Here is a 126,347-nt window from a genome sequence, read left to right as displayed (position 1 = left end):
TCATGTTTCGTGTGTCTGGAGCAGGGTACACATTTGGCCTATGTCATGCTTGAAGTAAATGGTACAAGGAAAATGTTACATAATGATATCCTGAGCTAGATAATACATTTCTTATAGTTTGAAAGTCCCTCTTTTAAATCAAATGTTGAAAATTGAATATTTCACGTTTTTTTTTTTTTTTTTTACAAAAGGTTACCATGTTGAAATGGCACCAAATAATAACAATGACTCAAAACAAAGATCATCTTTGTAAAAATGGTTTACTTATTTATCACCAAATTAACAACACAGTCAGTTCTTCCTCCATTTTTCTTAATTTTTTTTCGAACTTGCAGTATACTTTTTGCAGGATTTCGCAGACTTCATCTTTTCTACAGGTGGTTTTACATGGTAACAGAAACTGACACTATATAGTTTAATTTGCAACAAAGAGGATAGCATCCTCACTGGCGCCAAGCTGCCAACTGGTCGTCAAAAATACCCTGCATGATTGCCAAGCAACCTGGTGCAAATGGAGCTTTGTCACAGTATGAGACAGCCAAGGTCAGCTTGGAGCATGTCCGGCCATTTTACAAGAAGGCCTTCATCCCGATGGTTAGCGACAAGCGTGCATGCCACAAGATGTTAGACTTGCTTATTGCCAACAACAAGCTGCTGAAAATCTCCCAAGCTAAACGCCCCAGTGAAGCTGCAGAAAAATAATAGAAGAAAATGTAGTGCAGACTTAATGCCACATTTCCGCTGTGTCCATCATCCTTCAGGCATAAGAAGACTGGAACAAACCTCTTCATTCCACTATTACATATATGTTATGGTTTGTTTTCTGTTCATAATTTTAAAAACTGTTGAGGATCGGGTCTTTTAAATTATGTAAATATACAAAGACACAATTACAAATATGGTAGTTATATGTAATAAGAGCACATAACGACAAGTGTTTTTGAGTATCAGTCTGCTTACCTCAGATTTCTATGGCAACCGTGGAGCACTGTTTACCGCTTCATCCAACAAAACAGGTGGGTGGTGGCCCCCCTAAATAATTATATATCGGAATTATATTTTGCATGTGTTGTTTAACTTTTATTGGAGCACTTTAAGCACCCAGCCATATCGTAATTCAAGAATTGTGATTTTTTTTGATGGACCAATATGTTGTGGTTTGTTCTCTGTTCGTAATTTCAAATGCTGCTGGAAAAAAAGGGACAAGAGTAGTGATAACATTTGAGCACAGGAAATACAATTTTCAAAATTCTAGGACGTTCTGAGTGCCCTGTCATTGTTTGTGAAGGTTGCAAAGTAATATCTAAATGTTTCGGTGCTTTTATTCTCTTTGATGAACGACAAAATTGTGCCACAGGTCTAATTGACATTTGTCAAGCATTTTCTTATTCATGTTTTTCTTGTTTGTGTCAGTGAGGATGATGGAGATGGATGACCAATTAGAGGTGACAATGTCGCAGTCCCAAGAAACCGGTGCGAAGAGGGGAGGATTTGACTTTGGTAAGTTCTGAGTGACTGGGTGTGTGTGAATGAATTGGTGAGAGAGAGTAAAAGGGCAGGCAAAAGTACATAGTGAGTGTTAGCAAGGGAGTGTGGGTGAAAACGAGGTAGTGGATGACTAAATTTAAGTGAGTGAGTGAGGGAGAGTGTGTGTGAGAATGACTGACTTATAGCATGCAAGTGAGGACGAAGGAATAGTTTGAGAGTGAATGACTGACTTTTAATGAATGAAAGTGAATGACTGACTTAGTGAGTGTGAGAGTGAATTAATTCCCTCTTTCCGAATGAATAATTTATGGTTTTTTTCTGGCACTACTTTTTTGTTGACCCTATATAGCAGTTGTGCCGTGAGAAATTTTCCTAAATCATCTTATTTTAATAATTTGGACTGCAGGAATAAAATATTAGTATGATCTCAATATCCTACCCTGTGTATGGTTCTAATTGCACGTTTTTGGAGGATAAAAAGGGGCTGTAGTGAACTTTTGTAATTATTGCCCCAGACTTCTGCACAATATGTTAAGTATGGCAGAACTAGAGAACAATATAATAAATACAATGCATTATAGTTTAAAATGAATTTGGCTTTATTAATTATTGAAATGCTTTTAGATACTTTAGTTTGTATGTGTCTTATGTGTGTTTTCCATTTTAATTTATTGTCTATTATGACCCCTAAAAACGTAATTTCTGATACTACGTCTATTGCAGCACCATCCATTTTTTCTTTTAAATCTTGATTTGCCTTGCGATTACCAAAGAATATTACTTTTATTTTTTTATTTTTTATTTAAAGATAATTTATTTATATCCATCCATACTTTTAGATTAATTAATTCACAATTAATACAGGTTACCAAATCAATATAGTTATCATTTGAATAGAAAATGTTAGTGTCGTCTGCAAGTATTACTATTTTCAATAGTTTTGAAACATTAAAAATATCAATAATATATAAATTAAATAACTTTGGACCCAGGATAGAACCCTGTGGTACTCCACAACAGATGTCCAAGTATTCAGATGACAACTTTCCCATTTTTACATATTGCTTCCTCCCCGTCAAATAACTTTGAATCCATTGCAAAGCCACGCCCCTGATGCCATATCTTTCCAGTTTTTTTAATAGTATATTATGATTAATTGTATCCAATGCTTTTTTAAAGTCAATAAATACCCCAACTGCGTATCCTTTTTTTCTGTGCTATGGGTAATTTCTTCTACTGCATCAATAATAGCCATTGTTGCTGATCTGTTTGCTCTAAAACCATATTGACTTTCATTAATCAATTTATGTTTATCTACAAATTGTTCTATTATTGTAAAGTTTCTCTAATATTTTAGAGAACTGAGGAAGCAGAGATACCGGTCTATTGTTTGTAAAAATGTGCTTGTTTCCATTTTAGTATATTGGTATAACTTTTGCTATTCTCATTTGATTTTGAAATTTGCCTGTTGGAAATGATAGATTACAAATGTAGGTCAATGGTTTCACAATGCTATTTATACTTTGTTTAACTAGTACCATATAGATGTCAAAACAATACATAGACGTTTTGTTTTTACAGTTGTTAACCCCGTCTAAGATTTCTGATTCCGTAACCCCGGATAAAAACATTGTCTTGGAGTTCATTTTTTATCAGTGACTCAAATTGTTTACCACTGCACTCTGGGATATTTGCAGCGAGCTCTGGTCCAACATTTACAAAAAAGCTATAGAAATTCTCCACAACTTGATTAAAAAATAATTTTCACTGTTCTTATCAATAAAATAGTTTGGATATGCGTTACTTACGTTCTTTCCTTTTATTAACTATTTAATATATCCCAAATACCTTTTAATATTACTTTTGTTATTATGTAATAAATTGGTATAATATATAATTTCTTGCTCGCTCTTATTATTCCTGTCAATTTGTTTTTATACGTTTTATATCGGGATTCAGCTTCCTCAGTTTTTAGTTTTAATACATTTTCTATATAAGGTGTTTTTTTTTCTCACAAGCATTATATAAACCCTTAGTTATCCATGGATGCTTTACAGATTTATTCTTAATATTGGTTTGTCTCATTAGACAGTTTTTGTTATATTTGTTTGTGAATATTTCCAAAAATATGTCAAACGCATGATCCACATCATCTGTACCATATATAGCATTCCAGTTTACTTACTTACTTACTTATTGCTCCAGCGAAGGTCGGGGGGTCCCGTCCCTGTGCGTTGAGCCGACCAGATGAACCAGGTTTTTCCAATGCTGGCGGTCTTGTGCCAGCTGTTCTGCATCCTCTACGGCAACTCCGTGTTGTTGGAGGTCGCCCGCAACGACGTCGAGCCATCGAGTGCGGGGTTTCCCTCGTGGTCGTCTCCAGCCTGCGGCCTTTGGGTCAAACTGGAGAATGGCTCGTGTCGGATGGTCTGGTGGTAGACGAAGGACATGGCCAAACCAGCGGGTGCGGCGTTGTGCGACCAAGGAAGATGCTTGGGGCTGGCACGTGCGGGCTCTGAGCTCTTTATTGGAGACTCGCTGGGGCCACCTGATGTTCTCGATGGTTCTGAGAGCCCTGCTATCAAAACCATCGATTCTTGTGGCCAGGGTGTCGTTCAGGGGCCATGTTTCTGAGCCATAAAGCAGGATAGGGAGTACGGCGAGGTTGTAAATGCGGAGCTTCGTCTTGCGTGCGATGGTCTGGTGCCGCCAGAGTGGTTTCCAGAGAGACTGCAGAGCAGATGCTGCCAGGGCTCTTCTGCGGAGAATCTCTGGTTTTAGGTCCCCATTGTCTGTCACCATGGACCCCAGATATACAAAGCTCTTGACAGGCTCTACGATGTCGCTACCAATTTGGATGGGAGGTGGATCTGGTCCATCACCGACATACATGAACTTGGTTTTCGTCCAACTCACTTGCAGGCCAAGCCGCGCTGCCTCTTCGCTGTAAATGCCCAGAGCGTCTCTCAGCTGGCTGTAGGAAGTGCTGAGAATGATGGTGTCGTCAGCATACTCCAGGTCAGTCAGGTGGTAGTTGCCGAAAGACACTCCGGGGATGCGCTCACTAACCCTGAACATCAGATGGTCGATGATGCAATTAAAAAGGTCGGGAGCAGCCACACAGCCTTGGCGAACGCCGCTGGAGATAGCAAACCAGTCGGAGTCAATGCCGTTGATACGGACACAGCTCTCTGTGTTGCTGTAGAGCAGCTTGAACAGGGCTATGATCTTGGGTGGTGCTCTGAGAGCTTGGAGGATGTTCCACAGTGAAGAGTGGCAGACGGTGTCAAAGGCGGCCTTCAGATCAATGAATCCGATATATAGATGGCGATCTTTACGGAATTCACGGGTCTTTTCTATCAGCAAACGGACGGCAGAGATGTGGTCCGTTGTGGAGCGGTTGGGCATAAAGCCAGCCTGCTGGGGACGGCGGCAGCTTCTGATTGCTGGAAGGGCACGGCTGAGCAAGATCCTGGTAAAGACCTTGCCCGGGATGGAGAGTAAGGTTATGCCTCTGTGGTTTCCACAGACAAGCCTGTCGCCCTTGCATTTCCAGAAGGGCAAGATGACTCCTCTGGTCCAGTCGGTGGGCAGCTGCTCCGATTCCCACACCTGGTTGAATAGGCGGGTTAGCCACTCCACCATGCCATCACCGCCGGCCTTGAGCATCTCGCCGGTAATGGCACAGATGCCGGGGGCTTTCTTGGTGTTCAGCTTCTTCAGAGCAGCTCTCACTTCCTCGCGTGTTACGGGGTCTGTGCAGCAGGTGTCGTTAGGAGGTGCTGTGCTCGCAGCCCGTAGGAGGGTGGGATCAGCCGGGATGGTGCTGTGCTGCAAGAGGAGGCTAAAGTGCTCCTTCCAGCGCTCGAGGCAGTTGGCTTCTGTCATGATGAGGTTGCCGTCTGAGTCCTTTACCAGGGCTGTCTTTATGTGTGGGCCGCTACGGGCTTGGCGTAGTAGACTGAATACGCGGCTCATGTTGTTGTTGTTGGCCGCGGACTCAAGCTGTTGGGCTTCTGCCTGCCAAAACCTCTCCCTATCTTCAGCAATGGCCACATTGCGCAGGCGATTCAGTCTCCGATACTCTGTGAGGTCGCCTCGGAGTCGGGCCTCACGCCGCTGGTCTATGATGTTTAGTGTCCTCTCTGATATCCAGGGCTTTCTCGGGGAGGATCGCGGGCGTCCGAGGACATTGTGAGCAGACTGGAGGACACTTTCCTTGAAGGCCGCCCAGTCTGTCAGCTTGTCAGGAGCCAGGGTATCAAGAGAGCGGCGGATGGAGCAACTGAAGTCTCTGGCGATGTTGGGGTCGGGCATTCCAGTTTTGTTTAACTAAATCATCATAGAGTGATATCATAGTCTTTTTAGTTCTAACTCATTTGTAAACATATTCCTTAGTTGATTCTTGTCTAGTAACCTTTTCATCATACACTGCAAATACTGGTAGGTGATCATAAATATCACAAACCAGTAATCCGCTGACGTTTGTAAATTCAATATTATTTGTAAATATATTGTCAATGAGTGTCGCACTGTGTTAAGTGATTCTACTAGGCCTTAATATAGTTGGGTACAAACTCATACTGTACATTATATTAATGTAGTCATCAATGTTTTTAAGTTTGGATTAATTAGATCTATGTTGAAATCTCCACAGATGAATAGTGTTTTGTTGCCTATTGTGGAATATGTTTTTCAGCCCAGTTTGTGAAGGTTTCAAGATTCGAGCCCGGTGATCTATATACACAACTGACTAGATTTCTCTTTTTTTCATGTAGAATTTCTATTGTAAGACATTCAAGTAAATCTTCAATTACAAATTACATGATTTGTATTATCCTTGGTTTGAATCTTTTGTGCACATATATAGCTACTCCTCCTATTTTGTTTGTTCTATTTACATAGTTCAAATTATAGTCGTTTAATTCAAAATTAACTCCCCTTTCCTCACTGAACCACGTTTCAGAAACTGTAATCACACTAAACGGGTTCTCAAAGTGCTGTAAGCATTCAGTGATGTCTTCAAAATTTGTGTACATGCTTCTACTGTTAAAATGAATTATTGAGAATTTCCTTTCAGATTTAACAAAAGTGTTATATTCATTTCCAGTATAATATTTGCAATTGTCTGAGCTAGTTGATAAAAATTTGTGGTCAGCGAAGGTAGTAGACACGTCTCTCCCCACGCAGCGGCAACAATGGCCGAACTCGGAAAGCAGGACAAATCGGCTTCCTGCCTACACTGGTTTCGGAAGAAATCCGCCGAGTCTACGGCGACGTCGACTCTGTGGTTTTTTCTTTGCAACCCATAGACGCCAAAATCGTGGCGCATATTAGCGGCTGCGCTAGCTTCACGCTGGACTTGCGGTGCGTTCACGTGCCTGAGTCAGTGAATGAACAAATGAATGATCTAACTTGGCGAGTGAGTGATTAAATGACCGACTTGGTGAGTGAGTGAGTGAGTGAGTGAGTGAGTAAATTACTGACTTGACGAGTGAGTGAGTGAGTGACTGACTGACTGACTGACTGACTTGGCGTGTGAGTGAGTAAATTACTGACTTGCGAGTGAGTGAATGACTAGGTGAGTGAGTGAATGACTAGGTGAGTGAGTGAATGACCTGGCGAGTGAGTGAATTACTTGGTGAGTGAGTGAATGCCTGACTTGGAGAGGGAGTGAATGAATGACTTAGTGAGTGAAAGAGAGAGAATGAATGACTGACCTAGTGAGTCTCTCCGTGTGATAGAGAGTGAATGATTAATTACTTTTATTGAGAGAGTGCAAGTGGAAAAAAAAATACTTTCCTTGAGTGAGTGACTTGGTGTATGAGTGAGAGAGTAAATGACTGACTTGTTTTTTTTTTTGTGAGTGAGTAAAGGGGGAGGGATGTAAGCGTGTGAGTGAATAGCTTTAAGTGACTGAGAAAGTGAGTGAATGATAGTCTTTCAGTGAGAGAGTGGGAATGGCTCACCTTTAGTGAGTGAGATAGTGAATGACTGACAGTGTGTGATAAAGAATGACTTACGGAGTGAATGAGTGAGTGATGGATCAAGGGAGGGCCGAAGAGTGAGTGAGTGAATAACTGACTTTCAATCAGGTGATCTCTAGTTTGGAATGAACATCAATTTGTTTGCACATTGCCGCTAATACGAATTGTTTTCCTTACAGAGAATTTGCCCGATTCCCAATGCGACTCGGTTCCTTCCACAAGCGGCTCTCCGTGCAAAAGGACACGTTTAGAATTCGGATTATCCAAACGTTTGGAGGTGTCTTTAGAGCGGCTTCCTGATTACAAGATCAGCGCCATGCGACCGCCCACACCGCCACAGTTTTACAGCGAAGACGATTCGCAGAGCAGTTCAGATTCAGAGCGATTCGACCAATACTGCGGTTGGGATAATCCCAAGAAAAGCAAAGCCAAAAAGAAAAAAACCGTCAACAATTTTGGTATGTACTATATATTCTATCACTGGGGTGGGCAAAATCTTTGAGTGAACATTTGCAAAGGGGCCGGTGAAAAAAAATGGCTGATGTGTTTAGTTTCTTTATATATGTCTATAGAGCAGGGTTGGACAATTATACGGAATGGGGGGCTGCATTGGGTTAAACAAATTGGCCATGAAGCCAATCCAATTTTTCCGTTTATTATATTTCCTTATATTTGTAGTAAGATTAGTCTCATCAAAATGGCTTTGAAACACTCCCAATTAAAGCAAAACAATATATCAGTTTGCTGTTTTAAGCACTAAATTTAATATTTAGATTTTTATTATAACCTAAGTTGTATTTTTAAGTACAGATGCTCCCCTACTTATGTAAAACGGTAAATACGAACATTTTTTTCGGGATATCGAAAAATATCCGGACATTGCTGTGAGTTAGATTTTGTATTGTGTGCACCTTTTTCCGAGTACAGGACATTACTGTAGTGCTTCTTTCCGCCGCTACCGGCGTGTGGTGGTGCTGTAAGAGGTCACCCAGCATCCACCCTGAAGAAGAAATCCGGCTTCTACTTCCTAGTTCATGTGTAAACATACAGTACAGTGCTACATGTACTGAATCTCCAGTGCGCTCAGAACTTTTGATGTTTTTATTGTTTAATATCTCGTGCATCCATTTAATATGGTTGGTGTAAAGAAGAGGCGCGCCGTTTCTTTTGAAATGAAAGTGGAATAAGAAATCTTGATGCGGTTGAGAAAATGGTCAGAACGCTTTCTTTCGGCCACTTTTTAACACAGAGGATGACCTCTTTAAGCTCATCTTCTAAAAAGTAAGTTAAACCCAATTTTATTTATCTTTATAGGGCATATTGTTTTATGAAATGTTTAATTTTTAGTACAAAAAATACAGGTTACTTTTACAAACCTTAAACATACAAAATATAGCTCTGAAGCAACTTATGAATAAATTCAACTCTCTTCATCTCGTTCGTAAGTAGGGCAGCGTCTGTATTTTTGTAGTTTGTCTGCAGTTGAAATTTTGTAGTATTTTTGCAGTATATCCGTAGTTTTACTGTAGTTGTAGTTTTGTAATATTTCGTAGCATTTTTTGTATTGTATTTTTGAAGTATTTCCTTGGTAGTATTTCCCTAGTATTTTGTAGTATTTTTGTAGTAATTATTTAGTATTTTATTTTTGGGTAAAATTACTGTAGTATAGAGGTAAGATCTTGGGGCCCTGGCCAAAATTCGCTGTATAACAATTTTGGAAGGGTCACTGGTACCAGATGTCAACATCATCGTAGATTGCTAAAATTGTCACCGTGTACTGGCAAATGTTGTTCTCGATCAAGCATTTATTTGGTTAAAAAAATAAAATAGTTTGCACAATTTATCTTGGATTTTATCCTCCATAATCTGCCTAGATTTTACTAAACAGTTACCGCATTGTTTCTAAGGTTCATTATCGCCTAATGAGGGGAAGTGCAATCATTATAAAGAGAGCAATTGGCTGAGGTTGACATATATATTATCTTGATAAATAAAGTTGATTTTTAAAAAGTACAGTATAGTAAGCTATTTGAATGTTGGCCTTTAGCGCAATGAAAAATATAATGTTTTATAAAGGTAAACAAAGGGACATAAGCTAAGAAAGCTACGTTAGTGCACTTGTATTGCCTTAAGCAGCGCATGTGTCCTTGACTTTTATTTTAGGTCAAATAACACCAGTACGGTTTGTTTTCTCAAATGTTCTCTGGTTGATAGAGTGTTGTCGGTCAAATACAGCTACGGTGTGTGGTTTTGTGACATCCAGTGAACATATTTAAAACTGCGGGTCATTGTTTGACGTGATGTGGCTTGGTTTCTCTTGTGCTTCTCTTAGCTTTGTCTCGCGGGCCGGGTGGAATCTGTTGGCAGGCTGTAGTTTTCCCACCCCTGTTACAGCCACACTGGCCTGCTCATGTTTATATTTTTGTATCTTTTTTGGGCCAACGCGATTGGTTGAATAAAGTACACGATGCTGACATTTTTTTTTCACTTACTGCCTAGATCACACGCCCATCATTGATTCGTCGGCGTTTGCCTACGTGCCGCAAGAAACCACCAAGATTCGGCCCGATCTGCCGGAGGAGGAAATCCCCGTGGGTGCTAACGTGCTGGCCAGGAAGAAAAACTTGAGGTGGCAACGGGGGCAAGTTGTAGAGGTGGTCACTAAAGGTACGAGACATCACATAGGGTTCTTACGGGTGCTTGAAATCCTTGATAATACTTGCATTTTTGTATTTTGTTTTCAAGGTTTTAAAAAGGCTTGAATTTTTGGGAACAGTGCCTGTAAATGATTGAAATTGTTGCCTTGTTTCTCAGCAGTTTGACCCTATAAACCATGCATTAAATGAAGAAACATAAGTCTGCTTTAAAATGATGCCGACACTGCTCTCTGGTGGCTTTGCTTGGTCATTACATTTTTTCCCCTCATTAACGGCAGCTGCTATTTGTTTGTATGGTGTCATGTGAAATGTCATCGTCTCATACCGGTCGCACCCATGAGGATAGGCTGTTGTTGTTTTTTTTTTTTTTCTTTTTTTTCTCCCTCATAAACAATGGTTAGAAAATTTAAACACAAATAATGGCTGAACGTGGAATAAATCCATACACAGTATGCTGCAAAGTATGCAATATAGAGATCCATGAACTATGATTTTTTTTTTTTGCTCTTAACTACCTGATACACTTGAAAATGGGCACTATAAAATATTTATTAGTTCAAGGATGACGTATCAGTTGTGAATTTTTTATGGGCCATGTTAAAATTTATGATGGCGTTTCCTTGTGGTAAATTGTAATTCCCGCAACTGAAAACGCATTTTTGCCTAACATATGTTAATGCACATATTGTTCAGATCCACAAATATACTTATAATTTACCCAAGATCTAAAAATCATATATCTTGATAAAGGCACACTCAGGGTTAAATTTACATATGTAAATTGCAGATATATTTGTGGACCTGAAAAACGCGTGTGATAATGGCAGACATATTTGAGTACTTAAAAACATGTGTAGGATATTTTTGAGACTGATCTCTCCCCATACTGCCTACACATATACACGCTGCACCTAATGACTTTACGAGCATACTTTCATCGCATTCTTTTAGTTAGGGTTCGTACGGGTGCTAAAAATCCTTGATAATGCTATAATTTTATCGTGTTGTTTTCAAGAATGTAAAAGTGCTTGAATTTTGGATGAAGTGCTTGTACTGTTTGAAATTGTTATTTTTCACAAAAAGTCAGCAACTATTATTTATGTAGGTTAAATAATAACTTAAATAGATCCTTGATCTTTTTTTTAAATAAACAAAAATGTCAATACAACCAAAATGACTTAAATTAACTTCAAACAAAAAGTGCATCAAAAGTTCGCAAATTAAAAAGTGTCAGCACTCTGGGTTTAGAGCCAGATAATGAATTAATGTTATGGTAACAGCTAATGGGGTGCTGGAGCCCATCCAAGCCATCTTCAGGCATGGGCAGGGGACACCCTGAACTGGTTGCCAGCCAGTCCCAGGGCACACAGAGACAGACGACTAACTCGCTCATTCACACTTGGGGACAATTTGAACCGGCCAATTAACCTGAAATGCATGTTTATGGAATGTGAGAGAAAACCGGGGTGCCCGGAGTAAACCCACGCAAGCACGCGGAGAACATGCAAACTCCACACAGAAGGATTCGTTCTCATGACCTCAGAACTGTGCCGCCGATGCGCTAACCACTCAACCGCCGTGCCACCCTATGGAAAGACTAATGTTATGATATTATCTCTTAATCGCTACAGCACTTTTCTACCACAGACTTTTTAAAATCTCAATATTATCAGCGGTTTTGATAACAGGCATGTCGTACTCAGGAGTTAATGTAGCTGCCTTTATTTACCTAGTTCTAACGTTATTATTCTTGCCTTACTGGCGCTAATCCAATCAGAAGACGCGGGGTGGGTTGCGTGTGAAATCATCAGCCTGTCGAATAAATAAAAATGCCAATATACTGGACTGTCTCAGAAAATTAGAATATTGTGATAAAGTCTTTATTTTCTGTAATGCAATTAAAAAAACAAAAATGTCATACATTCTGGATTCATTACACATCAACTGAACTATTTCAAGCCTTTTATTATTTGAATATTGCTGAATTTGGCTTACAGCTTAAGAAAACTCAAAAATCCTATCTCAAAATATTAGAATATCATGAAAAAGTTTACAAGTAGGCTATTCAACTAATCACCTGAATCATCTAATTAACTCGAAACACCTTGCGAGGGTTTCCTGAGCCTTAAAAACACTCAGCTTGGTTCAGTAAACTAAATCACAAGTATGGGGAAGACTGCTGATCTGTCTGCTGTCCAGAGGACCATCATTGATACCCTCCATCAGGAGGGTAAGACACAAAAAGAAATTTCTCAAAGAGCAGGCTGTTCACAGAGTGCAGTTTCAAAGCATATCCACAAAAAGTCTGTTGGAAGGGAAAAATGTGGCCTGAAACCACAACCAAGAGAGATGACCGCAGCCTTAACAAAATTGTGAAGAAGAGCCGCTTCCAGAATTTGGGGGAGCTTCAAAGACAGTGGGCTGAAGCTGGAGTCCAGGTATCAAAAGCCACAGTTCACAGACGTGTCCGGGAAATGGGCTACAATAGCCGTATTCCCATGGTCAAGCCACTTCTGAACTCAAGACAACGGAAGAAGCGTCTGACTTGGGCTATGGAGAAGAAGCACTGGACAGTTGCAGAGTGGTCCAAAGTCCTCTTTTCAGACGAAAGCAAGTTTTGCATTTCATTTGGAAGTCAAGGCGCCAGAGTCTGGAGAAAGGCTGGAGAGGAGCAAAATCCAAGTTGCTTGAAATCCAGTGTGAAGTTCCCACAGTCAGCAATGGTTTGGGGAGCCATGTCAGCTGCTGGTGTTGGTCCCCTGTGTTTCATCAAGTCCAGAGTAAATGCAACTGTGTACCAAGAGATTTTAGAGCACTACATGCTTCCATCTGCTGAAAAGCTCTATGGAGATGAGGATTTCATTTTCCAGCATGATCTGGCACCTGCCCACAGTGCCAAAACCACCAGTAACTGGTGCACTGACCATGGCATCACTGTCCTTGATTGGCCTGCTCATTCCCCTGACCTGAACCCCATTGAGAATTTGTGGGGTATAGTTAAGAAGAAGATGAAAGACACCAGACCTACAAATGCAAATGAGCTGAAGGCCGCTATCAAAGCATCCTGGGCATCAATAACACCTCAGCAATGCCACAGGCTGATTGCCTCTATGCCACGCCGGATTGATGCAGTAATCCGTGCAAAAGGATTCCCAACCAAGTACTGAGTGCATCAATGGACATTTTCAAATGTTTGATTTAGTTTTGCTGTTTATAAAATTATTTTTTTTCGTGGTCTGAGGAAGTATTCTAATATTTTGAGATAGGATTTTTGAGTTTTTTTCAGCTGTAAGCCAAAATCAGCAATATTCAAATAATAAAAGGCTTGAAATAGTTCAGTTGATGTGTAATGAATCCAGAATGTATGACATTTTTGTTTTTTTAATTGCATTACAGAAAATAAAGAACTTTATCACAATATTCTAATTTTCTGAGACAGTCCAGTAGGTCAAATAACACCTGTATGTTTTTTTTCTCAAATGTTCACTGGTTGATAAATGGGAGTCAGGCAAATACAGCTACGTTGTATGGTTTGGTGACATGCGATAATCGGTCGACCTTTAGTTTTTTGGTATTGTCCAATGAAGCTTAACTCTTTTAAGTCATGCCCAAACAGGGTAGTATTATTTCTGCAAGGATTAGGTATCAGACATTTATTAGGGGCCATCCAAAAAATGAAGGTAGCGATTCGTGGTGGTAGATTGTAATCGTAATAACTTTCTGCAACTGAAAATATATGCTACATATTTACACTTGACCCCACACCAAAATCACAAGACATATTTTTGGATTTGCAGGATTTAAACTGTTTATTTATTTTTAATTAAAAAAATAATAATAGTAGTGGAAAAATGAACAATTTGCTTTTAAAGTCCTTAAAAGGTGCTTGAATTTGGCAAAGAAAAGAGTCTATGAACCATTAAACTATTGGTGAAAGCGGACCTGACCATTTTCGGGCTTTGCCTTGGTTGCAGATGATGGGCGGCTCAAGTACAAGGTGATGTTTGAGGAGAAGGGTCGGAGCTTGGTATCAGGGCACCACATTGCTTTTGAGGCCACGCCTCGGCTGGAGCAAGTCTACGTTGGGGCCCGCGTAGTGGTCAACTGCCCAGACGACGCCATCCCCTTCCGGGCTGGCATCCTGGCCGAGCTCCCCACCAGAAAGAACCGTCTCAGGTGCAGAAAAATACTTTCTAAACGACTAACTTTTCGTCGCGGCAACCAGCGTTGTCAATCATTCCTGAGACACATGTTTGATCATTTTGTCGCTTGGTTGCCAAGATGATCAAGTGCGCAGGGAACAGAGGAAAACTAGGAGCTGCTCTTTCCCACAACTCATGTACGCTAAATACCAAACGCTGCCATGACGTCTGAAAACATCTAGAGAAATTAGTCTAATGTTTTCCCAACAATTTCCAATAGGAGCAAAAATGAACAAAAACTATCAAAAAGTGAAAACCACAAAACAGGACAATACAACAGAAAAAACGATTTAACATAACAAACAAAAACATAAGCAAAAAAATGACCAAAACATACACCAGGGATGTGATTTTTCCGCTAATTCGCGGAATTCCGCTTTTTTTATCTCCAAAAATAAAAATTAAACATTTCCGATTTTTTAAGTGGTAAAAAATCCGATTTCGTCTCTACAGCATTCCATTTTAGTGTTTCCGTAACTGATTGGTTGAAGTCTCCGTGTTGACCAATAAACGCGCTTGTTATAAAGGCATAGGAGTATGCCATTGTTCATTTCTCACACGTTTTTGCCGGGTGTTTAAAGAAAGATGTCCGTGATCGAACGCAAAGATGCTCCGCGAGTTAAAGAAATTGATAAGATCGTAAAAAACAAGTTTCGATGGGACTGGTTAGAGAAGGAATTATCTACAAATGTTGGAAAGAAGACTGTGACGAATTTGTTCAGTGACTTTACTCGGAAGATCGATCGTGCCGGGAAAGCGCTTTGCATTTGGTGCCATGATACCATTGACTATGGTGGAAGAGGTTTCAAAGCTCTTGAAAGTCACGCAAAGAGCAAAAAAACACGTGAAAGAACTCCAGTCAAGAACAACAAATTATTCCATCGCTTGAAGTTTCGGTGCCCAAACGAAAACTCCAAAACTTTACGGCCTCCATCCCTTATTGACATCACAATCGGAAGCGGAAATAGAGAGACGTGATCCACCCCAACAACCTGTACCAGTTGCTGATAGTCGTGAATTTTGAGGTAGGTGGTAAACTTTTGAAATTTATTTGAAAGTTTTCCCCTTTTTTTCGAAAATATTATAACGTAATAAAAATGGCCATAAATATTTAACAATTACAATAATAGATTTTCATGTGTACATTACACCAACACTTTACTGTAGGGCCTATAATTATTGTATTTTTATTTATCAAATATTCGGATACGCTGCTTTTAAAAAGAATTAATTATAACATTTAAAATATGATTTAGGAAATTTAAAAATATTAAGCCTATAAGTAATCAAAATTATTGTCAGTATTTATATTTTTTAAATTAAGTACTTGTATGATATTCTACCATGAACCCCAAAGCATGCAGAATGGACATAGCCACATACAGTTCTATCCAGACTGTGAAATATGCCCTAAGAGCAAGAAAGACCACCTCTGTCAGCCATTTTGGAAGGAAAGACATTCTGATGGATCCTGTGCAGTCCAAACTGTGCCTAAATCTGAGGACATCCTCCAAAAGGTACAGGGAGGAGAAGGATGCAGAAGCAGCTATGTTGTCTGCAAAAGGAACAGAACTTGCTGTGAAACAGGACACCCAAATGAGCAAGGCTGCCTCAAAAAGAACCATCAAAGCTGCACAGAAGCAGGCTAGAAAGACCCATTCCAAAGCAATGAAGTCTAGGAGGAAGTAGTGTTTGTGTCATGTGAATGGATTGTGCTCAAGAATGAACACTTGTATATTCCTGTAAATATGTTGAGTGTTTTAATGAGTAGAACATAGAAAACAATATTTGTGATATTAAGTGATGCTATAATTCATCTAGAATGTGACAGAAAATATAAATTTCAGAACTTTGAATGAATTTCATGTTTCTGCATGGCCAGTGATTTAGTAGTTCATTGTGTATGCACATGACTCCGACAGATAACATCTTCTGCTATAACAAAGACATTTGTGGTATGTTCTAATATGAGTTACTTTTCATTTGGTCATGATACAATTATTTGTTCATAAAATTTGAACTCTTCAACATGATTTATGTGTTAACTTAGTAATCACATTAGTTAGATATGATGATATTCTCAGTGATAGTTTTTAAAAGCAAAGGCAGTCCAATGTTTTTTAATGTGACTGATTTTGAGTTGACTTACACTGTAATTTTATACGGGATAGTTCAATATACATTGAAAATTTATGCTGTTGTTTTGTCTATTTCTTTGTCATCTGAGTGCATTGAAAGTACTTAAAAACACGGAAAACCCATGAGCTCCGGGGGGCTTCGCCCCACTTGTCCCTCCACCAGGGCACTGCCCTGGACCTAGCTGGGTGCCCGCGGCCCCCAGACCCCCGGCTAATTTTCAGATAATTTCACTTTGGTCAAATCACATCCCTGATACATCTATGAATGCGACCAAAAACAAATCTCAAAAATGATCAATAAAAGGCCCAAAGTGACACCCCAAAAACTCGAGCAAAAAAACGATCCACCCCAGAAATACGACACATTTTAAAGAATACGTACAAAAACATAACCTAAAAAAGACCCCAAAACAAGACAGGGTAAGGTTTGTACTAACTAAAATGGTAAACATGATCTGATTGTTAATGGTTTCCTTATCAGTAAGGGCCTAAACTGACGCCAAAAAATAACCAAAAACTCGAGCCAATAATGAACAACATAACCACGAAAATCGGACAAAAAAACTGCCCTAGAGGGGTAAAAAAAGAAAAAGGCCCCAAAAAAACGACCCAGGTCAGGTTAATGTTAGTTCTGACTAAAATGTCAAATGTGAACTGATAGTTACTAGTCAAAAAGGCCAAAAACAACCCCAAAAAATAGCTTTTGTCTTACCCGTTTTCCACCTAAGGTAGCCATGCTACACTCATCTGCAGGCATCACATTTCAAAAACAATTTTACGAGAATAAAAACCTTCTATTTCTGTGTGTTCCAACTCGGATTATTCAATGTCAGTGTGATTATTTCAGTTACGGACAAAAACTGAGAGTTACCTTTCAAAAGCGTCCATATTCTCCAAATGGTTCGAACAGCATTCAATTTACTTTGGGTACGTCTTGGATTGGGATTTTAGGCAAATCTTACAGGAACGTGAAGGGGTTAATCACCGCTTGTCTTTACCTTGCAGGTTTTTGGTGTTCTTGGATAATCACAGACCTGTCTACGTTGGCTTAACGTTATTTTATCTGGTGTGCAGACCATGTAAGTAGGACTTTAACTTCATTCTGCTTGTTTTTATGCTCTAAAAGACAACTCTGTTGCGCCAGAATAAACATGCTGAATGTTGTAAAAACATTGGTAGATACTAAGCGCACCTTGCTGTTAGTGACGTGTCGCTGGAAAACATAACGGCTCTGTGAGCTGGCTCTGGAAGTTGTACTTTTAAAATAAATAAATCTGGAATTCTGCATTGTCTGACCTTAAAATTGGTGAATGTTATTAGTCATTGAAATTCCCTCTCCTTTTAAAGAAGGTGTTTTGAATCGTTTCACTAGAATAAGGCGGTTCTTTTGGCTTTTTAGACTATTTGGACAGGTAACTTAAAATTAGTTTTATCTGGTTATATCAGTATCAGAAATATTTTATTAACACTCCACTTATTGAAACATGAATATTTTGTTTGTTTGTTTGTACATGATTCAATTGTTTGTTTGTTTGTAAATGATTCAAATTGAATCTTTTCTTCCGGCGCCGTCACGAATGGCAGCCACTCCAGCAGCTCCCGTGTTATTTTCGATTGTTCTCGATTGTTCTCAGCTCAGGGATGCTGCTGGAAATGTGAATTTCCCTTCGGGGATGAACAAAGTATCTATCTATCTATCTATCTATCTATCTATCTATCTATTTATTTTCCCGCTTTCAATAAATCACCAAGTAATAATGCAACATTATGCAAAAGGTGAATTAACGATTCATTTATAATTCTATGATATTATAGACTTTATTGTTTGAATCTGCAGTGAACATTTATGTTTTGGTTTGACCATACATTTCTTGAGTATGTAAAAGTAGTATTTTGTCATTTATTATTGTAGCTCTGTAAGTATTCAAATTTATTTTTGCTGTGTTATTTTTTGTTTGCTTTGTACATAATTTAATGTGTATTATCATGGATTCTGTGTTGCTTGGCTTTAAAATTGCTGAACATAAAATGCCTGAATGAGTTAAAAGTTTCATCATTTTATCAAATAACCTCAATATTTAAAAATAAATATATTTTTTTCACTCGCCTATAGTGATTCTTTAAAACTAAGATGTTATATTGGAATTTGATCCACACATAACTTCACTTAAACAGTCGCTTGGATGAGTTAAAACAAAATCTACCATTAAAGTAAAGTGAACAAATAATGCAATTGTAATTTAATTCAATGATATATTATTGAAATTATTAAGTAATTTTCTTCATAATGTTCCATAATAGTTAAAATATTGATGAAAGCAATAAAAACTAATCTGGGGAGCTGAAAGATTGTTTTTTTTTTTTGTTTTGTTTTTTGTGAGCCAACTGAAATGGTTCTCGGGCAAAAAAAAAAAGCTCCGATTCTCATCATTTGGCTCTTTTTAGTGAGTTGAGCCAAAAAAGCCGCTTCTCAAAGAGCCAGGGTTTTCATCACCACTTTGATATTTGTGCACATTTTGCACTACTTGAATGCCCTCTGGAGTGCCAATGTGTGCTAAATTATCTTGGTGGTGTTGTTTTTTGACTCAGTGGCGGACCCTACGGACGACATCCAAGATGAGGCCCACAAGCGCTTCATGAAGCAGTATGTTCGCGATTGGCCGTATCCTCACCTGACCCAATACAAGCCGGGTCAGTTCGCTTCGGTGGAGTTCGATGGCGTCCAGCAGAGGTGCAAAGTCGAGATGGTGGACTCAAGCCTCATCATGGTGGTTTCACAGGTGGGCACCCATGTTTCAGACAACGCGTTTATTCCAGTCGAGCGTGTATCTCTCATTTTCAATTGAAAATCTGTATCAATTTTTCGTTTCACTTTTTGTCCGCTTATACTAGGTCAGGGGTGTCAAACTCATTTTAACCCGGGGGCCACATGATAGAACAAACATTCTGTCTGGGGCCTGACTAGTAGATTAAAGACAAAGAAAAATAGATAAAGAAATAAGAGAAAGAGGGAGGAAAAGGAGAGAGGGCAGGACAAAGAAAGAAAAAGAGAGAGAGGGAGAGAGCGTGAGAAACAAAAGATAAAAAGTTGTGAGAGGAGGAAAAGAAAGGGAGAGGAAGAAAAAAATCCAAAGAAAAATAGAAAGACAGAAGGAGAGAAAAGAAAGCGCAAAGGGTATGAAGAGAGAAAGAGAAAAGGAAGTTAGACCAAAAAAGGTCAAAAGACAAAGAGAGACAAAGAGCAACAAAGGAAGAGAAAAAGAGACACAGAGAGTGAAAGAGACAGAGTGGGAGAAAAGGGGTGGAAAAGAAAGAGAGAGAGAGAGAAATATATACAAGTACCGTGTCTTTATGAGAGGCACCTGGCTTTGGCAACATCAAGTTGACATATTTCAACCTTGAGCTTGTTTTTCTTTTGCGCTTCTCTTAGTGTTGTCTCGCGGGCCGCCTGTTTGACACCTGTGTACTAAGTGTTGTGTGGCGGGTCGACTGGGTGTTCGAGGTAGCGTGAACCCACCTCCCTTCTTTAAACTAGCAGTATTGGGAGTTCAATACATTTTAAGTGAGCATTTGCTAAACTTCTCCGCTTTCCTGCTCCTTTGGCGCGTGGCTTATCTTTTAATTACAGGGTTTGTACAGGTGCTTAAAATCCTTGAAAATGCTTCAATTTTAATTTTGTGTTTTCATAGTCAGGGAAATGCTTGAATTATGGGTGAAGGGCTTGAAAATCCTCAAAATTATTTCCATTGCCGTTCTCACTGGCAGTATGCCTCGATGGACCACTCTTCCAAATGAAGGGGAAAAAAGTGCGTCAAAGTTTCGCCAATGTTGGCTCCGGTCCTCATCGAGTTGTCATGTGAAGCATGACTGCCCCCTATTGTCGCATCCAAGTCGACAGGTTTATCAAAGTAGTCATGGGAAATAACATACTAGTGCATCTAAGCATGTTGCTATGCTTCTCAGCGCTACGCTTTCGACAACGTGTGTCCTGATCGTAGTCTGTTTAATGTGTCTATTAAGGCTTTTGTGAAGTCATGTTTATTTGTATAGCCCTTAATCACAAGGAGTCTCAAAGAGGGCTGCGCACCACAGACTATTATTACACCATCCCCTGATCTCAAATGTACACGAGGGCAAGGAAAAACTCAAAAACTTCAACATGAAGAAACCTTGAGAAGGGACCGCACATGAGGTTATCCACCTTCCAGGATGACCAGGCTGCAATGGATCTTGCAATAACAAATAATACACAGACATTGTCAACATGAAGTATAGGTCATTCATAAGCTATAGAATAGAAGTGTGTTTTAAGCTTAGATTTAAACAGATCCAATGAGGTTGCAAATCAAATCTCAGGGGGAAGAGCATTCCACAGAGCACCAGGTTCTGAATGGAGAACGCTCTCGAACCTGCCGATCTCTTCAAGGCTCTTGGGATCAATTTATCTTGATTTTTGAGTACCGTATTTTCCGCACTATAAGGCGCACCTAAAAGTCTTAATTTTTTTCAAAAGCTGACCATGCGCCTTATGATACAGTGCGCCTTGTTTATGGCTCAATATTAAATAATAATAATAATAATAATTTCCTTTGTATTGTCATTCTTTGTAACAATGTACACAGAACGAAATGTCGATACACCTGACCCGTTGTAGCGAGCCGATGCACATCGCAAGGTCTCGCAACTTTCGCAACAGTCGCCGACTCGATTTTCCCCCGAACGTGTAGTAGTCCGCGGTGTATGCTGGGATTCATATACCGCCGTTTCATTGGCTAACAAATGTGTCAATCATCATTTAAATCGATCGCTATTGGCTAAAGTTATTCGGAGCCTCGGATAGGCTAGAGGGCCAAAACAAACCCTGCAATTGGCCGAAAAAGATGTGTCAATCATCCGTTAAATCGATCGCTATTGGCTGAAGTTATTCGGAGCCTCGGATTGGCTAGAGGGCCAAAACAAACCCTGCAATTGGCCGAAAAAGATGTGTCAATCATCCGTTAAATCGATCGCTATTGGCTGAAGTTATTCGGAGCCTCGGATAGGCTAGAAGGCCAAAACAAACCCTGCAATTGGCCGAAAAAGATGACTGAATAGCAAGCTTGCTAAACTACGCCATAAAGAAACATGTTTCATTAGGCTGTATTTGTAAACATTTTACTCTCCTGGATTTACTACACTCACGGTTGTAAGAAGACCATGATTGCGTATAATTATTGAACGTGAGAACTTAGGTGAGCTATGCGGCTTTATATTTTCCCGGTATCTTGTTTTAGAGCGATCTTGATGTTGCTGTGATGAGTTGAGTGAATTAAACTCAATTCCAAGTGTTTGTCATATGCACAGTAAAGTTGCGAGCGAAAAAGAAAATAAAACTAAGGAATGGTTGGCATTTCTTGAATCCCAAGACTTTAACCTTCCGAATGATATTTGAAATGATGCATTTGAGTGACATCGTACGGACACCGCATCCGCACGTGTCTACGACACGTATTTGCTTCTTTGCAAGCTTTGGGAATGTTAAGGGGGTAATCAGTTGGACTGAATCATCTGACTGTTTTGTCGACGTTCCCATTGTAGCGCCTTATAATCCGGTGCGCCTTATCTATGGAAGATATAGGACCAAAAACTATTTTTGGGGGGTGCGCCCTATAACCCAGTGCGTCTTATAGTACGGAAAATACGGTAATTTATTATTTATTGATATCATCAAATCTGGCGGTTAGTTGTATATTGCAAGTCTCTGGCCCTTCTGTATGTCCTTATATAATTTCAAATCCATACCTTCATGTCCGTAAGGTCTCACTATCCCTTCTCAAGGTTTCTTCATTGTCCTCATTTTGAGTTTTTCCTTTCCCCCATATTGGTTTTAGATCAGGGTATGGTGTTATAATAGTCTGCAGTTAGTAATAATCTGTAGTCTGTGCAGCCCTTTGAGACTCCTTGTGATTAAGAGCTATACAAATAAACATGACTTGACTTAATAATAATAATAATGATGATGATGAGGCAGAGAACCGTAACCTACGTTCGAGTAAACTGTATTAATTACACAAGACCATACCATTGCACATAAGGTGGTCTCACACTCCCTCTACACAGGGGTGTGAAACATGTGGCCCAAGGGCTGGATCACAACCGCTGACGGGTTTAAATCCAGCCCGCGAGACAATGCTGAGAGAAGCACAAGAGAAACACGGGCTGCGGGTTTTAATGTCTCCACTTGATGTTGCCAAAGCAGGTCACCTTTTCCAAAGACACGAGCTGTATTTCTTTTTAACTCTTTCTTTCTCTTTTTTCTTTCTCTTTTTTTTTGTTCTGCTCGCTTTCTCTCGCTCTTCCACACACTCTTTATTCTTTCTCCCTTACTTTTTTCCCTTTCTGTCTTTCTTGCTCACTTTTCTCTTGCTCTTTTTCTGCCTCCCTCCTCCTTTGTCTCTTTTTCTGTCTTTCTCGTGGTGTCTGTTTCGCTCTCTTTCTCAGTTTCCTCTTTTTCTGCCCCCTTGTTTTTCTTTCTCTGCTTCTCATTGTCGCTCTCCTGCTCTTTCTTTTTGTTTTAATCTCTTATTTTATTTATCTTGCTCTTTCTCTCAATCTTGCCCTTTATCTCTCTTTCTATTTCCTTTCCTCTGTCATTCTCTCTATTTTTCCTTTTGTTCTGTTTTTTATCTCGATCTGTTTATCGCTCTTTCCCTTTTTGTCTTTTTTCCTCTTCATTTATTTCGTTGTCTTTAACGTAATAGTCCATCCCCTGTGAAAATGTTTCTTCTACCATATGACCTTGGCGCTAAAAGTAGTTTTATATCCCTGCTCTAACACTGTTCACCCCAGCCCTTGATTAAAACCTGCATCCAAAATGTGAAGTTTTAGGTCAAAAAGAGAGCGTGTTATGCTCCAATAAACAGAGTATTAGTTTTTTTCTCACTAGCTAGCTCTTTTTGTGTAACGGCCTTTGCTAACTGGTCTCTCCTCAGTGTAACCAGCACAAGGAATGGATCCACCGCGGCTCCTTACGCCTTTCCCACATGCCCAGATTTTTGGAACTGAGGCGAAGAGAAGCAGAAGCGGGCGAACAGTGACACACATACACACACAAACACCCCACCCCTAAACGGCATCGGATCCACACTTCAGTTTCTTTTCTTTCCTTTTTTTTGTCTTTTCTTTTCCCGTCACTTGTACAAATTTCCTCGGTGGATTACTCTCATTTCAAAAGTAAACAAATCGAAATTTTTCAACCATAGTTGTCTGTTATTTTATTTTATTTTTTTTGCCGAACCGTGTAAATTCTGTATATAGTTGTTATGTTATAGACAAGCTGCATTAGTTTTAACCAACAAAAATTGAAAAATGTTTGTTTTTTTGTTCTTTTACCACAAGTGAAGATGAAGACTTGAAAAGCGTGTGCATCTTCTGGCCAAAATGTTAGTGTCGTCTTGCGTTACTCTTTTTAATTGTTCTTTGCCACTTTTTGGGTAAAACTGCTTGCTTTTTTCCTACCAATTGTTCCATTTGGTCAGATTAGTGCTAAATAACTGAACAAAGTTTTTTTTTTTTTTTTTTTTTTTTTTTTTTTTTTTTTTTTTTTTAAATTACCTGTCAGTTGCGCAGCCTTTATACAAAACTACATGTAAAAAAATGTCAAGGTACAAGGCTGGAACGAAGTCACATAATTGATTGATTTTTATTTATTTTATTTTTTTTTATGTTTTGAATCTTTTTTTTGCTTCTGCATTTTCCTGATTAAATAAACTGATTCACTCCAGTGTTGTTGAATTTGCATTGTCTTAAAATTGATTTGCAAAATGTCAATTTCATTTCTGTATTGCACATGTGTAGACGCAAGGTGGCAGCTATGCTCACAGCAACCAACGAAGAAGAAAAATAATAGTGGGAATTCTGGCTCCTTTTGAAGAAGCGGCTCTTTCAGCTTTGCTCAATAAAAATAGTCTGCTCCCAAATGCTCTTCAGAGTGTTTCTTTAATTCATTAATTAAAAGCAAGATAAAGGAATAAGCTCCAAAACGCAAAAAGAAAACCATACAAAAGCAGTAAAAATATAAGAAAACGAAAGGACAAAATGAAAGAAAAAAGGCCAAAAAAGAGAAAAATAAAAAAAATCTATTAAAACATTAAAAAGCTAGGAGGAAAAGATTAAAGAAGAAAAAGAAAAAAGTTAAAAAGCTGGGGGGAAAAGAACAAGCAATACAATTTTTTAAAGGACACGAAAACGACAAAAAAGATTAAGTAAAAAAGACTAATGAGATCAGGAAAAAACAAAAACGATGAAAAAATGAAATACACTAAAAGAAAGTAGGAAAAACATTTTTTTAAAAGAAAAACTTAATAAAAATGTGTTTTAAAAATGAAACAAAAGAAGAATGAAAGTAACAAGGACAAGAGAAAAAAGAAAAAAAGGCAATTAAAATAGTTAAAAAGTTATGGGAGAAAGAAAAAAGATAAACAACAAAAAAAGCAAGGAAAAAAGAGGAAAAAAGAAAAAGCAATAAAAAAAGTTTTAAAAGGATAGGTAAATGTAACAAAGACGAAAATCATGAAATAAAATGGACAAAGAGAAAAAAAGCAATGAAAAAATAAAAAGCTATTGAAAAATGAAATAACCAGTACGGCGGCGCAGTGGTTAGCGCTTGTGCGGCACAGTTCATGTCATGGGAACCTCCTGCTTGGGTTCAAATCCAGCTCCAGACTTCCTGTGCGGAGTTTGTATGTTCTCCCCGTGCTTGCGTGGGTTTCCTCCGGGCACTCCGGTTTCCTCCCATATTCCAAAAACATACATTTCAGGTGAATTGGCCGGTCCAAATTGTCCCTAGGTGTGAATGAGCGAGTGAGTTGTCTGTCCCCGTGTGCCCTGCGATTGGCTGGCAACCATTTCAGGGTGTCCCCTGGCCCACTGCCTGGAGATGGCTGGGATGGGCTCCAGCCCCCCGCAACCCTAATGAGGATAGGCGGTACGGCTAATGAGATGAGATGAAAATGAAATAAAAAGATGATAAAGCATAAACAACTTAGTAAAAGGATAAAAATAATGAAACACAAGAATGAAAATTGGAATGAGAAAAAGAAATAAAAAGCTAAGAAAAAAGCTAGTAAAATAAATACATAGATAAAACTAATAGTTTAAAAGATAGGAAAAATTAAACCAAAATGAATAAAATGAAAGAAAAAAAGGGCAAAAAGAAGTTAAAAGGTAGAAAATGCAAGATAAAAATATTTTAAAAACTGGGGAAGAAATTAAAAAAGAAACATAAGAAAAGCGGGGGAAAGCAAGAAAATTGAGAAAGGGAAAGAAAAGAGCAGACAAAGAAAAAACAATAACAATCAAAAAGATGAAACAAGGAGAGTAAAATTTAAAAATGACATAAAAGGAAAAGGGAGAAGAAAAGGCAAGAAAGATATAAAGGGGAAAAAGAAAAGAAAAAGCAATGAAAAAAAGTACTGTATGCACAAAATGAATTGCACATTGACCAATCACAAGAGGGGAAAAAGCGTCTCGAAAGGAGCCGGTGTTCCAGCTACCCTGGTTCACTTCCGAGAGGCGGCTCATAGAACCGTTACGTTCGCAAACGAAACACTAGTTGACAACGTCGAACGAAGAAATACATGTTAGCGGTTATTTAAAGTTTTCTAGTCGGAAACCTTCATTTTTTTTGCCTTCGTGTCGATTCTAATCGATAGTCTCAGAGTTCAACACGGAGGAAATGGAAATGAGCGAAGAACAACTCCGCACTTTCATTCGGAAAGCTGTTGGAGAAATGTCCCTCACGCCTCCTCGAGTTCGAGAGCAAATCCATGTTCTGCAGTATCAGCTGGAAATGTGGACGAAACGAGCGGAAGGACTTCTACAATTTACCAAGTGGGTCAATTCCTGTCACAAATGTCATTAGTTTAGCTCATATGAACGTTTCAAGGGAATTGGGGGGGGGGGGGGGGTAGATTTTAAATATTAAAAATGTATCGTTTACTAAATTGTTCGAATTAGTTATCTGACTCCATTAACCAAACACCACCTAACAGTGCGCGCTCGTTTCTTTTGGGGAAAAGATGGACAAGAATAGCCGACATTTTGACACGGGGGCAGATTTATTTTCTTAAAGTATTTAACTAAATGAACTCCATCAAATTAGTGTCGCCCGAGTCTTAGGCCCAATCCCATTTCTCTCACTCGGCCCTGAGAACCCTCCAGTGAGGTCCCTCGATAGAGGAGTGCCCTCCGCGAGTGGAGTGCAAATGGAGATGGTTTGACAAGACTTGCAAGGTTCCACCCCTGTCCAGGAGATGGCGGTAATATTAATTGGCTGTAGACCTCAGTGACGTATTGGTCTACGTCACATGTAAACAACTCGAGTCTCAACCTGTAGTGTGTCAGTTGGAGAGTTCGTGCAACGTTAAAAATGCCCGCTACTGCTGTGTTATTACCGATTGCCTGAAAGCTCATCATCTTTTCCGTGTCTCCAATCAACGGAGGAGAAATGTGCTATACTGAAGACAGCTTCGACGCTATGTAGTGCTGATTCATCTTTACAAGGTACGTACACTCATTAAAAAAAATGACCCGTTCGGTCAAATACAGTAAGAGTTAACATACAATGCACGTTCACATAATACCCTATGTTTGTGTAGACATAAATGGCAATCTACTTATTAGTATCTTAAAGCCATTTTATGACATATAGTAGGGGTCTTGAATCTGTGACATGACGAAACGTAAACAAACACAAGAACAGTCCACCTGGCCCTTTAGCTGACATAATATCGTCACCAAACTTCCCTGTACGACCCAAAAACCTTAGTTCATAAGGAATTTAATTCAAAAGAGTTGTCATTGAATATAAAAAGGTCATTTCAACATTTTTTCATGATGCTTACATCACAGTTAAAGCGGTCTTTTTCTTTGCTATGCCCACATTTATGTCTAAATTGTTTGTTATCTATTGTGTTCCAGAGTGGCTGTCCCATAAGCGTGGACAGGTTGGACAGGAATGTTCCCATCCTGTGCTTATGGTTGGATGTGGAGTCAGAACTCATTCAGGACTTAAGGTTGAGCAAGAAGGTTATGTGGGCCCTGCAGGAGCTGCTAAAGAGGGAACAGGGCCATGGCTGGAGGTCTTGATCTACGTGTACTGGCTGGTCCACGCTCTGTCCTACCGTGTGGTGTCACGGGTCTTCAGGGTTCCCAGGTCCACCGTACAAAGAATTGTCCACAGTTAATATGGAATAAATTGCCCAAAAGCCATATTTTAGGCTCTGGAAGTCAGACCCACATTTGCATTATGTGCTTTTCTGCATTACTATTCAATAGACATCTTAATTTTGAGTAACACCTTGGTGGTTTATTTCATAATGATGTGAGATACTGTGTGTGAACTATGTGACTGTTGGACAGAAAACAACTACAAATCACTCCAGCTTAAATAATAGTTTACTTTCAGAAAAACAAACTCACATTGGGCCAAAATACATAATAGTAAATAAATAATGTGTCACAAATTTTAACAAAAATATACCAATACTTCCATAAAAGCTGGAAACACAAACTGGAACTTCATTGAGTTCTTAATAATAATAAAAAAAAATCCTTTTATAAAACAAAGGGAAACATTGCAGAGATGTCACTGTTCTGGAAATTTATCCACGAGCTTCCCAAAAAGGACGGGAACCGCTCAGTTTTGGCCACAGTTTCTTCGAGCCTTTTCCTCGCTCCGGCAGACTCCGCTTTCAAAAAGTCAAGGAGTGTATCGTGCTTCCTTTTTTTTCTGGGTGATTTGGGGTTTGGCGCCGGATTAGAAGGTGCCAACGACGTGCCCGGTGGTGTGGATGGCGTGGTAGCTGTGATGGTGGCCAGCTCTTCCATGGGACGTTCTACATTGACCTTTAGGTTGGGTGGAAAAAACAGAAATAAATACTTAATACCGGTGTATTGTACAGAACAACTGTGTATAGGGTGTTGTACATAAAGAAAACGTTAATGGTGGGTTCAGTTCCTGCTCGTCTCAACCTACCATTGGTGGTTCTGTGGGGTCAATGACGCCACCAATACTGGTGGATCAACGGATGGCCTACCACCAAGAACCGCATGCATGGCTTCATAATGATGCCAGTTTGATGCCGTCTGTTCTCCATTACAAGTGCCTGATTCAATTTTGGGCATTTTTAGGTTCTGCAATCACAACACTCAGAGTAACATGACACTGTAATATATTGTGTATGTATTTGAAACGGGATATACTGGACTGTCTCAGAAAATTAGAATATTGTGATAAAGTTCTTTATTTTCTGTAATGCAATTAAAAAAACAAAAAATGTCATACATTCTGGATTCATTACACATCAACTGAACTATTTCAAGCCTTTTATTATTTGAATATTGCTGATTTTGGCTTACAGCTGAAAAAAACTCAAAAATCCTATCTCAAAATATTAGAATACTTCCTCAGACCACGTAAAAAATAATTTTATAAACAGCAAAACTAAATCAAACATTTGAAAATGTCCATTGATGCACTCAGTACTTGGTTGGGAATCCTTTTGCACGGATTACTGCATCAATCCGGCGTGGCATAGAGGCAATCAGCCTGTGGCATTGCTGAGGTGTTATTGATGCCCAGGATGCTTCGATAGCGGCCTTCAGCTCATTTGCATTTGTAGGTCTGGTGTCTTTCATCTTCTTCTTAACTATACCCCACAAATTCTCAATGGGGTTCAGGTCAGGGGAATTAGCAGGCCAATCAAGGACAGTGATGCCATGGTCAGTGCACCAGTTACTGGTGGTTTTGGCACTGTGGGCAGGTGCCAGATCATGTTGGAAAATGAAATCCTCATCTCCATAGAGCTTTTCAGCAGATGGAAGCATGTAGTGCTCTAAAATCTCTTGGTACACAGTTGCATTTACTCTGGACTTGATGAAACACAGTGGACCAACACCAGCAGCTGACATGGCTCCCCAAACCATTGCTGACTGTGGGAACTTCACACTGGATTTCAAGCAACTTGGATTTTGCTCCTCTCCAGCCTTTCTCCAGACTCTGGCGCCTTGACTTCCAAATGAAATGCAAAACTTGCTTTCGTCTGAAAAGAGGACTTTGGACCACTCTGCAACTGTCCAATGCTTCTTCTCCATAGCCCAAGTCAGACGCTTCTTCCGTTGTCTTGAGTTCAGAAGTGGCTTGACCATGGGAATACGGCTATTGTAGCCCATTTCCCGGACACGTCTGTGAACTGTGGCTTTTGATACCTGGACTCCAGCTTCAGCCCACTGTCTTTGAAGCTCCCCCAAATTCTGGAAGCGGCTCTTCTTCACAATTTTGTTAAGGCTGCGGTCATCTCTCTTGGTTGTGCAGCGTTTCAGGCCACATTTTTCCCTTCCAACAGACTTTTTGTGGATATGCTTTGAAACTGCACTCTGTGAACAGCCTGCTCTTTGAGAAATTTCTTTTTGTGTCTTACCCTCCTGATGGAGGGTATCAATGATGGTCCTCTGGACAGCAGACAGATCAGCAGTCTTCCCCATACTTGTGATTTAGTTTACTGAACCAAGCTGAGTGTTTTTAAGGCTCAGGAAACCCTCGCAAGGTGTTTCGAGTTAATTAGATGATTCAGGTGATTAGTTGAATAGCCTACTTGTAAACTTTTTCATGATATTCTAATATTTTGAGATAGGATTTTTGAGTTTTCTTAAGCTGTAAGCCAAATTCAGCAATATTCAAATAATAAAAGGCTTGAAATAGTTCAGTTGATGTGTAATGAATCCAGAATGTATGACATTTTTGTTTTTTTAACTGCATTACAGAAAATAAAGAACTTTATCACAATATTCTAATTTTCTGAGACAGTCCAGTACATAACAACCGCTCACAGGTTAGGATGCTGTAGATCAAATTGAATTTTGCATTACCTTTCATTTCATTTTTAAGTTTTCCCATGTTTTTTGCTGCCTGTTGTCCTGTGATTCTCCCCTCCGGCCGATCGCTTCGACAGCTTTGGTTTGCTCCACAGTCTCTGAAACATTAGCCCGCATGAACACATTAGACACAAGTTGCTCACTAATAGGCCGATGCAACTTGATGTGAGACAGGAAATTATAGGATGTGTTCTGGATAATTATTTAATAGTTAATGGATGCACAAACCTGACATGTTATTCTTATGGCTGTAAGAGCCTTCTATTGGCCAGCATCACATATGCTTTAGAATTGTCTCCACATTTGGACATTTTGAGAAGGTAATTAGTTTATTTAATATGTGTTGACAGAGAAGACAGTGGACTATGTGATAGTTATTTGTTTCATCTGTATTTCCACGTGAAATACGGAGACATTACTCATGATGCATGATGAAAACTAATGCATTTTGATCTCACATGAAAGCATCACATTCTAAATAAAACAGGACACCAAAAATTGTGTGAAGTAAACAAGCGCATATATCCAGAACATTATCGTGACTATGCTGCTTTAGCGACTGGCCATGTAGATGTAAGAGCACGACTCATTTAAGATAAAAACAGGGATAGGCCGAACGGTGATTTTCTGCACAGTTATCCCACTCTACGGTTTGGAGTGTGAAGAGTTTTTTGCGGCTCCCTCGGTATATTTGTGCACCACGTAAAGTAGCGATTTTGTAATGTTCATGTTTTAACGCGAAAATACGATTTTCTATTGCATTTATTTTTAACTAAGATACCTCAATATATTTTGTTGCAAATACATGTGTAGTTGTGGAAAAGGACTTAAATTTGTACGATTCCTTTCCAGTCATGTTTGTTGATATTGAGAATTCGCAAAGTCTTCTGGAAAGTCACTTTGTTCCAAGTCAGCTCTTGACCTCCCTCCATCTTAAGTGGTTATTTGGAAGGGCACTTCTTCCTCAGTCTTCGAGTATTGGGACACATCACATTTGCACGTGCACGCGCAAAACCGAGTGACTAGGGCAAATAGCGAGGGAAAGTGAGAAGAATGGGACGCAGCCTAACTCTGAAAGATATGAGGGAGCAAGTCCATGCATTAGTTTGTATACTACCAACAGAACCTTAAAATCACATCTTAAGCTAACAGGGAGCCAATGCAGGTTAGCTAAAATCTGGGTAATGTGATCAAACTTTCTTGTCTTAGTTAAAAGCCTCGCTGCAGCATTTTGTGCCAGCTGCAGGCTCTTTATTTTCGACTTTAGGAGACAGGAGAGAAGTACGTTGCCGTAATTGAGACGGGAGGTAACAAACGTATGAATTATAATCTCCTCATAGGACGCATAGGACGAATTTTAGCAATGTTACGAAGATGAAAAAAACTGTTCTAGTAATATTCTTAACCTGTGTTTGGAAGGACAGATTGGAGTCAAGTGTGACACCTACATTTTTGACTGAGTCACTCTGGGTGATATTAAGTTGGTCAATGTTCAGAAAAGTTTTTGAGAACAAGTGACGGCATCTAGATGGACCAATAATTATAATTCCGGTCTTATTAGATTTGAGGTGCAAGAAGTTGAGTGACATCCATCTTTATCTCAGCGAGGCAGGCCACCAAATTTCGACAGTTTAGGGGGCAGATTCTTCCATCGGAAGATATAGTTGAGTGTCATCTGCATTGCAGTGGTGTCAGGGATTGACATTAGTAAGACTATTTATTGGCTATATTTGCACAGATAAAATACATGTATATAGTTTAATTCTACATGATGGTGGAAGCAAAGAACTTACGTCCTTCCTGGCTGAGGTCCCAAACAGAGAGAGGGAGTGGTTTATTTTCGTCATGGAAATCAGTACAGACAAGAACACGACTTCAAAATAAAATAATACAAGATTGATAAACGTACAAGAGATATAATTACACTCATTGTTGAAACGTTACTTTATGTGTGTGTGTATATGAGAAACATTGTTTTAATATTTAGTAATATAAAAACAAGCTAATTACCTTGAGACAGAAATTCAAGAGATTTACATTAAAAACCTGACAAATGGAAACTTGTATTATACTTGCGAATAATATCACCTAATGGAAGCATGTCCATGCCGAAAAGAAGGGGGCCAAGTACTAAACCCTGCCAAACACCAGAGATAATACTAAAGGGCTCAGATGTAATTTCACCATATTTAACACAATGCGTCCAATCTGAGAGGTAGGGTCTAAACAATTAGAGGACTATTTCTGAAAGACCAATCATTTTTTCCAACCGGTCTAGTAAGATATAATGGTCTACAGTGTCAAAGGCAGCACTAGGGTCCATGACGGAGTTATATATTAATATAACTCCATTACTGGCAAAAATCTTCAGGCCGAGACATTTATTATGTTGTAAACTACTGCGCAAATATAGTTAGCCCGGACCGGCCGCCATCTTGCTTGGTCGCCCAGGCCGAACTGACAACATCCGGGTCAGTAGGCGTGGTTTATTGAAAGGTCGCACATGCGCAGTGAATGGATGGAGTCGCGCATACATATTACATTATATACAATAGATAAACTTTAAAAACGTATTAAAAACAATGGAGTTAGACTGAAAACGTAGATCTTTGAAAATGTTACTATGTGTGTGTGTGATGACTACTTGCATATTGAAAGTAGAAAAACAGGTTAGACAAGTTGATTTCATAGCATAAGAGTCTGAAAAATACACAACTAAAAGTAGCCTTCTTTACAGTCCAGCAGCAGCAACGGTGGAGGATACAGTAGAGGATCATTGGTTGTTTTAACCAGGGCTGTCCCATTAGACTTATTAGCCCTGAATCCCGATTGCATAGATTCAAAAAGATTATTCTCACTTATAACGTCATTCAGCTGCTGTGCCACAACTTTTTCAAGTACTTTAGAAAGGAACGGTAGGTTTGACACCGGTCTGTATTTACATGATTTCTCGATCAAGGTTGGGTCGTTTAAGTGTAGGTTTAATAACAGCGGACCTAAAAGCTGCTGGAACCAACACCAGAGGGGAGTGATCTGTTGATAATATTTCAATTGAAGGTCCAAGGACCCCAAAAAGACCTTTAATCAGCGAACCCGGAAGCGGGTCAAATAAGCAAGTACTCAGTTTTGCCGTACTCACCACCTGTGTAAGATTATCAAGTGACAGATCAGGGGATGGTGTAATAATAGTCTAAAATAATAGTCTGCGCAATCACCTGTGCAGCCCTTTGAGACTCTTTGTGATTAAGGGCTATACAAATATAAATAACTTGACTTAAATCAGGAAAAAAAATCCCTGGAACCATATGTCTTGAGTCTTCCTATTAAAGAAGACCATAAAGTCATGGGCTGAATGAGTAGAACTCCCTGTAATAATCTGTTCCCTTTAGTGATGCGACAGTGTGGAAAAGGATTTGGGGGTTATTCTTTTGTGCTGCAATCACCTTCGAAAAATAGGCTGATTTTCCAGAGGCAAGGGCTGCTTTATACTGTAACAAGCTGTCACACCAGTTTTCACAGAAAACCTCAAGCTTGGTAGCACGCCATTTTCGTACAGATTTCCTGCAGTCTTGTTTAAGCGATTTAGTTTCATCAGTAAACCAAGGCGTGCGTCTTTTGGGTCGTGATTTAAGCCGTATGGGTGCCATGGAATCCGGGACACTAGCCAGAGTAGCAGTAAAATCATTCATGAGTGAGTCAATAGAGCCTTTATGTAAAGGAAACAACGCAACTACCCCTGAAAGAAGATCAGAGAACTCAGAAACTCTACCAGTGCAAATATTGCCTCGCTAAATCCTTTAGTTTCTTTAAAACAACATTTAGCCAGCTCCTCAAAGATAACATAATAATGATCAGAAACAACCTTAGACCACGGTAACTCCTCGAGTCACAACCAAGTACAATGTGCTTCCATCTTTATGAGTCGGCAAATCAATTGAGTAAAACCAAACGTGTCAATTAGACACTGAAACGCAACAGTAAGCGAACTGAGTGGGGAATTCATGTGAATGTTAAAGTCCCCCATAATTATTATTTTGTCTGCATAGGTTACTAAGTCAGACAACAGTTCGGAGAATTCATCTAAGAAAACCGAGTATGGTCCTGGGGCGCAATAAATAGTTACTCAAAAATCGACATCAAAGTGGACCGCATGATAAGAGCCTACAACGCCTTGTAATTACTAGAGGCAAGGGGAGTAAATTTCAGTATAGTTTTGGAAATAAGCGCAACACCCCACCCTTCTTCAAAGAGCGTGCTTACATGACAGGTCACATAATCAGGGGAAGAGGCCTCATTTAACAGTAAATACTCATCCGGTCTCAACCAATTTTTCACACAGACCATTTAGGTTAAGTTTGTGATCAATAATAAGATCATCAACAAATAAACCTTTAGTAGCAAGCATTCTAATATTTAAAAGACCAAATTTTAGCTATGCTGAATCTTTTAACTTAGCTGAAGTCTTTGTAGAAATCGCCACAAGATGTCGCCGTTCGGCCATGTTGTGTCTCAGGCGTCAGTTGACAGGAAGGGTCGATTAAGAAATATGTGTACAGTAGATCTAGCACAATTCCATCATCATTGTGTCCTTCTCTGCCCTTTCCAAAACTAGCTCTGCAGTCCTGCAGATGTAGCTCCCTAAGCTTAGCTCTATGGCCTGAGCAACAGCCCTACTTTTGTTTGCGATCCCTACTCTGCCGCTTCGTAAGTGGATTGGTCACCCATGGGATGGCCACCCACGGAGATCCCGTATCCCTTTGTATTTTTTATATCAAAGGTGGCATAGAAAGTGGTCAAAAAGTCGTGATTTAGACTCAGACCCAAATTTTTAAGTTCCTCGCGACTATAGGTATTATTGGCCAAGCATGTGTCCAGAAAATGAAGCAAAATAGACAGGACAACAGTAATAAATAGAAAATTAGCTAAAGAGCTGTGAGCCGCTGCATCCATGCGCGCCACCATCTTCAAAGCATCATAACATGAGGCTCACTAAGATGGAGCTGATTTGATTGTCCGCCATTTTGCTGCTATGTTTACCCCTTAAAAACCTTGAAAACCTTAAAAGGTTAGGCAAAAATGTTTGAAAAAAAATAGTGCGGTTTAGTCACTTTGAGTCAAGAAACTATGGAATGTTTGTATCCATTGTGATGTTCTGCAGCGCTGGTTTTAGGTTAGACTACTCAAAAACAACATCTTGTAGTCGAATATACACAATCCCCAATAAATGCTATTTTGGCTCAGAATTTGCATAGTGCTACCATGGCTAATGTGAATAATTAATCTATCTGTCTACCCTGGTCATATCCCTCGAGCGGGGTGACTGACAGCAGGACAGACACATACACAAAAGCAAAGAAAAAAAGAAAAAAAAAGTAGAAAAAAGCACACACCTCGGCACCCAAGTTGGTCATGCTTTCGTCCCCCCAGATGAAACGGGACACACTGAAGCGGCCATGTCACTCGGGTCAGAGTGACACAACACACTTTTCTATTCAACAGCAGAACCCGACAGCTTTTACTGTTTTACCTCTGCCGCATCATACAGGTGCCCTGCCCTTCCCTTAGAACACAGGTGTCAAACAGGCGGCCCGCGGGCCAGATCAGGCCCACTAGGGGATTGAATCCGGCCCGCGAGACAACACTCAGGGAAGCGCAAGAGAAAAACAAACTGCAGGTTGAAATATGTCAACTTGATGTTGCCAAAGCCAGGTGCCTTGAACAAAGACACTGTACTTGTATTTCTCTCTCTCTCTCTCTGTGTCTGTCTCTGTGTCTCTCTGTGTCTATCTGTCTCTTTCACTCTCTGTGTCTCTCTTTTTCTCATCCTATGTTGCACTTTGTCTCTTTCTCTCTCTGTGTCTCTTTTTTTCTCTTCCTTTGTTGCTCTTTCTCTCTCTCTCTCTCTCTCTGTGTGTCTTAACCTCTTTTGCTTTAACTTCCTTTTTTCCTTTTCTCTTTTCTCTTTCTCTCTTCCTACCCTTCGCAGCTTTCTTTTATCTTTTATGTCCTTCTGTCTTTCTATTTCTCTGTGGATTTCTTTCTTCCTCTGCCTTTCTTTTCGCCCTCTCTCATGACTTTTTATCTTTTGTTTCTCACGCTCTCTCCCTCTCTCTTTTTCTTTCTTTGTCCCTCCCTCTCTCCTTTTCCCTCCCACTTTCTCTTATTTATTTATCTCTTTTTCTTTCTCTTTAATCTACTAGTCCGGCCCCCGACAGAATGTTTGTTCTGTCGTGTGGCCCCCGAGTTAAAATGAGTTCGACTCCCCTGCCTTAGAACATGTCCAAACATTCCACTATCCTTTCAACAACTCTCTCTCATTCCTATCACCAACAAGAGCTGTAGCTTCCACTACATTTAGACCTCTTTCCTGCAGTTCACTCATAAAACCATCCATCCACGAAAAACTCTTGGTCTCCTTCCATTTACTTCTACTCTGGAGATCCTCTTCAACATTTGCTTCTCATCCATCCTCTCCATTATGGATTTAAACTGTAAATATTTTATTCTACTGTTGCATACTGTGTTCTATTCTTGCTTAGTGTGTCATTCTCGCCTAGTTCAATAGTAGTAATATTGTTGATACGATAACAAGATGTTGTAAGTCCAAACAGGTGTTGATACGATAAGATGTTGTTGTGAAAACAGATATCAAACTGGTTTTTCGTCAGTCTCCTTCCCTTTAGCAGAAGAAACATGTAAATTAGGGCGTTCCTAATGCAATAAAAAGGCAAGGACGAAATATACATTTTCAGAGTGTCTAGTAGACTGCAATAGGCAGACTATGGTCATCTCTCCTTGCAAGTAAGTCAAATTCACGTCTCTGTGTCTTCTTTGAGTGCAGGTTTTTATTACAAATGTTAGAGTCTACCTAACATTTATTTGGTCCTTCGAGAGCCGGATTCCAAGATACCTGACGATCCCAGCGTGTGAGTAAAGATCCAGGCAAGTCTGTGGCCACAGCATTAAGACCCTTTTCGGGACTGGTCCCTTCCTTACAAGCTGGGATCCGAAGGTTGACGGAAAGTCCAAGGACACAGAGAATTGTGAGTAAAACTTTTATTTTAAAAAGGAATGCATGTGACTAAAGTAAAAGGGTATGAGTGTGAAGAATTCAAAACAGAGTTGAGAAAATAAATCCTGACAATCCTAGGCACTATTAGGTAAAAGAGAAACGTGGCCAGTGAATTTAAGACACAGTGAAGTCTTAAGTAAGAGGGCAAGGGTTTCTCTCCGTTTAAAAAAGAACTCAAGGGAAGTTCTTTGTTCTTCAAAAGAGTGAAAGTGAGTGTGAAAGAAAATGCTATTACCACTAGGTAATTGTATTTTAGACCAAAGCAACAGGGAATAAATGGTGAGCCTTTGTTGATGCATGTAGGCAAGAAAACTCCACCTGAAAAGGTAGAAGTGAGTTTTACCACAAAAGGTTATTCACCATCCTGTTGAAAGAGAAACTCAGTTCTAGGATACAGTAAGTATTGAAAACCACTGAGTCCAAATATAGTTCTAAAAATGGAAAAGGGGCAAAGTAAATTAAAACAGAAGCTTTAAGAGGATTTTACGTACAAAGATTGAAAAGGCATTCAAAAGGAAGATGCCTCAGCGATAGAACCCCTATGTTACTGGATAAAACCATATGACTTTAATGGGAAGTTGTCTACAGCAGGCATTAGAGAACTGCAACAAAAAATAAGAAACCTAAATCACCAAATTTTGTTAAATTAGTTAGGGCCCAGTCAAACATACTTCTGTGTATGTCTTATTTGTTATGTGTTTGTCTGTCTTAAAAGAAAGAAAAAAACAACTCAGAAAATTGTGTTTTTAAACACTAAAAAAAAAAGTACGTTTTCAAAAGAGCTGAGATTGTTTAAAGAGTGATATCTAAGAAGAATTGATAGAACAGATGAAAAGAGGTGGAAAAAAGTGAATTTTTTTGAGAAATTGGTTTTCACCGTAGGGGTGTTCAACATGGGCACCGGGGGCCACAGATGGTTTCGGAGATTTTTTTTGCGGTCCGAATTTTTTGGGATGAAAATCGATAAATTAAAGAGTGAGAAATTTAGGGAAAATATAAATGAGTGATTTTGGATGCGTTAAATCAAGATAATGCCAGAATAATACCGAAAAAGATAAAATATTCCTGTTTTCAGTTCAACAATTGGTAAATTAAGGACAATCTAATTGAGTGAATTGGAATATATAAATTTGAGATAAAGGCATTTTTATTTAAAATATTAAAAACATTTGTTAATAAATATTTTCTTTTCAATGAAAATGGAAGAAAATGTCTCATCTCATCTCATTAGCCGTACCGCTTATCCTCATTAGGGTCGCGGGGGGGCTGGAGCCCATCCCAGCCATCTCCGGGCAGTGGGCAGGGGACACCCTGAACTGGTTGCCAGCCAATCGCAGGGCACACAGGGACAGACAACTCATTTGCTCATTCACACCTAGGGACAATTTGGACCGGCCAATTCACCTGAAATGCATGTTTTTGGAACGTGGGAGGAAACCCACGCAAGCATGGGGAGAACATACAAACTCCGCACAGGAAGTCTGGAGCTGGATTTGAACCCACGCCAAGTTCCCATGACATGAACTGTGCCGCACAAGCGCTAACCACTGCGCCGCCGTGCTGCCCCTGGAAGAAAATGTATTGATTGGAATACAAATGAGTAAGATAACTCGTTATGGATCAATATACATCATTTTCACATTAAATAGGTGAAGCTAAAATAGTAGATTGAATTGGTTTGAAGGAAAACATTTTTAAATTAAACGAGTTTAACTTTAATAGTGTCAATTAGGATAAATAACTTTACTTTTTCAACATTGAACTGTGTTAAATCTAGATGACTAAAGTAAATGGTTGAGTGTGAAGCACATTATAGAGTGCTTTTGGAGGTCTTCATTGACCTGAAAAGCGCTCTATAAATGCAGACCATTTACCATTTATAACATTACTTTTATAGAAAAGCTACAAAAATAAAGGAAAATTATTGCAAGGATGAATATCTAATTAAATGCTAATAAACATGGACATAATATATTGTTTTGCTTTAGAAGAAGAAGAAAGAAATACCACAATATTTATACACAAATAATATTACAGAGGAGAAAATGTACGGGACTGGGTAGCAACAGGCGTTAACACATGGTTCAGCGATTCTACTGGACTATCCGGAAAGTCATTATTCTGGACTATAAGAGTAAACTCAGGAGTACATCTGGACAAAAAGAAGGAATGACAAATTTACTTAACTAAGGAACAGGAGGAGCTATTAAGACAAATTCCTGATAAACTATGGTTCCAGGGACCCACAGATGTAGGACTAGTAAAAGGAGCACCACCTATAATAATAAGGCCCAAAACAGAACATCGTCCCAGAATAAAACAATATCCTTTAAAACCAGATCTAATGGAAGAAATACAACCAGTAATAAGAAGATCTAAAGAAGGCAGGAGTACTAGTAGAATGCACTGGGTCACCCTATTTCCTGTAAATAAGGCTCCCCTATCAACATGATGGACAATTGTTCAGGATTTGATAGCAGTAAATAATGCAGTGATCCAAAGGTCCCCGTTTGGCGGATCCACACTCGCTATTGAACTCTCTGAACCCAAAGGCCAAGTATTTCACAGTGGTAGATATAAGCAACGCATTCGTCTCAGTACCAGTGCATAAAGACAGTCAGCTCTGGTTTGCATTTACGTTTAAAGGGAAAAGATATACCTACACCAGATTACCTCAAGGGTATTGTGAAAGTCCAACAATTTACTCTCAAGTAATTGCATCAAGTCTGTCTACCTTCGAGCCTGCAAATAAGAGCCAACTACTAACTTATGTAGATGACATATTACTAGCATCAGAAAAAGAAAAAGAAATAGTAAGATTGGAAATTAAATTTTCTGTTTTAATCACAAAGATCTCGAGGGGCTGCACAGAGCAAAGACTATTGCAAACCAAAGATTATGATAATAATATAATGTAATATAATGCGAGTTGATAAGACAATTCATTAGTGACAAGTATGTGTTCTTTTATATTGAATCAATGAGAAAAGATAGTTGATTATGATTATAGAGAGAGAAAATGACAATTAAAAAGTTTTGACGTTGAGTTCCATTTGGCAATTTTTGTGATTTTTGTTGTTATAGGCAGTGTGATAGTTTGGAATCTTGATGAGTTTAGCCCCAATGACAAGATTCTCTAGAAGAACAACTGATAAAAAGTCCTTCAAGTGTAGGTAAAATAAGCTACACTTATTTTTTTAAGTATGAGCGTGTTACGATTAAGAAATTATTAATAAATACGTAACAAATGCTGACTTATTGTTTGGTTAAATTAAAAAGAAACAATATTTATGGAATCAGCGTTTTCAGAAGGTAACTAGAAACAGATTGATTGATCCTGAGTAGGATCATAGGAATTTAAAAATAGATTAATTATCTTGAGACAGATCATGAAAATTTAAAAATATAACTGCATGGATAAAAAATAATGTTAATGAACTATAAAAAACAGACTTAGGAAGTGTATGGAAGTAACCAAAAAGACCATGGACTAAATGTCTAGAATTAGTAAAACTGTATATCAACATCACCAGTACAAATGGGCTAACACCATATGAAGTAATATTTGGTAGACCTTACAGATTACCATTCTTTAAAAATTTGTGGGAAACTGATTACGAAAGTACTCTGGCTGATTACATGAGAAAAATGTGTCAGCACCAGAAACAACTGGCAGATCGCAATGATAACGATTATAAACTATCTATGTCTCCATAGGAAAGACAGTTAGTTGAACCAGGAGATTGTGTCCTGATAAAAAGCATAAAGAAGAAACACAAAGGTTCATTTGAAACATTGTAAGAAAGTGGTTAATTATGGCTAAAATAACTATTTCTAGCTTAGCATACACCGTAACCGTCCTCATTTGCGTCATCGTAATAGCATTGTGGTACCTACTGTAGAGCTGTAGTTCCTCAACAAAACTTTCAGAGGAAGTCTGGCTACAAAGGGGGCTGCAATTATAGTTTGCAGTCGTCTCAAACCAGTGAAGATTGTCCACAACTCTGGAAGTATTAGGAGGAATTTCAGATCTACAGGTTCATTTCATTTCATTTCATTTCACACTCCAACGCATAAGAAAATGGTAGCGGTAGTATTGGTAGTGGCAATTATAGCAACATTTTTATTGTTATTTGAAGAAAACCATAATATGCAAAAGAGAAGAAGAAGAAGAAAAAGAACTCTCAGGAAGACACCTGGGACGGCGTTGGCCCTATCCCAGGTTTCTCCAAGACCCCCATGGGCGCTGAGATGCTTTGGCAACCGGCAGTGCTGAAGCCGTATTTGACGCTCCCTGCTGAGAGCAACTCTGGAGGGCGCTGCAGAGTCACTTCAAAACCTGTCGGCCGGTCACTGGAAGTTTGCGGCATACAACCGTGCTGCAGTGTGGAAGGAAAAAGGACTTCCCATCCTGGTGGAGCTGCTGCGAATGGACAACGATCGAGTTGTATGTGGAGACCAAATGCCGCGGACCCTTGTGTCACACTATTTGTAATGTGCAAATGTTACGACAGCTAAGGTCACCGCTCCTGTGACCCAGCCAGGTATTACACCAGGACCAAAGTCTCTCAAATCTAACCCAAAATCTATGTGAAACCGAATACAGATGATTGGTTCAAAATTACTACAGGTATTTTAAAAATAGATAACAATTGGCTTTTAATGGCTGAACAGGCTGCCCTGGCAGCTAAAAAAGATTGCATTATGTGCCTAGGTGCAAGGTCCTTACTACAGGTTGCACCCTCGGCTATAGATGCAAAATGTCTCTTGGATGTGATGAACAATATCTTACCAACCACTAACTGTTCTTTTTGGGACAAAGCATACCCTATCACATCCTCAGAAAAACAAAAACCTATGTTCTCTAACAAAGTAGCTGCAGGAAACTTTGTCTTGCATAAATAGAACTGGTATAGGCAAACAAATGGGTAAGTTAAATTATACACAATGTCACTCAGTGCAAGCTGTAGGTATCAACTTCAAACCTCAGTCTCGAAGTGACATTTGGTGGTGGTGTGGAGATGATAAGCTATTTGATAGACCAACTCCATTGATAGCATCGGAGTACCCAGAGGAGTACCTGAGTATAAGTTACAGACCAAATAGCAGCAGGATTTGAATCACTTCTCTGTTGGTGGTGCACTATTAATAAAAATTTTGATAGAATTAACTACATCCACTATAACGTGCAGAGACTGGGCAACCATACTGAAAAAGGATTCTCCGCCATCCACGAGCAGTTGTCAGATACCTCCCTTATGGCTTTCCAAAATAGAATTGCTGTTCATTCCTAATAATACAGTAGCTGACAGGAGTCTCACCAAAGCTTTGGAAGGACTCAGGTCCCTTAACAGCAAAATGAAAGTCCATTCTGGAGTTGACACATCAATGTGGGACAGTTTTGGAGACATGTTTGGTAGATACAAACAACTGCTGTTGTCTATTCTCATGTCGATGTCGATATTTACAGCGATCCTCACCTTATGTGGATGTTGTTGTATCCATTGCATTAGAGTTTTATGCACCAGAATGATTACCACTGCTATACAGCCAGTTAAAACAGAGGTATCAGAAATGTATGCACTTCTCACCCCAAATGGCGAAGCTCAGAAAGACAGTATTGATGATGATGCTTCCTTACATTTTCCAGATCTTTTTTCAGATCTTTTTGACTACGGCGAATCAGACGACAACAACACCAACGTTTAACCTCTGAGTGTAACATGAGTACTATAACATGATTCTGTACCTGAAAATCGATAGAAGTTATCGGATGACAAGGAGAAACAGTGCAAAGTGAATAAACAGGAGGGAAATGATGGATTTAAACTGTAAATATTTTATTCTACTGTTGCATACTGTGTTCTATTCTTGCTTAGTGTGTCATTCTCGCCTAGTTCAATAGTAGTAATATTGTTGATACGATAACAAGATGTTGTAAGTCTAAACAGGTGTTGATACGATAAGATGTTGTTGTGAAAACCGATATCAAACTGGTTTTTCGTCAGTCTCCCTCCCTTTAGCAGAAGAAACATGTAAATTAGGGCGTTCCTAATACAATAAAAAGGCAAGGATGAAATATACATTTTCAGAGTGTCTAGTAGACTGCAATAGGCAGACTATGGTCATCTCTCCTTGCAAGTAAGTCAAATTCACGTCTCTGTGTCTTCTTTGAGTGCAGGTTTTTATTACAAATGTTAGGGTCTACCTAACACTCCATGTGTCCAAACCAGCCTAGTACTCTCTCGCTTGCTCAGTTCCACTACTACTCCAGTTCTGTCTCTCAGAATTTATTTTCTCAAACCATCTCAACTTGTCAGTCCTAACATACCCCTCAAACACTTAATCTAAAAAAGAATAATTTCCTTTTCAAATCTGCATTCAGGCTCGAAGTCTCTGCACAGTTGGCATTGTCACACTCTCATACAGTCCTCTCTTTACATTCATACTCATACTCATGTTACTCAACACTCTCCTCAGAGCACCCAAAACCTTGCTTCCTTGATTCACTCTGTGCAATACCTCGCACTCCATTCCACCAACTGCAGCCACATCACAACCCAAGTACTTAAAGCTTTAATCTTCTTCCAGCACCTGTCCATTCAGCCTTATTCGCAACGCAATGCCACTCCATCACGTGAACACTTCATCACCTTACTCTTCCCAACATTCACACATAACTTAGACATATCACACACTCTTCCAAACCAACCTTCTCAATTTTTCCTCAGAATAAGCTATAAGCGCTGTGTCATCTGCAAACAACAACTAAATTACCTGCCACACCGTTTCACTGTTATCATCATCTCTACACCTCTGCCAAATACTCTTGCATTCACCTCTCTCACCACACCATCCATGTAGACATTAAACAGCCATGGTGACATCATACACCCATGTCTCACACCAGTCAACACGGGGAACCGCTCATTTGTCTCTCTCCCTACTCTTACTCATGTTCTGCTGTTCACATAAAAACTCTTCAATGCTTTCAACAACTTTCTACTACAATCACCTGCCACAACGCCTCTCCATCGTCTCTGTCATACGCCTTTTCCAAGTCCATAAAAGCCAAACAAACGTCCTTACTTTTCGCAAAATATTTTTCACACATCTGTCTTACTGCAAACACTTCATCCAAACATCCTCTTCCTTTCCTGAAACCACTCTGCTCTTCCATCACCACCTCATCTGTTTTTCCTCTCACTTTCTTAATCAAGATTCTCCCATACAGCTTACCGGCACAGACAACAAATTGATACCTCTCGAATTTCTACATTTATTCTTATCACCTTTTTGCACCACACATGCACTACACCATGGGTGTCAAACTCATTTTAACTCAGGGGCCACACGATAGAACAAACATTCTGTCGGGGGCCGGACTAGTAGATTAAAGAGAAAGAAAAAGAGAGAGAAATTGAAGAGGGAGGGAAAAGGAGAGAGGGCAGGACAAAGAAAGAAAAAGAGAGAGAGGGAGAGAGTGTGAGAAACAAAAGATAAAAAGTCATGAGAGAGGGGAGAAAAGAAAGGGAGAGGAAGAAAGAAATCCAAAGAGAAATAGAAAGACAGAAGGAGAGAAAAGAGAAAAGAACGCGCGAAGGGTATGAAGAGAGAAAGAGAAAAGAGCAAAAAGGAAAAAAGGAAGTTAGAGCAAAAGTGGTTAAAAGACACAGAGAGAGAAAGAGACAAAGAGCAACAAAGGAAGAGAAAAAGACACAGAGCGTGAAAGAGACAGAGACAGAGTGGGAGAAAAGGGGTGAGAGAGAGAAAGAGAGAGAGTGAATATACAAGTACAGTGTCTTTGTGAGAGGCACCTGGCTTTGGCAACATCAAGTTGACATATTTCAACCAGCAGCTTGTTTTTCTCTTGCGCTTCTCTGAGCGTTGTCTCGTGGGCTGGATTCAATCCCTTAGCCTGATCTGGACCGCGGGCCGCCTGTTTGACACCTGTGCACTACACCAATCAACAGGAACCACACCACTTTAAAGGCATACATTCAACAAACCTACTAACCAGTTGATCATAGCCGTGCCACCTTTCTTCAAGCATTCAGCAGTACAACTGTCCAACCCAGGCACCTTCCTTCCTTTCATTTCTTTCACTGCCTCTTGCACCTTCCATGTTTCCACAGGCTTCACATTTAAATCACCCCACACGGGCATTCTCTCCATACAACCGATCGCCTCAACTCTCACCTTTCTCCCATCTTCCACTTTCAACAACTCCTCAAAATACTCTGCCCATTCCCTCCTGACTGCACTAGCACTAACTAGCATTCTACCGTCCCTATCTTTCACTTTCTCTTCCTTTCTAGATTCACCCTTTCTTACTCATTTCACATTTTCCAGAACAGTTTTTCTCCTTTCCTCAAAGATCACCCCTCACTTTTCGACACCATTCATCTTAGAAGGCACGTTTCTTCTCTTTCCCAGCCTCTGAGACCTCATCATTCCACCATTCACTTCCTTTCCTAATACCTCATCCAACTTTCCTCATTCCACACACTTCTTTCACACTCCTTAACACTGCCTCTTCGCGCCTCGACCGAGACATACCTAATTGGTATAATGGCGGCGCCCTCTGGCTGCGGCTGCACCGACTCGCTACAACGGGTCAGGTGTATCGACATTTCGTTCTATGTACATTGTTACAAAGAATGACAATACAAAGGAAATTATTGTTATTATTAATTATTTAAACCACTTCCATTCAATTTCCAAGCTCTCTACTTCTCTTCTACTAATACGTTCATATGTTTCCCGTATCCTCTCTTAAACTCTCTCTCCTTTTCTGCCTTCTTCTTTAACTCTGACATTTTTACCTCTTCCCTCACACTCTTCCTTTAACTAGTCCACCACGATCCATCTAGTCTCAATTTTCCTTCCACATACAAATGCTCAGACATAGCACTCATTTCTCCTCTGTAAACATGCACACCCAACCATCTACTTAGCATCCCTTTCCTAACCTCTACATAATCCATCAGTGCTCTGTTCACCATCTCACCACCATCTACTCTGACAAAAGTATACTTAATCATGTCCCTCTTTTTAAACAACGTACAGTATTTGCAATCACCAACTCATTTTCCACACATAACTCAATCAATTTCTTCCCACTCTCATTTCCTCCTGGTACTCCATATCTACCAACCACATTTTCAACCATTCCATCAACCACTCTAGCATTCAGGTCACCTAGTATTACCACTTTCCAGCCCTCTTTCGCACTTGCCACACATTCAGACAAATCCTTCCAGAACTCCTCTCTCTCCTCAGCACTTCTCTCTGAACCAGTTCCATATGCACATGTAAACATCCATACTTCTATACCCCCTTTTAATCGCACCCACATCAATCTCGAAGATATCTCTTTCCACTCTACCAGTTTTTCCTTTGCTTTCTCACTCACAAGCACAGCGACTCCTTCTCTAGCAAGTCCACCCGTAACTCCAGACTTTCTACCATACATACCTCCAAGCTGTAATTCACCCTTTCCTTTCATCCTTGTTTCACTCGAGGCTAACACATCAACCTTCCTTTTAGTCATCATCGTTCCGATCTCCGCTTTCTTCCACTCCCACATCCTCTTACATTTAGTGACCCTATAACAGGGGTCGGGAACCTTTTTTGCTGAAAGAGCCAAAAAAAAAACAAATTTTAAAATCTAATCCTAGGAGAGCCATATGTATATTTTAATACCATAAACAGCTAAATGGAAGAGGAAAATCAACGAGTTTATAGTATAATAAGACAGAATTTATTTTGAATAACATTGTAAGTTAATAACAAAAACTAACAATTATTTATAATTATAACAATCAACTGGTCTGCAGGCTGAGGTTTTATTCATATCTGTCCATGTTTACTTGCCCGCTCTGCTTGTTCACCGCTGTCTGAGGCCCTCAGGTCAGCAATTTCTTATCTAAATCAAAGAAGACCAACAATATATATATTATAATAAGACTCTGTTATAACATGTTGTTCAAAATAAAATTAAAGGTATTTATTAATAAGAAAAGTACTTCTGACTTACTATTAATGCGACTTTTGGTGTTGCATGGTTTTGCTGATGGCTTTGTAGTCCGGTTGATAGGTGGTGAGGTTCAGCTTCATGCAGGCGTTTAGGCTTCCATCTTTTAAACGTGATCGCAGGTTGGTTTTGATGTGTTTTAGGTGTGAGAACGACTGTTCGCATGCATAAGTAGATCCAAACATGGTCAATACAGCAAGTGCCTCCTGATGTAGAATACAGTGGAAGCTGAGGATGGGTCTGTTCTCCTGCTCACGAAGCAGCGCTACAAATCCTGTTTTTCCCCACCATGCACGGAGCACCATCGGTACACACAGAAATAAGTTTATCCATTGGTAGATTCTTTTCATTTGCAAACTCCATGAAAGACTTGAATAAAATCTCTCCTCTCATTGTCCCTTTTAGTGGCAAAACTTCAAGACTTTCCTCACGCAGCGAGTCACCGTCAACATAGCGTGCAATAATACTGAACTGGGATAAATGACTGACATCTGTTGATTCATCCAAAGCGAGGGAAAAAAACTCCGCTGCATTTATGTCATTCACTTGTTTTTATCTCCACTTGATTCGACATCACAGCACAGTTCTTGCTGAAAGAGGCATATCTTTTATCCGTTTGATTATTTTATCTTTATCCTTAACGTCGTCAAAAAGCTCGTTGGCCACATAAAGCATGAATGATTTGGCATAATCGCCATCTGTAAACGGCCTCCCGCTCCTCACAATTGCTAAAGAACCAGCAAAGCTAGCAGAGTTAAAATCACCTTGTTTGGCCCATACACGGAGCTGCTGCTGACTCGCCTGGACTGTGGAAAGTAGTTCTTGACAGGCCTTCTTTCTGTTGTCTCCCACTGGATATTTCGCTGAAAATGTGGCATGGCGTGTGTCGAAGTGTCTCTTTATATTTGACCGTTTCATCGAGGAAATTTTATCATTGCATATAAGACACACTGCACAACCTGCTCTCTCAATAAAGGCAAATTGCTCTGTCCATTCCTGCTGAAACGTACGGTAATCTTCATCTTTTTTCCTTTTCGTCATCTTCTTGATTAGAAGGGTTCACTCTGCATAAAAAAGCTAACCAAAAACGAGGAAATATTACTTCTTTGCTTCAAAATGACTTGTGCAAAATGTTGTAAATTATCCATTAAAATTAGACTTTCCGGGTAGCGGACCCTCCCGCTCACCGGAGAACAGATTGGCTCTTAGCTGCGTGCCTGAACGAAAAGTTGCAGGTGAAAATATATATAAATTAAAATGTATGTTTTTTTTTTTGACATGTTTTTTTCTGACTTTATTATTATTATTTATTTTGCTAAAGTAACATTATTAGTAAAATTATTGATTGATTTGTTTCGTTCAGAAATTTTCGGAGAGCCAGATGCCGTCATCAAAAGAGCCATATATGGCTCCCGAGCCATAGGTTCCCGACCCCTGCCCTATAACTAGGGTTTGCGAGACTTTTCGGTCTCCTGCCCCCTTTCTTTGCCTTGCTGTCTCTTAGGGGGTAGAGATAGAGAGGAAACGATCCCCAGTCCCCTCACTCCCTCCACTTTGGTCCGCTGCGTGACGTAAGAGGCGACTACAGTGTGAGAATTCTTACACCTCCCAGAGGGAGAGGGCCCCTTACCACAAGACCAAATTTATTGAATAATATCGCATTTTAAGGAATAGTCACCAGCAATGTTCCCTCTAATTTTCCACGGGTCTGAGCGTTCACACAAAGTCGGTGAGCAACGCTTGAAACAACAGTGAGCCACCATAATCCCAAGTGTGGCAAGATAATTAATTATCAAACATGTCCAAAACTTGACATTAAGTTACAAATTTGCTGAGTTTCCGGCAATGCAAAATTATTTTTCTCGTTTGAATTAATTGACTCATGTACTATTGCAAAGGTTGTACGGCCTACAAATGTTGTTTCTTCTTACAATTATTTCACAAGATATCCATTTCTTTTTATTTCCTGATATATTTTGTCGCATAATATTAACATTTTTGGGGGCTTATTTAGTCGGTTGTAAGATACAGAACTGTACTTAATCACATTTTTTAGTGGAAGTACAATGTTGGCAACAAGATTCACTTGATATAATTGGAAATTATTTGAATGCAACCCAAACTTTTTATTATTTTTTCGGTGTTTTTTTTCTACTTTTTTTAAAAATTCCTTTAAAAAAATCTCATTGTGTTTTTATTTTTTCCGAGCTGTTACTTTTTTCTTTTTGTTCTCTATTTCCTTTTTTCCTACATTTCTTTTCTTTTTTTCTGGCTTTTTTCTAGATGTTTCCTTCTTTTTTTCTCTTCCTTTTGTTTCTTTTTTTCTCAGCTTTTCACTACTTTTTCATTTTGGTATTTTTTTTTTTTGTTCTATCCCCCCTTCCTTTAAGTCATTTTGTGCATAATTTTACTTAATATTTGGTCATGTTGGGATTAAAGAAGCAAAAACAACCCGAAGAGCTGTTTAGGACCGAAAGAGCCGGTTCCTTTTTAGTGAGCCGAGCCGAAGAATCCGGTTCTCAACATACTCTACTAACTTTACTCATCTTCGTTCGACTTCAAAATACCGCATTTAGGACACAACGTCAGGGGAACCCGTGTATTTTTACCTTCACTGTAACTTTGACTTAAGTCGCTTCTTAATAAGTAATTTGAGCCCTCATTTTTCGCGCTGGCTAGATTTTTTTGTGCGCTGAGAATGTGCGAGCAGTGCGCATTTGCGCACACGCACAGCTTAGAGGGAACACTGGTCACCAGGTATCTCACTCGTGATGAAATAGGTAGATGTTTGATAAGAATTTAATACCTTTTGAAAAAAGATAAACTGGAGAGACTCTGGGTTATTTCATTTTTTGGAACTCAAACCCTGCCAAAAACGAGGGATTATGGTACTTATTTATGCTATACTCCTCAATGGTTGTGAAGGTGCTTACAGTTCAATAGCGAGCAAATTTGTTCTGGCGTTGAAAATCATTCATGTTTTTAAAAATGATTTTCCACCATGGTTAGTTAAACTTCTTTAGTGGAGAAAAATATTGATTTATTTTTCCGGTCCAAGGAGGACAGATTTTTGAATCAACGTTCGAGACGTGAGGAGTAAAGACAAGCGCTGGAGTTAGTAGTTTGAAGTTTTTATTGCAATAGAATAAACGAATAAAATAAATACAAATTACTGTTCTGGGCCTTCAAAACGGCTGACAATCATTCATACACCAGAGGGGCGAAACACAGAAGTTGGTGGAAATTTTCCAAGGCACCAGCTTCACACCAGTCTTGTCCGGACTGAATCCTGCAGGTGGTTCGATAAGACTCTAGGCCTCCTTCCGAACTGTTGAATCAGAATACAGCATAGAACAATGTAGAGATTGTTACTTACTTATCCAACCTAAGTAGGTTAGGTACGTAGGTAAATAACTATGTTTGGTAGTTAGGTAGGTAAATAGAGTAGGTAGGTAAGTATGTGAGGTTGGTAGGTCGGTTAGGTAGGTAAATAGATGATGTAGGTAAGTAGATTAGGTAGTTGCATATATTGAAACGTAGATTAGGTTGGTAGGTAAGTAAATTAGGCAGGTAGGTAAGTAGATTAGGTAGGTAGATGCAGTAGATAGGTAAATTGAATATGTAGGTAAGTCGATAAGGTAATATAAGGTAGGTAGATGGTTGTATAGATCGATCGATCGATAGATAAAGTGGATGGATAGGATCAAGTTTTATCCCAGTGTCTATCTCTCTATGTGTTACTCTTCTGTACTAGACATTTTCTCGCTGATTTTTTTCAAAATGTGTGAAATGGACAAGAATGAGTACATTTTTATTGCTGTTTAAACCTGCTTCTTAATATCCGGTATGGCTTGTACAAAGACAAATATAAGTTTCTTCCTTAAATTTGTCCATGCATCTTTTAATCTGGTGCATCCTGTTGTCGGAATATTTTGAGTAACTAGAAAAAAAGATGGATCCACACTTTCCCTCTCAAAATGTTTATTTTTAAATGTAAATGTTATTGTCTTGCAGCTGGTTGGCAGCTTGCGAAGCCGTCGTCAAGGAGACTTATTCTCTTCTGGGTTGGGAGTATCCCCAATCTGACGAGGAGAAAATAGACGACGGGGATGGTAAATTACAATTGCTTCCGAGAACATGTTTCCATTGGTTGAGCTCATTTTTGCTTCACTCCTTTCGCAGGAATCTCTTTTCAGTCCGAGTTAAGCGTTTGCAGTTTTTCTTCAGGAAGTTGTAGTCCAGCACCAGGCTGCATTTCGGAGGACAACGATGGTCCCAAGGTTGCCAAGGTGGTCTTGAGAAGAATTCCCCCTCATCAACTTCGGGGTTTGCTCCAAGTCTCCCCTGAAAATCTCGAGAGTGAACGCCAAAGCCCGGCGGCGTCCAACCAGGAGTCCCGTTTTCTGATGAAACTGTCAAAGAGCAATAGGCCGCGAATTAAGACGAGATGGCCCGTCAAGCTGGGAAAAAGATCCAGGACATGTGTGCCGACCAATAACAAGAAAGCAAAAACGTTCCTAAGTGAAAGCGGTTCTATAGAAGACAACACCATGAATGAGACGGCAGAGTGCGTGCCGACCAATCACAATAAATTGAAAACAATCTTGGGTGAAAGCAGTTCGACAGAGGACGAGACTCTTAACGAGACGCAATGTGTGCCTACCAATCACAAGAAGGCGAAAAGAATCTTTAGTGAAAGCAGTTCGATAGAAGATGAGACCGTGATCAAGACGGCGGAATGCGTGCCGACCAATCACAAGAAGGCAAAAACAATCTTAGGTGAAAGGAGATCAATGGAGGACAAGACTTTTAACAAGACAAGGGAATATGTGCCCACCAATCACAAGAAGGCAAACATTTTCTTAAGTGAAAGCAGTTCTATAGAAGACAACACCATTAATAAAACGGCAGAATGTGTGCCAACCAATCACAAGAAGGCAAAAACATTCTTAAATGAAAGTAGTTCTACAGAGGACGACACTCTTAACGAGGCAGCGGAATGTGTGCCCACCAAACACAAGAAGGCAAACAAATCTTCAAGTGAAAGCAGGTCAATTGAAGATGAGACCGTAAGCGAGACAGCAGAATGTGTGCCGACCAATCACAAGAAGGAAAAACCAATCTTAAGTGAAAGGAATTTGACAGAGGACAAGACTCTTGCCGATACGGCAGAATGCTTTATGACCAAACACAAAAAGGCAAAAAATTCTTCTGGAAATTGTTTAATGGGGAATGAGACCGAGAACGAGACGGTGGACACACAAAGTGAAAATAACCAATCAGGCGACAAAACCAACAGAGAAGAACAGAAAAGAAAAGCAGACCACGAAGAAGAAGCTGCCTATGTCCGACCTTCTTCCTCCGGTACTTAAAATCCTGCCCGTGCTTGGTTTTTACTTTATTTTGAAAGGTCATTTGCGGGCTGTTTCAGGTACAAGTGAGGTGTGCATCATCACCACCTGCTGCCAGGCGGACGCGGGCACCAAGGTGCCCAAAAAAGTGCCTGAGGCTAAGATAGAAGCGGGCATGGCCGTCCTGGCCAAGAAGATGAGAACGTGTTGGCAGCGGGGAAAAGTCAAGAAAAGCGTACAGATCGGTAGGGAGACACTTTTATTTACATACATAATCACCTCTTAATTTTGGAATCGTTTTTTGATTGGGTTTCTGGTTTTTTCAATCATCAATTATGTGTTTTGGGTCACTTTTTGTTATGTTTTTACTCATTTTATGTCATATTTGTGGTTTTGTTATTTTTTTTGTGGTTTTTGACAATTTTTGTCCATTTTTTCGTCTTTTGTTTTCAGGTCGTTTTTAGGGGTTATGCTTTAGGTCATTTTTGTTGTTGTTTTTTCAAAGTTATTTGATCTTTTTGTCCTTTTGTTGGTCAATTTTTGGAATGTGAATTTGTTTTTATTTTTCGTTGTGTTTTTAGTCTTTTTTTTTTACTTTTTTGGGCGGGTTCCCTTTTTGTTAGTGTTTGGGGTCATTTTGGGTTGTTTTTAGCCTTCTATTGTGTGTATTTTATAGATGTGTTTTGGACACATTTTAGTATTGGGACGTTTTTTTTGTTGTGATTTTGTCCCATTTTTGCAGTTTTTGTCAGTGACTTTTTGGCCTTTTATTGGTCGTTTTGGACGTGAATTTGGTTTTGTTTAGGGTTGTCTTTGGTCATGTTTTTAATCATTTTTGGACGTTTTTGGTGTCACTTTGTGCTTGTTGTATGGTCCTTTTTCTTGGTCGCTTTTAGAAGAAGAAGAAGAAGAGAAATTTACCTTTATTGTCATTCTTTGTAACCATGCACACAGAACGAAATGTCGATACACCTGACCCGTACAGTTAAACTGTAGCGAGCCGATGCAGCAGCACCTAAACAGGGCGCCGCCATTTCAGACCCAACTGCTGTGTTGGGAGTCATTAGGTGACCAAACCCCCCAATTCCAACCCTTAATGCTGAGCGCCAAGCAGGGAGGCAATGAGTTTATCGTTTTTCCCTTGGGGCATTTTGGTTGAGTATATGGTGGTTTTTGTATTTGTGTTTATGTTTTTCTGTTTTTTGTTTTTGTTTTTTTTTTTTGTAATTTTTTTTTAACATTTTTTGGTCTGTAGTCTTGAGGTCGCTTATTGTTTGTTTTTTGTTGGTCATCTTTTGGGTCATTTTTGGCCTTTTATTATAGTTTTTGTTTTATTACTTGGTCATTTGTTAAATGTTTATTTTACATTAATTGTCATGGCGGTCCTATGTTGTACCTCCTTCTCTAGGTGAGCAGAAACTAAAGTACCTGGTGCACTTTGGCGACAGGGCAAAGCGCTTAGTATCGGCGCACCACCTTGCATGGGTGGGCACTGCCACCCTGGACGAGCTTTTCGTTGGGGCCCGAGTGGTAGTGGGCCGCGACAGCAATGACATCTACTTCCCCGGCATTGTGGCCGAGCTCCCCAGCAAAAGAAATGTTCATAGGTGGGACTCCGGGGGCCACACACTGTGCCCGAGCTGCCTCTTTTTCTGCAATTCACTTTTTATTTTTAGGTTTTTGGTCTTTATTGACGACGGGTCTGTGGTGTACGTGGGCTTACTTCACCTCCACCTGGTGTGCAGACCTTGTAAGTTTTTCTGGTCAAGGGATTGAATCTCAAATGGTTCTTATTCTTAATGCATTGATTGTTTTAAATCAGGGGTGTCAAATTTATTTTAGCTCGGGGTGCCACATGGTAGAAAAACATTCTCAAGGGGGATAAGACTAGTAGATTAAAAGTGAAAGAAAGAGAGAAAAAGAGAAGGCAAGAGAGATATAGATAAAATGAAAAAGATAGAAAAAAGAGAAAAGGAGAGGAATATAGAGAGGAAAGGTGAGAAAAGGACAAAGAGAGAGATAGAAAGTGAGATAGAGAGAGAAGGACAAAGAGAAAAATGGAGAGAAAGCGGGAAAGACAGAGAGAGAAGGACAAAGAGAGAAAGACAGAGAAAGGGAAAAAGAGAAAGAGAAACCAAAAGGGAAACAGCCAGAGAAGAAAGAAAAACCAGAGAGGAGAGAGTCAAGTCTTGTTTTTTTGTATAGCTCTTAATCACAAGGAGTCTCAAAGGGGCTGCACTGATTCCAATTTGGCGCACACCTTAGCCCCAAATAATAGAATTAGTGATACTATTAGCAAGCTAACAGAAGACAAAGAGAAAGACAAAGAGAAAAAGCAAGAAGAGAGAATGCAAAGTAAGGAGAAAGAGAAAGCCAAAGGGAGACGACGAGAGAAAGGGCAAAAAGCGAGAGGGAAGGAAAGATATAAAGGAAAAGAGAAAGACAAAGAGAAAGAAAGAAAAGAGAAAGGGCAAAGAAAAAGACAAAAAAGAGATAAAGAGAGACAGGAGAAGAGAGAGAAAGAGAGAAAAAGTATATCAGTGGGGATTTAACAGTCTTGTTGTATGCAAAATGTTTTTATACAGCACTTTGAGTGGCATTTTTTTGCCTGAAAAGTGCTTTACAAATAAATTTGATTTGATTAGAAATAGAGCAACACAGAGAGTGAGAAAGAAAGAAATACAGCTAGGGTTGCTAGTGAGTGGCGCCTGGTGACATCAAGTGGACATATTTAAAACTGCACCTAATCTCGAGTTTCAGTGTTCTCTCGAGGGCCAGATAAAATACCTTGAAAAACAATGCAAAAAACGACCCAAAAATTACCCCCCGAAAAACAAAAATGATCCAACAATGACTGAAGACGACTGAAAAGAATGACTAAAGTGACATAAAAATTACCAAAGAAAAACCGACCTAAAAACGATCCAAAAATCATTGAAACCGACCACAAAACTACAAAAAAAACTCCCTCGTGAAAAACGACCCAAAAACGCCCAAAAATCAATCAGAATAAGGAAATTGATTAGATATTGGTACAAAATTTTGTTTCACTTTTTTCCTGCTCAAACTAAGCATTGTAACAACCGTTGAATAAGTGTGGCAAAAAAACGTAAGAAAATTTATAAAAATCGACTAAAATAAACAATTGGAAAAAAACTAACCCGAAAAACAATCTGAATAAGCAACCAAAAGTCAACCACTAAGACGCCCAAAAAATGATCACGAAAGAAGCAAAAAAGACCCCAAAAAACAAAAATAACAACCCTAAAATGACTGAAAAATGACACGAAGCAGGGCTATACAAATAAAAATGACTTGACTTGACTTGACAACCCAATAAACCTGACTTCAAAACTACAACAAAAACCTGAATAACGCTAGAAAATCAAGTTAAAAAAACAGAAAGCGATTTAATATTGGTAATTATTTTATTATATATTTTTTTTTCAGCTCAAATTAAACATTGTAAGTGACAAACGTTGAATATGTGCGGCCATGATTAAAATCAATTATCGACTATGTAAACTCTGAACACAATACCCACATCAAATGTACAATGTTTTTATTTAACGTCCTTCAAAGCCTGATTCATTATCAGATACACCAAAGATTTGTTTCTCTCATTGTGCCTTTTTACGTTTTTTTGTATCTTTTAGGACGACTTTCTGTTTTCCCCATTCTCTAACTTTCATCTCCGGTACTGTGAAAAAATACTGTGATAGTAAGTTCAAATCTAGCCACTGAAGCCAGAAGAATAACGTTAGAGCGACATGCCTGTGAATCAAGACCGCTGATAATATTATGATTTTAAAAAGGTTATGCTGTGGTAGAAAAGCGTAAAAAGTGTAGTTAACTTGTTTAAGGGAAGCACATTCCGGTGAAGACCGATATATTATCATACTATTGTTTCATCAACCAAGCGTGTGTGTTTGTGATTGAGAGAGAGCATAAAAAGCACGCTAAAGTGGGGAAGGCTGAGTGATTAGCTGTTACCATAACAGTAGTTCATCAAACTAGCTCTAAAACAGCTGTGGCCACACTTTTCAACATGTGAGCTCTGTTAAAACGTTGATGCACTTGAATGAATTAAATTCATATTAGTCGTATCAACATCTTTATTTATTTATTGTAAAAATAATTGGGGAGCTATTGAAGTTATTATTTACTGTTTATACGAGTTGCTGCCAAGCTGAATTTATTTTTCTTTACTGTTAGTTTTTGTTTTAAGTGAAAGATTAGTCCTGTGAAGTGTAAAAGAAGGGTGGAAAGTGGTAATACTAGGTGACCTGAATGCTAGAGTGGGTGATGGAATGGTTGAAAATGTGGTTGGTAAATATAGAGTACCAGGAGGAAATGAGAGGGGGAAGAAATTGATTGAGTTATATGTGGAAAATTAGTTGGTGATTGCAAATACATAGTTTAAAAAGAGGGACGTGAATAAGTATACTTCTGTCAGAGTGGATGGTGGTGAGATGGTGGACAGAGCACTGATGGACTATGTTGTAGTTAGGAAAGGGATGTTTAGTAGATTGTTGGATGTGCTTGTTGACAGAGGTGAAATTGTCACAGACCATAACGGACTCAGGACTCAATTGCATGCGTTTCTTAAATTTTATTGAAAGAGAGTGAGATTTTAGGCTTGCTTGATTGCTTGATCCGAGGACTGGCGGAGAGCGGAATCGAGCAAGGCAGGGATGACACTTCCGTGTCAGAAGAAGGCAGGCGGGAATGGCACGTCGTTTGACCAGGGCTGGAGATCAGAGACGATGTCGAGTTTGTAAATGTTGTCGTAGGCAAGCGGCAGGCAGAACAGGTGTAGTCAGGTTCAGAAATGGGTCGAAAACGGGAATCAGGCAGAAAACAGGTTTGGCAGGGATGGAGTCGGACGAAAACGCGCACTGAGTGAAAACACAACAGCTCGCAAACGTTCGACAAAGTTTGAACAGAAGACAGGGGCTTAAGAAGGGTGTGGCCACCAATCAGCTTGTCCGGGCTGTTGGCGCCAATCAAGCTGCCACAGGTGTTCCAAATAGGGCAATCATGACAGTAATAAGTGGTATGTCTGATCATTTTTATGTGGAAGGAAAACTGAGAATAGATGGATCGTGGAGGGCTAGTTATAAGAAGAGTCTGAGGGAAGAGGCGTAAGTTATGTGTGAATGTTGGGAAGAGTAAGGTGATGAAGTGTTCACGGGATGGAGTGGGCATGGCATTAGAAGTAAGGTTGAATGGACAGCTGCTGGAAGAAGTTGAAGGCTTTATGTACTTGGGTTGTGATGTGGCTGCAGTTGGTGAAATGGAGTGCGAGGTATTGCACAGGGTGAATCAAGGAAGCAAGGTTTTGGGTGCTCTGATGAGAGTGATGAGTAACATGAGTATGGATGTTAAGAGAGCACTGTATGAGAGTGTGATTGTGCCGACTGCGTTGTATGGTGCAGAGACTTTGAGCCTGAACGCAGATTTGAGAAGGAAATTAAATGTGTTTGAGATCAATTGTGAGAGACAGAACTGGAGTAGTAGTGTAACTGAGCAAGCGTGTGGCTAAGAGAGTACTTGGTTGGTTTGGAGAGGATGATTGAGGAGCGAATGTTGAATAGGATCCACAGAGCAGATGGAAGCAAATGGAAGGAAAACCAAGAAGAAGGCCGCGATTGACGTGGATGGATGGTGTTATGAGTGCACTGGAGGAAAGAGGTCTAAATGTAGTTAATCTCTTGTTGGTGATAGTACTGAGTGGAGAGGTGTTGTGAAAGGATAGTGGGATGTTTGGACGCATTTTAAGGGATGGGCAGGGCATCTGTATGATGCGGCAGGGGTAAACCAGTGAAAGCTCTCGGGCCCTGCTGTTGAACAGAAGAGTGTGTTGTGTCACCCTGAACCGAGTGACATGGCCGCTTTCCTGTGTCCCGTTTCATCTGGAGGGACGAAAGCATGACCAACTTGGGGGCCGAGGTGCTTAACTTGTTTGGGCATTTGGGTTGGCCATGGTCAAAAAAAAATTAATAATATGTGTGTTTTTTGCTACTTTTTCCCTTTTTTATTTTTTTTGTTAGTTTTTATTTTTTCCTTTGTTTTTATTTATGCGTTTGTCTTGCTGTAGGTCACCCCTCTCGAGGGATATGACCAGAGTAGAAAGATACATACGTTTTATTTCAATTTCTAACAAATATTTTGCTTCCTTTTGCATTATTAAAAAATTCTTACACCAATTTGTAAGCGTTTATGGCAAATGAATATTGGTTATTGGTTATCGCATCCATTTAATGCTAGTAATCAGTATGGGTTTCACATATAAAAGGTCACTATTCAAAGGGAGCATATTTCCACTCTTCTTTGTGTTTTGGTAGTAGGAGACCCGACAGATGACATCAGCACTGCATCCCACGCTGGCTTCCTGAGGGATTATTTAGAAGATTGGCCCTACCCCGCCATGGCCAAATGCATGCCGGGATTGAAACTCAAGGTGGCACTCAACGCAGTCCAGCTAGAATGCGTGGTGGAGAAGCTCGACTGCAGCCTGGTGCAGGTTCTCTTTCTGGTCAGTTATTGTTTGCCAAAATGTCACCTCACAATTTTACACAATAACATCATCATGATGAATCACCATAACTTCTTAACTAGGAATAGTAGGAAGATAAAAGTCTTGCAATTTTAAAGCTAAATAGACAATTCCCACAGCAAATTTTATAGTTGGGGCTGGGCTCTCCCATCTAGTCGTTAGGTTGTGGTCCTTAGGATATACTTTTTAGCATCAACTCATTATCATGTTGTTCTTAGATACACTAATGATATAGTAATAACACTATCTTAAAATTAAACAAATTAATTGGGTCTATTCTTTTTCAATTAGCATGATAGCATGTAGTCGTTAGCATGTAATAGTTGGCATATAGTTTTTTTAACATTCTCTTTAGTACCTACTCATTAGCATGTAGTCATTAGCATTTAGTTGTTAGCATCTACTCTTTACCATCTCGTCGTTAGCATGTAGTCATTAGCACGGACTTGATTATCATGTACTTGTTAACATGTAGTCGTTAGCATGTAGTCATTAGCATTGACTTGATATCATGTACTTGTTAACATATAGTATATATAGATAGTTAGCATCTACTCGTTAGCATATATTCATAAGCAACAGTAATAACATAGCAGTAACATTGTGTTATTACACTGTATGGCTGCACGATTTTGAAAAAAAAAGAAAAAAACTAATTGAGATTTTTCAGACCAGTGTTGCGATTTTGATGCGGTTTTCGTTTTTTTTTCTTAAGTACATTTTCTGTGCTAGTTTTGTCTTTGTTAATACTCAACCATATTGAAATGCCAAACCTAGAGAAAACAGCACCATCTTATGGCGAGCTTTGTTTTTACTTTTCCACTACTTTATCGAAAGAAGTACCTATCCACTTATTAAATGCACTAGATAGCACTTCAAGCTCATTGAAATAGTTGTCTAGACAATTTTCAAAATAAATCATCAGAAAATAACATTCCACCTATTTATTTTGACTGCTATATAAATGCAGATCATTTCATTTCACATGTCTTCCTAACCAAACATAGTCAACCTCTAACATAAATAACATTTGAAAAAAGGAAATCATGAACTTTAAAAAAAAAATCAAGAACATTTACACAGTAGTAAGCCCTAAGTACTGCATTGTAAATGTATTCTGCCAGTCATTTATCTTTTTTTTTTCTCTGACCAAGCATGTCTGTCATTTCTTGCCTGTGATTGATCCGTTGCCAAACGTGGTTGTCTTTGCTTGGAAGTTGCTGTCACATTGTGGGTGTTTTGGAGAACAGCTGATTAAATTTTTATTTTTTTTTTTATTTTTTTTTACAACGGTTGCAGAGTTATGGTAATTTTAACAGTGCTTGTCGAATGGGGCATCCCCATAGTAATAAGAGGGTCAAAGTGTATATTAGATGTTTTACCCTGGCCTGCCATTTCTAATACAATGCTGAATACAATGTTTTACCACTTTCTTATCAATGACGATAAAAAAATGACAATTCAATTTTACTGTTTTGCAGGAAAGCCAACATAAAGAATGGATCTACAGGGGCTCATGGCGTTTGGAACACATTGCCAGATTCAAGCAGATCCAAATGCGCTCTTGATGTCACTAGGCAACAGAAGCAGTCTCCGTAGCAACAGCCGGAAGCGTCTCTGCTTCACTACTTCATGCACGATAATTGTATATGCTAACCCACTCTCCTCCCATACACAACAAAGTTTGGATTCTGCCATTTTTTTTTAGTCTCTTATAATGCCGTTTTTTTCCGGACTATAGGGCGCAGATTCAAAGAGTAGTCACTTGTAAATTATTTTCACATGTATGATGCGCATGAAATCAAAACTGCTTTAAGGGTTGTATAAAAAAATCAGGAAATAAAACGATATTTGAAAAACGAATAAATTAATTAATTTAGGGAGGCACGGCGGATGAGTAGTTAGCGCGTCAGTGGCACAGTTCTGAGGTCATAGGATCAAATCCAGCTACCAGCCTTCCTGTGCGGAATTTGCAAGCGTGGTTTTCCTCGGGCACTCCGGTTTCCTCCCATTTTCCAAAAACATGCATGTCAGATGAATTGGCCAGTCCAAATAGTCCCTATAGATGTGAATGAGCGAGTGAGTTCTCTGTCTCTCTGCCCTGCAACTGGCTGGCAACAAGTTCGGGGTGTTCCCTGCCCACTGCCTGAAGATGGGCTCCAGCAACCCCGCGCCCCTACTGAGTATAAGCGGTGCAGTTAATGAATGGATGGAGGAATTAATTAATTAATAAATGGGGCCTGTCTGTAGTAGGATTGCGATTTATATTTCCCGTATTTGTAGTCTATAAGGCGCAATTCACCAGTAAAATGTTTTCATATGTAAGGCACACCTAATTATAAGGTGCATAAAATTAAACCTAGATTTAGAGTTGAATTTAAAAAGGTGAGAAAATAAATATATTTTTTAGAGCACATCGAGAAAAATGAAATTTTAATTTTTTTTTTTTTATGTATGGTACCCGTTTGTTGCAGCATTGCCATTTTTATTAAATGTATATTCTGGTCTATAACGCGCACCTCACCTGTAATTTTTTTTCATATGAAAGACACACCTTACTATAAGGTGCATGGAATTAAAACTAGAGCTAGTTGCATTTAAAAAAAGGTCAGGGTATCAACAACTTTTCATGTATGGTACCCGATTGTAGTAGTATTGCCATTTTTATTTCCTGTATTTTACTGTCTATAAGATGCAATAAATTAAAACTAGAGCTATAATTGAATTAGAAAATTCTGAAAATAACAAAGAAAAGTGTGAAGAAAAGGTTAGTAAACGCAGTCGTGGAAGCAGCAAAAAGGAAAGCAAATGATGAATGGTGTTGAAAGATTGGAGTGAACTTTGAGGAAAGGAGAAAAGTGATCTGGAGAGAAGTGAAAAGAGTAAGAAAGAGTGAGACTGGAAAAGAAGTGAAAGAGACTGTAGATTGCTGGTTAGCGGTAGTGCAGTCAGGACGAGATGTGCAGAATATTTTGAGGAGTTGTTGAATGTGGAGGATGGGAGAGAAGTGATAGTTAAGGCGATTGGTGGTATGGGGAGAATCCCCATGTTGGGTGATTTAAATGTGAAGCCTGTGAAAGAAAGGGGGGAGGCGGCTGGGTTGGATGGTTGTACTGCTGAATGCTTGAAGAAAAGTGGCACGGCTATGATTGACTGGTTAGTACGCTTGTTGAATGTATGCTTTTTAAGTGGTGTGGTTCCTGTTGATTGGTGTAGTGCATGTGTGGTGCCAATGTATAAGGGTAAAGGGTATAAGTATGAATGTAGCAATTTGAGAGGTATCAGTTTGTTGTCTGTGCTGGATAAGCTGTATGGACGAGTCTTGATTAAGAGAGAGAGGAAGAACAGATGAGATGGTGATGGAGAAGTAGAGTGGTTTCAGGAAAGGAAGAGGATGTGTGGATCATGTGTTTGCAGTAAGACAGGTGTGTGAGAAATATTTTGCAAATGGTAAGGATGTTTGTTTGGCTTTCATGGACTTGGAAAAGGCGTATGACAGAGTCGATAAAGAGGCGCTGTGGCATGTGATGGTAATGTATGGAGTGGGTGGAAAGTTGTTGGAAGCATTTAAGAGTTCTTATGTGAACAGCAGAGCATGTGTAAGAGTAGGGAGTGAGACAAGTGAGTGGTTCCCTGAGTTGACTGGTGTGAGACAGGGGTGTGTGATGTCACCATGGCCGTTTAATGTCTACATGGATGGTGAGAGAGCTGAATGCAAGAGTATTTGGCGGAGGTGTAGAGATGATGGATAACAGTGGAACGGTGTGGCAGGTAAGTCAGTTGTTGTTTGCAGATGAGACAACGCTTATGGCTGATTGTGAGGAAACATTGAGAAGGTTGGTAATGGAGTTTGGAAGAGCGTGTGATCGGCGTAAGTTATGTGTCAATGTTGGGAAGAGTAAGGTGATGAAGTGTTCACGTGATGGAGTGGGCATGGCATTAGAAATAAGGTTGCATGGACAGGTGTTGGAAGAAGTCGAAAGCTTTAGGTACTTGGGTTGTGATGTGGCTGTAGTTGGTGGAATGGAGTGTGATGTATTGCACAGAGTGAATCAAGGAAGCAAGGTTTTGGGTCCTCTGAGGAGAGTGATGAGCAACAAGAGTATGGATTTTAAGAGGGGACTGTATGAGAGTTATTGTGCCGACTGTGTTGTATGGTGCAGAGAATTGGAGCTTGAATGCAGATTTGAGAAGGAAATTAAATGTTTTTGAGATGAAGTGTTTGAGGAGCATGTTAGGAGTGACAAAATTGGATAGATTGAGAAATGAAATTTTGAGGGACAGAACTGGAGTAGTAGCGGATTTGAGCAAGCCTGTGGATGAGAGTATTCGGTTTGTTTGGACACATGGATGAGGAGCGAATGTTGAAGAGGATCTACAGAAAAGAAGTAAATGGAAGGAGACCAAGAGAAAGGCCGCGATTGACGTGGATGGATGGTGTTATGGGTGCTCTGGAGGAAAGAGCTCTTGTTGGTAATAGGAATGAGTGGAGAGGAGTTGTGAAAGGATAGTGGGATGTTTGGACGTGTTCTATGGGATGGGCAGGGACCCTGTATGATGCGGCAGGGGTAAACCAGTGAAAGCTGTCGGCCCCTGCTGTTGAACAAAAGAGTGTGTTGTGTCACCCCGACCCAGGAGACATGGCCGCTTACTAGTGTCCCGTTTCATCTGGAGGGACAAAAGCATGACCAACTTGGATCCTGAGGTGCTTAACCTGTTAGGGTGTTTGGGCATTTAGGTTGGCCATGGTCAATTTTTTTGTGGTTATTTTTATTTATTTATTTATTTTTTTGTGTATGTTTTGTCTTGCTGTCGGTCGCCCCTCTCAAGGGATATGACCAGGGTAGATAAATAAATATTTCCTTCGATATTCTGGCAGAACTTTGGTATTTATTTATGCCTTATAGTCCAAAAAATGCAAGAATTCAAGTAAACACATCTTTCCTCCTTTTTTCATTCCTAATTCGACATATTACAGTCTCTTAAAATGGAATATAAATTATTATCATCATAACAAGTAAATGAATAACTAAATGAAAGAGTGAAAGTGTCAGAACATTTACAAGATAAAATATCACACCTTAAGAGTAAGGGTAATAGATATGACTAATAATAAATAAAAAGTAACAAAAAAAATGAAGACCTGAACTTGTACATAAGCCTGCAACTCCACTTTTTGTATGTATGTATATATATATAGTGAAAAGAGTAAGAAAGAGTGAGACTGGAAAAGAAGTGAAAGAGACTGTAGATTGCTGGTTAGCGGTAGTGCAGTCAGGACGAGATGTGCAGAATATTTTGAGGAGTTGTTGAATGTGGAGGATGGGAGAGAAGTGATAGTTATATATATATATATATATATATATATATATATATATATATATATATATATGTATATTATAATCATTTTTGATCAAACGGGCGGGATGAAAAAGGCTGCCAGGTCGCATGTGGCCTACGGGCTGTAGTTTGCCCACCCCTGAACTACAAATTTGGGACGTTTAAGAAGAGAAAATACCCAGAAATAGACATGAAATTCAGAGGGATGAGATTGCTATTGGGGCAGCACGGCGGAGCAGTGGTTAACACGTGTGCGACAAAGTTCTGAGGTCATGTAATCAAACCTTCCTTTTTGGAGTTTGCATGTTCTCCCCGTGCTTGCGTGGGTTTCCTGCGGTCACTCCGATTTCCTCCCACATTCCAAAAATATGAATATCAGGTTAATTGACAGGTCCAAATTGTCCCTCGGCGTGAATGAACGAGTAAGTTGTCCGTCTCTGTGTGCCATGCGACCGGCTGGTAACCAGTTCAGGGTGTTCCCTGCCCACTGCCCGAGGATGGCTGGGATGGGTTTCAGCATCCCCGCGACCCTACTGAGGATAAGCGGTGCAGATCATGGATGGATGGATGGAGTAATAACAAAATCAACTTTAAACCCAGTCGAAATTGCCCTGAATGATTTTGGTCCCAAAACAGACAACAGACCATTCTTCTGTTTTTTTTGTTTGTTTTTTTGAAAACTGGACTTTATTTTATTTGAAAATGGTGATTGGAGCAAATAAATAAAGAAACATGACGCTGTTATCTTATTCCTTTACATTTAAGTCATTAAAAACTATAATACGTATATTGATTAGACGGACGTAATGAGTCTTTTTTTTCTTTTCTTAATTGAATAATAAATTACAAAAGATACACCTCCCCCCTATCTTACCACATTGAAAAATGGGAAAAAAATCTCTTGTTAGACATTGCAATGTTAAAAAGTAGCATCAACCCTCCCGAACAATGAATGTATGTACAATACGAGGACGATTCCCTTTTCCGTTTCATTCTCTACCTTCATTAATAGCATCAAAATCAGGGGTCTCAAATTCAATTTACCTGGGGGCTGCCTGAGCAACGGTCCAGATAAGGGGTTTTCACCCGAAAAAGGGCTGAAAACGATTCTGCTGTTTCTTAAAGGGACAGTGTGTCATTTTTCTCTACTAAATGTTGCTGTATTGCGTCGCGCAACCAAAACATGAATCCCAACAAGCACAAGAAAAAATCGATACAGCGACTCAAAGTGAACAAAAATCACAATTTTTTCTAATTTTTTTACTCCACCTTTTACAAAGAAATAAAAGAAGAAAAAAACTAAAGAAGGAATAAATCAAGAAAAATTGGGAAAAAGAAACGAAAAATAAGTGAAAGCGAAAAGAAAAATGGGAATAAAATGATAAATAGGGAGAAATAAAGCAAAAAAGAAGAAAAGTAAAGAGAAGCGAAATGGAGGAAAAATGAAGAAAAATCTGAAAAAAAGATAAAAGGAAAAGAGAGGACAAAATAAAAAATGCTTATTGCTGTTTTACCTTTCTTATCATTTTTTTTTCTTTTTCGCTTTCATTTTTCTGTTCCCTTTTCCTTGCTTTTTTCTTTTTGTGATTTTCTTATTTTTCTTTTCTTTTTCTCAGTTTTGATTTTTTGTTTTCCTTTCATTTTCTTTCCTTCTTTCTTATTCCTGTTTTATTAATGGCAATAAGGTGACATTTGGTCTTCTTGAGTCTCCACGCGACACAATATGACGACAACTGGTGGTCAAATCATACACACTGTCCCTTCAACTTTCATGATAAGGTGGGGGTTGCAAAATAACCGCCCGAGGGCCGGACTGCAATTTTGAGACCACTGGTCTAAATGTAGGCGGAAACCTAACTACTACTACATAAATGCTTGCTATTTTTCGTTTCTTTCTAGATTACAAATCACAACTTTACAGAAGGACCCTGTTGAGTAGATTTTTGTGTTTTTTTTTTGGGTCGCTGTTCATGACGGAAAGCAATCCAGCCGAGAAAGTCTCGGAGGACAAAAAAAACGGTCAGAAAGTGGTCAAAATTGGTCCTCTTGTCTTGGGTTGTATCACGTCTGTGTGCTATTCTCTTGAAAACAAGGCCGGTGGGCATTCGAAGGTTTGTTTTCTGGATTCAAATCCCCAATTGTCCTGGAGGTGAGACACAAAAGACAATATTTTCAAACTGTGTACAATAGTTAATCGTTTTAAAATTGTATTTTCTATTAACTGCAGCCATTATCACTCAATATGGAATCAGAGCGACCATGCAAGTCCGCAAACGAGTGCGTCAACTCCTTTTCTTTCCTCTCAGCAGGCAAATAAAAACCTAACATGCGCACTAGGAATTTTCCAAGTCAAATTAACATTCACGGGCAATTGGCTTTATTTTCTTAATCCGGGGATAATCTTCCTTTAACAATTTTTTTAAGGGTTATTGTTCTATTGTCTTTATTACTTATCCAATATCCGTTATCGGTCAGTTCATAATACGCTACAAAGCCAAGGAGCCGGGACTCTTACTCTCAGCCAAAAGGCCAAGCTAAGGTCATAGCCTTAAAGCCTTGTTGCGACCATTGCGAATGCACCGTTCCCGGAGGTACTGCAATACCGGGCTGATGCGTGGAGTGGACAGAGCAAGCTCTTATGTCAGAAATATCAATGCAAAGAATGTTTACCTCTTTCTACTTAAAAGGACAGCGTGTATTATTTAGTGCGGGGACTCATTTTAGCTCAAGGAGGACACGTGGTAAAGAAAAACTTTCTTACAGGAGACAAGTAGTTTCCGTGGAAAGAAAGAAAGCGACACAAGAGAGGGAGCGAGAGAAAAACAGAGAGAGAAAGAGCAGGGGAGGAAAAAGAGAGCGGGAGAGGGGAAGAGTGGAAGAGAATCAGTGCAAAACAAAGAAAAATTGAAAGAGAGAGAGATTTAAAGACGGAAAAATAGAGAGACAAATAAAAGCCTCGATAGTCGCGCCTGGCTTTTAAAAGGCCGTCGGAACGGAGTTTGCCCACTCCTGCTGTAGAGAATTGCAGCTCCCCTAGCAATTCATGATATGAATCTCACACGGATTTTGTGACTTTGTTTCATACAAACGTGACCTCGTTCAATACTTGTGAGTTGATTTCCAGCGGCACAAACAACAATCAACAAAAAAGTTCACCACTTCACGCAAAAACTAGCACACCATCCAACTAAACAGATTTAACAGAGGGGGAGCGCAAGAATGATAATCATGACAAAACGGGACCTGTTATTAAAAATCTCATTACTGTGTTTTGCGGACTTTAAGGCACACCTAAAACCCGTTTAATGGGGACCAGAAACATCTGCCAAAAGTGAAAATGTAGCGTTGCACCTTTTTCTGGGGGGGTGCTACATTAGAGCATTCTTGCCGACTGAAAGAGAAAGAAAGAAACGAAAGATAGAAAAAGAGCGAACAAGAGGGCGAACAATTAAGAGAAAACAAACGAGAACGAACGAACCAAAGAGAGAGAGAGCAAACGAACAAATGAAAGGGAGAGGACGAACGGGAGAGAGCGAATGAACGAGAGAAAACAAACGAGAGGGAGCACACAAATAAGAGAGAGAGAGAGAGAGAGCGAATGAACAAGAAAGAGCAAACAAACATAAATAGAGCGCGAACGATTGAGAGAGTGAACAAACGTGACAGAGAGAGAAAGTAGGAGAGCGTACAGACATAGAAAAAGAGAACAACGAGAGAGAGAGAGAGAGAGAGAGAGAGAGAGAGAGAGCGCATGGATAGATAAGGAAAGAGGATTGAGAGAGTGAACAAACGTGACAGAGAAAGAAAGTAGGAGAGCGTACGGACAAAGAAAAAGAGAACGAACAAGAGAGAGAGAGAGAGAGCTCATGGATAGATAAGGAAAAGAGCCAAACGAATGAGAGAGCGAAAGAGAGAGAGAGAGAGAGAGAGAGGGAACGAACAAACAAATGAAAGAGGGCGAACGATCAAATGAGAGAAAAAGGGTTTGGCATGACGAAGAGGCGGGACACAAACTCTTATCAGCGAGATGCAGTAAGACGCAGAGTAGGTGTCCATTCGCAGTACAGTATTGAAGAAGCTATGATACAAATTGGCCGATCATATCGGAGTCAAGAGGTTCCTAGCCAATCGGCTTGAATCTTGGCTGCCGGAAACGTTCTTCGGTGGTTCAGGAAGCTTCGGCAGGATTTTTGTATTCAAACTGTTTTTTTCCCCACAAAGGAGTGAAGCGCAAACTTAAGCAAAGGATTTAAAACGCATAAAAGTATTTATTACGGGGCGGCAGTAGCTCAGGAGGTAGAGCGATCGTTTTAGGATTAAGGGATCCCAGTTCGAATCCCGGCTTGTCCGTGTTACATGCCGAAGTGTCCTTGGGTACTGACACTGACACTGAACCCCCAATACCCCCAATAAGCAGGTTAGCGCCTTACATGGCTGCACAGATCACGGCCGCTATTGGGAAATGTGAAGCACAATGTAAAGCGCTTTGGGAAGTCATTGACTTGAAAAGCGCTATATAAATGCAGATCATTTCATTTCATTATCTTTGAGCATTACTGCACCAGGTTTTCTTGTATACTAGCGTATTCCTGCAAAAGTTGATCGATAAAGATTGCTGACCAAAACCACAAAACGTTGCATGCGACGGGTTTTAAACCAGGATCGTGGTAATGAGAGCGTCAACACTTTAGCGCTAGATCACCAGTGGTACAGATTACATCTGAAAATGCACTGGAACTTATCTTATTATCACACTGCTTTTACTCACTGGGCCAGAAACACTGATTTGCATTGTGTGTTCTGATGGGTTAAATGGTAAATGGTCTGCATTTCTATAGCGCTTTTCAAGTCAATGAAGACCTCCCAAAGCGCTTTGCAATGTGCTTCACACTTACCCATTCACACACACACATTCACACACCAATAGGTGGTCAGCCATGCAAGGCGCCAACCTGCTTATTGGTGGCATTAGGGATTTAGTGTCTTGCCCAAGGACACTTCCACATATAACACGGAGGAGCCAGGAATCGAACCTGCAAACCTCTTGATCCCAAGACGAGCCAAAGAGAAAAAAAAAGAGCCACACTTTTAAATAGTCAAGTCAAGTCAAGTCATTTTTATTTGTATAGCCCTAAATCACGAAGAGTCTCAAAGGGCTTAATATGCCTACTTGAAGTCGCCAAAGCCAGGCTGTTTCCAAACACACTAACTCTGAGAGTGAGAGTAATTTCTCACTCTCGCTCTCTTTCTTTTATTCTCTCTTTATCACTCTCATTTTTTCTTACTTTCTTCTCTTTCTACCTCTCTCATTTTTCTCTCATTCTCGCAGTGTTTCTCATCCTCTCCCTATATCTCTCTTTCTCTCTATCCTCTTTCTTTCTCTCTGCCTTACTTTTGGTCTCTCTTTTTTTCTATCTTTTTTTTCTCTCTCTATTTTTCTCTTTCTTTCGCTCTTACTCTCGCTTTTTTGCGCTCTCTTTTTCTCTTTATGTCTCCCTGTTTCTTTTTTATGCTCTTTCTCTCTCGCCCCCTCTTCTTTTCTCTATTTCTCTCTCTGCTTCTTCTCTCTCTGGCTCGCTCTCTCTGTCTCTTGCTCTTTCTCTCTTGCTCTTTCCCCCTCCCTTGCTCTCTCCCTCCCGCTCTTTCTCACTCTCTTTCTTGCTCTCTCCTTCTATCTTTCCTTTCTTTTTCTCTCTCACTCTTTCCTTTCTTTTTCTCTCTGTCACTCTTTCTCTCTCTTTCTCTCTCTTTCTCCTGCTCTTTCTCTCTCCCGCTCTTTGTCTCTCTCCTTTTTATTTCGTTCTCTCCTTCTCTCTCTCTCCCTTTTTTTCTCTGTCTTTGCACTAAGCAAATCAATGTTTCTAGCTTTGAGAGTCAAAAGAGTGTGATACAAATCCAAATGTATTTCTATAGCACTTTATATACAACAAAATGCAACTCAAAGTGCTGTAGAAAAACATCCAATTGAAGATAATTAGTAAAAACAGTTCCCACTCTCAATTATGGCACTCTTGGGCCTCAGTTCTCATTGGTAACATCATTCAAGTCTTCATTTGTACATCATGTAAAAATCAATTTTCTTACTGGGCGATTTGACATATCTCATCTCATCTCATCAGCTGCACCGCTTATCCTCAGTAGGGTCGCGGGGATGCTGGAGCCCATCCCAGCCATCTCCGGGCAGTGGGCAGGGGACACCGTGAACTGGTTGCTAGCCAATCGCAGGGCACACGGGGACAGACAACTCACTCGCTCAGTCACACCTAGGGACAATTTGGACCGGCCAATTCACCTGAAATGCATGTTTTTGGAATGTGGGAGGAAACCGGAGTGCCCGGAGGACACCCACGCAAGCACGGGGAGAACATACAAACTCCGCACGGTAAGGCCGGGAGCTGGATTTGAACCCACTCAGGAGGTTCCCACGACCTCAGAACTGTGCCGCACACGCGCTAACCACTGCGCTGCCGTGCTGCCCCGATTTGACATATTTTAAAAGAAAAAAATAATTCAAGTTTATGTATTGTATATCAAATACAAATCATACTTTGGCACTTTTTGGGCTTCCGTACTGAACGGATTTGATGTACAGATAAGCTTTACTGCCTTTTTGTGTGTCATCTGTATCACTGGTGGTCTAGTAGTAAAGTGTCAGCACCCTCAATGCCAGGACATAGGTTCAATTCCTGATGTAAACAATGTTGTGCGATTTTAATCAGCTATCGACTGATCAATTGTTGCACTATTTAATCCTGACTATTAGATGCCTTAAGTGTATAAAGAGCAAAATAGTTATACAACAATAAACATGGTAGCTCTTACTAGTCTCAATTTCCTGCACCTTATTAGGGTCACCCCTGTTATTCTGTGACATTTAAGTCCCAAATGATATCGTTTGTGTAAAAATGGGCTTTTGCTTATCTTTAAAAATATTTCCTTGAATGCCTAACTGCCCTCTACAGTAGGGCACACTGATACGTATGCAAGATAATCGATTTTCAATAAATGTCTCTAATTGTAGCACAAGTATTCTAAAATGCTATGTTCCCAGTCATGTTTGACTGACTTTTGTTACAAACAGAAGTGAGAAGAATCGAATAAATTCATGTTTTTCATCAGTTCTGTATTGCCTTAATGATAATATTCCTCACCTAATGTCATTTTCAGTTAAGAGTGCATTTTTCATGTTTAAAATCTCTAAAATATGTTGTGTCCCAGTGTGAACCGTCCCACTGTTACTCTGATAAGAAATCCAGAAAACATATGCTGGATATCATTTTAGTCACAAAACTCTCTGATGTAAAAGTATTTTAGGAGGGAAAGCATTCAAGGAGATGAAGTGTAAATAGCACTCTATAATCAACCTTTTTTCAATGTTCTATTATGGTTTACTGATGAGGAAAAGCATAACACGTCCACCCCATTATGTTTATTTATAGTGGGAGTTAATATTTTTTTGTAATTTAATTATATGGTGGGCAGCACGGCGGCGCAGTGGTTAGCGCATGTGCGGCACAGTTCATGTCATGGGAACCTCCTGCGTGGGTTCAAATCCAGCTCCAGACTTCCTGTGCGGAGTTTGTATGTTCTCCCCGTGCTTGCGTGGGTTTCCTCCGGGCACTCCGGTTTCCTCCCACATTCCAAAAACATGCATTTCAGGTGAATTGGCTGGTCCAAATTGTCCCTAGGTGTGAATGAGCGAGTGAGTTGTCTGTCCCCGTGTGCCCTGCGATTGGCTGGCAACCAGTTCAGGGTGTCCCCTCCCCACTGCCCGGAGATGGCTGAGATGGGCTTCAGCCCCCCCCTGCGACCCTAATGAGGATAAGCGGTACAGCTGATGAGATGAGATGAATTATATGGTGAATAAACACGTTGAAAATCTGTCACAGTAATCAGCGTATACTAGCCTGGTCTTTTTTATCACATTAGAATTAATGTCTAACTTAAGTAAAAAATATGCCCCCTGTTACTGCCCCCCTGTTACTGCTATGCACTGTAAAAAGGAACATATTTGGCCTATTTAATGTGTGAAAAATTGGTTAAAAAAAAAGGAATGCTACAGAAATGTATCTTGAGCTAGATCAATACTTTTCTCTTATAGTTTGAAAGTCCATTTTTTCAGATGAACTGTTGAAAACATTGAATATTTTACATTTGTTGAGTGAAATTGTGAGTGAGGTTATCGGGCTGGGCTAACAGCTAGGCTAAAGGCTAAACCCTGCAAAACGCCTCTCCCATCCATTTTCCTCTCCAACGTTCGCTTTTTGGACAATAAACTGGACCATTTAACAACTGGAAGTGGCATCGAACCGCGAGATGACGAACTGCTGCGCTAAAATTCTGATGAAGACATGGTTAATCTTATCTATCCCGGCTGACTCTCAAAGAAACTGTGCGGGTCAGATGTATCGACATTTCGTTCTGTATACACGTGTACACGAATGACAATAAAGTAAATCTGAATCTGAATCTGAAATGTTAGCATGCTTAAATGGAACCCAATAGTAAGAATGACCCTTTAATACTACCTTTTATGGTGTGCCTTAGAATCTGGAAAATACAGTAGTTTTTTTTTTTTATATTTGGAAGATTCCAACGACAAAAAAATAATGTCATGATAATCAGTTCCTAACAGATCCTCAAGTGACTTTGGAATCCGTCAGTGTTAAAAATAGGACAAAAACCATGAGAGAAAACTCACAATGCACCAAACACAGTTGACGGTTGCCACGGTAACCCGCCATGCAGATGAGCATGGCGAATCCGGACCACGCCCCCGTCCCCAGCAACCAATCAACAATAGACTTACGACGCGCCGAGAAGGGAGGAAGGGCAACGCTTTTTGGCGTCGCTAGGCAAGCATTGCCATAGCGACGCACGTCTCCACCATTTAGCCGTCTGGATGATTTTGTTTTCAGGGAAAAACAATACAAGCAAAATTAATGATGGAAAAATGATTCATTTACTTCTATAATTATTTCTACATATGGCCAAAAAGCCCCTACATAGAAAAGTGAAGACCCCTGCCACGTTGCTGTTGGAAAAATAAAGTTGTGAAAGTGTCTTACCTTCAGTAAGGGCGGTTGGCGTCCTTGGGCCTCTTGAGCTGGACTTTGAGGCGCTTCATTCCGATCTGGAAACCATTCATGGCTTGAATGGCTGCCTGAGCACTTGAAGGGTTGTCAAAGCTTACAAAACCTAAAAATGAAAACCGATGTTGACCTTGCCATTCGGAAAAACGACCTTGACCGCTGTAAACTGACCGAAGCACTTGCTCTGGTTGGTCGCTCGGTCTACGAAGACTTTGGCGGAGATGACGTTTCCGAATGGCAGGAACATCTGCAGGATCTCTGAGTCGGTGAACTCTTGAGGCAGGTGGTAGATGAAGATGTTGCAGCCCTCCGGTCCTGGACGTGCAAACAAAGCTGATCCAGCAGCGATGGCTCCGCCCACCTCGCACGCCATTGTACCTTCGCGCTGCTGCAGCTGCTGCAGCTGCTGCGGCACCGGCTGCGGCGCTACCAGCGTGGCTTGCTGGGCGAAAGGCTGGCCTACCAGGCTGTAGGCGGCCGGGTAGGCGGCTAGGTCAAAGACAGATAGTCAGATACAGACGTTAACCACGAGGGCGGTCATGGGTAACCGACGCCCACCTGTGTAGTGCTGCATGCCAGTGTACGCTTGCTGCAGGGGGTCCAACGCTGGACTGGGAGCTGCAGGTGACACAAAAATCCAAATGAATTTTCTCAGTAACAGTGGCAGCAGCCTAAGGGGGATGCCCAGACCACCCCCAGCCACTTTGTCCAGCTCATCCAACGGGATTCTGGGGCTTTCCCAGGCCAACCTAGAGACATAGTCTCTCCAACATGTCCTGGGTCGTGCCTAGGTGTCCTGCTGATGCAACAAGCACCACATAATCTGCCATAAGCAGAGATGCAATGCTGAAGCTCCCAAACCAGAGACCTTCTACGCGAAGCCTGGCAAAGTTCTTCTGTCCAAAAATGTTATTAACAAAATTGGTGACAAAGGGCATCCCTGGCGGTGTTCAACCCCCACTGGAAATGAATCCGACTTAATGCTGGCAATGCGGACAAAAGCATCAGTCTTACAGGGACCGTACAGCCCAGAGAAGACTGCCTGGTACCTCATACACCTGTAGCACCCTCCACATCTCTCCCCGAGAACATGGCTGAATGCCCTCTCCAAGTCTACAAAACACATGTAGACTGGATGGGAAAACTGCCATGCACCCTCAAGGACCCAGCAAAGGGTGTAGAGCTTGTCCACTGTTTTATAGCCTGGATGAAAAAACACACTTATTCCGAGAGTTGACTTCCTGACGGACCCTCCTCTCCAATGTCGCCAAATAGACTATCCAGAGAGGCTGAGAAATGTGATTCCCCTGTAGTTGACATACTCTTTCTGGTCCCCCTTCTTAAAAAAGGGACTACCACCTCAGTCTGTCAGTCGAGAAGTACGCAATGTTACAGAGGTTTATAAACCATGACACGCCCACAACATCCAGAGCTTTAATGAACTTCATGCGGATCTCATCCACCCCTGGGGCCCTGCCACAAAGGAGCTTTTTAACCACCATAAGACTTCACCCTCAGATACCGTATATGAAAGCCTTCATCAGAGTCCCCAGTCCTCTTCTTCGCAGGAAGTCGTGTTGCTAGAAGAAAGAGGTCTTTGAAGTATTCTGCCCACCGCTTCATTGCATCCCAGTTCGAAGTCAGCAGCGCCCCATCTGAGCTATACAAAGTGTTGTTGATGGCACACTGCTTTCTTCCCCTAAGAAGCCGGAGGGTGGGCAAGATTTGCCTTCCATGGCCTCGCCAAACTCCTATGCTCGAGTTTTTACCAGAAAATGTTTTAAAAGCGTTCCAAGGGTTTCTACCTAGGGTTTTGGTTTCAAAACAGGCATACCTAAAAAAGCATGACTAGGGTTTCCTGCTAGAGTTTCAATTCAATTCCAGAGTGGAAGAGAGTCTAACCCCTTTCAAGAGGACTGGTAACAGAGCTTAAACTGTGTGTGGAGAGAAGTTTGACTATATCTAGTCTGAACCTCTCAACCTCAGACACCAGCTCAGGGTCCTTCCCCTCCAGAAGAATTATTCCATGTCCTAAGAGCGAGCTTCTGTAGCCCGGGATCAGTCCGCCAATGTCCCCTCCTTTGGCAGCCACATGGCTCTCTATGCACATGACCTAATTGGCCCCTCCCACAGGTCTTGAGCCCATGAGAAAGGGGGACCCACAACATCCCTTCATGCTGAGCCCGTGAGTGTAGGTCCGTCCGACAGGCGCTCGCAAGCGGACCCCACTTCTAGGCCTAGCTACAGAGGGGAATCCCGGTAACTCGCGTCCAGGCCAGGGAAATAGTTTCCCAATGTTCCGATTCGTCATTAGGGGTCCTAGAACAGTGCTTTATTCGGCCCCTCACCTAGGGTCACCCAGGACAAACAGGTCCTATCAGGGGCTTGAACCCGCAGGGAACATAGCTTCTGGAATCACTGGGACATACAAACCCTTTCCACCAGGGTAAGGTAGCAACTCACAGAGAACTCTGTAATGCATCATTAATCAAATGAAGTAACTAAACTGTTGTTATTACATGGAGCTCAAAGTTTTCTTCTATTTCTTTTATTTTAGGGCTATTTTTAAAACATTTTTAGGGGGTTCGCTTCTATGCAACTATGTATGGTAATTTGCAACAAGATAGTTACTTTTGGACTAACATCCTATTTTTGGTGTCAATATTCTAGGTGCTGAGTTACATTTTAAATGAAATAACTAGTAGCAAACTAATTACATTTAACCGCCGACTACCTTGATAGGCGTGTACCCCGTTGGCGTAGAGGGCGTCGGCAGGTGACTGTCCAGCAGGTGGCGCTGCCACAGCGGGGTATCCGCTCACCGCCATGGGGGTGGCCAGAGCGGGAACGGGCGTGGCTGCAATTGATGGCGGCGTGCTGGTACCTGAAGAATTAGATTTATAATCATTAGAATATACTTTATTGTCGATGATAACAAGCTAGTGAACATTGTTTACAACCTGATAAAACAATGTGTTTCTATAAAATAAATATGTAAGAATAAAAGTCTATGGTTGTGAGTACTGTACGGACCCCCAAAAAATGTTTTAAAAGCCTCCACGGGTTTCTACCCAGGGTTTTGGTTTCAAATTAGGCATACCTAAAAAGGCATGACTAGGGTTTCCTGCTAGAGCAGGGGTGGCTAACCCGGTCCTGGAGAGCCACGTGTCCTGCATGTTTTGGAGGTTTCTCTGCTCCAACACAGGTGACGCCAATTTTCAGCTTGTTAGCAGGCTTTGTGAGAGCTTGATATCAAGCCAGGTGATCTGAATCACCTGTATTGGAGCAGAGAAACCTCCAAAACATGCAGGACGTGCGGCTCTCCAGGACCGGGTTAGCCACCCCTGTGCTAGAGTTTCAAAATAGGGCGTGGGCTTGACATCAGTGTTTGAAAGACTTTCTAGGGTTTCCTGTAGGGGTTTCAGAGTAGGTTCAGGCCCCGGTTTTATGGATTCAAAGGGTTCCAAGGGTTTTAAACAGGGGTTTTGGCTTAATTTGTAGGGGTTTAAAGCCTTCTTAAGGTTTCCAAATAGGGTTTTGGCCTAAAATCATGTTTTTGAGCCTTTCTAGGGTTTTAAACTATGGCCAGGGCTTCAAATTATGGTTTAAAAGCCTCTAGGGTTTCCTGTTAGGGCTTTAGAGTAGGGTTCAGTCCCCAAAATTATGGTTTTTAAACATTCCAAGGTTTCTACCTAGGGGTTTGGTTTCAAATTGGGGCTATAAAGCATTTTTAGGGTTTCCTGCAAGGGTTTCAAACGACACTTTGGGCTTGATCTTAGGGTTTCAAAGCCTTTCTAAGGTTTTCAAATAGGGTGTTGATTTTTGTTGTTTTATTTTTTTTTAGTGACTGATTGGTTTAGAGATAAGGTCAAGCCCAAACTGGTCCGTGTCCGAGCCTGTATAATTTGAGGGACTAAGCCAAAAGCAGATTTTCTATTCGTGAGGACTGAGGAGAAGGAGTGTTTTAGGCCAAACAAGATTTCAGGCCAGCCCCAAATTTAGGCTTTAGGAATTACATTACGCATACATTCTGCTTTCTTTCTCCAGTCGTCATGGCATTGGCCTCCACTCACCTGAAGAGGGCGTGATTGAGGCGATGGGTGTGGCTACGATGGGCGTGGCTATGTTGAGAGCGGCCAATTGCTGCATCTGGACAGCCGTTGCCACGGGTGACAGGTAAGCCGATTGGGCCACCAGGGCCTGCTGTTGCATCAACTGGGGGCAGTGTCGATTGGTTGAAATCTCGCAAGAGAATATGTGAAATGGTCGTGGTCTCACCGCCTGCGCATAGGCGTTGTAGGCGCCAAGATGAAACGTGATTGGGCTGATGACGCCCAATTGGGAGGCCACTTGCTGCATTCGCCGAAGACCCCGCTCCTTCTCAGAGTCTGCAAATTTCACCACCAGGCTCGACGAAGCGCCCTCCGGTGGACACATCCAGAAAAACACATCACTACAATGCTAGTGTTGTGTCTTTCGCAAACTAAATGGCTTTAAAAGCCGGCTCCACGCCATTCAGGAGCTATTCTAAGTAGTGATGTGTTGATAGCAAACGTTATGAAACTCTATGAACCGGCTGCTTCAAATGAATAACAGGAGCCGGCCTGCCACCAATCAAAAGCCCGATCCCTTTGAAATAGTAATGTTTCATTTACAAATGGAACGGCTCCATGAGCTTTAAAAAAGGCTTTAAAGCATTCTTAGGGTTTCATGCTAAGGTTTCAAGCTTGGGTTTGGGCTTGATCTAATGGTTCTAAAGCCTTCTTATAGTTTAAAATTTAAGGTATGATCGGGGCTTTAAATCAGGGTTTGAAGCCTTTTTATGGTTTCATCGTAGGGTTTCCAATTAGGGTTTGGGTCCCAAATCACGTTTGCGAACCACCAAACACTCCATGGGCGTGCTCACCGGAAGTGTTCGGCTGCCGTGCAGAGCGTTGATGGCTGCTTGGGCCTCCACGCTGTTGTAGAACTTGACGAAGGCGCATCCTAAACACAAGGGGGTGCTCTAGTTCAGTGCATACTTCAATGACATCACAACAAAAAATACAATAAATCAATTGTGTAACCTTTACTGGTCCCGTCGGGCCCTCGAAGGACGGTGCACTCCTCGATGGCGCCGAAGGATTCAAACATTTTGCGCACGTCTGAGTCGGCCTGCTGCTTTCCCAGCATGCCCACGAACAGTTTGCGCTCTTCTGAGGGAGATGGGGTGCAATAAAAAGGGGGGGGGGGGAAATAACAAAACAATGACTTGATGTTGTAACAATGTTTGTTACATTGTCTGTACGACTCACAAGACACGATAATATTTTTATGCTGCTTTAATCCAATTTATGTACTAGTGATAGGTCGTTCGTGAACGAAACGGCTCGATGGAAGTGAATGATTGAAAAGCTCTCTCTTTCTCTCACTCTGCCTCTTTCTTTCTATCACTTTCTTTTCCTCCCCACTTTTCTTTCTCCCTCTCTCTATTTCTTTGGTTTTCTCTCTCTGTCTCTCTCTCTCTCTCTCTTTCTCTCTCTCTCTCTCTCTCTCTCCCTCTCCCTCTCCCTCTCTCGCTTTTCTGAGGGGGAAGGGGCGCACCAAAGACCAAAAAAAAAGGGAAAAAAACAAAGCAATGACTTCATAGGACGAGTGAAAGGGCATTTTTTCCGGAAAAGTGACATCATCCGTCCAAAATGACAACTGAGGGCATGCCTAATGTTGTGATTGTTAATGAGGTAGTAAAAAAGCGCCACCAGGGGGCAGTCTCGCGACATGTAAACCTCCCAGCAGCTTCTGGCGTGTTAACAGGAAATATTCTTGTGATGTCACGCGTGTTTACCTGTCTTGGTGGGCGCGGCTTACTTACCCCCCCTACTCTCGCTATCTGCAGGTTTCACCTGGATTGGACGGTTCATCTGGAGGAAAACAAACAGGAAATCAAATCACATAAATGGTAGAATAAAACAAAGAAAAGGGTGAGGGCTAAAAACGTTTGTCCTCCTTTGTTATGCAAATTAGTTTCCTTTTGTTATGCAAACTACCCGTTGCGTCCTTAACGTTCTGCAAAGGTGAGGACACAACCGGAAATGCATAAATTATAAACCGGAAGTGCCATGGCACATTAGTGTGCCTTGAGACCTTGTTTAATGTGCCACGAGAAATTGACCAATTTCATCTTTGCAAAAAAAGCATGCAATTGTTTAGTACATTTGATTTCTTCCAGTAGCTATAACGTTCATCTATCGCAGTATGTGGCAACGGATTGGAAATTTTTCCCATTCCTTTTCATACCTGTCAACCTCCATCATCATATATACTGTTAATTAACATTTTGTTGTGAGATACTGAGTTGCTCGACATGAATGAGGTTCATTATAAAATAAGTTCAAAATAAGAAGCTTGGACGTTCCCTGTAGAAGGAAAAATACATGCGAATATAATTAAGTAGAATTTTCTTATTCAAATTATTAATTCATTTTTTGCATTCAAATATTGTTGGTAATATACTGATTAAAGGGATTACCACAAACCTGTCTTTTTTTCATTTTCTCCTTTTATACTTCCTTTTTTTCTTAACTTCTTTATACAACATAATAATTCGTAATATGATGCATCAAAGCAACTGAGCCGTTTGAGAGCCGGCTCTCTTTAATGAGTTGAGACGAAAAAGCCGGTTCTCTTAAAATTCCTTTAGAATAAGTGATGTCTGGAATTGCGTCATGGTGACCAAGTTACGGAGGTATTTTTTAAAGGCTGGTAGCCCCAGGGTGAAGGTGCAAAGCAAATTCGTTTGACTTGATTGATTTGCCGTTTCGTGATAGTCGGTGTATACCGGATGGTACCCATAATTGACAAATTTGCATTTTTTCGTACAGATTTTCTTGTACGTTGTACACGTCTTAAAATGCATAATAAACATACTTTGTACGGCAAAAACGTACAGCTTGACAGGTATGCCTTTTATATACTCATCATATGCTCATGAGGTTTACAAGGAAATACTGTATACTTAATTACTTTTTAAATTTGAAATGAAAGTGATAAGTTTAAACTTTAGTTTGGATCCCTTAACCACACGGGTCATGCAGCATTTCCAGTGGTGTGTCTTGGGCAAGTACCACCTAGTGGCAACCATCCCTCTCCCGGCCAACAAATACTCTTCACCAGTTTAGATTTGTATAAATAAATAAAAATTATACATCAAACAATGTGGAAAGCTTGAACGTGATTTATTTCATTGTTTTCTTATTTTATAAAAAAGGAAAGAACTGATAGATCGTAGTAAAGGTTTTTGTTCATTTGAGTACTATTTTTGTTATGTTTATTATGTTTTTTGTTCTAAAAAAATCCAAAATGAAGGCAAAATTGTTATGGATGTATTACGTCCTGAGCCACGCTATACACAAAAAGTGAAGAAAAAAAACTATAGGCTACTGTCAATTTAAGCAATATGATAGCATCAGCTATTAAAAACGACAACATGAAACGTGTGCCCGGGATTTTTTTTCAACGATGGTGTTCCTTGAGATATATATATTTTTTTTCATGAAAAGTGTGTTTTGGCCCCAAAGAGGTTGAAAAACCTTCCCCTACCACGTTGAAGGCGTCGCCATTTTGAACTTGACGTAACCCTCATACTCGCACCAAAAGTACCACCGATTTGTATCCTAAGACAGAGACCACTTTCTTCTTTGCGCTTTGGTTATCCCTGGTTCACTGCTTCCCAGATTTAGAATTTAAATGTCTTTATTGTCGTTTATATATTGTACTTTGTATTCTGAACAGAAAGCACACAGCAATTGCTATCACAGGGGGAAGGTTAGGGAGGTCTTTGTATGTCGGGTGGGCTTGACTGTGTGTGTGCGCGACTGTGGTTGGCTAGTGTATGCTGTCAGTCAAACAGCCGAGTGGGCGGGTGCACAAGTCAGTGGGTCCACACCCCCTTAGAAAAAAAAAACTGCAGAGCAAGGTCACAGTTGAGCTTGGATTTTAGCAGTTTGTTACGTTAAAAAGAAATTCATCAATTTAATCGAACTCAGAGGAAAGAGCGCAAAGAAATGGTGATCACCAGCAGGTGCTCCGTGGATGGTTTTCGGGTTTAGGAAGCGTCTGAGAAGGCAATAACGAAGCTGCAGCTTTGGCCTTCTGCTACAGCAAGGCTACATAACAACTCACACAAGCTACCCTGGCCAAGCCTGTATCTCACCAAAGCCAGATCTATTACCAATGAAACCGGTAACCTGGAGCTACAACTCATGGAAAGCCGCTACATTCAGGACGGTTGTATCTTAATCATCGCGGGGACGTGACTCAATTTTAGGTTACCCGAAGCTAACGTACAGCTAGCCAGGCGCTCATTAAATCACTTTCTTGCACTGAAAGGAGAAGCCATCCAATTTCGTTGTACTTTCGAATAATGACCATAAAGACCATTCATTAGACTGCAATTCTGTGTTTTGTGTTTTTAGTTGTAGCTATTTTGTTACAGTCCTATACTCTCAGTCGGTAAGGACGTCATCTTGAAGGGAGTTTAACCCTTGGGGGCTTGAATGAAGTTCCAACGCTACTCTCCAGATTTTCACTTTTCGTGGGGGAGTTCCTGCAAGAACCGAGAGAATAGTGTACCACTATTTTGAACCAAAAGTGGCCTTTCACAATGGAAGTACCGCCATTTTGAACCGGAATTAACCCGATTTTGTACCCAAACTGACCTTTCACACCTGAAGAACTGCTATTTGAACAGGGATGTGAGTTTCTTTGGGTTATTTTATTTTATTATTTTTGGCCTGGAGAGGGATGGGCACCACCAGGTTGTACTTGCCCAAGACACACCAAAGAAAATGGTGCCCCTACGACCTGTGTGGATAAGCGATCCAACCAAGCAACCAACCAAGTGTCGTGGCTAGGGTCTCGTGGCCATTCCAAGATGGATGCTCATTCTGTCATGACACCATCACCCTGGAATTTCAGGGACGTGCTGACGTCATTACTTCGGAATGGCAGGAGTGTGACAGGACAAAAGCATCACAAATGGAAGATCATTTGCATAACAATGTATTCCAACATTTGCAAATAAATCCTGGAATCACCAAATATAATGAATCAGCCTTTTTTATTTGTTTATTATTTCCCCTTTTCAGTCACACTGGAAGAATATACATTGGACCATAGGAGTGACTCTCTGGGAATCTTTCTGATCCCGAACGCAAGCTTCCTTGCAACCCCATTTTATGCACAGGAAAAGCCTAACCCCACATCAGATTAAGAAGCAGCTAATCTGGATTACAGGAGCAGACTGAAGTTGAGATATTCTGAGCTCCACAAAGCAAAGCGCTATAATTCCACTTCCTTGTAGGGACGGGGAAGGGGCAGGGGGTGACCATTCACTCCACTCACAAAATCTGAGCTTTATTTCAAGGTTTTGAAGCCTAACTCTAACCCAAAACACCCTAACCTAGGATTATCAAACTAATTTTTATACAAGTAGTATAAAAATACAGAAAGACAGAAAGAAAGAGGGGTCAAGAGGAGAAAAAAGTGAGAGAACAAGAGAGGAAAAGTTAGAGAACAAGAGAGAGAGAACAAAAGAGAGAACAAAAAAGCAACAGTGGGAAAACAAGAGACAGATAAAAAAAGAAAGGAGGAGAGAAATAGAGAAAGAAAGCAAAAAAAAAAAGAGGGAAAGAGAAAGAAAGAGAGAGGGGAAGGGAACAGGACAGAGAGATTGAGAGAGAGAGTGACAAAGAACGTGAGAGAGAAAGAGGAAGAAAGAAAGAGATAGAGACAAAGTTGTCAGACAGGACGAAAGGAAGACTGAGATCACTTGCGCTCGTTTCTTGGTTTTATTGAAAGGAAGGAAATGACAAGGTGGGATTCTTCGATCCGTTGATTGGCGGATTGACGGAACTTGACAGGCGTATGAAAGCTTGGCGGAAATAGTCGCGGACAGGCGTAAGAGTTCAGGAGTCAGACGGGCAGGGCAGATTTACAGAAACGGGTCGGCAACGGAGATCAATCAGAAGAAAACAGGGAGCAGGCAAAGAGTCAGAGGTACGGGCTTACTGAGCTGAAGGCAACAGGTAGCATGCGTACAATCGGACAAAGTGTTACTGGAAGCTGGGGATTTAAATGTACAGGGTGCGCCAATCAGCTGTCCTGGCTGTTGGCGCCAAAACCTGAGCACAGGTGTTCTCAATACATGTGATTGTGACAAAAGTGAGAAAAAGAGTGAAAAAGAGAGAGAGTGAAGGGAGATAAAGGGAGACAGAGAGATAGAAAGAGAGAGTTAAAAATACTGGGCTATGCAACATCAAGTGGACATATTAAAGGGTGCAGCTCATTTTGCTCTTGTGCTTCTCTCGGTGTTGTCTCGCAAGATGGATTAAAACCCTTGGCGGGCCTAATTCTGCCCACGGGTCGCATTTTTGACACCCCTGATTTAGATTATTAAAAGACTCACTTTGATGCATGAGTCCCATGTTTTCCTTTTAATTCAAAAATAAGTTTATTTAAGGCTTTTAATTTTTTTGCAGCTTCAGGTGTTTTTGTTTCAAGGGAGCCCTGACAGGGTTCCTTCAAAATATTAGGTTGTTGACCCCTGCTCTAACCCTAAATACCCTGACCCCAATCTAGGGCAAAATAAACAAAATCATAATATAATGACAATACAACTAATAGTATATAAAGTAATAATAATAAGAACATGTTTTTTAATGCAAAATTTGTTCCCATTTTCCCTTTTTGTGTTACAACAAAAATACTACTACACAAATACTAAAATTAGAATAGAAAAATACTACAAAACTAATGATCAAATTTAGTGTTTAAAAACATTTTATTTTTTCTTTCATTCTGAAAATAAAAGGTACTACTATAGTCTTATTATAAAACAAAAATATTTCTACAGATATAGTACATACTACAAAAGTACTACAAAAACAATACCATGGAAATACTTCAAAAATACTACAAAAATAAAAATACAAAAATATTACAGATATACATAAAAAAGATTATGCTCCAGAAATACTATAAAAATAATACTATAGAAATATTACAAAAATATTACTGCAGAAATACTACCAAAATAGGACAGAAATAAAACTACAGCAATACTACAAAAATACTACAAAATCTGACTGAAAACAATGCTACAAAAATACTAAAATAAAATATGACTAACTAATACTACACAACTAATTATCAAATGTCGTGCTTGAAACATAAACCTAATATATAATTTTGCTTTAATTGTGAACCAATTTGATTAAACTAATCGATTTAAAAACAAAAATAAATAAAATGTGCATGTAAGTCTCCAGGATGGGCCCCTTGAAGCCAATGCGCCCCAAATTCCAAATATATATCTCATCTCATCTCATCTCATCAGCCGTACCGCTTATCATTTACTTTTTCCTCTTTTTTTTTTGACGCGTCTGCGTTTGGAAAGGACAAAGCGCTGTGACGTCGCCGGCCAGGCCAGATGGCCTCCCCCCCACTCCAGATCTTCACGGCAACGGCCGGGATGACAACCGTCACTATGACAACGCCTGCCACCAGGACCGACAGGTACTAGTGGTGGCAATTCATGATTTTTTAAGAGAAACGGCTCTTTTGGCTCCACTCCCAAACGTTTTTTTCTACGTGTTTTTGTTTTAATCGATATATTAACAGAGGGAGAACTAAAGAAAGAGAAAGAGAAAAGAGGGAGGCGGAAAGACAGAGGGAGAAAAGGAGAAAGATAATTACAGAATGGGAGATACAGAAGAAGAAAGAGAGGGAGATAAAATGAGGGAGAAAAAGAATGGGAGAGAAAGAGAATAAAAGAGACAAAGACAGTGAGGAGGACAAAGACAGTAAAAGAGAGAGAGAGAGGGAGAGAATAAAAGACAGAGAAAATGATAACAATTGAAAGAGAGAGAATGAGAGAGAAAAAGAAAGAGAAAGTAATAATGGTAGATAAAGACGGTGAAAAAGAGAATGAGGGAGGAAAAGCAGGAGAGATAAAAGATCGACAGAAAAAAAGAGATACTATCAGAGAAAAATTACAAAAAGAGAAAACAGAGTAAGAAAAATAGAGAAAGAGAGAAAGACAGAGAATGGGAGAAAAATAGAAAAAGAGAGAGAAAAGGAAAGAAAAAGAGAGACGAAGAAAGTAAAGACATAGAAAAGGAGAAAGATAGAAACAGCAAGAAAAGAAGAGAATGAGAAAAAAGAAGAGAGAAAGCAACAGAGAGAGAGAAAAAATAGAGAAAAAGAGAGACAAAGAGAAAAAAGGACAGAGAAAGAGCGAGAAAGATAGAGAGAGAAAGACAGGGAAAACAAGAAAGGTAGAATAAGAAACAGAAGGAGAGAAAAAGAGACAAAGTAAATATGAGAGATAAAGATAATGAGGGAGAGAAAAGCAGCAGTATTAGAGAAAAATAATAAAAACAAGGGAGTATAACAGAGGAAGAAAGAGAGGAAAAAAATGAGAAAGAGAGAGAAAGAGAGAAAGACAGAGAAGGGGATAAAAATAGAGAGAGAATGGGAAAGAGAGCAAAAGAGAGAGGTATAAAGTAATGACAGAGAAAATGAGAACGATAAAAGAGCAAGGAGACAGTGGGAAAAAAGATAGAGAAAGCAACAGAGAGAGAGAGAAAGAGAGAGAAAGAGAGAAAGGAAAGAGAAAAAGAGAAGGCGAGAAAAACAGAACAAGAGAGAGAGAAAATTAAAAATGAGAAAGATAGAATGCGGGCAAAAGAAAAGTAAAATTAGAAAGAGAAAGATAATGAGAAAGGGAGGGAGAAAGAGAGACAGTAATAGAGAAAAAGAGGGAAAGAAAGTCAGAAGGAGCAAAGAGATAGAGAAAATGAGAAAGTGGGAAAAAGAAAGAGAATACAAGAGAAAGCAATGCAAATAGAGAGAGTAACTGGGGGAGAGGAATAAGAAAGTTTTAGAAAAAGAGAAAGAGAGAAAGAGAAAAATGGAAAGGATAGAAATTTAGAGAAAGAACGCGAGGCAAAAAGTGAGAGCGATTGAGAGAAATGACAGAGAGCAAGTGAGAGAGAGGGAGCCTGCTCTTTATTGATGATGTTTACTTGAAAGAGCCGGCTCATTGAGCCCTTTTGTCTGCGAAAGACCCATCACTACCAGGTACATGGGGTGAGACAAAAGGGAGAGACCAAAGGGGGAGGGGGTAGTCCTGATTGCTGCCTGTTGAACATTAGATGCGAGAGCAGCTCACTCACACATTTTCCAAGCGCCGCCCCTCCCCCCCACTCAACTTGTTTACAAAAAAGCTCATCACGCGCATGTGCAATAACCTTTTTTTTATTCCACGCAGTGCATGTGACGTCATCTGTAGGGATTACACATAAACCCACCCCTTTAATGCCCCCCCTCATTTCCCGGGTCGGGGGCGGGGCCAGAGGGCCACAAAGCCCGTTTTCCCTTCTTCTCCATCATCAAGGTCGCTTAGCAACCTGTCATCCCTTGTCCCAGCTGTCTCCTTGGCAACCACACCTAAGACTGTAATCAAGCACTGTCCCCCCCTCTCCATCCGGGGAGAGGAAGCGGGTGAAAATGGATTTAGCATGAGCTCTTGTCACAAATCACAAAAAGGACTGGAGTGACAGCTCAATTCCGTGCCCGACCCGAATTTTAGGCCTGGTCAGGCCTAAAGTGTTCATTATTGGGTTGGGCTTCTTTCTCACTGACTTTTAAACAAAAACCATACATGTTCATAAAACTGTTTGCTAAAACGATGTGTGGAAGCTTAGCTAGAAAAACAATGAAGTCCAGGAACCGACTACCCAAAAAACTGAAAAGAACCCCACCCCCCAAAAAACCCACTAAAAACTACTACAAAACATCCAAAAAAACAACTAAAAACCAATCAAATATAACAGCTGAAAAATGATCTGAATTACGACCTAAAAACAAAAAAAAATGCGAACGCAAAGTAATGACAGAAACAAAAACTAAAAAACAAACCCAAAAAACAACAAGTAAAAATTACCGAAAAACGACCCCGCAAAAAACTAACACAAAAATTTGTTTTTTGTAGTATATCTGTAATATTTTTAGAGTATTATTGTAGTTCTATTTTTGTAGTATTTCTACAGCAGTATGTTTGTGGTATTTCCATAGTAGTATTGTTTGTAGTATTTCTGTAGTAGTTTTGTAGTATTTCTGTAGTAGTTTTGCAGTATAGAGTTGATTTTTGTGGTACATATATTTGTGGAATTTCTGCAGTCACATTTTTGTAGTTTTTCTGTATTTTTGTGGTATGCTGTAGTTATATATTTTAATTATTTTTACAGTATTTCTGCAACATAATAGTATATCTGTAATATTTTTGTAGTACTATTGTAGTTGTATTTAGTAGTATTTCTGTTGTAATATTTCTGAAATATTTTGTAGTATTCCTATATAGTATTACTGTAGTGGTGTTTTTGTAGCATTTCTGTAGAAGTATGTTTGAAGTATTTCCATAAAATTACTTTGAAGTAGTTCCATAGTAATATTTTTGTAGTTTTTCTTTAGTATTTCCATAGTAGTATTTTTGTAGTATTTCTGTATTAGTTCTGCAGTATTTCAACACTGTATTTTTTGGCGCATATCTGTTATTTTTTTATAGTTGTATTTGGTAGTATTTCTGTTGTAATATTTCTATAGTATATTTGTAGTATTTCTTTATCAATGTTTTTGTAGTAGTATTCTCATATTACAGTATTTCTGTAGTGGTATTTTATTGGTATTTCTCTAGAATTATTTTGGAGTATTTCCATAGTAGTATTTTTTTAGTATGCCCTGCGACTGGCTGGCAACTACTTAAGTTCCCCTGCCCACTGCCCGAAGATAGCTGGGATGGGTTCCAGCACCCCCCGCGACCCTACTGAGGATAAGCAGTACAGATAATGGATGGATTTTTTTAGTATTTCAATAGTATTTGTTTTCTTTTCAGAATAAAAGCAAAAATCCTATATCAGGTTCCTTTTTAAGCACTACATTTTATATTTGGTTTTTCATCACCTCTCCTCATCCCGAGTCCTCCCAAATGAAATATGAAATTTGGGGTTTGCTTCAGGCTGGGTTCTGCAAATCCAGTGTATTGGTGGGGCTCAGCATAGGCCGGGCTTTAACAGCTGCAGCTGCAGGCCTGGGGCTATATTTTTTTGTAATAAAAATTAACATTGGTATGGTAGTACATGTATTTTTTCCTGGTTTTTAAATCAATGTTTTTTTCTGAAAGAAAGTTTTTTGTTACACGAGGAGGTACTATATATCACAGTCCTGCACTCAGGTTTGATTGCCTCTCTTTCCCCCCCCAGACGCTGCCCTACTTATGAAAGTTCCTGACGATCGTATGTAAGTTGAATTTGTTCAGTGCTATATTTTGTATGTTTATAGGTTTATAGAAGTATGTTTGATGCTTTTACAAGTAACCTGTATTGTTTTGTACTAAAAAAATAAGCATTTTGTAAAATAATATGCTCTATAAGGATAAATAAAGTTACGTTTAACTTACTTTTGAAAGATGGGCTTCAAAAGGTCCTCCTCTGTGATAGGGTGTGGACGAAAAAAAAAGCGATGCAAACCATTTTCTCAACCGCATCAAGCTTTCTTATTCAACTTTCATTTCAAAAGAAACGGCTCGACTCTCCTTCACACTTTACACCAACAATATAGAATGGATGCACAAGATTAAACAATAAAAAATTCAAAGTTCTTTGTATTCAGTACAGTATGTTTACACACGAACTAGGAAGAGAAAGCAGATTTCTTGGATTTACTCTCCAACCTCACCTCTCTTTCTTCACTATTTAAACCCTCGGTCTCTTCAGCTCAGTGTTAATTTGCTGCCTATATTGTATAGTCCTGAGCTTTCATGTCACTGTCTCGTTTATCCCAGTGTGCTGATCCCTCACTTGCCTCTTTGACCACGACTTTTGCCTCTGGTGTAGATACTATTGACTCCACGTGTGCCGAAACCTGTCCGAAATAAAGACCACTGCACTCATCAGTTTTCTGCATTGTGCTCCTGCACCCCGAGCGGGACTTTGACACTAAATATCACACACTGTCCCACTAATGTTGTGTTTTCAAGTTTTGAAGCATGCTTGAGTTTTGGGTAAAGTTGGTGTAAATGCTTGAAATTATTGCCATGTTTCTCAGCAGTCTAACTTGATGGACCACGCATTAAAAAAAGAAACATTAAAAGAAAAGTTTATTCAAGCGTGTCAACTGCACGTACTTGCACGCGCATCATGAATGAGTTGACTAAGGCTGCAATGATGACGCAATTCAGAAGGGGCCGGCAGAGAGATACAAAGTTCCAAATTCACTTTAAACTTTAGAAGAATTGACTTTCCTTGGCTTGCACCAACTTCAAATACAATGTTAGAGTGTTGTCCTTACGACAAGTGTTTTTGTGTAATCAGTTGTGATGGCAATGCAACACACAACACTAATTACCAACTGAGCTGAAAGCACAGTTGTAATGTGTTGTGAGTGGCAATGCCACACAACTATTAATCTCTTCCAAATTATTATTATATCAATCTTCTTCCGTAAAAGTTTGACGCGTAACTCCTCCCAGAGCTTTTGGAGTACCCCAACAGATTTTATACCAAAAATTCGGGCCCAACCGGGACTCCCGTGCAATTTTGGTAAGGGATGGCGATCACCAGAACACAGGAGCCTCACAAAGACGACTTTTTTCTTACATAGACATGATAAGGGTTTGAGATTTCCCTATCCGTAATACATGGGCCCATTCATTTCTATGTGTAGTCATGGTAACAAGGCCTTTCCCAAGTGTAGTCATAGTAACCAGGGACTGTCCAGAGGTGGCTTGAGGGGGCCCAACCCACATTACCTTTAAGCATGGGTAAATGGTGAATTCCAAAGAGTGGATGCTGGCGAAAGGATGCTAACACCTATGTGCGCCGCTAGCAAAGTGTTGGGCTGGCATAGCTGTAAACACTGTCGGCAATGCTAACTTCTTCATGCTAAAAAATTTTGGTAATGGCTATATTTTAACAACTTCATATTTACAGATTACGCTAATGGATTCATATTAATGAGGTATGCCAATGGATACATACTCAAAAGTGATGTTAACGGCTAAATGCTAACTTCTTCAAGCTAAAAAATGTTGGTAATGGCAATATTTTAACGACTTCATATTTACAAATTATGCTAATGGGCTCATGTTAATGAGTTATGCTAATGGACACATGCTAAAGAGTGATGCTGACGGCTTTTTGCTAACTTATTCATGCTAAAACAATTTTGGCAATGGCAATATTTTAACGACTTCATATTTAAAAACTATGCTAATGGGTACATGTTGATGAGTTATGCTAAAGGCTACACGCTAAAAAGTGATGCTAACAGCTAAATGCTAATTGCTTCATGCTAAAAATGTTTGGCAACGGCTATATTTTAACATCTTCATATTTACAAACAATGCTAATGGGTACATGTTGATGAGTTATGCTAATGGATACATGCTAAGAAGTGATGATAACGGCTAAATCCTAACAGCTTCAAGTTAAAAAAATTTGGTAATGGCTATACAGTGGACCCTCGGTTCTCGACCATGATCCGTTCCAGAACCCTGTTCGAAAACCGATTTGGTCGATCACAGAAAATCGTTTTTGCCCTTAAAAGTAATGTAAAATCATTTTAATCCATTCCAACACCCTGAACGCTTACAATAAACGTAAATATGAAGCTATCCCGGGCTAATCGTACGTTCGCGTTAGCGTAATCTTCCTTACGAAAGATTACGCTAACATGAACGTGTACAACTAAAAAAATCAGGTCGTTTAACACGTCATTTAGCACCCGGGTCTCCACAAAAAGTGGTGAGCGGTTAAAGGATAAAGAAAAGAATTATGAATAGGATTTCTTACCTTTGTGGTGCTCAGCAGAAGCCATGCTGTATGTATAGCAAGATGGGAAACTCGCACACCTTCTTCATATTTTGCTATTATTTCTTTCTTAAATGCAATAGTTGTACGCACTACCCTTCTTTTTTCACCTGTAGCAACTTTGCTGCCTGCACCGACCTTCTTGAGAGGCATAATTAGGGGCTAAAACAGTTTGTACACCTATATTAAAAGCGAAAGCAAAACGAAGCACGTCCGCACGCGATAACAGTTGGTCACGAGGGGTGGGGGCAATCTACACGATCTACACCCGTACGCCGCTCAGCATCGCACCCTAGCGTACCGGCGTTCAAACTCCGATTTTTTGGACGAAAAGCGAAGCAAGAATTTCTCGAAATTTTTGGTCGAGAACCAATTTGTTCGAACTGAGAGGCGTTCGAAAACCGAGGTTCCACTGTATTTTAACGACTTCATATTTACAAATTATTCTAATGGCCTCATGTTAATGAGTTATGCTAACAGAGACATGCTAAAAAGGGACGCTAATGGCTAAATGCTAACTGCTTCATGCTAAAAAAATATGCTAATGGTCTTATGCTAACGAATCAGCAAAATGAATGGGCTCAATGGATTCCTGATGGGCCAATTCAAATCGAACGGCCCATTATATTTGAACATGTATATTTTAAAAGTTTTTAAAGTGTAATAACAGTGTTATTACTATGTTATGACCTTGAATGTGATTTTTGGACCTCCACAAGTCAAGTCATCCTTGTTGCTGACGATTATGGGCCCATCCAAAATGAACTTGCCAGTACCGGGGGGCTGTGGGGGGGGCGGAGTCCCCCCACAGAACCAAGTTAAAAATTACAAATACATCTGAGTTAAAATCCTTATGCTAACTCATAATGCTAACAACTCAACGCTACCGGTTCTCTACCAACATCTGACAGATCCATCACAACTCTTACAATTGCCGCGGGAATTGTCTGGTATTCACCGTATTTTCCGCACTATAAGGCGCACCGGGTTATAGGACGCACCCCGAAAAAATAGTTTTTGGTCCTATATTTGACATACATAAGACGCACCGGATTATAATGGGAACGTCGACAAAACAGTCAGATAGTTCAGTCAAACTTATTACCCCCTTAACATTCCGAAAGCTTGCAAAGAAGCAAATACCTGTCGAGAACACGTGCGGATGCGGTGTCCGTACGATGTCACTCAAATGCATCGTTCCATCATTCGGAAGGTTAAAGTCTTGGGATTCAAGAAATGCCAACCATTCCTTAGTTTCTATTTTCTTTTTCGCTCGCAACTTTACTGTGCATATGACAATAAACACTTGGAATTGAGTTTAATTTAAGAATAGACACTCCATTCCATCCATTATCTGCACCGCTTATCACAGAAACATCGAGTTCAGTCTGAAACAAGATACAGGGAAAATATATAGCCAGAGTAGCTCACCGAAGTCGTTGTGTTCAATAATAATGTGCAGCCATGGTCCTCTTATATCCGTGAGTTTAGTAAATCCAGGAGAATAAAATATTTACAAATACAGAATAGTAAAAAAAGCTGTCAACCACGTGCTATACACATTCATCTTTTTCGGCCAATTGCAGGCTTTGTTTTGCCGCTTCAGCCTATGCCAGCCTGTAAATGATAAAAAGGATCCGCCCCTTGACCTCCGAATAACTTTAGCCAATAGTGATCGATTCAAATGACGATTGACACATTGGTTAGCCAATGAAACGCCGGTAAATAAATCCCAGCATACACCGCGGACTACTTGGCGTTCGGGGGAAAATCTAGTCGGCGGCTGCAAGTTAGTTGGAAGACTTTGCGACTTAATATTGATCCATAAATAAGGCGCACTGTATTATAAGGCGCATGGTCAGCTTTTGAATAAAATAAAGGCTTTTAGGTGCGCCTTATAGTGCGGAAAATACGGTACTTAAAATTTCGCTGAATAAAACTTCTCCTTCGAGTTTTTTTAGACTACTATGACGAATTATACATCAAAAGTTCCAGCTCAACCGGGAGTAGCGTGCTATCTTCTGGGTTACTGATATCCGTCACCACGACAACATAACTGACGATTTAAAAACCCAGAATTTCCAATTCATTTTGAATAGGACCATCTCAAATCATCTTTCCAACACCTATGGGGTGTGGGGGGGGAGTCCCCCCAGAGAACCAAGTAAAAATGCACAAATACAGCTCTCCCAATTAAAAACGTAATGCTTTATCCCCGTATCATCTTCCAGATCCATCACAACTCTTACAATTCCCGCGGGAATTGTCTAGTGAATAAGTTACTGTGATTTAAAATGTAATACAAGGCTCAAAACGGATATAAGTTCATTAAGAAGGGTTCTGCATAGATACTTTGTGTTTATTTGAGCTTTAAGTTGAAAAGTCTAGTGAAACGGAAAACAATTGCGTAAAGAAAAGGGCCAAATGAGACCCCAAAACAACTGAACACTGACAACTAAAGCCCAAAAAATAACTGGAAAAAATAACTGAAAATGATCTAAAAAAAAAAAAAAAAAGGCAAAAAATGACCACAAAAAAAACAGACAACCCAAAAAACGACCCAAAAAACACTGGACAATGCCAAAAGACAAAGTGAATAAACTCAAGTGGTATCACGTCCAGGTAACACTACTTCTGGGTTCCCGTGTCACCTTCTGTTCTTTGATCTAGTAGTCATCAGTAGTTGCACACAGCCTGACAGGAGGAGTTCATGTTCCATCCAGGGGATGGAACCTCCAACCCTTTTCAAGCCGAGAGCTTGTTTTTGCTTCTTATTAACGCAAAGGGCACCTAGTTTTATTCTAGAATATTCTAAAATAACAACTTAATTTGTACTACTTAACATGTTGTTACTATGTTATTACCAGGTAAATTATTGCAAGAAGAAAGAAGCAGGAAGGAAAGAGAAATAGAAAAAAACAAAGAGAGAGAAAGAAAGAAAGAGAAAAAGAGAGAGAAAAGAGAGAGAGAGAGAAAGAAAGTAAGAAAAAGAGAGAAAAAGGAGAGTCAGTAAGAAGAAGAAAAAAAAGTGAAAACAAGAGAGAAGTTAATACAGACTCAGTCAACCACAAAAAAAATCATTTGACTAGAAAATCACAATGACCCAGCACTGGTGAGCTATTTTTAGAACAAGTCTGTAGGCACCCCAGTGGTCTTCAGGGGGCACCATTGTGCCCGCGAGCAGCACGAGGACCCCTGTTCTAATCTGTCTCCATCCATGTTGAAAGATTAACAAGGCAATGCCGTACGTTTCTAAAAGTATTCATATAATGTATTACAATAATTGAGTCGGATGTAAAGTTTATGTACTTTCTTTTCGTCAACTTATATGCATATGGTCTTAATGCATTGTATTGTACCTTGGAGTTTTCACCATTGGGAGAAGGCATTAAAGCTACAGTAACACGTCCACCGTGGTGATGGTCCTTCTTTGATGGTTTAGCTTGGTGTCATATTGATAACACAACAGTTAGTGTTGGTGGGATCAATAATGACAATACTGATAATAACAAGTGATAAATAATAATCATTATTATTTATTCTTTGAATGGTACTGGAGAAATTGGAAAATTGGGTTTGAAAGTCTCATCTCATCAGCCGTACCGCTTATCCTCATTAGGGTCGCGGGGGGGCTGGAGCCCATCCCAGCCATCTCCGGACAGTGGGCAGGGGACACCCTGAACTGGTTGCTAGCCAATCGCAGGGCACACAGGGACAGACAACTCATTCGCTCATTCATACCTATTGACAATTTGGACCGGCCAATTCACCTGAAATGCATGTTTTTGGAACGTGGGAGGAAACCGGAGTGCCCGGAGGAAACCCACGCAAGCACGGGGAGAACATACAAACTCCGCACAGGAAGTCTGGAGCTGGATTTGAACCCACGTCAGGTCCCCATGACATGAACTGTGCCGCACAAGCGCTAACCACTGCGCCGCCGTGCTGCCCCGGTTTGAAAGTCATTATATTAAAAAGTGCTTGAATCTAGTCACGAGAAAGGTGTACAAACCCTGCCCAGTGCACAAATAATCAAAAGAATCAAAGTATCTCCATGGAAGGCCACCATGACAATCAGCTGGGACCACTCCCTCAGTGACACGGTAGAGCCACCATGCCAAACTTGACCATCCCCCTCTCCCCCGCCCTCTTGACAAACGAGCCCCCGCCCCCAAAACAAAGCATATCCCTCTAACAGATGTCTGTGGTTAGGCTGATAAACACCCCCATAATTGCACACCATTGTTTGTTTGCTCAAATCTCTACATTTCAATTTCACCAGAATATTTGCATCTGTACATTGAAAAGATCATTTATTATGAAGCTGTCGTCATCAAATACTGGAGAATGTTTGTTTTTAGAAAACATCAAATCATTTATCGATGACTGACTAGAGAAGGAAACTGTAGATAAAAAGACGAAGAAGTTAACAAGCGCCTGATCCCTGAAAAAGGGAACTCAGCAACGTCTATGACACTAAAGGACATGGCAAGCTTTAGTTACACGGAGATGCTAACAATAACTATCAGCTAGTGGCGAGCCAAAGCCAACACCAAAGTGGCTAACATGAGTGGCTAGAGAAGGAAACAGTGAAAAACATGGAAGATGCTTAAATCACAAAACTCAACTATCAATAGGAGCTAGTGGCGAGCCATAACCTGCAGCCAAGTGGCTAACTTAGAAAGCTAGAAAAGGAAACAGTGGAATAAAAGTGGAAAATTACAAAATGACAGGACTCTAAGACATTCAGCTTTGACGCAGAAGGATGAACCAGAAGCAGCTAACAACAATAATAGCCACTGGCGGCGAGCCTCAGCCTGCGGCCAAGTGGATGACATAAGTGGCTAGAGGAGAAAACAGGGCTGAATGACCAAATTACAGACACTCATGACACTGAAAGACATAGCGGGAGCAGCTACCAATAACAATAGTGGCTTGCTTGGGGCAAAGTGGCTAACGTAAGGGGCTAAAGAAGGAAACAGAGGGAAAAAAGTGACAAATGACATAATTATGCAACTCGGTAATGTTATTTGCATGAGCAACTATGGAAAAGTAGTCACCCTGAAAGATGAAGCAGGAGCAGCTAACTTTAAGGAGAGCAGCTAGCAGTGTGTCATAGACTGTAAACAAGTGGCTAGCATGAGTGGCTAGAGAAGGAAACAGTCAAAGTGTTGGATGAAGACTTTGCATTATGTAAAAAAACGGTTAATTGTGTGCACACACAAAGAAGTGAAGGTCAGACAAAGAAAGGCACGGATAAACTATGTGAGGAAACTGGATTTAATGGAGGTTCATTTTAAAAAAAAGAAGCTAAGGTTTGGCTCAAAACTGGTTTTAAACTATTGTTTTCTCTCATTTTAAACGCTAATAGCAGTTTAAACCCTAAATATAAGAATACTAGCAAAGCCAAACACTGATTTCAAAACAGTTTGAAAACCCTAGCTGCAGTTTAAAACCCTAACACAAAGCGGAAACTTTAGTTTAAACCCTCACCCCAAAAAATTATAAAGCCTTAACCTTAGTTTCAAGCCCTAGTTTGAAACCCTAAAAACAGTTTAAAACCCAAATATGAAGGTTAACCTCATTTGAAACCCTAGTTCAAAGCCTAGTTTTAAACCTTAACAAATTTTAAACCAAATTGTAAAACCTAAATCTTAGTTTCAAGCTTAGGTTTGAAACACTAACAACAGTTGAAATAAACCCAAATATGAAGCTTAAACTAATTTGAAGCCCTTATTGAAAACCCTAGCTACAATAGAAGACAAGAATTTGATCGCCAAACCATACTTATACTAATCTTGTCACATGACGAATCAGAAGTGATGAGAATTTGGCCGGGTGCGTTTGTTTGCTATCTGTCAACCTCGGCTTTGTTTTGCTAGCGCTAACGTAGCAGAAGATCCGTCGTCCAATAATAAAGCACCCGGTGACATCGAGGAGGGGGGCGGGGGGGCAATTGTTTTGGTCTCATCTGTGCGCCGCTAATACTTTAGCCGCAAGATGTCAAAGCAGCTCACCCCACCCGTCACGCTAACAATAGGATTACAGTACTTTTGCCACAAGCTGCTTCTAAATGCCAAAACACAGACAAAGGAGGTACCTCCTTGCTAAAATATACTTTCTGTTACTCCTTGTGCTTTGTAGCACTCGTTTTCAATTGCACGTCACAGTACAGCAACATAGAGTGGGCAAGAAATACACACTGTCCCATTAAAAAACAGGCAATTGATCAAAATGTCTACTTAGTGCACAAATGAAAAGGAAAGAATGAAAAAGATGACTTTCATGTTTTGTCCAGGTGGAACTAATTCGTATTCCAATGTATTCTGCATCTCTACTATCATGTTATGTTCAGTTAGAGCTAGTTAGTGCACGGGTTATCATCTTATATAGACGTAAGTATGTCCCTTCGGCTTCCTACTTTCATAATTAGTTTGATTAGAACCATTTGGTGTTCCAATATATCCTGTATCTTTCTTTTAATGTTTTGTTCATTAACAGCGAGGTAGTTTACCTTCATCGTATTCCATGGTCTTGTCGTCATGGAGCTCTTGGTGTTCTGTCCACTTGTCGGAATGGTTATTGGGTCAGAGTTGATTTCCGTTGTAATATTATGCAGATCTTCTATCCAGATGTGTGTATCCCTAACTATTGTGTTTGGTTTGGTTAGAAGTAGTTAGTATTTCAAAATATTCCGCATTGTTTTTTTTTCATGTTTTGTTAGATTAGAACTAGTAAATATTCCAGTACATTCCATTTTGCATTATTTTCATGTTTTGTCCAGTTACGTGTAGTTTGTGTTGGAACATTATATTGTTGTTCTATCCACACATAAGTATGTTCCCCGAATCTATTTACTTTAGTGTTTTGTTCAGGTAGAACTAGTGAGTACCTGAACTAGTGAGTATTACACAATATTCCCCTTCCTTTTTTCATGTTTTGTTCAGTTAGAGCTGTTTAACGTAAACATGATGTAGTTCTATCCACGTTTTGTGAACTTAAAAACAATAATTCAACACACTGTGCAATGTTCCTTTTCTTGCTCTGTTTAGTATCCTAGGTTGTCTTCCTTTCTTCCTTTGTGAATTTCCCTATGGGGATAAACGAAGTATCTATCTATCTATCTATCTATCTATCTATCTATCTATCTATCTATCTATCTATCTATCTATCTATCTATCTATCTATCTATCCATCCATCCATCCATCCATCCATCCATCCATCCATCCATCCATCCATCCATCCATCCATCTATCTATCTATCTATCTATCTATCTATCTATCTATCTATCTATCTATCTATCTATCTATCTATCTATCTATCTATCTATCTATCTATCTATCTATCTATCTATCTAGCTATCTATCTAGCTATCTATCTAGCTATCTAGCTATCTAGCTATATTTTATGTTTTGTTCAGTCACAGCTGGTTAATGCATGTTCACTGTGTCCTACAACTTTGGTGTTTTTTTCAGGTAGAACTCGTGAGTACCTGAAATAGTGAGTATTCCAATTCATCTGCATCGTCCTAATTTCATGTTTTGTTCAGTTGGACCATGTTAATGCTGTAAAATGATGAGCCGTTCTATCCGCGCTTTGTTTACTTAAAACGATATTTCAACAACCTCTGCAATGTTTCTTTCTTGTTTTGTATCCTGAGTTATCTTCTTTTTATGTTTTGTCTAAAACTTCTTGTGATTAGGGGCTATAAGAGTACACATGACTTGACTTGACCTGACATTGAATGTATGTATTTTTTTATGACCTCAAATATTTTTCATTTATTTGATTTGTTTTTCAGGTGGAATAAGAGATTGTTCAAAGAATCTTCAAAATATTTGAATATAATTAAATGTTTTGCTTTTTTTTGTGGTAGGTAGAACATTTTGACTGGGGCATTTTGTAACTATTACGATTTTGTGTGGTTGTAAAACAGAACAGGGACACAACGTAGATTACTGGTCACAACATATAAAAACAAATGAATCATTTCTTTCCACGGAAGTGTTTACTCATTAGATCAGCGACTGGACCTGAAGCTTGTCCACGCCTGCATCGACCAGCCGTCAGACCAGCAGCGTCGTTGCTGTCATGGACTTTCTAGACAATTTTTTATATATTACCTATGTTTTTTATTGATGTTCACTATGTTTTGTGTATTGTTACCCAATGCTAAATCGATTACACCCTAGTCATCCTGAAAGGGGATTATCACTTGTGAGACCCCTTCTCAATGTTTCCTATTTTTATCGTGCTGAGGTTTTTGAGAGTTTCCTTGCCCGCATGTTGGTTTAAGATCAGGTTATAGGTGTAATTGTAACTTGTGCAGTCTTTAGAGACATGTTGTGACTAATGGCTATACAAATAAATGTGACTTGACTTGACCTCAATCACTGCTGGTTAACACATGTTCCCTGCGTCCTCCTACTGTGGTGTTTCGTTCATGTAAAACTAGTGAGTACCTGAACTAGTGAGTATTCCAATTTATTCTGCATCGTCCTATTTTCATGTCTTGTTCAGTTAGAGCTGGTTATGGCGTAACCTGATGTAGTTGTTCTCAGATTTGTAATGGCTTGATCACACAATCCTGTGTGCAGAAATCGGGCCGCATAACAGTTCATCTACCATTGATGGTTCTTCACAAATGCCTAAACCTAGATCCAATCAAAACCCTAAACTTAGCTTCAACCAAACCCCCCAACAGAGCTCCAGTACTAACCCAAAAGTCCTAGATTTGAACTTATCTGAGTGGGGACAGATTTGTTTACTTAAAAACAATATTAGAGCTGGTTAATGTAAACATAATGTAGTCCTACCCACGTGTGATTATGTTCTCCGTTTTCTTAAGTGTTTTGTTCAGGTAGAACTAGTGAGTACATGAACTAGTGAGTATTTCAACATATTCCACATTGTCCAGTTTTCATGTTTAGTCCAGTTTCAGTTGGTTAATTTAAACATGATGTAGTTTTATACACGTTTTTTTAACAGTATTTCAACACGCTGTGCAATGTTTCCTTTCTTGTTTTGTTTAGTACTGTCGGTTGTCTTCTTTTTATGTTTTGTTCAGTCACAGCTGATTAACGCGTGTTCCCTGCGTCCTCCTACTTAAGTCTTTTGTTGAGGTAAAACTAGTGAGTACCTGTACTAGTGAGTATTCCAATGTATCCTGCATTGTCCTCTTTTTATGTTTTGTTCAGTTAGAGATGGTTAATGTAAACATGATGTAGTTATATTCACGTGTGAGTACGTTCCCTGCATTCTTTTATCTTTATGTTTTGTTCAGGTAGAACTAATTAGTGTTCCAATATACTCTGCATTGTCTAACTATCATTTCTTTTCTGTCTGAGCTGTCTCGTAAAGAAAATAAAAAGAGAAGAAGCGGTTGCCAGTCTCGGTCTTCCCTGGGATTGCCCTCCATGGCCCATGCCCTCCCTTATATACACTGTTTTTTTAATTTAAATAGCGTTAGGGCTTTCTTTTCACATTAGTTCACGGAAATGCTAACACACCTGTCGCCTTTGCCCAACCTTTACCTACAAAAGTGGGCGAGTACACTGAAAGTGGAATTTCACACCCTATCCGGGTCTTCTTTTTTAAATAGTTATTTTTTGGTACTCACCCCAGGCAGCGTCTTTTGCTGGTGCAGCGCGTTTTGCGCTTTGAGGGCGGAGTCTCGAGCGCAGTACGTCAGGAAGGCGCATCCTGAAAAAAAGCACATCGGCCATTCAGGAAGCCTGTCTCATTTGAATGGCATATGAAGGTCAAACGGGAGTGGCCATCAATAAGACATCACAACGTTGTCACGTTGTGGGATCTGTTTCGCCACAAATGAATATCCAGGCATGCAAATGAGTCAGGTGAGAACGCTGTAATGGAAATATGTTCAAAAAACAAATATGCACAAAACCAAGATAAGGGATTAAGCCTGATTTGTTTGTTACTTTGGCTGAATTTAGCCTTGACTCAGTGTTATGAATTGAGTTCAATCTAGCTCGATTTGGTTTCTATGGTGATTGATTCTCCACAGTTAGCCAGTTTATGCTCAGGCTATCTACCAGGGTAGATTATCCTCGCATATACATCTGGCACCTCTATTGTCAATCATGTGAAAAATGAATGGGTTTTATAGCATAACAATGGACTTTCTTGATATGTTAAATTATTTTAATAATCCCGGATCTAAAGTGTAATATGTAGGTTTTATTGTGATTTCATTAACCTCTGTCAATTGCAAGAGTCATTTTATAACAATTCAAGTATTAAATTGATTGATGTCAGGCCATGTGTTTTATTGCTATGCCAATTAAGAATGCTTTTCAAATGGCCAGCAGAGCTTTGGTGATACAAGTATTAATCCTGTTTTTACAATTCTGAAAAGGGACACAAAAACGTACAAAGTTAGTATCAAAGATGTCTTTGGCAAGTGTCAGTTAGTATATATTTGTGAAATTCCTATTTATCTGTTCCCTTATGAAAGAGATACATTTTTCTTTATTAAAGATCAATGAATGACCACCCTCACAAAAATAAGGATTTATAAAAATGTAGTGAACATTGTTTACACAGAGATTTGACGTTGCACTTCAAGATAAACATCTAATTCAGAACCTTAACGTCTTCAGACATGAGCTGATGGGCAGTGATGTACATGCACGCGCACGCCAGTTCTTAAGAGACGGAAAGTAATGAGTAGGCCAAAATCTGTATTTAGTGAATTGGCATTGACCTCCTGCGTCAAGCAAAAAAGATTTCACAAAAGATAGGATTATGCTTCTGTGAATTCAATCTCACTGGTAGCACTGGTAGCACTGAATGAAATTTGTGCATAAGGTTATGTGTTCCATCCACAGTCAAGTTAGTGAAAATTTGAAGTTTGTTGGATTAGTGCTAGGGCTAGGGATTGTGGGAAAAGCTTGGGTTAGGGTTTTGTTTGGATGGAGCTACGTTTAGACTTTTGTAAATTTCCCATAACTGGTAGCTGCCTGATTTCTGTACATCGGGTTGTGGGTCCGATCCGCACTCAAACAAATTCAAATTATAGGGCTTTTGAGAGTGCTAGAACTCTGTTTCAGGGTTTTGGTTGAAGCTAAGCTTAAGGTTTTGATTGGATTTGGGTTTAGGCATTTGTGAAGAACCATCACTGGTAGATGAACTGTTATGCTGCCTGATTTCTGCAGACAGGATTGAGTGATCAAGCCAGTACAAATTTGAGGATTAGTGTGTTGGGATTTTGGCTGGCGCTAGGGTTAGGGTTTAGGTTGTGGATAGGGTTAGGCTTCTATAGGTTGCCATCATTGGTAGCTTAAATGGTAGGCTGTCTGATTTCTGCATGCAGGGTTGTGGATTTGATCCTCAGTAAGGCCAGTACCAATTCTAGGGCTATTATGATAGTGCTGAAGCAAGGTTTAGGGGTTTGGTATGGGCATGGTTTAGGGTTTTGGTTGAACCTATGGTTAGGCTTTTATGTGTGCACCATTACTAGTTGCTCACTAGTCATACTGCGTAATTTCTGCACATGGGGTAATGGCTTCAAAGCCCACTCAAACTATTCTAAATGTGAGTTTTTTTTTGGTTAGTGCTGGAGCTAGGGTTAGGGTTTTGTTTGCAGTTAGGCTTAGGCCTCTTCAAAATTATTATCATTGGTAGCCTAACTGGTGAGCTGTCTGATTTCTGCATGCAGGGTTGTGGATTTGATCCTCAGTAAGGCCAGTACCAATTCTAGGGCTATTATGATAGTGCTGAAGCAAGGTTTATGGGTTTGGTATGGGCATGGTTTAGGGTTTTGGTTGGACCTATGGTTAGGCTTTTATATATGCACCATTACTAGTTGCTCACTAGTTATACTGCGTGATTTCTGCACATGGGGTAATGGCTTCTAATCCCAATCAAGCTATTGCAAATGGGAGGTTTCTTTGGTTAGTGCTGGAGCTAGTAGGGTTATGGTTTTGTTTGTAGTTAGGCTTAGGCCTCTTCAAAATTATTATCACTGGTAGCTAACCTGGTAAGCTGGCTGATATCTGCACTAAGTGTTTTATGTTCGATTACTAGTCAAGTGAAGTCTAAGTTATAGGGTGAGTGGGCTACTTTTAGGGTTTTGGTTGGAATAAGGGTTTAGTTGGATCTATGGTTAGGTGTTTGTGTATGCACCATTACTAGTTGTGTTCACTTGTTACGCTGCGTGATTTCTGCACATGGGGCAATGGCCTCTAATCTCAGTCAAGCCATTGTAATTGAGGTTTTTTTGGTTAGTACTGGAGCTAGGGTTAGGGTTTTGTTTGAAGTTAGTCTTAGGCCTCTTCAAATTTATTATCACTGGTAGATCAACTGGTAAGCTGGCTGATATCTGCACTTAGGGTTATATGTTTGATTCCGAGTCAAGTGAGTTCTAATTATAGGGTGAATCGGCTACTTTTAGGGTTTTAGTTGGAACAAGGGTTTTGGTTGAAGCTAGGCTTAGGCTTTTGTGAGCTCACCAGCACTGGTAAATGAGCTGTTATGCTGCCAGCTTTCTGCACACACAGTTGTGTGTTCCATCTCAAGTCAAGCCAGTACAATTTCACGAGTAAATGTATTTGAATTTTGGCTGGAGGTAGGGTTAGGGTTTGTGTTGTAGTCTTAGGCTTTTGTGTGTTCTCAATCAATGTTAGCTCAACTTGTAAGCTGTCTGAGTTCTGTAAATGGAATTGTGCGTTTGATTCCCAGTCAAGCCAGTCAAAATTTTAGGGCTAGTGTGATAGTCCTGGAGCTCTTCCTTGAATTTTGGTATAAGCATGGTTTAGAGCAGGGGTCTCACACTTGCGGCCCCCGGGCCAACTGCGGCCCCCAGGACGATAATTTGCGGCCCGTCTTAATATGAAAGTTATCAATGTTAGTGCGGCCCGCAAAAGTGATATGAATGACACTTGTTGTGTGCGGAGCTGAATGAACCAATCACGGTTAGGTATATGGGTCTGGTGGGCGGGACATCGGCCGGACTGTCCGGTGTTGTGCCCAAATCCGACTCCTCTGCAGATTCCTCCCCCCATCGCGTGAACGCGCATTCTGCTATTCTGCTGCGCTTCCAACAAAAGCACAGGTGTTGTGCCCAAATCCGACTCCTCTGCAGATTCCTCTCCCCATCGCGTGAACGCGCATTCTGCTATTCTGCTGCGCTTCCAACAAAAGCGATCGTATTCTATATAAAACGCTTATTAAAACAATAAAGCGAGCTAATTATAACAATTGGGAGATCCTAGTCTATATAACGCGTTTATTTAAACAATAAAGCGCGATATAACGCGTTTATTTAAACAATAAAGCGCGAAGCGCGATCGTATTCTACAAATTGCGTTTGTTAACGCGGATGCAAAAATCCGTATGTAATGTCTTTTTTATTGTGAATGAAACCCTGGTTGCATTGGATCCCGCGGTGTAAACAAATAGTTTTTTTTCTCCATTTAAAATCGGACTTCCCTGCCTATACTGTTTGCAAAATAAGACACGCTTTAAACCTTATTATGCTCTTTGGTTTTGGGATCCAACTACAGAGGAATACCTCCACTATGCGATGTGTTACTGAATAGGTGTTCGACCAATCTAGTTCGTTTTTATTACTACTATTAATAATAATAATAGTAGTATTATGAAAAACGTCTGAAAGTTTTCAAATTCACTGTGCTGACATATTGATGCCACAGAAGGTTACTCTACAAGTTACAAGTCTGTATCTCCAACAGAGTCTGTTTTAGCAGGGGGGGGGGGGAGGATTTGGGCAGGCAAAAGCCTACCTGTGCTGTGGGCAGGCAAAATCCTCCCCCCCTGCTAAAACAGACTCTGTTGGAGATACAGACTTGTAACTTGTAGAGTAACCTTCTGTGGCATTAATAAGTCAGCACAGTGAATTTGGGGTCACTTGGAGTTTTTATTTAGGAGTTAGCAGGGGGGGGAGGATTTTGCCTGCCCAAATCCTCCCCCCCCCTGCTAAAACAGACTCTGTTGGAGATACAGACTTGTAACTTGTAGAGTAACCTTCTGTGGCATTAATAAGTCAGCACAGTGAATTTGGGGTCACTTGGAGTTTTTATTTAGGAGTTAGCAGGGGGGGGGAGGATTTTGCCTGCCCAAATCCTCCCCCCCCCCCTGCTAAAACAGACTCTGTTGGAGATACAGACTTGTAACTTGTAGAGTAACCTTCTGTGGCATTAATAAGTCAGCACAGTGAATTTGGGGTCGTTTGGAGTTTTTATTCAGGAGTTAGCAGGGGGGGGGAGGATTTTGCCTGCCCAAATCCTCCCCCCCCCTGCTAAAACAGACTCTGTTGGAGATACAGACTTGTAACTTGTAGAGTAACCTTCTGTGGCATTAATAAGTCAGCACAGTGAATTTGGGGTCACTTGGAGTTTTTATTTAGGAGTTAGCAGGGGGGGGAGGATTTTGCCTGCCCAAATCCTCCCCCCCCCTGCTAAAACAGACTCTGTTGGAGATACAGACTTGTAACTTGTAGAGTAACCTTCTGTGGCATTAATAAGTCAGCACAGTGAATTTGGGGTCACTTGGAGTTTTTATTTAGGAGTTAGCAGGGGGGGGGGTGATTTTGCCAGCCCAAATCCTCCCCCCCTGCTAAAACAGACTCTGTTGGAGATACAGACTTGTAACTTGTAGAGTAACCTTCTGTGGCATTAATAAGTCAGCACAGTGAATTTGGGATCGTTTGGAGTTTTTATTCAGGAGTTAGCAGGGGGGGAGGATTTTGCCTGCCCAAATCCTCCCCCCCCTGCTAAAACAGACTCTGTTGGAGATACAGACTTGTAACTTGTAGAGTAACCTTCTGTGGCATTAATAAGTCAGCACAGTGAATTTGGGGTCGTTTGGAGTTTTTATTCAGGAGTTAGCCGGGGGGGGGGGGGGGGGGGGGGGATTTTGCCTGCCCAAATCCTCCCCCCCCTGCTAAAACAGACTCTGTTGGAGATACAGACTTGTAACTTGTAGAGTAACCTTCTGTGGCATCAATATGTCAGCACAGTGAATTTGAAAACTTTCAGACGTTTTTCATAATACTACTATTATTATTATTAATAGTAGTAATAAAAACGAACTAGATTGGTCGAACACCTATTCAGTAACACATCGCATAGTGGAGGTATTCCTCTGTAGTTGGATCCCAAAACCAAAGAGCGTAATAAGGTTTAAAGCGTGTCTTATTTTGCAAACAGTATAGGCAGGGAAGTCCGATTTTAAATGGAGAAAAAAAACTATTTGTTTACACTGCGGGATCCAATGCAACCAGGGTTTCATTCACAATAAAAAAGACATTACATACGGATATTATAGTAAATCAAATAAATATTATTTGTGTACAATTAGTTGTGATCGCAGAAATCATAGCGTACATTGACATTGGTGACTTTTGCATCCGCGTTAACAAACGCAATTTGTAGAATACGATCGCGCTTCGCGCTTTATTGTTTAAATAAACGCGTTATATCGCGCTTTATTGTTTAAATAAACGCGTTATATAGACTAGGATCTCCCAATTGTTATAATTAGCTCGCTTTATTGTTTTAATAAGCGTTTTATATAGAATACGATCGCTTTTGTTGGAAGCGCAGCAGAATAGCAGAATGCGCGTTCACGCGAGGGGGGGAGGAATCTGCAGAGGAGTCGGATTTGGGCACAACACCTCCCAATTGTTATAATTAGCTAGCTTTATTGTTTTAATAAGCGTTTTATATAGAATACGATCGCTTTTGTTGGAAGCGCAGCAGAATAGCAGAATGCGCGTTCACGCGAGGGGGGGAGGAATCTGCAGAGGAGTCGGATTTGGGCACAACACCGGTGCCCCGGTCAAACTGAAATTTAACAGTAAAGCCGGGTATACACTGTGCGATTTTTATCATTCGCGGCAAAAACTACAGCTCACACTGTACGAGTGAATCGCTCAGAAAATGCGTAGTTGATAATAAACGGAGCTGGCTTTCATGTCTTGTTCTCTGTGTTTGAATTTGAGCATGACAGCTCATGGCTGTCACAGCTCCAGACCAATACAGAAAGTCGCCACATTTTGCTGAGGCGAATGCGCAAAGTTAAACCCGCGAATTTAAACCCGAGACTGACTGCGGTTGAAGTGGAAAAACATATTACAGAGCCCCAAACATGTCTTTTTCAAAGCCTGCAGTGAAGAGAAAGGTCGGTGATGAGCACAGACAATTTCAGGAAAAGTGGGAAGTGCAATATTTCTTTGTTGAGCACAGGGGCGCCCCAACATGTCTTATTTGCACTGAAAACGTTGCCGTGCACAGGGAATACAATTTGAGACGTCATTATACAACTAGACATGCTGAGGAGTACGAAAAATACCAGGGAGATGAGAGAGTCAACCAGGCTGCCAGTCTTAAAAGATGTTTAATGAGGCAACAAGATTTCTTTAAGAAAGTAACCAAAGACAATGATGCAGCAGTCGAAGCTAGCTACGTAGTTAGTGAGATGATTGCTAGAGCAGGAAAGCCATTCACAGAAGGTGAATTTGTCAAAAAGTGCTTAATACAGGCTGCACATATTGTCTGTCCAGAAAAGAAAGGGCAGTTTAAAAACATCAGCCTTTCTGCCAACACCGTGACAGAGCGCATTTCTGACCTGTCAAGTGACATTTATGATCAACTGCATGAGAAAGCAAAATGTTTCAGTGTATATTCAGTGGCTCTTGATGAGACCACAGACATCACAGACACTGCCCAGCTCGCAATATATGTCCGTGGTGTTGATGACAATTTTGAAGTGATAGAGGAACTGCTCACAGTAATTCCAATGCATGGTCAGACCACCGCTCAAGAAATATTTCACCAGCTATGTCATGCTATTGAGAATGCTGGTTTGCCATGGAAGAGTTTTGTGGGAATAACAACCGATGGAGCCCCATCAATGACAGGGCGGAAGAATGGACTGGTAGCACTTGTTAAAAAAAAACTGGAAGAGGAGGGTGTGGAGGAGGCCATAGCTCTGCTCTGCATTATCCATCAGCAGGCCCTTTGTAGCAGATGCCTCAAGTTTGACAATGTGATGCCTGTCATAGTGAAATGCATCAACCGAATCAGATCCAGGGGCTTAAAGCACAGAATGTTCCGTGCTTTTTTAGAGGAAATTGAGTCAGAATATGGGGATGTGCTCTACTTCACCGAGGTACGTTGGCTCAGCAGGGGAAACGTACTGAAGAGATTTTTTGTGTTGAGAGCAGAAGTGAAAACTTCATGAAAAAGAAAGGGGTGGCTGTTCCTGTGCTAAGTGATCCCAAATGGCTAATGGACTTAGCTTTTCTTGTTGATATCACACATGAGCATAATGTACTGAACAAGAAGCTACAAGGCCAGGGGCAACTTGTCAGTGCTACCTATGACGATGTGAGAGCATTCTGCACAAAACTTGTGTTGTGGAAACCATTGCCATTTCCCAGCATGCAAGGCACTCGTGGATGCAGGCACATTATTCAGTAATGAGAAGTATGTTGGGGGCATTTTGAAGCTACAGAAGGAATTTAATCACAGATTTGCGGACTTCAAGACGCACAGAGCCACATTTCACATTTTTGCGGACCCCTTCTCCTTTGATGTGCAAGATGCCCCTCCTGTGCTTCAAATAGAGCTCATTGACTTGCAGTGCAACTCTGCACTCAAAGCTAGGTTCAGGGAGGTGAGTGGAGAAGCAGACAAGCTTGGGCAATTTTTGAGAGAGTTGAACCTTCCCGAGTGTTCAAGCGGACCATGTGCCTTTTTGGAAGCACATACTTGTGTGAGAAGCTCTTCTCCACTTTGAACTTCAATAAGTCCAAGTCCAAGTACAGGTCCAGACTTACTGACGAGCACCTTCAAGCCCTACTGAGGGTCTCCACTGCTTCCTCCCTCAAGCCAAATGTGGCTCGGCTATGTGAGAAGAAGCGCTGCCAGGTCTCTAGCAGCAAGAAGTAGGCAAGAGAAGCCTTATTTAGAACAGTTCAGGTTTAATGTTATTTTCATGTTCAGAAAGTTTAAGGTTAAATAATCGTCTGTATCTGCTGTATGATCATTTTCTTTTATTTATTTAATTATTATTTTGTGTTAAAAATAAAGGTATTTGAAAACATTGGAATGTTTTATCAGCGCTTTTTCTTGTGGAAATCCTGATGCGGCCCAGCCTCCAGCGGCCCAGCGGCCCCTAGGTCAATTGAGTTTGAGACCCCTGGTTTAGAGTTTTGCTTGAAGCTAAGGTTAAGGTTAACTAACTTGTACATGTGACATCACTAATTGCTTACTTGTTATACTGAATGATTTCTGCAAATGGGACTATGGATTCAAACCCCATTCAAGCCAACATGAATTCAATATATTTTGGTTTAGTGCTCGAGCAAAACCCCGACTCAACCAAATCCCTACAGCAAAGGCTTGACTGGGATTGAACTCCAATTCTTGTGAGTGTTTTATTGGGATCTTACCAGTTGAATCACCAATAGTTTTTTCGTACATCACCAACACTCCAACCCTAACCCTAGCTCTGACCACACCGTAACTACTTCAAGCCAAAACCCTAGCCCTAGTTCCAGCTAAAACCCAAACTCCAACTTAACCATAAGCCTAACCTAAGCTCCAACCAAAATCGTATCCCTAGCTCAAACCTAAACCTAAACCAAAACCCTATCCCAAGTTACAACCAAAACCTAACCTTTGCTCAAACCAAAACACTAACCATGGCTTCAACACTTTCCCAGCCACACAAAGAGTTGAACTGGCTTGACCGCGGGTTGAACGCACAACACTTGTGCTGAAGCTAGATAGCTTACCAGTTGAGCTACTCGTGATGTACTAGTAATTAGTATATTAATATATTTTACGTTGTCTTTCTTTAACGTTTTTCTCAGCTGGTTAACTTATATTTTTTGGATTGTATTGTTTTTTTGTTCACATACAATTATTTAGTATTTAAACACTGTATATGCCCCTTTGTCTTATTTTCATGTTTTGTTCTGTTAGAGCTGGGTAATGTCGAACATGATGCAGTTGATCTATCCGTGCATGAGTATGCTCCTTACGCCCTTCTGATTTATTGCTTTGTTCAGTTAGACAAAGTGGTATTCCAATATATTCCACCGTGTCTTCCTTTCATGCTTTGTTTTGTTAGAGCTGGTTCAAGTGCTTGCATTATATTTCATGGTATCGTCATCATGGCACTCCCATTGTTGTTCGTCCATCTCTGGGAATGTGTCTTGTGTTGTTGTCGTCTTGTGATTCGTTCATTAAGCTGCTTAGTTTTGGAACATTATGTAGTTGTTCTACCCACGTGTGAGGGTTCCTGGTGTCCTCTCAATTTCATCTTTTGTTTCGTTAAAACTACATAATATTCCTACCTATCTTGTGTTTCGTATGTTCATGTTTTTGTTCAGTTTGAGCTGCTTAATGCATGTTGCCTGCATCATCTTGATTTTGTGCTTTGTTTAGTTAGAACTTGTTGGTTTTCCAATAAATACCACAATTGACTCCCTTTCGTGTTTTGTTTTGTTGGGGATGGTTATTGATGGGGCATGGTGTTCTATCCACAAACTAGTATGCTTCCTATATCCTCTAAATTTCTTGTTTTATTCGGTTATAATTAGGGTGATATTCCAACATATCTTCCGTCAACTTGTATCATGTTTTGTTCTGTTAGAGCTGGTTAGTGTTGGAACATGATCTATCTGTGCTATTTACATGCTATTATGTTCCCGTGTCCTGTTTATTTAGTGTTTTGTTCAGTTAGAACTAGTTAGTATCCCAATACAGTCTGCATCTTCTTATTTTCATGGTTTGTTCTGTTGAAGCTGGTTGATGTTGGAACATTATGTAGTTGTCATATCCATGCATGAGTATACTACTTTTGTCCCCGTTTATTTGGCCGTTGTTAATTTAGAATTAGTGAATATTTCAACATATCCTCTATTGCTTTTTATTATGTTTTATTCTGTTTGAGTGGGTAAATGTTGGAAAAGGAAGTAGTTCTTTCCACACATGAGTATGATCCTTACGTCCTTTTGACAGTGACAACCAGTCAATATTTCAATACATATTATATATATAACACATAAGACAAATCGGAGTCGCTTTGTCTCTTTTCATGTTTTGTTCAGTCATTTAGTGTCCCTTTATATTCTACATCGACAACAGCCGACTACTAGCCGGATTTCTTAATCAACTGCCCCCATACCAGAGATGTCAAGTCTTTGACAGTGTTATGGTCACAGCAAGTCTGTTACATGTTTCATATTTGGACATTTTGTGGGTTTGTTATTTTATACCTTGGTTTTGTTATTAAACAACTTTTTAGCACACTAGCCTTGTTTCCTGCTTCCCTGCATATGCATTCACCATCATTTATCAAGGTACACTGAAGCCCTTCCTTCTGTCTGTCCAAATGCCCAAAGAAGACAAAGTAGGACTGACAGATGAAAGCTTATTGATGACTGGAGAAAAAAACACTTTTGACGATAAATTGTCATGTAGGTTTAGAAAGGGCCTTAGTTAACCTTTTGGAGCTACCACATTATAATAATGGCAATGCAAATAGATGCAGAGGAGGCGGCCTAAGAGTTGGAGGGGCGAGGCCACCTGGCCCGCAATCTCCCGACTGATAGACGCTTTATGGCCCCGGAGACCAAACACATTTGCATTGGAAACAAGCAGGCTCCATTACATGTTAAAGTTGCATCGCTGACCTTTGTGCATGCCGGTATATTTGTCCTTGATGACGGTGAGCTCGTAGATTTTGCCGAACTGCTCGAAGATGGGTTTAAGGTCTTTTTCATCCAAATTTCGAGGAATCTGCCCCACGAACAGCTTGATGGCGTCCGGCTCCTTCATGGGGACTCTAAGGGGGGAGGGTGTGTGTGTGTGTGTGGGGGGGGGGATTCCACAAAAAATGCCATGAGGGGTGCAGAGGCCTGGGGACCCTCACATCCGCTTGATACTGGCAAAACCAAAAGCTCTCAGAAATGGTGACCTATCTACTTTTGTGTAATTAAGAAATTATAAACATGCAATTATAACGTTATTATGACCCTGTTAAAACTTGTTGGCAATGAATCTTTTTATTCCACATGTGTATAAAATAACAAATGAACATACACCTTTTTCATGGTGTCCTATCTACTTTTAATGTATTCACATCGTTATTAGCATGTAATAACAATGTTACTACAAACATGCTAAACATCTTTAAAAAAGGAGCAAATGAAGCAATTTATTTTACATCATTGTCTACTATCTCCATTTTGTGTAATCACAGAGTTCCTAAAAGTGTATGTGCGATGTTTTTACAACCCTGCTTGAACCTGTTGACAAAATCTCATAATTTCAAGCAGAGTAAAGAATAAATGAAGCAATATGTTTTATTTTCCATTTTACTCTAACATTTTATTGTCTACCATTAACTTTCTGTGCAATTACAGTGTTATTAGCTTGTATTTATAGTGTTGATACAACCCAGCTAAAACCTGTTAATATAGAATCTTATTATTTTATTAGAAGAAGAAAATAAATTAAGCTGAATGGTTTTTTAAATATTTTATTGCCTCTATTTACATTTTGTGTAAATACAATGAGGAAAAGTAAGTAGGAAAGCAGTAAAAAAGAAGATGAGAATAAAGAAAAATGAAAGCAGTGAGGGATATATAGTAGTTGAGATGAGATGTAAAAAAAATGTTTATGTTCATTTGTTCTTTCCTCCCCTCAAAATAATGAGATTCTTTTTCATCTGATTTTAGGATTGTATCAACAATGTAATGAGACTATGATAACACTGTAATCACACAAAAAGTAGAGAGTAGAAATGCGATTTCAAAAAAAGTAGATTGTTGACAATGAAATATAAGAATTTTTTTAGCTTTGTTTGTTCATTCCTTTCTGTGAAATAATGAGATTTTTGTCAAAAGGTTTTAGCGAGGGCTGTAATAGCATTGTAATTACATGCTATCAAATAATAATGGACTGTATCAAAGGGGAAAAAAGTGTCCAATTGGGATTGACAACAATATTGAATCTAAGCAAATTGGGAAGGAAAAGAGTTGCAAGCTTTTGTCTTCTTTCCTGCTTTCCATCATCTGCCTTTTTTCCCTGCTGACTTTTTTTCCTTCCTACCTTATTTATTTCCTTATTTTCCTCATCTGCCCTTTTCTTTCCTGTTTCCCTGCCTTCATTCCTACTTTCTTTTTTTCCCTTTTCATGATATGACTTCTTTCTTTCCTGCTTTCCTTCCATCCTTCTCGTCGTCGGCCTTCTTTCTTTCCTTATTTCTGCTTTCTTTCTTTTCTTTTCCTCATTTTACTTCTTTTCCTTTTTCTTTTTCCTTATCCGCCTCCTGTATTTCATGCTCTCTTTCCTTCCCTCCTCTCATCTGCCTTCTTTCTTGCTTTATTACTTTCCTCCCTGTCCTCTTTCTTTCCATTTCCCATCTGCCTTATTTTTTCCTTCCTTTTCCTCATTTGATTTCTTTCCTCCCTGCTTATTTTCTTTGCTTCCTGCTTTATTTTCTTTTCTTTATATTCTTTCATTTCTTCCTGCATTCTCCCCTTCCTTTTCATAATCTGCCTTCTTTTTCCCTGCTTACCCCACCTTCCTTCCTGCTTTCTTTCTTTCCTTTTCCCCATCTGTCTTTTTTCCCTTTCTTTTCATCATCTGCTATTTCTTCACTTCTATGTTTTTTTATTTTCCTCATCTTCCTTTATTTCCTGCTTTTCTTCCCGATTTCTTTCTTACTTTTCCTCAATTGCCTTCTTTCTTTCCTTCCCTTCTGATTTCTTTCTTTCTTTTTCTTTATCTGCCCTCTTTTTTCCCCGTTTCCCCGTCTTCCTTTTTGCATTGTTTTCTTCTTTTTTTCTCACCTGCGTCTTTTCTTTCCCGTTTCCCTGTCCTACTTTCTGCCTTTCAATTTCCCATATGCCTTCTTTCTTCCCTGCTTTCTTTCTTTCATTTTGCTCATATGCCTTCTTTTTTTCCTGTTTACCCACCTTCCTGCTTTCTTTCCTTTTTTCCTGGCCTGTGTTCTTTTATCCTTTATTTTTGTCATCTTCCATCTTTCTTGAATCCTTTCTTTCTTTCCTTTTCCTCATCTGCCTTCTTTACAGCATACATGTTTTCTTTCTTACTTTTCCTTATCTGCCTTCTTTATTACCTTTCTTTCAGCTTTCTATCCTTTCTTTTTCTCATCTGCCCTTTTTTCCTGCCTCCATGCCTTCCCTCCGGCTTTCTTTCTTTCTTTTCTCCATCACCCTTCGTACTTTCCTTCCTTCCTATTTTCTTTCCTTTCTTCTCCTTATCTGCCTTTTTTTTCCTGTTTCATGTCTTCCTTTCTGCTTACCATCCTTCCTTTTCCTCACCTGCCTCCTTTCTTTTATGTTTCCCTGCCTTCCATCCTACTTTCTTCCTTTCAATTTCTTCATCTGCCTTCTGTTTTCCTTTTCAAAATCAACCTTCTTTCTTTCCCTTTTTCTTTCCTTCCTTTTTCTTCACCTGCCTCCTTGATTTTCTATTACCCTGCCTTCCTTCCTACCTTCTCGCTTTCAATTTCCCCATCTGGCGTCGTTTTCCTTTTCTTTTAGGCATCTGCCGTTTTTCTCCCTTGATTTATTTCCTTCCTTTTCCCCACTTGCCTTCTTGCTTTCCTGCCTTCCTACCTGCTTTCCACCCTTTCCTTTACCTACCTACCTGTGGTGCTTTTTCGGTCAGAGATTAGACACAAAAAAAGTGGGCGACGTTTTTCCGTCTTCTGCCTCGGACGCGCTCGACCTCCAAGCTTCAGTTCATCGGAAATGCTTCTTTTGTTTCCTTTTTTTGATTTATAATATTTTAATCCAAAAGGGGGTGGGTTTATTCCGATTTTTTTCTTTCTCCCCTGATGGTTAGGTGATGTGTCTCCTCCGCAAGCAAAACGCCGTCCAATATAAAATGGATGAGAAAATAAATGTCGAGCGTTTCGAGGTTCTGTTTTGTTCGTCCTTGGTTCCGATTCAAGATAAGATTTGTAGTAGATGGGTGCGCGTGCCTGTGTGCGTGCGAGTTCGTGCGCGTGCGCGTCCTCCTTTGACGTCGTAAGCCGGTGTCTCCCTCCCTGTTTGTGATGTGTAATTTCGTCTCTTTTTCGAGAAGCGGCTTTTTAAGCTCGGTTTATCAAAAAGAGTCGGCTCTTCCAACCCCCCAAAAGCTCTTCTGATTGGTTTCATGGGCGTAACTAGCCCGTTTTGGGGGTGCTTTAGGCACTCACAAATTCAACCCATGCACGCCGGCGGTAGTTTGCCCAGTGCCCCGCTTCCCCCCTCCCTTCTGAGTATTTAGCACCCCCAAAGCTCTGGTCCTAAAATCACCCCTGATGATTTTGTTGCTCGAATCAATACATTACCAATTATTATGTGACATAATGCAAAAAATGAATTAAAAAACAAAAACAGGCGGGGGATAAAGAAAACAAAGTTTGGCCTGTCTAATTGACAGCAGTAAGTGAATTGGGGGTTGAAAAAATTTCCGCAACTTATTATCCCCAATTGCATTTTGCTGTGAATGAGACCGGCAGAGTATACTTTTGTCAAGCTCGGCTTCTCTTTTTTGCCATTATTTCTGACAAAAACGAACCTCATTTTTGCGGCCGCCATCCATTATCCCTATCCTGCATTGCTGCGAGCGCGGACCGGCACAGGGCACTTTTGTTAGGAGGCTTGCCATTCTGGTGCGCCTAAAATGAAATGCAGTTATGGCCTGGATCCATTATCCCTACTGGACTACCGCTGGGAGCGGGGATCGAAAGAGCAGATTTGTCCTTTTCCTCTTAGTATAAACAGCCACCCCCCTGAATGATTTTAATGACCATAATTGAGCATAAAAGGACTTAATTCTGATATGGATTTTTTTTCCTTCAGAATAAATGTCTCATCTGAAATGACGTCATTAAGGTCATGGGTGATGTCAATGTAGCCAATGAGGTTATTGCTTTCATTTCCATGTTTTTGGAAAATTAAAACATTCTTGCATAAAAAATTTTGCCGATTTTTGTCATGCTAGTCTTTCGATCAAAATGAAAATTAATTGCAAACAAATGATTAAAAAACAACAGAATAAAAACAAAATTGAAAACTAAAGTAGTTTAGTCAACTGGCTAACAGTCAGTGTTGGGCATGTTACATTAAAAAGTAATAGGTTATAGTTACTCACTGCTTTTTCCAAAAAGTAACTGAGTTAGTAACTGAGTTACTCTGTAGTAAATGTAGCTAGTTACCAGGGAAAGTAACTATTTCCGTTACTTCAAAAATAAGTTGTATGTCAAAGCATTTGAAAATTTCTGAGCAGTATTTGAGTCAGTTGAAGAGAAAAAAAGACAGGTAGTTGTGTTATAGAGCCTTTGAATATTCATTGCACCTGAGCATCAACCGATTCATCCTACACTTGAAGAGCAACAAAAAGAAATAGTTAACAATAAGATGACATAACAATCACAGTAAACAATGTAAAGTGAATTTGATCAATTAAATCTATTCGAATGGTCCGTAGTTAAGCTGGGAATTCCGACCCTCACTAAAAAGACACTGCTCTTTCAGCTCCCAAATGGCTCTTTAGGTTGTTTTTGTTGTTTAATCCATATATTACCATTTATTATGTATTATTATGAATCCCTTTAAAAGGACAACATTGAAGCAATATCAACACTTAAATGTTAATAATGAAAAACAGAGAAAACAAAATTGAAAATATGTATTAAATTGCAGCACGACGTTTTCTATTGAGTGACACATACCTGTCATGTCACGGTCACCGTGGCGACCAGTCTGCCGCGCCCCCCGAACTCAAGCTGTAGCAGATCAGCTGATTGCTGGTCTGCTACTTAAGGCTGGGTTGTGGGTTTGGCCGGCGCTGGCTCATTACACATTCCCCGGTCTGTAATGCCTTGTCCTGTTTTAGTTTTAAACATTGTCCGTTCTGTTATGCCTTGTCCTGTTTAGTTGAGTTGGAAGAAACGACTGTTTGTTTTGTCATGTCCCAGAGTTTTGGACAACTTTTATTTTGGTGAATAAAAGTTTTGGATCGTTACGCAATTGAGTTCTCCCTTCCTGCCTCCGTTCTGGTCCGGTCACCCCTTCCACTCCACCACGCCTCGTGACAGCCCCCTTCCATTCCACTCCGTGACATGTCAACCTGTACGGTTTTGCCGTACAAAGTACGGTTATTATGCATTTTAAAACGTGTACGACTTACGAGAGAATCGGTACGGAAAAACAAAAATTTGCCAATTACGGGTACCATCCGGTATACACCGACTATCACAAAACAGCAAATCAATCAAAGCCTCTATCTTGGAATAGTTTTTTTTGTTGCAAACGAAGCGAGCGGTTTGATGTAGTGAAAGGAAGTCAGTCTCTTTTTAGAGAACCGGCTTTTTCGGCTCAACTCATTAGAGACGGCTCTCAATCGGCTACTTGCTTTGATGCATTTTATAACGAATTATTATGTAGTATAAAGAAGTTAAGAAAAAAAGGAAGTACAAAATGAAAAAAGACAGTTTTGTGGTTATCCCTTTAATCAGTATATTACCAACAATAATTTAATGCAGAAAATGAATTCATAATTTGAACAAGACAATGTATTATTCTACTTAATTATATTTGCGTGTATTTTTTCCCTCTAAAGTGAACGTCCAAGCTACTTAATTTTTTAACTTTTTTTATAATAAACCTCATTCATGTCGAGCAACTAAGGATCTCACAACAAAATGTTAATTAGCAATATACATAATATAAGGAAACACATGTACAATATAACATGTTAAACTACATAAATAAACACGTTTGGAAAAAAAATGGAGCCGTGGAGGTTGACAGGTATGGTGACATCATTACGCATGCACTATTTTTCATTTTGCTGATTGTTGATTGCCATGTTGAATTGGATGGAGCCGTGTTCTTGTTTGCTTGCTGTTAAGAATAAATATTCTTAAAGGCTGAACCACAATGTCCTGCATATCTTCTCACGCATGAGGAAAATGCACACTCTGTCATATGCTTAACAACGCCGCCTTCGGCATTCTGAAGTAACGCACCACTTGTGACCGTCGGTAACAATTACGGCGTTGTAACGGCGGAAAAGGTAATCAGTTAGATCACCCTGTTACTGAAAATATAAAGCCGTTACGTAGTGTTATTGCCAACAGTTCTTAGATTTAACACCATTTATGGGTCATTTGTATTATTATTTTTTTATAAAAAAAAAACACATAATTATTTTGATTTTGTGTTGAAATGGACACCTTGTCACTTTGGTTTAACCCCCATTTAGAAGCGAGGGAACATCAAGTACCGGAAGTGTCAATCCAATAAAATCTCATGTTATTTTTAAGTCTGCAACGATATCTAGTGGCCAAAATCGGATTGTCACTTTCTCCCACCAGCCTTAAATCCATTCTGAAAAAAATAAAAATCAACATAATGAGTGCCGTTGAAGCCTACTGACCTCCATATGTCATCTAGATGTAATATCTGTAATATTTAGTTGTTGTTGTTGGTTTTTTTTTCAGTTTTGAGTTTACCAGTGAAATGCAAATTACTTTATTTAAAATATTATGAATATAGCAAAAACATCCAATTTGACTACAAAAAAAGCTTTTTTACATACACACATATACACATATGCACAGAGACAGAGAGAGATAGATATATACATATATGGGGATGTATATATATATATATATATATATATATATATATATATATATATATATATATATATCATCTCATCTCATTAGCCGTACCGCTTATCCTCATTAGGGTCGTGGGGGGGGGGGGGGGGGGGGGGGGGTCTGGAGCCCATCCCAGCCATCTCCGGGCAGTGGGCAGGGGACACCTTGAACTGGTTGCCAGCCAATCGCAGTATATATATATATATATATATATATATATATATATATATATAGAATACAGAGCATCCGGAAAGTATTCAAAACGCTTCACTTTTTCCACATTTTGTTATGTTACAGCCTCATTCCAAATTGTTTTAATTTAATCTCTTATCAAACACAAACACACAAAATACTCCATTATGACAGTGTGAAAAAGGTTTTTTTTTTAACTTTTTTTAAAATTTATTAAAAATAGAAAACTAAGAAATCACATTTACATAAGTATTAACAGCCTTTGCCATGAAGCTCAAAATTGAGCTCAGGTGCATCTGTTTTCCACTGATCACCCTTGAGATCTTTCTACAGCTTAATTGGAGTCCACCTGCAGTAAATTCAGTTGATTGGACATGATTTGGAATATAAGGTCCACAGTTGAGTGTGCATGTCAGAGCACAAACACCAAGTATGAAGTCAAAAGAACTGTCTGTAGACCTGCGAGACAGGATTGTCTTGAGGCACAAATCTAAGGAAGGATACAGAAAAATTTCTGCTGCTTTGAACGTCCCAATGAGCACAGTGGCCTCCATTATTCGTAAATGGAAGACATTTGGAACCACCAGGACTCTTCCTAGAGCTGGCCGGCCCCTTAAACTGAGCGATTGGGAAAGAAGGGCCTTAGTCAGGGAGGTGACCAAGAACCCAATGGTCACTCTGTCAGAGCTCCAGCGTTCCTCTGTGGAGAGAGGAGAGCCTTCCAGAAGGACAACCATCTCTGCAGCAATCCACCAATCAGGCCTGTATGGTAGAGTGGCCAGACAAAAGCCACTCCTTAGTAAAAGGAACATGGAAGCCCATCTGGAATTTGCCAAAAAGCACCTGAATGACTCTCAGACCATGAGAAACAAAATTATCTGGTCTGATGAGACAAAGATTGAACTGTTTGGTGTGAATGCCAGGCGCCATGTTTGGAGGAAACCAGGCACCGCTCATCACTAGGCCAATACCATCCCTACAGTGAAGCATGGTGGTGGCAGCATCATGCTGTGGGGATGTTTTTCAGCAGCAGGAACTGGGAGACTAGTCAGGATAGAAGGAAAAATGAATGCAGCAATATATACAGATATCCTGGATGAAAACCTGCTCCAGAGCGCTCTTGACCTCAGGCTGGGCGAAGGTTCATTTTTCAGCAGGACAATAACCCAAAGCACACAGCCAAGATCTCAAAAGATTGGCTTCAGAACCACTGTGAATGTCCTGGAGTGGCCCAGCCAGAGTCCAGACTTGAATCCGGTCGAACATCTCTGGAGAGATCTGAAAATGGCTGTGCACAAACGTCTCCCATCCAACCTGATTGAGCTTGAGACTTATTGCAAAGAAGAATGGGCAAAACTGCCTAAAGATTGGTGTGCTAAACTTGTGGGATCATATTCAAAAAGACTTGAGGCTGTATTTGCTGCCAAAGGTGGACCAACAAAGCATCAAGCAAAGGCTGTAAATACTCTATTAAGAAATTACATTTACATAATTCAAAAAAAGTAAAAAAAAACTTTTTCACATTGTCATAATGGAGTATTTTGTGTAAAATTTTGAGATAAGAGATTAAATTAATACAATTTGGAATGAGGGTGTAACATAACAAAAAATTTAGTGGAAAAAGTGAAGCGCTGTGAATACTTTACGGATGCACTGTGTGTATATATATATATATATATATATATATATATATATCCCTCGAGAGGGGTGAGCGACAGAAGGACAAACACATACAAAAACAAAGCAAATAAAAAAGGGAAAAAGTAGCAAGAAACACACACAAGAATTTTTGGACCATGGCTAACCCAAATGCTCAAACACCCAAACAAGTTAAGCAACTCGGCACCCAAGTTGGTCATGCTTTCGTCCCTCCAGATTCCTGATGAAACGGGACACAAGAAAGCGGCCTCGTCACTCGGGTCAGGGTGACACAACACACTCTTCTGTTCAACAGCAGGGCCCAACAGCTTTCACTGGTTTACCCCTGCCGCATCATATAGGTGCCCTGCCCATCTCTTAGAACACGTCCAAACATTCCACTATCCTTTCACAACACCTCTCTACTCATTCCTATCACCAACAAGAGCTGGAGCTTCCACTACATTTAGGCCTCTTTCCTGCAGTTCACTCCTAACACAATCCATCCACATCAATCGCGGCCTTCCTCTAGGTCTCCTTCTATTTACTTCTGCTCTGTAGATCCCCTTCAACATTCGCTCCTCATCCATCCTCTCCATGTGTCTAAACCAACCGAGGACTCTCTGATCAACACGCTTGCTCAGTTCCACTACTACTCCAGTTCTGGCTCTCACAATTTCATTTCTCAATCCATCCAATCTTGTCATTCCTAACATACTCCTCAAACACTTAATCTCAAAAGCATTTCATTTCCTTCTCAAATCTGCGTTCAGGCTCCAGGTCTCTGCACCATACATCACAGTTGGCAAAATCACACTCTGATACAGTCCCCTCCTAACATCCATACTCATGCTTTTGTTGGTCATCACTCTCCCCAGAGCACCCAAAACCTCACACTCCATTCCACCGACTACAGCCACATCACAACCCAAGTACCTAAAGCTTTTAACTTCTTCCAGCACCTGTCCATGCAACCTTATTTCTAATGCCATGCCCACTCCATCACGTGAACACTTCATCACCTTACTCTTCCCCACATTCACACATAACTTATGCCTATCACACACTCTTCCAAACTCCATTACCAACCTTCTCAATGGTTCCTAAGAATAACACACAAGCGCTGTGTCATCTGCAAACAACAACTGACCTACCTACCGCACCGTTCCACTATTATCCATCATCTCTACACCTCTGCCAAACACTCTTGCATTCACCTCTCTCACCACACCATCCATGTACACATTAAACAGCCATGGTGACACCGCACACCCCTGTCTCACACCAGTCAACTTGTCTCACTCCCTACTCTTACACATGCTCTGCTGTTCACATAAAAACTCTTCCATGCTTTCAACAACTCTTACCCCCCTCCATACATTACCATCACTTGCCACAACGTCTCTCTATCAACTCTGTCATATGCATTTTCCAAGTCCATGAAGGCCAAATAAACATTCTTACCTTTTGCAAAATATTTCTCACACACCTGTCGTACTGCCAACACCTGATCCACACATCCTCTTGCTTTCCTTAAACCACTCTGCTCCTCCATCACTACCTCATTTGTTCTTTCTCACACTCTCTTAATCAAAACTTCCATACAGCTTACAACGGCACAGACAACAAAACTGATACCTCTCGAATTGCTACATTCATACTTATCACCTTTACCCTTATACAATGGCACCACATATGCACTACACCAATCAACAGGAACCACACGACTGGAGTGCCATGCCCAATTTCGTTGTCACAATATGTTAACCCATTTTGTAACAATGACAATAAAGGTGTATTCTATTGTATTCTAAAAAGCATACATTTAACAAGTGTACTAACCAGTCAATCATTGCCGTGCCACCTTTTTTTCAAGCATTCAGCAGTACAACCATCCAACCCAGGTGCCTTCCCCCATTTAATTTCTTTCACTGCCTCTTGCACGTCCCATGTTTCCACAGGTATCACATTTAAATCACCCAACACAGGCATTGTCCTCATACCACCGACCGCCTCGACAATTTCTACTTCTCTCCCATCCTCCACATTTAGAAACTCCTCAAAATACTCAGCCCATCTCGTCCTGACTGTACTACCACTGACCAGCAATATACCGTCCTTGTCTTTCACTTTCTCTTCCTCTCCAGACTCGCTCTTTCTTACGCTTTTCATTTCTTTCCAGAACACTGTTCTCCTTTCCTCAAAGTTCACTCCTATCTTTCAACACATTAATCATTTCCTTTCCTTTTCGCTGCTTCCACTACCGCTTTTAGCAACCTTTTCTTCACTTTATACCTTTCATACGCATCATCACTCTTATCTTGCAGCCACTTCTCAAAGGCAGATCACAATGAAAATATCCATCATTATATATCATTAGGCCATGATCTACCGGAACTAAGCAATATTGATCACACTGACTACAATAACTCAAATTTAAATGAATGCGATCCTGACCACAAATTTCTATCAACTAGCTCAGACAATTGCAAATATTATAGTGGAAATGAATATAATACTTTTGTTGAATCTGAAGGGAAATTTTCAATAATTCACCTCAACAGTAGAAGCATGTACACAAATTTTGAAGACATCACAGAATGCTTACAGCACTTTGAGAGCCCGTTTAGTGTGATGGCATTTCAGGAACGTGGTTCAATGAGGAAAAGAGAGTTGATTTTGAGTTAAATGACTATAATTTGAACTATGTAAATAGAACAAACAAAATAGGAGGAGGAGTAGCTATATCTCATCTCATCTCATTAGCTGCACCGCTTGTCCTCAGTAGGGTCGCGGGGAGTAGCTATATATGTACACAAATGATTTAAATCTAAAATAATATAAAACATGTCATTTGTCATCAATGATTTACTTGAATGTCTTACGATAAATTATAAATGAAAAAACATATTCAACAATTAGCAACAAAACACTATTCATCTGTGGAGATTTCAACATAGATCTAATTAATCCAAACTTAAAAACATTGATGACTACATTAATATAATGTACAGTATGAGTTTGTACCCAACTATATTAAGGCCTCGTAGGATTACTTCACACAGTGCAACAGTCATTGACAATATATTTACGAATAATATTGAATTTACAAACGTCAGCGGATTACTGGTTTGTGATATTTCTGATCACCTACCAGTATTTACAGTGTATGATGAAAAGGTTACTAGACAAGAACCAACTATGGAATATGTTTACAAGCGAGTTAGAACTAAAGAGACTATCATATCACTCTATGATGACTTAGTTAATCAAAACTGGAATGCTATATATGGTACGGATGATGTGGATCGTGCGTTTGACATATTTTTGGAAATATTTACCAACAAGTATAACAAAAACTGTCCAATGAGACAAACTAATATTAAGATAGATAGATAGATACTTTATTCATCCCCTAAGGGAAATTCACATTTCCAGCAGCATCCCTGAGCTGAGAACAATACAATAATAAAGCCAAAAGAAAACAATATACAAATACCCAGTGTGACGTGCAAATGCCCACTTTAGCATGTTATATAGATTAACTAAATAGTGCTACACAGAACACATAATGCAGTAAGATCCAATGTAGGTGGTGTGGTTTAATGTGGGCCTTTACTCTGCCGGGTGGAGTTAAAGAGCCTCATGGCATGAGGAAGAAAAGATCTCTTCAGTCTGTCCGTAGTACAAGACAGTGACAGCAGTCTGTCACTGAAACTGCTCTTCTGTCCGGAGATAATGCTGTGAAGCGGATGCGATGGATTGTCCATGATTGACCTCAGCTTTTTCAGTGCCTGTCTCTCAGCTGCTGTTGTTAGGCTGTCCAGCTCTTTGCCCACAACAGAGCTCGCTTTCCTAGCCAGTTTATTGAGACGAGAGGCATCCTTCTTCTTGACGCTGCCTCCCCAACACGCTGCCGCATAGAAGAGGGCGCTTGCCACTACTGTCTCATAGAATATTTTCAGGAGCTTTTTGCAGATGTTGAAGGAGGCCAGCCTTCTGAGGAAGTAAAGTCGGCTAGAATAAATCTGTAAAGCATCCATGGATAACTAAGGGTTTATATAATGCTTGTAAGAAAAAAAACCCACCTAAATAGAAAATTTATTAAACTAAGAACTGAGGAAGCCGAATCCCGATATAAAACGTATAAAAATAAATTGACAGGAATAATTAGAGTGAGCAAGAAATTATACCATACCAATTCATTACATAATAACAAAAGTAATATTAAAGGTATTTGGGAAATATTAAATAGTATAATAAAAGGAAATAATGTAAGGCACGTCCCTTCTCAGTCCCAGCCTCTGAGACCTCATCATTCCACCATTCACTCCCTTTCCTAATACCTCATCCAACTTTTCTCATTCCACACACTTCTCTTCTACTAATCCGTTCATACGTTTGCCGTATCATCTCTTAAACTCTCTCCTTTTCTGCCTTATTCTTTAACTCTGAAATTTTTACCTCTTCCCTCACACTCTTCCTTTAACTAGTCCACCACGATCCATCTATTCTCAATTTTCCTTCCACATACAAATGCTCAGACATAGCACTCATTTCACCTCTGTAAACATGAACATCCAACAATCTACTTAGCATGCCCTTCCTAACCAATACAAATCCATCAGTGCTCTGTCCACCATCTCACCACCATCCACTGTCACAAACGTATACTTATTCACGTCCCTCTTTTTAAACAATGTATTCGCAATCCCCAACTCATTTTCCAGACATAACTCATGCAATTTCTTCCCACTCTCATTTCTTCCTGGTATTCCATATTTACCAATCACATTTTCAACCGTTCCATCACCCACTCTATTATTCAGGTCACTTAGTATGATCACTTTCCAGCCCTCTTTCGCACTTACCACACATTCGGACAAATCCTTCCAGAACTCCTCTCTCTCCTCAGTACTTCTTTCTGAACCAGGTCCATATGCACTTATAAACGTCCATACTTCTACACCCCACTTTAATCGCACCCACATCAATCTGGAAGATATCTCTTTCCACTCCACCAGTTTTCACTTTGCTTTCTCAAGCACAGCCACTCCTTCTCTAGCATGTCCACCAGTAACTCCAA

At 40.0% G+C, this 126,347-nt stretch overlaps 3 protein-coding genes and 1 long non-coding RNA gene across 14 annotated transcripts in view; 2 read left to right on the top strand and 2 right to left on the bottom strand.

Annotated features, from left to right (window-relative positions):
* LOC148370617 (histone-lysine N-methyltransferase SETDB1-B-like) overlaps nt 1-24,235 on the top strand; it is a 25,248-nt gene extending 1,013 nt beyond the window's left edge. The window contains exons 2-8 of the mRNA XM_088328318.1: nt 1,414-1,500; nt 7,655-7,933; nt 9,975-10,142; nt 14,107-14,308; nt 17,478-17,551; nt 19,062-19,252; nt 23,444-24,235. Of these exons, the coding sequence (XP_088184444.1) occupies nt 1,414-1,500; nt 7,655-7,933; nt 9,975-10,142; nt 14,107-14,308; nt 17,478-17,551; nt 19,062-19,252; nt 23,444-23,548 (1,106 nt within the window). The 3' untranslated portion in view covers nt 23,549-24,235. The remainder of the gene's footprint in view (nt 1-1,413; nt 1,501-7,654; nt 7,934-9,974; nt 10,143-14,106; nt 14,309-17,477; nt 17,552-19,061; nt 19,253-23,443) is intronic.
* Nucleotides 24,236-25,987: 1,752 nt separating this feature from the next.
* setdb1a (SET domain bifurcated histone lysine methyltransferase 1a) lies at nt 25,988-65,485 on the top strand. Of its 4 annotated transcripts, XM_088328305.1 has the most exons (8): nt 25,988-26,342; nt 51,509-51,606; nt 51,677-52,858; nt 52,926-53,090; nt 54,254-54,452; nt 54,522-54,595; nt 59,193-59,383; nt 60,886-65,483. In XM_088328305.1, the coding sequence occupies exons 1-8, from the start codon at nt 26,188-26,190 to the stop codon at nt 60,970-60,972; spliced, it is 2,151 nt and encodes a 716-aa protein (XP_088184431.1). In that variant the 5' UTR covers nt 25,988-26,187; the 3' UTR covers nt 60,973-65,483. The 4 variants fall into 4 exon arrangements, with proteins under 4 accessions (XP_088184431.1, XP_088184434.1, XP_088184433.1 ...); XM_088328308.1 differs by lacking the exon at nt 60,886-65,483 and having other exon boundaries at nt 59,196-59,331; XM_088328307.1 differs by lacking the exons at nt 54,254-54,452; nt 54,522-54,595 and having other exon boundaries at nt 59,196-59,383; nt 60,886-65,485.
* LOC148370616 (uncharacterized) lies at nt 47,288-47,764 on the bottom strand. Its single transcript, XR_015849690.1, has 2 exons — nt 47,498-47,764; nt 47,288-47,386 (listed from the first exon to the last, which is right to left on the bottom strand). It is a non-coding gene; the product is annotated as an uncharacterized LOC148370616 (long non-coding RNA).
* Nucleotides 65,486-66,588: 1,103 nt separating the features above from the next.
* celf3a (cugbp, Elav-like family member 3a) lies at nt 66,589-115,804 on the bottom strand. Of its 8 annotated transcripts, none has more exons than XM_088328313.1 (14): nt 115,420-115,565; nt 112,434-112,585; nt 101,364-101,446; nt 79,688-79,736; nt 78,903-79,031; nt 78,743-78,822; nt 78,115-78,258; nt 77,910-78,051; nt 76,571-76,720; nt 74,395-74,454; nt 74,215-74,325; nt 74,008-74,151; nt 73,813-73,942; nt 66,589-66,887 (listed from the first exon to the last, which is right to left on the bottom strand). In XM_088328313.1, the coding sequence occupies exons 2-13, from the start codon at nt 112,576-112,578 to the stop codon at nt 73,815-73,817; spliced, it is 1,365 nt and encodes a 454-aa protein (XP_088184439.1). In that variant the 5' UTR covers nt 112,579-112,585; nt 115,420-115,565; the 3' UTR covers nt 66,589-66,887; nt 73,813-73,814. The 8 variants fall into 8 exon arrangements, with proteins under 8 accessions (XP_088184439.1, XP_088184441.1, XP_088184443.1 ...); XM_088328315.1 differs by having other exon boundaries at nt 78,903-79,028; XM_088328317.1 differs by having other exon boundaries at nt 77,910-78,258; nt 115,416-115,804.
* Nucleotides 115,805-126,347: the final 10,543 nt, after the last annotated feature.

The sequence above is a fragment of the Urocampus carinirostris genome, chromosome 2 (assembly GCF_059441175.1).
Source record: "Urocampus carinirostris isolate Australia breed hairy pipefish chromosome 2, RoL_Ucar_1.0, whole genome shotgun sequence".
Lineage (NCBI taxonomy): Eukaryota > Metazoa > Chordata > Actinopteri > Syngnathiformes > Syngnathidae > Urocampus > Urocampus carinirostris.
This window is presented reverse-complemented; position numbering and strand designations above follow the sequence as displayed.

Excerpts from the sequence above, each read along its gene's own strand:
- setdb1a (XM_088328305.1), top strand. The coding sequence starts at position 26,188 with ATGGAAATGAGCGAAGAACAACTCCGCACTTTCATTCGGAAAGCTGTT. Across the intron at positions 51,607-51,676 it reads GAAAATAGACGACGGGGATG|GAATCTCTTTTCAGTCCGAG; the intron begins GTAAATTACAAT and ends CTCCTTTCGCAG. Across the intron at positions 52,859-52,925 it reads TGTCCGACCTTCTTCCTCCG|GTACAAGTGAGGTGTGCATC; the intron begins GTACTTAAAATC and ends GGGCTGTTTCAG.
- celf3a (XM_088328309.1), bottom strand. The coding sequence starts at position 112,578 with ATGAAGGAGCCGGACGCCATCAAGCTGTTCGTGGGGCAGATTCCTCGA. Across the intron at positions 79,032-79,687 it reads AGATAGCGAGAGTAGGGGGG|AAGAGCGCAAACTGTTCGTG; the intron begins GTAAGTAAGCCG and ends CATCTCCCTCAG. Across the intron at positions 73,943-74,007 it reads CAACCAGAGCAAGTGCTTCG|GTTTTGTAAGCTTTGACAAC; the intron begins GTCAGTTTACAG and ends TTTCATTTTTAG.